General features: G+C 43.8%; 4 protein-coding genes, 1 long non-coding RNA gene and 1 other non-coding gene across 6 annotated transcripts; 3 read left to right on the forward strand and 3 right to left on the reverse strand.

Annotated features, from left to right (window-relative positions):
* Window positions 1-59885: 59885 nt before the first annotated feature.
* LOC127292543 (uncharacterized) lies at window positions 59886-66662 on the reverse strand. The gene is made up of 4 exons (XR_011744332.1): window positions 66540-66662; window positions 62070-62133; window positions 61704-61774; window positions 59886-60074 (listed from the first exon to the last, which is right to left on the reverse strand). It is a non-coding gene; the product is annotated as an uncharacterized lncRNA (long non-coding RNA).
* On the reverse strand, window positions 63787-65885 carry LOC127292540 (uncharacterized). Its single transcript, XR_007845201.2, has 2 exons — window positions 65011-65885; window positions 63787-64869 (listed from the first exon to the last, which is right to left on the reverse strand). It is a non-coding gene; the product is annotated as an uncharacterized protein (transcript).
* A 17682-nt stretch (window positions 66663-84344) lies between the features above and the next one.
* Window positions 84345-85784, forward strand: LOC127292544 (uncharacterized). Its single transcript, XM_051321963.2, has 2 exons — window positions 84345-84476; window positions 84659-85784. Exon 2 carries the CDS (start codon window positions 84700-84702, stop codon window positions 85336-85338), a length of 639 nt encoding a protein of 212 aa, XP_051177923.1. The 5' UTR covers window positions 84345-84476; window positions 84659-84699; the 3' UTR covers window positions 85339-85784.
* Window positions 85785-97349: 11565 nt separating this feature from the next.
* On the forward strand, window positions 97350-102241 carry LOC127292545 (WPP domain-associated protein). Its single transcript, XM_051321965.2, has 6 exons — window positions 97350-97900; window positions 98651-100653; window positions 100897-101023; window positions 101243-101344; window positions 101527-101618; window positions 101868-102241. The coding sequence occupies exons 1-5, from the start codon at window positions 97862-97864 to the stop codon at window positions 101602-101604; spliced, it is 2349 nt and encodes a 782-aa protein (XP_051177925.1). The 5' UTR covers window positions 97350-97861; the 3' UTR covers window positions 101605-101618; window positions 101868-102241.
* A 260-nt stretch (window positions 102242-102501) lies between these two features.
* Window positions 102502-107681, reverse strand: LOC127292546 (uncharacterized). Its single transcript, XM_051321966.2, has 12 exons — window positions 107535-107681; window positions 107160-107255; window positions 106982-107064; window positions 106488-106563; window positions 106303-106370; window positions 105807-105891; window positions 104868-104983; window positions 104673-104756; window positions 103784-103930; window positions 103340-103448; window positions 103142-103261; window positions 102502-102940 (listed from the first exon to the last, which is right to left on the reverse strand). The coding sequence occupies exons 2-12, from the start codon at window positions 107245-107247 to the stop codon at window positions 102867-102869; spliced, it is 1050 nt and encodes a 349-aa protein (XP_051177926.1). The 5' UTR covers window positions 107248-107255; window positions 107535-107681; the 3' UTR covers window positions 102502-102866.
* A 142-nt stretch (window positions 107682-107823) lies between these two features.
* On the forward strand, window positions 107824-112431 carry LOC127292547 (protein ARV 2). Its single transcript, XM_051321967.2, has 11 exons — window positions 107824-107958; window positions 108059-108195; window positions 108278-108325; window positions 108442-108531; window positions 109195-109240; window positions 109322-109404; window positions 109486-109580; window positions 109838-109904; window positions 109984-110059; window positions 111742-111878; window positions 112001-112431. The coding sequence occupies exons 2-10, from the start codon at window positions 108085-108087 to the stop codon at window positions 111837-111839; spliced, it is 714 nt and encodes a 237-aa protein (XP_051177927.1). The 5' UTR covers window positions 107824-107958; window positions 108059-108084; the 3' UTR covers window positions 111840-111878; window positions 112001-112431.
* Window positions 112432-144179: the final 31748 nt, after the last annotated feature.

A 144179-nucleotide genomic window follows, 5' to 3' on the forward strand; every position in this document is an offset into this window, starting at 1 on the left:
GTAAAATTCGTCTTTATGAACTGTTCTGTTTTGACAGATTCTGCCCTTTATTTCGCATTGCTTCTTTTGCTATGAGGGATGGATTTCTTTGTTCCATTAACTTCCAGTAGCTTTGGGCAATGTCCAGAAGTGTTAAGAATGATTGTGTCACCTCTGAACATGTGAATTTTTATTATGCACTAACCCTCTAATGAGTTGTTTTGAGTTTGGTGTGGAGGAAGTTTTCAAGGGTCAAGAGAGGAGGATGATACAATATGATCAAGAAGAGTGAAAGCTCTAAGCTTGGGGATGCCCCGATGGTTCATCCCTGCATATTTCAAGAAGACTCAAGCATCTAAGCTTGGGGATGCCCAAGGCATCCCCTTCTTCATCGACAAATTATCAGGTTCCTTCTCTTGAAACTATATTTTTATTCGGCCACATCTTATGTACTTTACTTGGAGCGTCTGTTTGTTTTTGTTTTTGTTTTTGTTTGAATAAATGATTGTGTGGGAGAGAGACACGCTCCGCTGGTTCATATGAACACATGTGTTCTTAGCTTTTAATGTTCATGGCGAAGGTCGAAACTGCTTCGTTAATTGTTATATGGTTGGAAACGGGAAATGCTACATGTGGTAATTGGTAGAATGTCTTGGATAATGTGATACTTGGCGATTGTTGTGCTCATGTTTAAGCTCTTGCATCATATACTTAGCACCCATTAATGAAGAAATATATAGAGCTTGCTAAAATTTGGTTTGCATAGTTGGTCTCTCTAAGGTCTAGATAATTTCTAGTATTGAGTTTGAATAACAAGGAAGACGGTGTAGAGTCTTATAATGTTTACAATATGTCTTTTATGTGAGTTTTGCTGCACTAGTTTATCCTTGTGTTTGTTTCAAATAGCCTTGCTAGCCTAAACCTTGTATCGAGAGGGAATACTTCTCATGCATCCAAAACCCTTGAGCCAACCACTATGCCATTTGTGTCCACCATACCTACCTACTACATGGTATTTCTCCGCCATTCCAAAGTAAATTGCTTGAGTGCTACCTTTAAAATTTCTATCCTCCTACCTTTACAATATATAGCTCATGGGACAAATAGCTTAAAAACTATTGTGGTATTGAATATGTACTTATGCACTTTATCTCTTATTAAGTTGCTTGTTGTGCGATAACCATGTTCCTGGGGACGCCATCAACTACTCTCTGTTGAATATCATGTGAGTTGCTATGCATGTTCGTCTTGTCTGAAGTAAGGGAGATTTACCACCTAATGGTTAGAGCATGCATATTGTTAGAGAAGAACATTGGGCCGCTAACTAAAGCCATGATCCATGGTGGAAGTTTCAGTTTTGGACATATATCCTCAATCTCATATGAGAAAATTAATTGTTGCTACATGCTTATGCATTAAAGAGGAGTCCATTATCTGTTGTCTATGTTGTCCCGGTATGGATGTCTAAGTTGAGAATAATCAATAGCGAGAAATCCAATGCGAGCTTTCTCCTTAGACCTTTGTACAGCGGCATAGAGGTACCCTTTGTGACACGTGGTTAAAACATGTGCATTGCGATAATCCCGGTAATCCAAGCTAATTAGGACAAGGTGCGGGCACTATTAGTATACTATGCATGAGGCTTGCAACTTGTAAGATATAATTTACATGACACATATGCTTTATTACTACCGTTGAAAAAATTGTTTCTTGTTTTCAAAACCAAAGCTCTAGCACAAATATAGCAATCGATGCTTTCCTCTTTGAAGGACCATTCTTTTACTTTTATTGTTGAGTCAGTTCACCTATTTCTCTCTATCTCAAGAAGCAAACACTTGTGTGAACTTTGCATTGATCCGTACATACTTGCATATTGCACTTGTTATATTACTTTGCATTGACAATTATCCATGAGATATACATGTTACAAGTTGAAAGCAACCGCTGAAACTTAATCTTCCTTTGTGTTGCTTCAATGCCTTTACTTTGAATTATTGCTTTATGAGTTAACTCTTATGCAAGACTTATTGATGCTTGTCTTGAAGTACTATTCATGAAAAGTCTTTGCTTTATGATTCATTTGTTTACTCATGTCATATACATTGTTTTGATCGCTGCATTCATTACATATGCTTACAATAATATGATCAAGGTTATGATGGCATGTCACTCCAGAAATTATCTTTGTTTACCGTTTACCGCTTCGACGAGCGTAAACTAAGCTTGGGGATGCTGATACGTCTCCGACGTATCGATAATTTCTTATGTTCCATGCCACATTATTGATGATATCTACATGTTTTATGCACACTTTATATCGTTTTTATGCGTTTTCCGGAACTAACCTATTGACGAGATGCCGAAGGGCCAGTTCCTGTTTTCTGCTGTTTTTGGTTTCAGAAATCCTAGTAAGGAAATATTCTCGGAATCGGACGAAATCAACGCCCAGCATCCTATTTTTCCACGAAGCTTCCAGAACACCCGGGAAGGACCAGAGGTGGGCCACAGGGGCCCCAGGAGGGTGGCTGGCGCGTGACGTGGGCATTACCCTTCGGGTAACCAGTATTACCCTATTCGGTATTGGCAAACTGGAGGCCCATGAAGACACCTGAAGGCTGGACGGACCACTAGGTCGGTGCACCAGAAGATTCCTTGACGGGCAAGACAAGGAAGCGAACAAACAAGGGAAGATTGGATCTAATCTGTTGTAAATCTAGTCGTATTCGGTTAGATCTCTTGAGACCTGGCCTCCTATATAAAGGCCAGGAGAGGGGCTGCCGGAGGACACGAACAATCTTAGCAATCTTAGCCAGGAAAAGCTTAGAGCTAGGTAACCCTAGCAACAGCAATCTCGCCTAGATCTCAGCCGAACTATTCGGCACCCCATTGTAACCCATTGTTTTCATAATCAAAGAACAGACAGGCATGACGTAAGGGTTTTACCTCATCGAGGGCCCCGAACCTGGGTAAATTGCTCTCCCCGTTTGTCTGTGAACCGATGTCTCGTGTCAGCCTACAGGATTCCGTCAACCCTAAGCCCCTATCGGAGGGCATTGGCGAGGAGTACCCTCGACAATTGGCGCCGTCTGTGGGAAACCTGTCGGCACAAGATCGGACATCGGCTGAACCCGTCATGTCATCAGCAGCTTCATCAGCACCATCATCGTCTCATCTGGGAAGCCCGATTCGTTTCGGCTCCTACGAATTCACCCCGCACAGCGAATCATCTCGCTCCACCTTCTCTGGTCTGCAAGGCAACATGGACATGGCGTTCGGGAGCGTCCACTACAACGTCAACTCAGAGGGAATCCTCCGGCTACTGGAATCTCCCATCTCCAGATCGACAAGCCCAAGTGCGTCATCAACACCCGACCTTTCGGCTGGCCAGGAAAACCCGTCGAGTCCGTCCGCGCCATCGACTCCTCGATCGGCATCCTCCATGTCGGTTGGATCTGATGACCCCGCGCCCTCGGAGATGACCTCGTACTACTGCATAAACTGCGACACCAGGCATGGACTAGGATCAAGCGACACGCCATTCATCTGCAACACCTACTATTCGTCGGGAGAGGACAGCATCGATAGCGTCGTCCGAGGAGACACCCGAAGAGTGGCGCCCCTCCAAGTCTACGTCGCTAATAGGGGAGATGGAGAACGCACCCCCCGTTCCAGCAGGCGGGCTAGTTTCGGAGATAGCGCCAGCAATAACAATAGCGACCACACCATTACAGAAGAAGAGTGGGCAGCAGCCAAGGCAGCCGTGCTCAACAACACACCTCTTTCGGCAGGAACCACGGTTGGTACGCTCAACGCTTACCGCTCCATATTGGAGAAAAATCGGGAGCGCCTGTCTAAAGAGCAAGCCACCCTTGAGAAACGACTATCTGCGGCAGACCGGTCCAGCGAGCGACGAAGGGCCTCGCAGGGGAGTGCCTCCCGAAGTACCCACGGTGGGGGCAAACATCGATCGAGGATGTCTAGGCTTTCAGAAGACGATGCAAGGGAGACAACATCAAACTTGACCAAGTCCTTTATGACCACGGACACCGCGGGCATGCCACGGCCAAAAACCGTCGCAGGAGCAACAGCTAATCTTGCAGCATACCTCATTAACCAGTGTCCTGAAGGATCCATGGCTCAGGCCCACCGTGGTGCGTTGGAGAGTCTTGCGATACTAGGACATAATCTAGTTCCACCGAAAGAGAAGACCCTGCAGACCAGCGGGTCAAAACATCGCGTAAAAGACGCTCGGGACGAAATCACACAGAACAGGATTGACAAAGCAAGGCGACGACGAGCCATGAGAGAAGAACTTGACAGTGATTCTTCGGACGAGACCCAGGAGAATGACGGCGAGCTTAGAGGAGCCGATTGTCTGAGCTACAAAATTCGGGAGGCGATGCCACCCAAGAAGTTCAAACCTACACCCACTGACGCTGCCAAATACGACGGGCAGCAGGAGCCAAGATCTTGGATAGAGGACTATCTGCAAACAGTAATTCTGCAAAAAGGGAATCATATAGCAGCAATGCAATGTCTACAGCTTTACCTAAAGGACTCAGCACGAGCCTGGCTCAGAGGGCTGCCGAAGGGTTCCATCAAGTCATGGGATGACTTAGTAGAAGCTTTTGTCGCTAACTTTCAAGCAACCTACAAAAGGCCCGTCGGGATCGAGGAGTTACGGCACTGCCAACAGAAGCAGAAGGAGTCGATGTGCGCGTACATCGGGAGGTTCACCAAACTCCTAAATGCTGCGGAAGACATATCTATCGACAGGGCAATTGACGCTTTCAGTGATGGCATCCGACGTGAAAGCTACATAGAAGAGCTTGGGCGCAAGAAGCCGAAGACCATAACCAAGCTAATGGAAATCGCCAACAGCTGGGCCGATGGTAAAGACAATGTCCGAAAACCACGGCAGCGCAGCGACGACGAAGAGGATGACCAGCCGAAGAATGATTCGGGTGGTCGAAGGGATCGGAATAAGAGAAGGAAGAACCGCAGTTACGATGACAACAACTTGGTGGCCGCAGGTTACTCTGATCGACAGGATGATCGGTACGACAACAGGCGAGACGATCGGCAGGACGGTAATCGGAACGACTCTGGGAACCGTGGCAACTATAAACCACGACCTCAGAGAACTCCCAAGTTGCCTTACGCTGAACAACATCAAGTAACTACCACCACCACCACCGCCACCCCCGTCACAGCATCAAGTACAGCAGGCCCAACCTCATCAACCCAACGAGGCGTTTCCACCGCCACGTGGGCAAATGAACATGATCCACAGAACAGGTGTTTCAAGGAGAGAAATGAAGAAGCTCACCCGAGAAATCAACCTGGCAGAAAGCGTCATGGCAAACATTCCTGAATATGTCGAATGGTCGTCTCAGGAAATCACGTTCAGTCGAATGGACCACCCGATGACTATACCAAAGCCAGGGCACGCCGCCCTAGTGGTCGAAGCACAGATAGGAGGGTTTAAGATGAGCAAAGTTTTCATGGATGGAGGAAGTGGACTCAACCTGATATTCCTTGACACAATTCAAAGTATGGGGATCACCATGAGAATGCTGGAAGACTCAGATACTCGCTTCCATGGGATACTCCCTACTTCACCAGCGCATTCTCTTGGCAAAGCTTACTTGAACGTTGTTTTCGGTAAACCCGACAACTTCAGGAAAGAGAAGATCGAGTTCGAAGTCGTGAACTGGGAATCACAGTACCACGCCATACTCGGGAGACCAGCTTATGCCAAGTTCATGGCCGTGCCGCACTATGCATACCTAAAGCTGAAGATGCCAGGGAACAATGGAACAAACATCACAGTCTATGGAAGCTTTTCACGCTCGGACAATTGTGATCGTGACTTTCAAAGAATTGCTGCCAAATTTGGGCCACGGCGAGATACTGTCGACCCCCCGCCCAAGTTGACGATACAAGAAATCAAGGAGGAAAAACTCGACAGGGAAACCAAGAAGAAGCCAGCTCCCGAAGGCCCAGCAGCAATAGCATCAGCAGAAAAAGTTTCGCCAGAAGACGCAGGAGGCGACAAGATGTTAACAATCGCTGCTCAAGCATCTGGTGAAATCAACAGCACTGTCGCGACCACCAGCATGACGAAGAAATCGGAAGATCCTTCTGAAGAAGAGAAGAACCCCTTTCTTGATAAAACACTCCCCTACTTTTTAAATTTTTCCCTTTTACTTTACACAGGGCCTCTTGTTTTCGCCCCTCAGTTTCATATTTACCCTATCAATAAGTACTTAAGTTCTGATTCTTGTTAAAGTATTGCAGTAATCTAAAGCATCTATGACCGTGCCGCCGCCAAGTAACGGCATAACTCAACGCGCGGCAGAAGATAGCGCTTAGGGCAAAAACCTTTACGAGCACTGCAAAGAAGAATAAGGACATTAATCCTCCCCTCTGCTTCAGATGCCTCTATGAGTGCCGCACAAAGCAAGAGTTTGGAAAACTTACACACAACCCACGCTCGATATTTCACTTATGGAAATATCAGAGAGCAACGGGCTCATCGGCAGAATCATTACACCCGAAGAATTCGGGAATGACTGTCGAAATTTACAAACAGTTGAAAGCAAAGTTGCGCATACAACAGGTTTAGCAAAACCTGCAACACGAGCTGATCACTCATAATGATTTGCTAACCAACTAGTATACATACATCCAACGGGCAATTAAGCTTCGCCCCTTTGAGTATTTGCCAACGGCATGGTAAAAATACATATTCATGTATCAACCAGACAAAAAGTTGCGGCTCAAAAATCCGAACACTCGGATGAACTAGCCAAAACAATTTACAGAAGTAATTTTACACCTTTACATCACCCTTGCAGAGTTTCCTTTTCCTCAGGTACCTTTGACATCTCCTCCAGCCTGTCGACAATTATATGGGCAGGTGCTAAAACCTTCGGGTACAGTTCTTCGAGATCACCAGTTGCATTGGCGATAGACAACAAGCAAGCCGAAGGATAGCAAGCAAGCACAAGGGCAAGCGTGCACTTAGCCCCTGCAAAGACTTGAGATCTTACCAGTTCCTGAACCTTCTTGGCGCTACCAAATTCAGACATCAAAGTCAATAGGGTAGGAGGAACTGCATTCAGAGGAAACATTGTTTTCCAAACTACCCTCATAGCCCTGTAGCACTTGTCGAAGAACTGGTGGACCTGTTGCACTCGATCTTGAAATTTGACGACAGCCGAGGCCTTCGAGTGTTCCCGCCAGAAGATCTCTTCGGATGAGGAAAGCTGAGTCAAAGCATGCACTCGTTCGTGTATCCGCTTGTTCTCCTCCGCATGGTTCAACGCTATGACTGCCAAAAGAATTAGTAAAGACTCAGGCAAGAAGTTGCTAGCAAACAAGCCAGGGGATCAGGGAACTTACAGTTTAAACTCTCGGTAGCCTTATACAGTTCACCAAGAATGTACCGCTCCACGTCGGCTGCAATCTCGCTCTTCTTATTGATGATGGCAGCTAAGGCATAAGTGCTGCGTAAGTCCTTTTCCATCTGCGTGATCCGGTCTTTCATGCGCTGGATCCGATCGCTTTCAGGAAGAGCACCCGACGAGTCGTCTGTGAACAAGGGCACTGGGAACACCTGCAGAAAATACTGATTATAAAAAGGTAATGGATATGGTACAGCCGAACATGCAAAATAACTCCCATCGGGAGCAGTGCAAGATGGTGATATCATGACAAAAGTGTGCTAATAACAATGCTAGCACGGAGTTTATTACAAAGCATGAGTTTTGCGGACAGAGCAATGTTTCGCATCAGCTCAAGGCACAAGTTTGTTACAAGAATCAAGGGAGCTGAGTTTGAGTCGATGAACTAGGGCCAGTCGATGATTTCCTTGATGAAACTAGTTCAAGGAGCTGACGGGCACAAGTAAGAGCAGACGCCTTAAAGGTGCTCAAATCAACAGGCTGCCCGTCTTGCTCTTTTGGAAGCCCCTTAGTCATTTCCTCGATGTCACCCTTAAAGCCGTAACCCATCATAAGCTGGAAGGCAAGGACAGCACCAAAAGTGCGCGATGTACGCTTGAATACCTCGATGACCTCCTTGGTGTCAACCGCGAAGGTATCGATCAGCTGTCCCAGGGTCTTTTCTTGCTTGATCTTGGGGAAGATCATCGAGTGCATCCGCGCCAGAGCACCCTTCCCCTTCACAAGAAGCTCTTGTGCAAGCTGGTGAGAAGCGAGAATCGTCGACACAGCATTCGCTGGGGAGTTATTTGGAACTCTCTCCAGAGCATCGACAGGAATGTTTGCTGCCTCTGCAGTAGAAAGAAAGAGAAAAATTCAGTCATTGGCGAAAAAGTTTAAATCCATCACCCGACAGGAGTATGTCAGAAATTACCAAGCAAGGCCAAAGAAGATTGACGAAGGACTTCATCCTTTTCGGCTGCTCGAGCCTCAGCCACCAGCCTGGATGCTTCCTCCTCCTTCAGCTTCCCTTTCAATTTGGCCAGCTCCTCCTTCAGAGAATCAATCTCTTGGCGAGCCGCGGCAGCAATCTTGACTGCGCCATCTAGTTTTGAGGAGGAAGATTCGACTTCCTCTTGCAGCCGAACTTTGTCAGCCTCTAGAGAAGTAAACCGGGAGGCGAAAACCTCCAGAGAAGAGATAACGCCACGCAGGTCCTTAAGAGAGAAAGAAAAACAATTAGACAAGGCACGCTCCAAGAAATTTGTATTAAGATCAAGAAGAGGACTTACAGAAAAAGGAGCCGCGGTAGCAACAGTTGGAGAAATATCCTTCCCTTTGGAAAGGGAAGACGCAGTCGATGCTTGAGCCATGGGGGCGGCTTTAGGAGCCGAAGCTTCGGAAGCCACCACGACCGGTGAAACGGCACCAGACTTGGCCTTTTTAGGAGGAGGCTCGATAAAACCCTCATCACTGCAAAAATGGACAGTCAACTGTGATTATAACAGGAGTATGAAAGGTAAAAAAGCCACAGTATAACTTTCAGAAAAGAATTGCTTACATGTCGAAGAGATCATCTTCATCGGCAAAGCCGCCGGTTGATCTCTTCGCAGGAGAAGCTTTGGCCCCTTCCGCAGCTGCAGCAACAAAAGTATCACGATCAGTGTCGACGTTACGCACTGATCCGTTTGTGATACAAGTGTTATCGGCTGAGGAGGGAAGGTCAGCATGGGCAACTTCAAGGTTCGTTGGACCGTTATATTCATCCTCTAGACCTGTTTCATTAATGGTACGAGAATCTACGGAGATTGAGGAGCCTCTCCCCTCAGAAGTGTCATCCGGTGAATCGCGTGAAGCCATAGGGATCTGGCAAAGAAAAATGACAAAGTAAGAACAAAGGTAATCATGTCGGCTGAGCAAGAAGCTATAGAAAAGATGTGGAGGAAGGAAAGTACCTCCGATGATGGATGATCAACGTCAAGGGGAGCATAAGAAGAGATTAGCGGAATCGAATCTTCCTGGTTGAAGGAAGTAAGACGGCGAACTTCATCAAGCAACTCTTTTTCTGATAAATCGGCAGCATTTATCCTGGTCTCATCCTTTGGACCTGAGTACAACCACATCGGGTGAACTGCGCCATGACTGGCTGGATTCGGCACTTCAGGAAAACTGCTGCCACCTCCGTACCAATCATAGTTTGGCCGTCAGCCTCTTTGATTCGAAGGAATTTGGCAAACAATTCTTCGGCTGAGGCCCTTTCGTCGGCTGAGAGGACGTTCTTCCAAGAGTCCTTGGGCTTGGCCTCAGAAACATCGGCATAGCAGGGGAGTCGACACTCGGGTGACGAGGAATCTTTGACGTAAAACCATTTCAGCCTCCATCCTTGCACAGACTCTCTCATTGGGAAATTGAAGTAATTAACTTTCGAGCGGGCAACAAAACCTACCCCTCCGGTGACAAAGTACCCATTACTACTGCTGTATCTCTTCACATAGAAGATCTTCTTCCACAGCCCGAAATGAGGTTCAATACCCAAATATGCCTCGCAAAGGGTGATGAACACGGCAACATGGAGGATTGAGCTGGGGGTAAGTTGCCATAGTTGGATCTCGTATGTCCGCAAGAGATGGAGGAGGAATCCATGAGAGGGGAGTGAAAGGCCTCGATGAAGAAAAGATAAGAACATCACAGAAAATCCCGCAGGAGGATCAGGCCGAGAAATCGCACCTGGAAGGATCACGTCTCCCGTGTCGGAGGATATCAATCCTAAGCTTCGGGACCTCTTTTCGTCACGCTTGGTGACGGTTGAAGCCACCCAGTCTCCAGGTTTGACCATCGAGCTCGACGTCGCTAGCGGCGCCGGAGCTGGGGGAGGGGCGCTCGGAGCGCTCCCCTTCGGAAGAGAAGAGGAGGATTTGGCAGCGGCACCTCCGCTGGTGGAGCTAGCGGCGGTGGCGGTGTTCCTCTTCTTCACCATAGCGAGATCTGAGGAAGATTGAAACTGTGGCGGCGGCGCGACAATGGCGAAAAAAGGGAGAAGAGAGAGAACGAGGAGATGCTGCGGGAACCGTGGAGAAGATTGAGAATCTTTTGCCTTTGGAAATTTTAAGAAGAAGTTAAGAGATAAGTAAGCACGTGGCGCTTGAGGAAGGGAAGGAACTGACGGCCCACTACGCCCACGATTGCGCGAAAATCGAGGAGCCACCTCGGTCGTTACGCGTATAGTGGTCAAGCCCTAAAAACGCTGATTGAACAGGGCTAGGGCTAGCTCGTCATGATGGACCCGTCAAATCAGCCTGCAGCAATTATACGTCAGCAATGACATCATAATTTGGAAGCATTCGAGAGAAACATAAAAAGTCATCGGATGAAGGGTTTGAGTCCACGCGCGGATTGCAAGCATCCGAACCTGGACTCGGGGGCTACTCCCATCGGGAGCGCTGACGCGCACCCGATAAAAAGGAAGATTCGACAGAATAAGCAGTCGAAGGAAAAAGGACTGAGTCTGTTCTCGGTTACAAGCGATTACACCTAGACACTCCCATCGGGAGCACATGATGTACATCCAATAAAAGTTTTTTGCACTCCAGGATCATGCCCGGGGACTTGATTCTGTGTAGAGTAATGTTGTTTTGCCATTGGCAGTTAACCAACAAAAGTTGGGCACGTTACTCATTATCCTTTGCATAAAGAAAATGTATCGGATGACCTATGAAGACTTGCGAAAAACTCGGCAGAGGAAAGCATTCGAGTAGTACAACTTGAGTCTACGCACGGATTGCAAGCATCCGTACATAGACTCGGGGGCTACTCCCATCGGGAGCGCTGACGCGCACCCGATAAAAAGAAGATGAAGCAAAATCAAGGTGAACAAGAATGATGAAGGAGAAGAATATCATGAGAGGACTTGCATTAGTCTCTACCCGAAATATCTTCGGCTAGACACTCGGGGGCTACTGACGTGGGCATTACCCTTCGGGTAACCAGTATTACCCTATTCGGTATTGCCAAACTGGAGGCCCATGAAGACACCTGAAGGCTGGACGGACCACTAGGTCGGTGCACCAGAAGATTCCTTGACGGGCAAGACAAGGAAGCGAACAAACAAGGGAAGATTGGATCTAATCTGTTGTAAATCTAGTCGTATTCATTTAGATCTCTTGAGACCTGGCCTCCTATATAAAGGCCAGGAGAGGGGCTGCCGGAGGACACGAACAATCTTAGCAATCTTAGCCAGGAAAAGCTTGGAGCTAGGTAACCCTAGCAACAGCAATCTCGCCTAGATCTCAGCCGAACTATTCGGCACCCCATTGTAACCCATTGTTTTCATAATCAAAGAACAGACAGGCAGGACATAAGGGTTTTACCTCATCGACGGCCCCGAACCTGGGTAAATTGCTCTCCCCGCTTATCTGTGAACCGATGTCTCGTGTCAGCCTACAGGATTCCGTCAACCCTAAGCCCCTATCGGAGGGCATTGGCGAGGAGTACCCTCGACAGCGCGGCCCAAGCCCTGGCTGCGCCGCCTTACCCCCTCACCGCCTCGTCGCCCCTCCGACTCCGCCTCTTCGCCTATATAAAGGTCCTCGACCTAAAACCTCGATACGAAAAAAAGCCACGGTACGAGAAACCATCCAGAGCCGCCGCCATCGCGAAGCCAAGGTCTGGGGGACAGGAGTCTCTGTTCCGGCACGCCGCCGGGACGGGGAAGTGCCCCCGGAAGGCTTCTCCATCGACACTGATGGCGTGTATTTCACACGTTCGTTGGGCAACCCCAAGAGGAAGGTATGATGCGCACAGCAGCAAGTTTTCCCTCAGAAAGAAACCAAGGTTTATCGAACCAGGAGGAGCCAAGAAGCACGTTGAAGGTTGATGGCGGCGGGATGTAGTGCGGCGCAACACCAGGGATTCCGGCGCCAACGTGGAACCTGCACAACACAACCCAAGTACTTTGCCCCAACGAAACAGTGAGGTTGTCAATCTCACCGGCTTGCTGTAACAAAGAGTTAACCGTATTGTGTGGAAGATGATTGTTTGCAGAAAACAGTAGAACAAGTATTGCAGTAGATTGTATTTCAGTAAAGAGAATTGGACCGGGGTCCACAGTTCACTAGAGGTGTCTCTCCCATAAGACGAACAGCATGTTGGGTGAACAAATTACAGTTGGGCAATTGACAAATAAAGAGAGCATGACCATGCACATACATATCATGATGAGTATAGTGAGATTTAATTGGGCATTACGACAAAGTACATAGACCGTCATCCAACTGCATCTATGCCTAAAAAGTCCACCTTCAGGTTATCATCCGAACCCCTTCCAGTATTAAGTTGCTAACAACAGACAATTGCATTAAGTATGGTGCGTAATGTAACTAGTGACTACATCCTTGAACATAGCACTAATGTTTTATCCCTAGTGGCAACAGCACAACACAACCTTAGAACTTTACATCCTTGTCCCGGTGTCAATGCAGGCATGAACCCACTATCGAGCATAAGTACTCCCTCTTGGAGTTAATAGCAAAAACTTGGCCAGAGTATCTACTAGTAACGGAGAGCATGCAAGATCATAAACAACACATAGATATAACTTTGATAATCAACATAACAAGTATTCTCTATTCATCGGATCCCAACAAACGCAACATATAGAATTACAGATAGATGATCTTGATCATGTTAGGCAGCTCACAAGATCCGACAATGATAGCACAATGGGGAGAAGACAACCATCTAGCTACTGCTATGGACCCATAGTCCAGGGGTAGACTACTCACACATCACACCGGAGGCGACCATGGCGGCGTAGAGTCCTCAGGGAGATGATTCCCCTCTCCGGCAGGGTGCCGGAGGCGATCTCCTGGATCCCCGAGATGGGATCGGCGTTGGCGGCGTCTCGGAAGGTTTTCCGTATCGTGGCTCTCGGTGCGGGGGTTTCGTCACGGAGACTTTTTATAGGCGGAAGGGCAGGTCAAGAGGCGGCACGGGGCCCCACACCACAGGGCCGCGCGGCCAAGGGGGCCGCGCCGCCCTAGGGTGTGGCCCCTCCGTGGCCCCTCTTCGTCTCTCCTTCGGACTTACGGAAGCTTCGTGAGAAAATAGGCCCCTGGGCTTTGATTTCGTCAATTCCGAGAATATTTCCTTACTAGGATTTCTGAAACCAAAAACAGCAGAAAAACAAAGAATCGGCACTTCGGCATCTTGTTAATAGGTTAGTTCCAGAAAATGCACGAATATGACATAAAGTGTGCATAAAACATGTAGATAACATCAATAATGTGGCATGGAACATAAGAAATTATCGATACGTCGGAGACGTATCAGCATCCCCAAGCTTAGTTCTGCTCGTCCCGAGCAGGTAAAACGATAACACAGATAATTTCTGGAGTGACATGCCATCATAATCTTGATCATACTATTTGTAAAGCATATGTAGTGAATGCAGCGATCGAAACAATGTATATGACATGAGTAAACAAGTGAATCATATAGCAAAGACTTTTCATGAATAGCACTTCAAGACAAGCATCAATAAGTCTTGCATAAGAGTTAACTCATAAAGCAATAATTCAAAGTAAAGGCATTGAAGCAACACAAAAGAAGATTAAGTTTCAGCGGTTGCTTTCAACTTATAACATGTATATCTCATGGATATTGTCAACATAGAGTAATATAATAAGTGCAATAAGCAAGTATGTAGGAATCAATGCACAGTTCACACAAGTGTTTGCTTCTTGAGGTGGAGAGAAATAGGTGAACTGACTCAACATTGAAAGTAAAAGAATGGTCCTCCATAGAGGAAAAGCATCGATTGCTATATTTGTGCTAGAGCTTTGATTTTGAAAACATGAAACAATTTTGTCAACGGTAGTAATAAAGCATATGCATCATGTAAATTATATCTTATAAGTTGCAAGCCTCATGCATAGTGTACTAATAGTGCCCGCACCTTGTCCTAATTAGCTTGGACTACCGGATCATCACAATGCATTGTTTTTACCAAGTGTCACAAAGGGGTACCTCTATGCCGCCTGTACAAAGGTCCAAGGAGAAAGCTCGCATTGGATTTCTCGCTATTGATTATTCTTCAACTTAGACATCCATACCGGGACAACATAGACAACAGATAATGGACTCCTCTTTTATGCATAAGCATATACCAACAATTAATAATTTTCTCATTTGAGATTTGAGGATTGTTGTCCAAAACTGAAACTTCCACCATGGAGCATGGCTTTAGTTAGCGGCCCAATGTTCTTCTCTAACATATGCATGCTTAACCATATGGTGGTAGATCTCTCTTACTTCAGACAAGACGAACATGCATAGCAACTCACATGAAATTCAACAATGAATAGTTGATGGCGTCCCCAGTGAACATGGTTATCGCACAACAAGCAACTTAATAAGAGATAAAGTGCATAATTACATATTCAATACCACAATAGTTTTTAAGCTATTTGTCCCATGAGCTATATATTGCAAAGGTGAATGATGGAATTTTAAAGGTAGCACTCAAGCAATTTACTTTGGAATGGCGGAAAATACCATGTAGTAGGTAGGTATGGTGGACACAAATGGCATAGTGGTTGGCTCAAGTATTTGGATGCATGAGAAGTATTCCCTCTCGATACAAGGTTTAGGCTAGCAAGGTTTATTTGAAACAAACACAAGGATGAACCGGTGCAGCAAAACTCACATAAAAGACATATTGAAAACATTATAAGACTCTACACCGTCTTCCTTGTTGTTCAAACTCAAAACTAGAAATTATCTAGACCTTAGAGAAACCAAATATGCAAACCAAATTTTAGCATGCTCTATGTATTTCTTCATTAATGGGTGCAAAGCATTTGATGCAAGAGCTTAATCATGAGCACAACAATTGCCAAGTATCACATTACCCAAGACATTTATAGCAATTACTACATGTATCATTTTCCAATTCCAACCATATAACAATTTAACGAAGGAGAAACTTCGCCATGAATACTATGAGTAGAAACCAAGGACATACTTGTCCATATGCTACAGCGGAGCGTGTCTCTCTCCCATAAAGTGAATGCTAGGATCCATTTTATTCAAACAAAACAAAAAACAAAAACAAACCGACGCTCCAAGAAAAAGCACATAAGATGTGATGGAATAAAAATATAGTTTCAGGGGAGGAACCTGATAATGTTGTCGATGAAGAAGGGGATGCCTTGGGCATCCCCAAGCTTAGACGCTTGAGTCTTCTTGATATATGCAGGGGTGAACCACCGGGTGCATCCCCAAGCTTAGAGCTTTCACTCTCCTTGATCATGTTGCATCATACTCCTCTCTTGATCCTTGAAAACTTCCTCCACACCAAACTCGAAACAACTCATTAGAGGGTTAGTGCACAATATAAATTGACATATTCAGAGGTGACACAATCATTCTTAACACTTCTGGACATTGCATAATGCTACTGGACATTAATGGATCAAAGAAATTCATCCAACATAGCGAAAGAGGCAATGCGAAATAAAAGGCAGAATCTGTCAAAACAGAACAGTTCGTATTGAAGAATTTTAAAATGGCACCAGACTTGCTCAAATGAAAATGCTCAAATTGAATGAAAGTTGCGTACATATCTGAGGATCATGCACGTAAATTGGCTTAATTTTCTGAGCTACCTACAGGAAGGTGGACTCAGATTCGTGACAGCAAAGAAATCTGGAACTGTGCAGTAATCCAAATCTAGTACTTACTTTTCTATCAACGGCTTAACTTGGCACAACAAAACACAAAACTAAGATAAGGAGAGGTTGCTACAGTAGTAAACAACTTCCAAGACACAAAATAAAAACAAAGTACTGTAGGTAAAAACATGGGTTGTCTCCCATAAGCGCTTTTCTTTAACGCCTTTCAGCTAGGCGCAGAAAGTGTGTATCAAGTATTATCAAGAGATGGTGCATTCTCAGCGGGGTGTGGAGTTTTCTCAACTAGGCATAGTATATTGGATACATAAGTTTCAGCATCTCCCTTTTCATTAGTCTTAGGCGTGCTACTCTCATCAAACAAATTTTCGGGAACTAGCCAAGCATAGTTATTTTCTAATGCATCATTCATAGCTAAGAGCTTACATGGTATTGGTGCTTTTATCTCCCCTCCATCATCAATATTATTAGTGTATCTTATTCTATCCATATCCATCCTTTCAAGGAGACTAACAAAATTAGTAGGAGAACCAAGCATATTAAATTTAGCAAACACCTTTCTAGCTTCTCTTGCTAGACCACCAAATTCTCTAAGAAGGGTTTCTAATACAAAATCTTTCTTTTCCCCCTCTTCCATATCACCAAGTGTGAAAAACATGTGTTGGATTATAGGATTAAGATTAACAAATTTAGTTTCCAACAGGCGAACTAAATGCGCAGCAGCAATTTCATAAGTAGGCGCAAGGTCTACCAAGTGTCTATCTTCAAAATTTTCAATAGTACTAACATGATTGAAAAATTCTTCTATATTATTTCTCCCAACTATAGACCCACGTCCTACCGGTATGTTTTTTGTGGTAAAATTAAAAGGAAACATGATGAATAAAGTAAATGCAAGTAAACTAAATTTTTTTGTGTTTTTGATATAGCAAACAAGATAGCAAATAAAGTAAAACTAGCAACTAATTTTTTTGTATTTTGATTTAGTGCAGCAAACAAAGTAGTAAATAAAACTAAGCAAGACAAAAACAAAGTAAAGAGATTGAGAAGTGGAGACTCCCCTTGCAGCGTGTCTTGATCTCCCCGGCAACGGCGCCAGAAAAAGAGCTTGATGGCGTGTATTTCACACGTTCGTTGGGCAACCCCAAGAGGAAGGTATGATGCGCACAGCAGCAAGTTTTCCCTCAGAAAGAAACCAAGGTTTATCGAACCAGGAGGAGCCAAGAAGCACGTTGAAGGTTGATGGCGGCGGGATGTAGTGCGGCGCAACACCAGGGATTCCGGCGCCAACGTGGAACCTGCACAACACAACCCAAGTACTTTGCCCCAACGAAACAGTGAGGTTGTCAATCTCACCGGCTTGCTGTAACAAAGAGTTAACCGTATTGTGTGGAAGATGATTGTTTGCAGAAAACAGTAGAACAAGTATTGCAGTAGATTGTATTTCAGTAAAGAGAATTGGACCGGGGTCCACAGTTCACTAGAGGTGTCTCTCCCATAAGACGAACAGCATGTTGGGTGAACAAATTACAGTTGGGCAATTGACAAATAAAGAGAGCATGACCATGCACATACATATCATGATGAGTATAGTGAGATTTAATTGGGCATTACGACAAAGTACATAGACCGTCATCCAACTGCATCTATGCCTAAAAAGTCCACCTTCAGGTTATCATCCGAACCCCCTCCAGTATTAAGTTGCTAACAACAGACAATTGCATTAAGTATGGTGCGTAATGTAACTAGTGACTACATCCTTGAACATAGCACTAATGTTTTATCCCTAGTGGCAACAGCACAACACAACCTTAGAACTTTCTCCACATTGTCCCGGTGTCAATGCGAGGCATGAACCCACTATCGAGCATAAGTACTCCCTCTTGGAGTTAATAGCAAAAACTTGGCCAGAGTATCTACTAGTAACGGAGAGCATGCAAGATCATAAACAACACATAGATATAACTTTGATAATCAACATAACAAGTATTCTCTATTCATCGGATCCCAACAAACGCAACATATAGAATTACAGATAGATGATCTTGATCATGTTAGGCAGCTCACAAGATCCGACAATGATAGCACAATGGGGAGAAGACAACCATCTAGCTACTGCTATGGACCCATAGTCCAGGGGTAGACTACTCACACATCACACCGGAGGCGACCATGGCGGCGTAGAGTCCTCCGGGAGATGATTCCCCTCTCCGGCAGGGTGCCGGAGGCGATCTCCTGGATCCCCCGAGATGGGATCGGCGTTGGCGGCGTCTCTGGAAGGTTTTCCGTATCGTGGCTCTCGCACCGGGGGTTTCGTCACGGAGACTTTTTATAGGCGGAAGGGCAGGTCAAGAGGCGGCACGGGGGCCCCACACCACAGGGCCGCGCGGCCAAGGGGGGGGCCGCGCCGCCCTAGGGTGTGGCCCCTCCGTGGCCCCTCTTCGTCTCTCCTTCGGACTTCTGGAAGCTTCGTGAGAAAATAGGCCCCTGGGCTTTGATTTCGTCCAATTCCGAGAATATTTCCTTACTAGGATTTCTGAAACCAAAAACAGCAGAAAACAAGAATCGGCACTTCGGCATCTTGTTAATAGGTTAGTTCCAGAAAATGCACGAATATGACATAAAGTGTGCATAAAACATGTAGATAACATCAATAATGTGGCATGGAACATAAGAAATTATCGATACGTCGGAGACGTATCAGACACCACCACCATCTTCATCAACGCTGCTGTCTCCCATGAGGAGGGAGTAGTTCTCCATCGAGGCTCGGGGCTGTACCGGTAGCTATGTGGTTAATCTCTCTCCTATGTACTTCAATACAATGATCTCATGAGCTGCCTTACATGATTGAGATTCATATCAGTTTTGTATCACAATTCATCTATGTGCTACTCTAGTGATGTTATTAAAGTACTCTATTCCTCCTGCATGGTGTAAAGGGGCAGTGTGTGCATCATGTAGTACTTGGCGTAGTTTATGATCGTGATCTCTTGTAGATTGTGAAGTTAACTATTACTATGATGGTATTGATGTGATCTATTTGGTTATGTTGATCTAGCTTGCACTCTAAGGTTATTTAAATATGAACATTGAATATTGTGGAGCTTGTTAACTCCGGCATTGAGGGTTCGTGTAATCCTACGCAATGGTGTTCATCATCCAACAAGAGGGTGTAGAGTCTAGCATCTATTTATTTATTCTGTTATGTGATCAATGTTGAGAGTGTCCACTAGTGAAAGTATGATCCCTAGGCCTTGTTCCCAAATACTGCTATCGCTGCTTGTTTATCGTTTCTATCGCATCCGTATCGTCCGCAATATTACCACCATCAACCACACGCCAGCAAGCACTTTTCTGGCGCCGTTACTACTGCTCATATATATTCATACCACCTGTATTTCACTATCTCTTCGCCGAACTAGTGCACCTATTAGGTGTGTTGGGGACACAAGAGACTTCTTGCTTTGTGGTTGCAGGGTTGCATGAGAGGGATATCTTTGACCTCTTCCTCCCTGAGATCGATAAACCTTGGGTGATCCACTTAAGGGAAACTTGCTGCTGTTCTACAAACCTCTGCTCTTGGAGGCCCAACACTGTCTACAAGAATAGAAGCTCCCGTAGACATCAGGGGGCACCTGGGGCTGCCCGAGGCGCCGCCACCATAGGCCAGCGCGGCCCAGGGATTATATTGCTTTGGTCTCCATAGAATCATCCTAAAGGACGTACACGAATGAATATGTGGTCACCACGCGAGCAGTCGAGCTATTGCCGCCAAAGTTTTTCGAGCAAGATTCTACTGGTTGTCAACAATTGAGGATGCAAAAGAGATAGTACGAACCTGCGACGCGTGCCAAAGATTTGCCGCAAAACCCCACTCCCCGGCGGCAGAGCTGATGCCAATACCATTGTCTTGGCCGTTTGCCCAATGGGGACTCGATATGGTGGGAAAGTTACACAAAGCTTCGCCAGGAGGATACGAGTACATGTTGGTTGCTGTCGATAAATTCACCAAATGGATAGAAGCAAAGCCGATAAATTCACCAGATGGAGAATCAGCAGTCAAATTCGTAAAGGGCATCGTTTTTCGATTTGGAGTACCTCACAGCATCGTCACAGACAATGGTAGTAACTTTACGTCCAAGGAATTCAAGGAATACTGCGCGGAAGTGGGCTTCAAATTGCACTTTGCGTCAGTTGGGCACCCGCAAACCAATGGCCAAGTCGAGAAAGTCAATGGTATCATCACCAACGGTATTAAAAAGCGTATGCTGGGACCACTTGAAAAGGCTCGACGTACTTGGCCAGAAGAATTGCCAAGTGTTTTGTGGAGTATCCGAACAACACCAAATACGGCAACACAAGAAACTCTGTTTTTCCTCGTCCACGGAGCTGAGGCAGTACTGCCAATTGAGATAGAGCATGATTCTCCAAGAGTGACAGAGTATGACGAGGAAACTTCAAGAAAGGCTTTGGAGGACGACGTAGATGCACTCGATGACGCTCGAGATGAAGTACTTTCACTAGTTACCAAGTACCAGCAGGACCTCAAAAACTACCACAGTCGACGGTTAAGGCCAAGATCTTTCCAGGTCGGAGATTTGGTCTTACGGCTAAATCAAAAAAGTACTGAAAAGCTCGAGTCACCATGGCTAGGCCCTTACATCATCACAGAAGTAATCGAAGGAGGTGCATACAGGATCAAGGACAAGAAGACAGGGGTTCCCGAAAAAAACCCCTGGAACGTGGCGCAGCTCAGGCGGTTCTACGCCTAGAGTCGAAATATAGTCCTACTCTGTAAAAATACAATGTACTGAAACGCCCGCGAGTTTTCAGACGTACTCTTTTCCTTTTCAGGGCACCGAGTGGGGCTGGAAAGGTTTTTAATGAGGCGGGCTCACGGTGCTGCAATATAATAAAGATAGTGGAGATATACTTTTGGTTCTTCGACATGCACGGGGGCTAAAAAGCCTTCAAAGTTACAAAATATACACAAAATAGACAAACCAGACTTACAAAAATATTTGGCCTTGGTACAAAAATACCTCGCCAAATAGACAATCAGGAGTTCACAGCAATAAATATAGTATACTCATCAAAATTATATTGCTTTGGTCTGAAAACCTCGCAATAAAAATATAGAACGTCGCCACCAAGACACTCGGGGGCTCACAACCCGTGGATAGCAAAATATATGTATTCTCGCAATAAAGAAAAATCTTCAATAGTACAAGCTCCAGCCAAAGACTCGGGGGCTTCACAATATAGACTACACTTTACAATGTACAAAAGAGTTCGACAAAAATATAGACATAGCTCCTCGCAGTATAAGTACAACTCAGTTAAGGCCTAATATACTATCTATGGATAAACCTTTGGCTGTCTTGTGCTCAGCATAGGCCCCCTTGACGAAGAATTCTGAATCCATCCGAAGAAGTTCATCCATCATCGCCTCAGCCACAGGAGTCACCATCTCATTGATTGAGTCAATGTAATTTTTTCGCCGCGATTTCTTGGCCAAGCAGTCAGCGACAATCGTCGTCAGGTCCAATTTGGGATGGCAAATATGTATCATAATCATGGCGAATCTTGCTCCAGCAATTAATTGAGCTCGCACAAAATTGTGAATACGGGGGGCATCTCTGAATTTCTCCATCAATCCAAGAAGAGTTTCGGGAGCTTCGTCTCGAGCTTCAGTCATTAGCTCGAGCATACTGTTTTCTCGAGTCGCCGCTTTCTCAGCTTCTGAAATAGCAGTGTCCTTAGCAGCTATGGCTTCTTTCGCCTGTTGAAGAGCAATTTTTTCTCTCTCGGATGCTTTTCGAGATTGCTCTATCATCGCCAGAGTTTGTTTCTTCATGGATTGAAGTTGTTGGCGAAGTTCTTGTAAATCTTGCGACAAATGTTTGCTTGAAGAATCTTCGACAAGGGTTTTCTTCGAGAAAGAAGAAGCAGGCGAAGTATCGGCAGAACAAGGATTGGCGGAGTAGTTATCAAATATCAACTGGAAAAGAAAGTCTCAGGATCAATGATAGTGCAAGATAGAATTTCATTGATCTTCAGAAAATTTATATAGATATTACAGGAGAAGTTCTTCAGAAGGGCTATTGCGAATATTGTCGCCAAAGTTACTATGGCGACAACGGCAAAAGAAACAGGAAAAATAAAAAAATAAAAAAGAAGAGGCATTCAACTAGACCTCCGGCTTCGATGAGCTAGGAGTCGAAGATGGCTTGATTCCGAGATAGGCCAGGATTTTCTTCGTGTTGGGCTTTGCCGCCCTGATCAGCGATCGCCATTTTGTGGTCTCCATCTGTTCTGTGTCGCCTACTTTCGTCCAGTCGATAGTTTGCTGGCTGTCAGCGACCAAGGCGACAGTGCTTTCGACAGCAATCTTCATATTTTCTTGGCGCATCTTCAGTCCAAGATCTTCTGGTGGATTGAAGTCCTTGGCAAGCGCAAGGAAAGTCTTGGGTTCCGTTTTCTTTGGGAAGAAGTAAGGGAACAACCGTGACAATCCTGCGTCAGCCTGTTCAATACCTTCACGAGTTTCTGTCCCATGAAACTCAAGAACAGAAAGTGCGTCGAGAAGAGGATCGTTGTCGGGATCTTCAAGCTCAAATTCTTGGTTTGTTTTACCTGTCGAAGAAAATATACATTTATCGACAAGCAAGCAAAGAAAAGCAAGGTTAACAAAGACAGAATAGATCGAGAAACTTACTGACAAAGCGCCGATTCTGCGAGTTCAAGCGCTTGATGATCGCTTTTTCATGAGCAGCCTGTGCGGCCTTGTGCTCGTTCAAAGAAGTTTTGGCATCATGAAGCCTTTTTTGCAGATCTTCAACACCAGCAGCTTCTGCCTTGGCCTTATCAGCCTCCGCTTTAGCTTTGCCAGCATCAAGTTCGGCCTTCTTGCGAGCCGCCTCACTTTGCTCTAATTTCTGAGCAAGCGTTTCGGCAAGTTTGTTGGCCTCTGCAAGTTTTTTTGCCAAAATAGTCAAAAATAGTCAACATATCGATAACACAGGAGCAAGAAGCCATGAACAAAAGCAAGCAGGGAGTCATTACCTTCGGTCTTGTTTGGCAGATTTCGCGATACCCAATGAATTGGGCACCGATGCGAATAAGTTCTTTGATCATGGGCTGTCAAAGAAGGAAAAAGAAAGAAAGCATAGGTATGAGAAAAAACACGACGGCACAAAGGAGCAAATAAAGAAAATATAGACAATGACAAGAAAGAAATTACGGACTTACATCGTCCAAAAGAGGACTCGAGGAGCTACCCAATTGCAGGGTAGGCTCCATGATCGTTTCAACCCTTGTCCTTTTTGGTGAAGGGACAAGAGGGCTTGCAGGAGGAGTAGGAGCGTCGACGTTTTGTTGAGGAGGCGAGGATTCCTCTCCTTCAATTGGCGTCTCAGAAACAACTAGAGTATGCGACGCACTCGTTCGAGCAGCCACATCAAAAGCTGGTACTTCTTCCTCGTCACCACGGCGAGTAAATGTCGGCAGCATAAAAAGCAAGATATACAAAAATCTTCGAGTACAAAAATAAAGGGAAATAAAAGGTGACTTACGAGCTGATGAGGGCCTCAAGGTATGGATCATAAGCTGCCTTCTGATGTGAAGGAGCAGCTTCTTCGGCTTTGGAGGTGCCGGAATCTTTGACATCAGCCCTTTTCCTTTTGTTCCTTGGAGAAACAAAGCAGGAGGAGGAGGCGTGCCGACGTGGTACCCTCCGATTCAGCTTCCTTTTCAGAAGAACCCGCAGATTTTCGAGAACCTCGCGGGTTCACTATCGTGACAGGAGCATCTTGGTTGTCTTCATTGACAACGACACGTTCTTCGACTTCCCCACCTTCAGGAAGGGGAGGAAGCGAGACAAGATCTGGATGGTTCTATATGAAAACAAGGGGAGATGTCAACAAAATAGATATGCAAAGGATGGCAAATAAAAATGAGTAAAGTCGACAAAAGGCTACCTTGGGAAGCGCATTGGTGGCGCTATATGGTTTTACGCGGCAAGAAGAAGGGACAGGATCTTTCTTGCTGAGGGAGGAGATTTTTCGGACAAGCTTTTCTAAGTCCTTGACCTCTAAATCCGCCGACAACCGATCCGCATCCTTGTCGCCAGCATACTTCCAGAGAGGGTATTTGCGGGCCTGAAGGGGCTGCACTCTGATTCTAAGGAAATACGCCGTGATTTGGATACCTGATGCCTCTTTGCCGCGAGTGTTTTGCAACTCGTGGATGCGAGTCATCAGTGCCTCTGTCGATATATTTCTTCCTCGGTAGCCTCTGCATCCCAGGGAGCGGCGGCGATAGATTTTCTCGGCACCGTCGAAAGGAGGAATGTTGTCTTCGAGCGCATCCATGGTTCTCCTCCTGAATGTACATCCACTTCTTGCGCCACCCTTGAACTGAGTCAGGGAATTTGACGTCGAAGTAATCGACTTCGGGGCGAACGGAGATAACAACGCCGCCTATATTATAGGCGATATTGGGAGAGCCATTGCGGCGACAAAAGAAAATGCGCTTCCATAGCGCCCAGTTAGGCTGGACGCCAAGGAAGGCCTCGCAGAGGGTCATGAAAATGGAAATGTGGAGGATAGAATTGGGCGTGAGGTGGTGAAGTTGCAGACCATAAACGAAAAGCAATCCTCGAAGGAAAGGATGAATGGGGGCAGAAAGGCCACGGATGAGATGGTCGATAAAACTTACCCGATACCCCATTGGAGGGGTTGGGTAGATTTCTTCACTAGGGAAGCACAGCGCCTTGGGCTTCTTGCTGATCACCAGTTTTTTCAAGAGGTTGATGTCCTGGGTGGAGATCTTGGATCTCTCCCACTCGCGCTTCCCGGATCTACGGCAGCCATCGACGATTCCGGCGTGATGTGTTTGGTCAACCTACGCGGTGGCATTAACAATGGCGCATAAATGCAACTTGGAGAAGATGAGCTCAGGGAGTTGTGGGGCGCAGGAGGAAGTTTTGCAGAGGAGAGCAGGAGAACGGCGCGAGCGGAAGTGCTCGAGGAAGAAGAAGGGGATCTTATATAGAGGTGCGGCGAAACGGCGGACCGTTGGATGGAAAAAGTGTGCGGCAGATGATAACCACGTGGAATAGGGGTAAAAAAGTATTTTAACCTTGGAGAAGTTACAGTACGTGCGCCAGGAAAAGCGGAGGACGTGTGTCCCCCACTTGCACGACGTGTCAAGATAATGGATAATTTGGGCCCGCAAGGCAGCGGGAGAAGACTTCTCGCGATTTTCGGACTTGCAATCGTGGCTATTGATGACCCACAAGTATAGGGGATCGCAGCAGTCTTCGCGGGTAGTATAACCCAATTTATTGATTCGACACAAGGGGAGACAAAGAACACTTGGAAGCCTTAACAGCGGAGTTGTCAATTCAGCTGCACCTGGAAACAGACTTGCTCGCAAGAGTTTATCGAGTAATAGCAGTTTTATAGTAGTAGCAGTAGTGAAATAACAGCAGCAGAGTAGAGACAGCAATAGTGATTATAGTAAACAGCGGGATTAAAATCATCAGTAGGCACGGGACGGATAACGGGCGTTGCATGGATGAGAGAAACTCATGTAACAATCATAGCAGGGCATTTGCAGATAATAATAAAATGGTGTCCAAGTACAAAGCAATCAATAGGCATGTGTTCCAATTATAGTCGTACGTGCTCGCAATGAGAAACTTGCACAACATCTTTTGTCCTACCAGCCGGTGGCAGCTGGGCCTCAAGGGAATCTATTGGATATTAAGGTACTCCTTTTAATAGAGTACCGGAGCAAAGCATTAACACTCCGTGAACACATGTGATCCTCACATCACTACCATCCCCTCCGGTTGTCCCGATTTCTGTCACTTCGGGGCCATTGGTTCCGGACAGCGACATGTGTATACAACTTGCAGGTAAGACCATAAACAATGAATATCATGATGAAATAATAACATGTTCAGATCTGAGATCATGGCACTCGGGCCCTAGTGACAAGCATTAAGCATAACAAGTTGCAACAATATCATCAAAGTACCAATTACGGACACTAGGCACTATGCCCTAACAATCTTATGCTTATTACATGACCAATCTCATCCAATCCCTACCATCCCCTTCGGCCTACAGCGGGGGAATTACTCACACATGGATGGGGGAAGCATGGCCGGTTGATGGAGAGGCGTCGGTGATGATGATGGCGATGATCTCCTCCAATTCCCCGTCCCGGCGGAGTGCCAGAACGGAGACTTCTGGCTCCCGAGACGGAGTTTCGCGATGTGGCGGCGTTCTGGAGGCTTTCTGGCGACTTCGACTTCTTCCCGTGCGTTTTTAGGTCGAAGGCAATATATAGTCTGAAGGAGGGCGTCGGAGGCCGACCGAGGGGGCCACACCACATGGCCGCACGGGCCCCCCTGGGCCGCGCCGCCCTATGGTGTGGGGCCCTCGGGCCTCCACCTTATTTGTCCTTCTGGCTCTGTCAGTATTCTGGGAAAATAGGGCCTTCTGCATAAATTCCGAGGATTTTCCTGAAAGTTGGATTTCTGCATAAAAACGAGACACCAGAGCAGTTCTGCTGAAAACAGCGTTAGTCCGTGTTAGTTGCATCCAAAATACACAAATTAGAGGCAAAACAATAGCAAAAGTGTTTGGGAAAGTAGATACGTTTTGGACGTATCAACTCCCCCCAAGCTTAGCTTATTGCTTGTCCTCAAGCAATTCAGTTAACAACTGAGCGATAAAAGAACTTTCACGAACACATTTGCTCATATGATGTATATATTCTCATGCTATGGCTAATACTCAAGCAGTTCATAATGAGATGCATACAAATAAGATCATCTAACAGCTATGTCAATCATGGAGAGGTACCAAAAATTAATAATAAGCATCATGAATCATGTATATAAGCAGGATTGCAATGTTCATAAGAGAGTATGATAAAGTGGTATCTCGCTTGCCCGTATTTGATCGGCAAAACATAAATGCCCAGGCACCTCTTGAGTTCATAGAAAGACTAGAAGTAGTGATTGTCAAAGATAAAAGCATCAAAGTTATAACACAATCAATCATATTTTGAGACAAGCATATTATACTAAGAATGACAGTTGTGCTCTCAAGATAGTGCTCAAAGAAAGAATGGAGACACAACATAAAAGTAAAAGATTGACCTTCGCAGAGGGAAGCAGGGATTAACATGCGCTAGAGCTTTTCTTTTAAAACAGGAGTAAAACTATTTTGAGAGGTGTTTGTTGTTGTCAACGAATGGTAATGGGTACATTAACTACCTCGCCAACCGGACTTTCAAGAGCGGCTCCCATGAATTATTTGCATGTTTATGTGGCACTCCTTCCAACCTTTCTTTCACAAACCATGGCTAACCGAATACTCGGTGCTGCCAACAATCAAATACCATGAAGGAGTGCCTTTTTATTTAAGTTTTATTATGATGATGACACTCCCCCCAACCTTTGCTTACACAAGCCATGGCTAACCGAATCCTTCGGGTGCCGTCCAACAATCACATACCATGGAGGAGTGTCTATTTAAGTTAATTAATTCGGGACTGGGAATCCCATTGCCAACTCTTTTTGCAAAATTATTGGATAAGCGGATGTGCCACTAGTCCATATGAGAGTCCGTCAAAAGTAAATGACAAGGTTGAAAGCTAAACACCACATACTTCCTCATGAGCTATAAAACATTAACACAAATTGAGAAACATTTTGAAGGTTTTAAAGGTAGCGCATGAGAATTTACTTGGAATGGTTTGAAATGCCATGCATAGGTATTTATGGTGGACACTTTGGAACAACTTGGTTTTCAGGTGTTTGGAAGCACGAGCAGCGTTCCCGCTCAGTACAAGTGAAGGCTAGCAATAGACTGGGGAGCGACAAATCAAGAGAGCAAGAATCGTCATAATCATGCTTGCGGCAAAATAAATTAACGGAGGCATAAAAGTGATACAAGAACTCTGAAGCAATATAAATCATCGAGGCTTAATTGACTTTTGTTCAGTCATATGCATGCGTGAGCATGTGCCAAGTCGATATAAATGAATTATTCAGAGGAGGATACCACAATGCCATACCAACTTATGAATAAAACAATGCAAGCAAACATCCATGACATGCTACTCATATTAATAAATTGGAGCTAAACATGAGAGATCATGAACTACTAGACTTTCTCAAATGACATATACCTCACATGAACCAACTAAGCATGCTCACATGGATGAGTATATGTACAAAAATGAAAACAAATAGAGCTCATACCAGCCTCTCACCACAATCCAATTGTCGTAGATCGTCATTATTGCCTTTCACTTGTGTAGCTTGGATAATATGAAATGAAAACCACGCTCCAGCCACCGAAGACCATTGAACTCAAGATGAACTTTACAAACCAAAGAAGAACAGCAAATATTTTTGGTGTTTTTGAATTGGAAACAAGAACAAAAGGAAACAAGCGAACAAAGCAAAATCTTTTTGGGTTTTCTTATAGCAAACTAGCAATAGCAAATAAAGCGAAACAAATGCAAGAAACCAAAGCAAACAAATTATGAAGAGAAACAATAGAAATATTTTTGGTCTTTTTGTGTTTTGGGAAAGAAACAAAGCAAAAACAAGAAATAGCAAACTAGAAGACTCACATAAACACAAAGCAGCAGAAATTCGTCAAACTTGACAGCAGTACAGTACTCGATTTTTAATAAATTTTTACAATGCTTAAATCGAAAAGTGTTCAACTAATGAAAGTTAGATAACAACCTGGGTAACACGCACAAAAATTGGCTTCGCAAAATACTGTTCTGGCTATTTTTGAGAATTTTTTCGGTAACAGTCCAGAATCTGTTTTCGGGCAGCACTTCCCCAAATATCATCTTCCTCTCATTAGAAAACCACTCAAACCAACAAAACAAGTATATACAAGTATCCAGCAACCATAGTATGCAAAGAATGAGTGATGCCGGTATACCTCCCCCCAAGCTTAGGCTTTTGGCCTAAGTGGAGTTCAACCCCAACGAGGGTCGCTGTTCCTCGCCGGTGGATAATTCATGGCGTAGTCATAGTAAAGTTCCAGTGCAGAAGAAAAGCGTGGAGGCTCCACATGCCCAACATGTTGCTGCGAGGAACTTGCTGCATCGGATGATGAGTCGAGGTGTTCCTCGGCCTCCTCCGTATTGTCTCTTGCATGATGGCCTCCTCCCTCTATGTGTGCATTCAGTGCACCTTCTGTGACTGACCAATCCTCCCTGGAATCAAGGTTAAATAGAACAGGCGCAGGCAATCTTACTAGTTTCCCAGTTTTCTTAGTTATTCTCCAGACTTTCTTATAAAATGTCATCTTGTAAAGCAGGTTACCCAAATTAGATGAAGCAGAAACAAATTCATGTTTAATCATAGAGACTATGTCAAGTTTTTCTATAGAAAGTGGAATATCAAGATGATGAGGTTCAACATTATGCAAAGCTAGTAAACGGGAGGCGATGAGACCTCCACAAATTCCACCTTTCTCACGGTTAGTAGCAAGTCTATAAGCTATCAATGCCCCCAAATTATAAGTCTTACTACCTTGCAGTGCAGCAGCTAGAAAAGCTAAATCTTGGATAGATAATTTACCTCCACTCTTTCTAGCAAGAACGCATTTAGTAACGAAATAAGCAAAGTAGCGGATAGCTGGGAGTTGAATGCTAGTAATTTTACCACCATCCTCTGAGAAACTCCTTTCATGACAAATCATCTCGAAGAGGCTTAGGAGCTCTCGCGGCGATCCCCGTATCTTCTCGCATGATCCCCATTGCGGTACTATAATTGCTGCACAAAAATCACTGAATGGCGAGTTGACAGCTTTATTATAAATCTTACATTGAACCATGGGGTTAGATCGCGACCAATTAAACTTAAAGTCCTGCACAACAGACATAGTCAATTTTGCGTATTGGCTTGGTTCTCCATCAACAAAATCACTCAACCCTGCACGAGAAATTAGACTCTGAACATCTTCCAATATTCCTGCGCTTCTCATGAAATCTGCGCACGGGTAGTAGGAGGGGTATACTCCCTCTTCACGGTTCACTCTCATGACTTGTTGCACCTCCAATTCTTGTTGGTTTAGTTGATATCTATTCCACTCCATTTTCTGAAATTTTTAACCAACAATATAAAATTTGATTTGATGACATATAATTGAGGGAAACTACTATAGGAACTTGCTAGAGTACTAATCATGCATCAAAACTAGTTTATACAACTTAGAACAAGCATGCAAGCTCACTAAACATGTTACCTACAGCAGCAAAATATTCAAGATATACTCAACCAAACAAAATTCTACTTGGATAATCGGAGGAGTCACATACCGGAGAGCAAATGTGCCAAATTTCAGACAGAAATCTGGGCTGAGCAAAGAGATCGAAAAATCCTGAGCTCTTGAGCAAAAACGCGAGTGAGAGAAAGCTGGTTCAAGTTTTTTCGGGAGAGAGAAGATTCTGGGAGGAAGAGATGCTAAAGTGGGGCAAGGAGGGGCCCACACCACAGGGTGGCGTGCCCCCCTCCTTGGCCGCGCCGGCTGGTGGTGTGGCACCCTGGGGTGCCCCACAGGTCATCCTCTGGTGCTCCCAGGTGCCTCTTCGAAAAATAGTACCAACGGTATAATTTTTGTGAATTTTTGAAAACTTTGAAAAATGCACATTTCTGGGTATTAAGTTTATTATTACTGGCCAGGAAAATTTTGAAATCTCTAATTAACTAAGGAACTTTGCAAATCAAAAGTGCTACAGCAAATAAGACAAGTGGAGGAAGAAAGAGATGTTGTTTACCTCCTCTATGCATATAAAAAGCATTCGTTAACAAGGTTGATCAAGTCTTGCCACCGAATAATTTTTACATAGCATATGAAGAAATAAACCTCAAATCAATCATGTTACCTTGAATTGTATCGATATGGATCCAATCATAAGATTTTGATAACCTTCTTTAGGCTCATATATAGGACAATCGATAGTTCCAACTTTGATAGTTCTCACATTAGAAATAGTATTGACTCCACATACTTTATCAATCTTCTTGGGGAAATAGACAGTATGCTCCTTATCATCAACATTGAAAGTAACCTTTCCTTTATTGCAATCAATAACAGCTCCTGCGGTGTTAAGAAAAGGTCTCCCAAGAATAATAGACATATTATCATCTTCGTGCATTTCCAACACAACAAAATCAGTTAATATCAAGCGAGTTAGTAGTAACTTGAACAGAACATCCTCACATATACCAACAGGAATAGCAGTAGATTTATCAGCCATTTGCAAAGATATATCAGTAGGTATCAACTTATCTAGATAAAGTCTCTTATAAAGAGAAAAAGGCATAACACTAACACCGGCTCCCAAGTCACATAGAGTAGTTTTAACATAATTATTCTTAATAGAACAAGGAATAGTAGGTATACCTGGGTCGCCCAACTTCTTCGGAACTTTGCCATTGAAAGAATAATTAGCAAGCATAGTAGAAATTTCCTCATTGGGGATTTTCCTTTTGTTAGTAACAATATCTTTCATATACTCGGAATAAGGAGGCAATTTAATAGCATCAGTCAAAGGGATTTGCAAAAATAAAGGTTTCATCCAATCGCAAAACTTATTATAGTGTTCTTCTTCCTTTGATTTTAGTTTCTTAGCAGGAAAAGGCATTTGCTTTTGCACCCAAGGTTCTCTTTCATTGCCATGTTTCTTAGCAATAAAATCTTCTTTAGTATACTTTTTATTTTTATCATGCTTTTCAGGTTCATCTTCAACCTCTTCTTTATCAGAAGCATCATTCTTATTATTATCATTATCATTATCATGTTCATTACCACTTTCAGTTTCAGCATCGGAAATAGAAATACTATTAGGATCATTAACAGGTTCAGAGGATTCTACAACATTTTTATGTTTCTTCTTCTTTTTCTTAGAATGAGCACTAGGTTCAATTCGTTGAGAATCTTGTTCAATTCTTTTGGGGTGCCCTTCAGGATATAGAGGATCCTGGGTAGAGACACCACCTCTAGTTGTTACTTCATAAGCATGTTTCTCTTTAGAATTATTATTTAGCAAGTCATTTTGCACTTTAGTGAGTTGATCAATTTGAGTTTGAATCATTTGAAAATGTTTAACAAGCATCTTAACATCATTGGAGGTTCTCTCCACAATATCATGCAAATTGCTAATAGCTTGAGAATTTTCCATTAGATGATTCTCTACTCTCATATTAAAATTTTCTTGCTTAACAATATAATTATCAAACTCATCTAAGCATTGAGCAGGAGGTTTTGAATACGGAATATCTTCCCTAGTAAAGCGTTGAAGGGAGTTTACCTCAATCATGGATGAAGGGGGAATTATCTCACATATATCCTCTATGGGAGGTAGATTCTTCACATCTTCGGATTTAATACCTTTCTCCTTGAGAGACTTCTTAGCTTCCCTCATGTCTTCATCATTCAATTCAATTAAACCCCTCTTCTTCAATATTAGCGTTGGAGTTGGTTCAGGTGTATTCCAATCATCACGATTCCGGCTTATTCTAGCCAATAATTCTGTAGCTTCGTCTGGAGTTCTTTTCCTGAAAACACAACCAGCACAACTATCCAAATATGCTCTAGATTCAATGGTTAGTCCACTATAAAATATATCAAGTAGATCATTCTTCTCTAAATCATGTCCAGGTCGAGCTCTGATAAGTGAACAAAATCTTGCCCATGCCGCGGGCAATTTCTCTTCATCTCCCTGGTCAAACCTATAAATTCTCTGTAAAGCAGCATGTTGAGCACTAGCAGGAAAGTATTTTCGAAAGAAAACATCACGCAAATCAGCTGGACTTTTAATAGAACCAGGAGACAAATTATTATACCAAGTTTTAGCATCATCCTTTAATGAGAAAGGAAATTTTTTAATGACAAAGTAAGTACGCATCTTGTCATCATCAGAAAATAAGCTACTCATAGAAGAAAGTTCATTCATGTGTTCTACAACACTTTCTTTTTCAGTACCACAAAAGGGTGCTTTCTCTACAATAGCTATATGAGATAGATCAAGAGAAAAATCATAATCTTTATCCTTAATGCATATAGGAGATGTGGCAAATTCAGGATCAGGAGACAGCTTATGTCTAACAGTATATTGTGTAAGAAACTTTTTAATGTTTCTTGCATCAGCAGTAGCATTACATCTATTAATAAGATCATCATTAAGCTCTACATAATCTTCATCGGGATCATCACTAGAATAATCAAGTTCAGGTGAACTAACAGGTGTAGTGGCATTTTCATTAGGAGTTTCAGCATTTTCAATTTGTCTAGACCTAGCAATTGTAGCATCTAGAAAGGATCCCAATGAACCACTATCATCAATCACAGCAGAAACATTATCAATATTATGAGAGTTTTCAGATTCAGCAGACGTACCACCAAGCGAAGCTTGTGGCGGTGAAACAAGTTGACTTATCACAGATGGTGAATCAAGAGTAGCGGAGGTACTCAGAGTTGTACCTTTTCTTGTAGTGGATGGTAATATGGCGACTTTAGAATCGTGAGCTTTACCCATGATGGAGAATTTGCAGCGAACAATATCAATCCAAGTGAACTTCCAAATAAAGCTATGCCCCCCGGCAACGGCGCCAGAAAACAGTCTTGATGACCCACAAGTATAGGGGATCGCAGCAGTCTTCGCGGGTAGTATAACCCAATTTATTGATTCGACACAAGGGGAGACAAAGAACACTTGGAAGCCTTAACAGCGGAGTTGTCAATTCAGCTGCACCTGGAAACAGACTTGCTCGCAAGAGTTTATCAGTAGTAACAGTTTTATAGTAGTAGCAGTAGTGAAATAACAACAGCAGCAGAGTAACAGAGACAGCAGTGATTATAGTAAACAAAGAGGATTAAAATACTGTAGGCACGGGGACGGATAACGGGCGTTGCATGGATGAGAGAAACTCATGTAACAATCATAGCAGGGCATTTGCAGATAATAATAAAACGGTGTCCAAGTACAAAGCAATCAATAGACATGTGTTCCAATTATAGTCGTACGTGCTCGCAATAAGAAACTTGCACAACATCTTTTGTCCTACCAGCCGGTGGCAGCCGGGCCTCAAGGGAATCTACTGGATATTAAGGTACTCCTTTTAATAGAGTACCGGAGCAAAGCATTAACACTCCGTGAACACATGTGATCCTCACATCACTACCATCCCCTCCGGTTGTCCCGATTTCTGTCACTTCGGGGCCATTGGTTCCGGACAGCGACATGTGTATACAACTTGCAGGTAAGACCATAAACAATGAATATCATGATGAAATAATAACATGTTCAGATCTGAGATCATGGCACTCGGGCCCTAGTGACAAGCATTAAGCATAACAAGTTGCAACAATATCATCAAAGTACCAATTACGGACACTAGGCACTATGCCCTAACAATCTTATGCTTATTACATGACCAATCTCATCCAATCCCTACCATCCCCTTCGGCCTACAGCGGGGGAATTACTCACACATGGATGGGGGAAGCATGGCTGGTTGATGGAGAGGCGTCGGTGATGATGATGGCGATGATCTCCTCCAATTCCCCGTCCCGGCGGAGTGCCAGAACGGAGACTTCTGGCTCCCGAGACGGAGTTTCGCGATGTGGCGGCGTTCTGGAGGCTTTCTGGCGACTTCGACTTCTTCCCGTGCGTTTTTAGGTCGAAGGCAATATATAGTCCGAAGGAGGGCGTCGGAGACCGACCGAGGGGGCCACACCACATGGCCGCGCGGGCCCCCCTGGGCCGCGCCGCCCTATGGTGTGGGGCCCTCGGGCCTCCACCTTATTTGTCCTTCTGGCTCCGTCAGTATTCTGGGAAAATAGGGCCTTCTGCATAAATTCCGAGGATTTTCCTGAAAGTTGGATTTCTGCACAAAAACGAGACACCAGAGCAGTTCTGCTGAAAACAGCGTTACTCCGTGTTAGTTGCATCCAAAATACACAAATTAGAGGCAAAACAATAGCAAAAGTGTTCGGGAAAGTAGATACATTTTGGACGTATCAGCTATCGTCAGCAATAACGTCACTTTAGCAGGAGAAAAATTCGACTCAGCAGCTTCATAAAAAGGTGACATGGAAAAATATTGGAGAGCCTTTGATCAAATACAAGTTTTTGATCAAATGCTCGGGGGCTACTTTGAAAAAATGAAAAGATCAAGAAAGACAAAATAGAAATGGCGTGAGCCTATGATCAAATACAAATATTTGCTCATAGCCTCGGGGGCTACTCCCATCGGGAGCGCTGTTCGCGCACCCGAGAAAATTGAAAACTTCGGGAGAGAAAGAAAATATAGCAGCATAAGGCGTGGAGCCTACACCCAAGCACAAGTCCTTGGCTATAGCCTGGGGGGCTACTCCCATCGGGAACGCTGTCCGCGTGACCAATGAAATTATAAAAAAAAAAGAAAATAAGAAAGATAGAAGAGCAAAAGAATATATTTCGAGTTATAACTAATTCTACATATACTCCCATCGGGAGATCAATATAAAGTCATCCGTTGACTCAATAAAATGTGCCATTCCAACAGCCGAATAAGCACTCGACAATATATTCTCAGAACGCCAAAGTTGCGAACAATTTCTGAATGCCGCAAAACTTTGCGAAGGTAAGGCCCCAGATCCGTTCTGTGTGGCGTGGCGCCGTCTCTGACGTCGGTTTGCTACTTTTATCCGTATCAATAGATACGAAGAAAAATCCTAACGGACGCGTTAGGTACCCGATAAATATGACTGGGACTCGACAGAATGGTAAGACCTTAAGCGGCACCTGTCGAAGTTTACACCAGTATCCCGAGATCATGTCCAGGGACGTGATCTTGAAGTAGGTTTTTGCGGATTGCCACTAGAGCAGTTAACTAGTACCTGATCCGTCAGATGAACTAGCCCCAACTACCATTATCCCTGTAGAATATAGAAATTCATATAAAGAAATATAGAGAAGTTTTAAGTTGTCGAGTAAGAATAAACAGTGGAGATTTTCCCTGACTCTGCGATTCAAGCAAAATCTCGGGGGCTACTGACATAGGCATGCCCAATGGGCCTGCCGAAGATAGTACCCGGGGTTTACTGAAGGCCCACTACTCGAAGAATAAGAAGATTCGGAAGCCCAAGATATTGTTAAGGAAAGATAGAGTTGTAATAGGAAGCATTATTTGTAATCTTGCGGGATAAGTTGGAAACCTTCCCGGACTCTGTAACTTGTAACAATACGAATCCCTCGGCTCCACCTTCTATATAAGGGGGAGTCGAGGGACGAAGAAAGCATCGAATCATCGTCTCTCAAACCCTAGTTTTCACAATCGTCGAGTACTTTTCGGCTGAAACCTTCGAGATCTACTTGCCCTCTACTTCCAACTAAACCCTAGTCTACAATCCGTAGGCATTGACAAGTTAATCCCTTGTCACTCGGTCCCTAGTGACAAGCATTAAGCATAACAAGTTGCAACAATATCATCAAAGTACCAATTACGGACACTAGGTACTATGCCCTAACAATCTTATGCTATTACATGACCAATCTCATCCAATCCCTACCATCCCCTTCAGCCTACAGCGGGGGAATTACTCACACATGGATGGGGAAAACATGGCTGGTCGATGGAGAGGCATCGGTGGTGATGATGGCGATGATCTCCTCCAATTCCCCGTCCCGGCGGAGTGCCAGAACGGAGTTTCTGGTCCCGAGACGGAGTTTCGCGATGGCGGCGGTGTTCTGGATGGCTTCTGGTGATTTCGTCTAACCCCCCGTGCGTTTTTAGGTCGAAGCCTTTAAGTAGTCGAAAGGGGGGTGATACGTCTCCGACGTATCGATAATTTCTTATGTTCCATGCCACATTATTGATGATATCTACATGTTTTATGCACACTTTATATCGTTTTTATGCGTTTTCCGGAACTAACCTATTGACGAGATGCCGAAGGGCCAGTTCCTGTTTTCTGCAGTTTTTGGTTTCAGAAATCCTAGTAAGGAAATATTCTCGGAATCAGACGAAATCAACGCCCAGCATCCTATTTTTCCACGAAGCTTCCACAACACCCGGGAAGGACCAGAGGTGGGCCACAGGGGCCCCAGGAGGGTGGCTGGCGCGGCCCAAGCCCTGGCCGCGCCGCCTTACCCCCTCACCGCCTCGTCGCCCCTCCGACTCCGCCTCTTCGCCTATATAAAGGTCCTCGACCTAAAACCTCGATACGAAAAAAAGCCACGGTACGAGAAACCATCCAGAGCCGCCGCCATCGCGAAGCCAAGATCTGGGGGACAGGAGTCTCTGTTCCGGCACGCTGCTGGGACGGGGAAGTGCCCCCGGAAGGCTTCTCCATCGACACCACCGCCATCTTCATCAACGCTGCTGTCTCCCATGAGGAGGGAGTAGTTCTCCATCGAGGCTCGGGGCTGTACCGGTAGCTATGTGGTTAATCTCTCTCCTATGTACTTCAATACAATGATCTCATGAGCTGCCTTACATGATTGAGATTCATATGAGTTTTGTATCACAATTCATCTATGTGCTACTCTAGTGATGTTATTAAAGTACTCTATTCCTCCTGCATGGTGTAAAGGGGCAGTGTGTGCATCATGTAGTACTTGGCGTAGTTTATGATCGTGATCTCTTGTAGATTGTGAAGTTAACTATTACTATGATGGTATTGATGTGATCTATTTGGTTATGTTGATCTATCTTGCACTCTAAGGTTATTTAAATATGAACATTGAATATTGTGGAGCTTGTTAACTCCGGCATTGAGGGTTCGTGTAATCCTACGCAATGGTGTTCATCATCCAACAAGAGGGTGTAGAGTCTAGCATCTATTTATTTATTCTGTTATGTGATCGATGTTGAGAGTGTCCACTAGTGAAAGTATGATCCCTAGGCCTTGTTCCCAAATACTGCTATCTCTGCTTGTTTACTGTTCTACTGCATCTGTACTGTCCGAAATATTACCACCATCAACCACACGCCATCAAGCACTTTTCTGGCGCCGTTACTACTGCTCATATACATTCATACCACCTGTATTTCACTATCTCTTCGCCGAACTAGTGCACCTATTAGGTGTGTTGGGGACACAAGAGACTTCTTGCTTTGTGGTTGCAGGGTTGCATGAGAGGGATATCTTTGACCTCTTCCTCCCTGAGATCGATTAACCTTGGGTGATCCACTTAAGGGAAACTTGCTGTTGTTCTACAAACCTCTGCTCTTGGAGGCCCAACACTGTCTACAAGAATAGAAGCTCCCGTAGACATCAAGCACTTTTCTGGCGCCGTTGCCGGGGAGGAAAGGTAAAAGGCACTCATACTCCGGTTCCATGTAACAGTACTTTTCTGGAGCCATTGTGTTTGTGCTCGAAGCTATTTCCTTTAGATCCTGCAATTGCATCTTTTTGTTTCTTGTTTACACTAGTTAGGCATAATGGAAAACAACAAAAATATGAGAGATCTTTATGAACTTTATCTTGAATTAGGACATGATGTGTTTGAAGAGAGAATTAAAAAACCCATGGAACTTTATATGCATGCTAATGGGAATGTTATTAATATGAATGCTTTGAACACTATTGTTGCTAATGCTATGGAAAATTCTAAGCTTGGGGAAGCTGGTTTTGATGAGCATGATCTTTTTAGTCCCCCGGGAATTGAGGAGAAAATTTACTTTGATGATACTTTGCCTCCTATTTATGATGATTATAATGATAGTAGTCTTTTAGTACACTTTGTTATGGAGGATAAATTTGATTATGATTATAATATGCCTTCTATATTTGATGATAGCTACTTTGTTGAATTTGCTCCCACTATTACTAATAAAATTGATTATGCTTATGTGGAGAGTAATAATTTTATGCATGAGACTCATGATAAGATTGCTTTATGTGATAGTTATATTGTTGAGTTTGCTCATGATGCTACTGAAAGTTATTGTGAGAGAGGAAAATATGGTTGTAGAAATCTTCATGTTACTAAAACACCTCTCTATGTGCTGAAATTTTTGAAGCTACACTTGTTTTATCTTCCTATGCTTGTCACTTTGCTCTTCGTGAACTTGTTTATTTACAAGATTCCTTTGCATAGGAAGCATGTTAGGCTTAAATTTGTTTTTAATTTGCTTTTTGATGCTCTCTTTTGCTTCAAATATTATTTCTTGCGAGTGCATCATTAAAACTGCTGAGCCCATCTTAATGGCTATAAAGAAAGAACTTCTTGGGAGATAACCCATGTGTTTATTTTGCTACAGTAACTTTGTTTTATATTTGTGTCTTGGAAGTTGTTTACTACTGTAGCAACCTCTCCTTATCTTAGTTTTGTGCATTGTTGTGCCAAGTAAAGTCGTTGATAGTAAGGTTCATACTAGATTTGGATTACTGCGCAGAAACAGATTTCTTTGCTGTCACGAATCTGGGCAAAATTCTCTGTAGGTAACTCAGAAAATTATGCCAATTTACGTGAGTGATCCTCAGATATGTACGCAACTTTCATTCAATTTGAGCATTTTCATTTGAGCAAGTATGGTGCCTCAGTAAAATTCGTCTTTACGAACTGTTCTGTTTTGACAGATTCTGCCCTTTATTTCGCATTGCTTCTTTTGCTATGAGGGATGGATTTCTTTGTTCCATTAACTTCCAGTAGCTTTGGGCAATGTCCAGAAGTGTTAAGAATGATTGTGTCACCTCTGAACATGTGAATTTTTATTATGCACTAACCCTCTAATGAGTTGTTTTGAGTTTGGTGTGGAGGAAGTTTTCAAGGGTCAAGAGAGGAGGATGATACAATATGATCAAGAAGAGTGAAAGCTCTAAGCTTGGGGATGCCCCGATGGTTCATCCCTGCATATTTCAAGAAGACTCAAGCATCTAAGCTTGGGGATGCCCAAGGCATCCCCTTCTTCATCGACAAATTATCAGGTTCCTTCTCTTGAAACTATATTTTTATTCGGCCACATCTTATGTACTTTACTTGGAGCGTCTGTTTGTTTTTGTTTTTGTTTTTGTTTGAATAAATGATTGTGTGGGAGAGAGACACGCTCCGCTGGTTCATATGAACACATGTGTTCTTAGCTTTTAAAGTTCATGGCGAAGGTCGAAACTGCTTCGTTAATTGTTATATGGTTGGAAACGGGAAATGCTACATGTGGTAATTGGTAGAATGTCTTGGATAATGTGATACTTGGCGATTGTTGTGCTCATGTTTAAGCTCTTGCATCATATACTTAGCACCCATTAATGAAGAAATATATAGAGCTTGCTAAAATTTGGTTTGCATAGTTGGTCTCTCTAAGGTCTAGATAATTTCTAGTATTGAGTTTGAATAACAAGGAAGACGGTGTAGAGTCTTATAATGTTTACAATATGTCTTTTATGTGAGTTTTGCTGCACTAGTTTATCCTTGTGTTTGTTTCAAATAGCCTTGCTAGCCTAAACCTTGTATCGAGAGGGAATACTTCTCATGCATCCAAAACCCTTGAGCCAACCACTATGCCATTTGTGTCCACCATACCTACCTACTACATGGTATTTCTCCGCCATTCCAAAGTAAATTGCTTGAGTGCTACCTTTAAAATTTCTATCCTCTACCTTTACAATATATAGCTCATGGGACAAATAGCTTAAAAACTATTGTGGTATTGAATATGTACTTATGCACTTTATCTCTTATTAAGTTGCTTGTTGTGCGATAACCATGTTCCTGGGGACGCCATCAACTACTCTCTGTTGAATATCATGTGAGTTGCTATGCATGTTCGTCTTGTCTGAAGTAAGGGAGATTTACCACCTAATGGTTAGAGCATGCATATTGTTAGAGAAGAACATTGGGCCGCTAACTAAAGCCATGATCCATGGTGGAAGTTTCAGTTTTGGACATATATCCTCAATCTCATATGAGAAAATTAATTATTGCTACATGCTTATGCATTAAAGAGGAGTCCATTATCTGTTGTCTATGTTGTCCCGGTATGGATGTCTAAGTTGAGAATAATCAATAGCGAGAAATCCAATGCGAGCTTTCTCCTTAGACCTTTGTACAGGCGGCATAGAGGTACCCCTTTGTGACACTTGGTTAAAACATGTGCATTGCGATAATCCCGGTAATCCAAGCTAATTAGGACAAGGTGCGGGCACTATTAGTATACTATGCATGAGGCTTGCAACTTGTAAGATATAATTTACATGACACATATGCTTTATTACTACCGTTGAAAAAATTGTTTCTTGTTTTCAAAACCAAAGCTCTAGCACAAATATAGCAATCGATGCTTTCCTCTTTGAAGGACCATTCTTTTACTTTTATTGTTGAGTCAGTTCACCTATTTCTCTCTATCTCAAGAAGCAAACACTTGTGTGAACTTTGCATTGATCCGTACATACTTGCATATTGCACTTGTTATATTACTTTGCATTGACAATTATCCATGAGATATACATGTTACAAGTTGAAAGCAACCGCTGAAACTTAATCTTCCTTTGTGTTGCTTCAATGCCTTTACTTTGAATTATTGCTTTATGAGTTAACTCTTATGCAAGACTTATTGATGCTTGTCTTGAAGTACTATTCATGAAAAGTCTTTGCTTTATGATTCATTTGTTTACTCATGTCATATACATTGTTTTGATCGCTGCATTCATTACATATGCTTACAATAATATGATCAAGGTTATGATGGCATGTCACTCCAGAAATTATCTTTGTTTACCGTTTACCTGCTCGGGACGAGCAGAAACTAAGCTTGGGGATGCTGATACGTCTCCGACGTATCGATAATTTCTTATGTTCCATGCCACATTATTGATGATATCTACATGTTTTATGCACACTTTATATCGTTTTTATGCGTTTTCCGGAACTAACCTATTGACGAGATTCCGAAGGGCCAGTTCCTGTTTTCTGCTGTTTTTGGTTTCAGAAATCCTAGTAAGGAAATATTCTCGGAATCGGACGAAATCAACGCCCAGCATCCTATTTTTCCACGAAGCTTCCAGAACACCCGGGAAGGACCAGAGGTGGGCCACAGGGGCCCCAGGAGGGTGGCTGGCGCGTGACGTGGGCATTACCCTTCGGGTAACCAGTATTACCCTATTCGGTATTGGCAAACTGGAGGCCCATGAAGACACCTGAAGGCTGGACGGACCACTAGGTCGGTGCACCAGAAGATTCCTTGACGGGCAAGACAAGGAAGCGAACAAACAAGGGAAGATTGGATCTAATCTGTTGTAAATCTAGTCGTATTCGGTTAGATCTCTTGAGACCTGGCCTCCTATATAAAGGCCAGGAGAGGGGCTGCCGGAGGACACGAACAATCTTAGCAATCTTAGCCAGGAAATGCTTAGAGCTAGGTAACCCTAGCAACAGCAATCTCGCCTAGATCTCAGCCGAACTATTTGGCACCCCATTGTAACCCATTGTTTTCATAATCAAAGAACAGACAGGCATGACGTAAGGGTTTTACCTCATCGAGGGCCCCGAACCTGGGTAAATTGCTCTCCCCGCTTGTCTGTGAACCGATGTCTCGTGTCAGCCTACAGGATTCCGTCAACCCTAAGCCCCTATCGGAGGGCATTGGCGAGGAGTACCCTCGACAATTGGCGCCGTCTGTGGGAAACCTGTCGGCACAAGATCGGACATCGGCTGAACCCATCATGTCATCAGCAGCTTCATCAGCACCATCATCGTCTCATCTGGGAAGCCCGATTCGTTTCGGCTCCTACGAATTCACCCCGCACAGCGAATCATCTCGCTCCACCTTCTCTGGTCTGCAAGGCAACATGGACATGGCGTTCGGGAGCGTCCACTACAACGTCAACTCAGAGGGAATCCTCCGGCTACTGGAATCTCCCATCTCCAGATCGACAAGCCCAAGTGCGTCATCAACACCCGACCTTTCGGCTGGCCAGGAAAACCCGTCGAGTCCGTCCGCGCCATCGACTCCTCGATCGGCATCCTCCATGTCGGTTGGATCTGATGACCCCGCGCCCTCGGAGATGACCTCGTACTACTGCATAAACTGCGACACCAGGCATGGACTAGGATCAAGCGACACGCCATTCATCTGCAACGCCTACTATTCGTCGGGAGAGGACAGCATCGATAGCGTCGTCCGAGGAGACACCCGAAGAGTGGCGCCCCTCCAAGTCTACGTCGCTAATAGGGGAGATGGAGAACGCACCCCCCGTTCCAGCAGGCGGGCTAGTTTCGGAGATAGCGCCAGCAATAACAATAGCGACCACACCATTACGGAAGAAGAGTGGGCAGCAGCCAAGGCAGCCGTGCTCAACAACACACCTCTTTCGGCAGGAACCACGGTTGGTACGCTCAACGCTTACCGCTCCATATTGGAGAAAAATCGGGAGCGCCTGTCTAAAGAGCAAGCCACCCTTGAGAAACGACTATCTGCGGCAGACCGGTCCAGCGAGCGACGAAGGGCCTCGCAGGGGAGTGCCTCCCAAAGTACCCACGGTGGGGGCAAACATCGATCGAGGATGTCTAGGCTTTCAGAAGACGATGCAAGGGAGACAACATCAAACTTGACCAAGTCCTTTATGACCACGAACACCGCGGGCATGCCACGGCCAAAAACCGTCGCAGGAGCAACAGCTAATCTTGCAGCATACCTCATTAACCAGCGTCCTGAAGGATCCATGGCTCAGGCCCACCGTGGTGCGTTGGAGAGTCTTGCGATACTAGGACATAATCTAGTTCCACCGAAAGAGAAGACCCTGCAGACCAGCGGGTCAAAACATCGCGTAAAAGACGCTCGGGACGAAATCACACAGAACAGGATTGACAAAGCAAGGCGACGACGAGCCATGAGAGAAGAACTTGACAGTGATTCTTCGGACGAGACCCAGGAGAATGACGGCGAGCTTAGAGGAGCCGATTGTCTGAGCTACAAAATTCGGGAGGCGATGCCACCCAAGAAGTTCAAACCTACACCCACCGACGCTGCCAAATACAACGGGCAGCAGGAGCCAAGATCCTGGATAGAGGACTATCTGCAAACAGTAATTCTGCAAAAAGGGAATCAGATAGCAGCAATGCAATGTCTACAGCTTTACCTAAAGGACTCAGCACGAGCCTGGCTCAGAGGGCTGCCGAAGGGTTCCATCAAGTCATGGGATGACTTAGTAGAAGCTTTTGTCGCTAACTTTCAAGCAACCTACAAAAGGCCCGTCGGGATCGAGGAGTTACGGCACTGCCAACAGAAGCAGAAGGAGTCGATGTGCGCGTACATCGGGAGGTTCACCAAACTCCTAAATGCTGCGGAAGACATATCTGTCGACAGGGCAATTGACGCTTTCAGTGATGGCATCCGACGTGAAAGCTACATAGAAGAGCTTGGGCGCAAGAAGCCGAAGACCATAACCAAGCTAATGGAAATCGCCAACAGCTGGGCCGATGGTAAAGACAATGTCCGAAAACCACGGCAACAAGAAATGACGATTTAAGAGGATGACCAGCCGAAGAATGATTCGGGTGGTCGAAGGGATCGGAATAAGAGAAGGAAGAACCGCAGTTACGATGACAACAACTTGGTGGCCGCAGGTTACTCTGATCGACAGGATGATCGGTACGACAACAGGCGAGACGATCGGCAGGACGGTAATCGGAACGACTCTGGGAACCGTGGCAACTATAAACCACGACCTCAGAGAACTCCCAAGTTGCCTTACGCTGAACAACATCAAGTAACTACCACCACCACCACCGCCACCCCCGTCACAGCATCAAGTACAGCAGGCCCAACCTCATCAACCCAACGAGGCGTTTCCACCGCCACGTGGGCAAATGAACATGATCCACAGAACAGGTGTTTCAAGGAGAGAAATGAAGAAGCTCACCCGAGAAATCAACCTGGCAGAAAGCGTCATGGCAAACATTCCTGAATATGTCGAATGGTCGTCTCAGGAAATCACGTTCAGTCGAATGGACCACCCGATGACTATACCAAAGCCAGGGCACACCGCCCTAGTGGTCGAAGCACAGATAGGAGGGTTTAAGATGAGCAAAGTTTTCATGGATGGAGGAAGTGGACTCAACCTGATATTCCTTGACACAATTCAAAGTATGGGGATCACCATGAGAATGCTGGAAGACTCAGATACTCGCTTCCATGGGATACTCCCTACTTCACCAGGGCATTCTCTTGGCAAAGCTTACTTGAACGTTGTTTTCGGTAAACCCGACAACTTCAGGAAAGAGAAGATCGAGTTCGAAGTCGTGAACTGGGAATCACAGTACCACGCCATACTCGGGAGACCAGCTTACGCCAAGTTCATGGCCGTGCCACACTATGCATACCTAAAGCTGAAGATGCCAGGGAACAATGGAACAAACATCACAGTCTATGGAAGCTTTTCACGCTCGGACAATTGTGATCGTGACTTTCAAAGAATTGCTGCCAAATTTGGGCCACGGCGAGATACTGTCGACCCCCCGCCCAAGTTGACGATACAAGAAATCAAGGAGGAAAAACTCGACAGGGAAACCAAGAAGAAGCCAGCTCCCGAAGGCCCAGCAGCAATAGCATCAGCAGAAAAAGTTTCGCCAGAAGACGCAGGAGGCGACAAGATGTTAACAATCGCTGCTCAAGCATCTGGTGAAATCAACAGCACTGTCGCGACCACCAGCATGACGAAGAAATCGGAAGATCCTTCTGAAGAAGAGAAGAACCCCTTTCTTGATAAAACACTCCCCTAGTTTTTAAATTTTTCCCTTTTACTTTACACAGGGCCTCTTGTTTTCGCCCCTCAGTTTCATATTTACCCTATCAATAAGTACTTAAGTTCTGATTCTTGTTAAAGTATTGCAGTAATCTAAAGCATCTATGACCGTGCTGCCGCCAAGTAACGGCATAACTCAACGCGCGGCAGAAGATAGCGCTTAGGGCAAAAACCTTTACGAGCACTCCAAAGAAGAATAAGGACATTAATCCTCCCCTCTGCTTCAGATGCCTCTACGAGTGCCGCACAAAGCAAGAGTTTGGAAAACTTACACACAACCCACGCTCGATATTTCACTTATGGAAATATCAGAGAGCAACGGGCTCATCGGCAGAATCATTACACCCGAAGAATTCGGGAATGACTGTCGAAATTTACAAACAGTTGAAAGCAAAGTTGCGCATACAACAGGTTTAGCAAAACCTGCAACACGAGCTGATCACTCATAATGATTTGCTAACCAACTAGTATACATACATCCAACGGGCAATTAAGCTTCGCCCCTTTGAGTATTTGCCAACGGCATGGTAAAAATACATATTCATGTATCAACCAGACAAAAAGTTGCGGCTCAAAAATCCGAACACTCGGATGAACTAGCCAAAACAATTTACAGAAGTAATTTTACACCTTTACATCACCCTTGCAGAGTTTCCTTTTCCTCAGGTACCTTTGACATCTCCTCCAGCCTGTCGACAATTATATGGGCAGGTGCTAAAACCTTCGGGTACAGTTCTTCGAGATCACCAGTTGCATTGGCGATAGACAACAAGCAAGCCGAAGGATAGCAAGCAAGCACAAGGGCAAGCGTGCACTTAGCCCCTGCAAAGACTTGAGATCTTACCAGTTCCCGAACCTTCTTGGCGCTACCAAATTCAGACATCAAAGTCAATAGGGTAGGAGGAACTGAATTCAGAGGAAACATTGTTTTCCAAACTACCCTCATAGCCCTGTAGCACTTGTCGAAGAACTGGTGGACCTGTTGCACTCGATCTTGAAATTTGACGACAGCCGAGGCCTTCGAGTGTTCCCGCCAGAAGATCTCTTCGGATGAGGAAAGCTGAGTCAAAGCATGCACTCGTTCGTGTATCCGCTTGTTCTCCTCCGCATGGTTCAACGCTATGACTGCCAAAAGAATTAGTAAAGACTCAGGCAAGAAGTTGCTAGCAAACAAGCCAGGGGATCAGGGAACTTACAGTTTAAACTCTCGGTAGCCTTATACAGTTCACCAAGAATGTACCGCTCCACGTCGGCTGCAATCTCGCTCTTCTTATTGATGATGGCAGCTAAGGCATAAGTGCTGCGTAAGTCCTTTTCCATCTGCGTGATCCGGTCTTTCATGCGCTGGATCCGATCGCTTTCAGGAAGAGCACCCGACGAGTCGTCTGTGAACAAGGGCACTGGGAACACCTGCAGAAAATACTGATTATAAAAAGGTAATGGATATGGTACAGCCGAACATGCAAAATAACTCCCATCGGGAGCAGTGCAAGATGGTGATATCATAACAAAAGTGTGCTAATAACAATGCTAGCACGGAGTTTATTACAAAGCATGAGTTTTGCGGACAGAGCAATGTTTCGCATCAGCTCAAGGCACAAGTTTGTTACAAGAATCAAGGGAGCTGAGTTTGAGTCGATGAACTAGGGCCAGTCGATGATTTCCTTGATGAAACTAGTTCAAGGAGCTGACGGGCACAAGTAAGAGCAGACGCCTTAAAGGTGCTCAAATCAACAGGCTGCCCGTCTTGCTCTTTTGGAAGCCCCTTAGTCATTTCCTCGATGTCACCCTTAAAGCCGTAACCCATCATAAGCTGGAAGGCAAGGACAGCACCAAAAGTGCGCGATGTACGCTTGAATACCTCGATGACCTCCTTGGTGTCAACCGCGAAGGTATCGATCAGCTGTCCTAGGGTCTTTTCTTGCTTGATCTTGGGGAAGATCATCGAGTGCATCCGCTCCAGAGCACCCTTCCCCTTCACAAGAAGCTCTTGTGCAAGCTGGTGAGAAGCGAGAATCGTCGACACAGCATTCGCTGGGGAGTTATTTGGAACTCTCTCCAGAGCATCGACAGGAATATTTGCTGCCTCTGCAGTAAAAATTCAGTCATTGGCGAAAAAGTTTAAATCCATCACCCGACAGGAGTATGTCAGAAATTACCAAGCAAGGCCAAAGAAGATTGACGAAGGACTTCATCCTTTTCGGCTGCTCGAGCCTCAGCCACCAGCCTGGATGCTTCCTCCTCCTTCAGCTTCCCTTTCAATTTGGCCAGCTCCTCCTTCAGAGAATCAATCTCTTGGCGAGCCGCGGCAGCAATCTTGACTGCGCCATCTAGTTTTGAGGAGGAAGATTCGACTTCCTCTTGCAGCCGAACTTTGTCAGCCTCTAGAGAAGTAAACCGGGAGGCGAAAACCTCCAGAGAAGAGATAACGCCACGCAGGTCCTTAAGAGAGAAAGAAAAACAATTAGACAAGGCACGCTCCAAGAAATTTGTATTAAGATCAAGAAGAGGACTTACAGAAAAAGGAGCCGCAGTAGCAACAGTTGGAGAAATATCCTTCCCTTTGGAAAGGGAAGACGCAGTCGATGCTTGAGCCATGGGGGCAGCTTTAGGAGCCGAAGCTTCGGAAGCCACCACGACCGGTGAAACGGCACCAGACTTGGCCTTTTTAGGAGGAGGCTCGATAAAACCCTCATCACTGCAAAAATGGACAGTCAACTGTGATTATAACAGGAGTATGAAAGGTAAAAAAGCCACAGTATAACTTTCAGAAAAGAATTGCTTACATGTCGAAGAGATCATCTTCATCGGCAAAGCCGCCGGTTGATCTCTTCGCAGGAGAAGCTTTGGCCCCTTCCACAGCTGCAGCAACAAAAGTATCACGATCAGTGTCGACATTACGCACTGATCCGTTTGTGATACAAGTGTTATCGGCTGAGGAGGGAAGGTCAGCATGGGCAACTTCAAGGTTCGTTGGACCGTTATATTCATCCTCTAGACCTGTTTCATTAATGGTACGAGAATCTACGGAGATTGAGGAGCCTCTCCCCTCAGAAGTGTCATCCGGTGAATCGCGTGAAGCCATAGGGATCTGGCAAAGAAAAATGACAAAGTAAGAACAAAGGTAATCATGTCGGCTGAGCAAGAAGCTATAGAAAAGATGTGGAGGAAGGAAAGTACCTCTGATGATGGATGATCAACGTCAAGGGGAGCATAAGAAGAGATTAGCGGAATCGAATCTTCCTGGTTGAAGGAAGTAAGACGGCGAACTTCATCAAGCAACTCTTTTTCTGATAAATCGGCAGCATTTATCCTGGTCTCATCCTTTGGACCTGAGTACAACCACATCGGGTGAACTCTGGCCATGACTGGCTGGATTCGGCACTTCAGGAAAACTGCTGCCACCTCCGTACCAATCATAGTTTGGCCGTCAGCCTCTTTGATTCGAAGGAATTTGGCAAACAATTCTTCAGCTGAGGCCCTTTCGTCGGCTGAGAGGACGTTCTTCCAAGAGTCCTTGGGCTTGGCCTCAGAAACGTCGGCATAGCAGGGGAGTCGACACTCGGGTGACGAGGAATCTTTGACGTAAAACCATTTCAGCCTCCATCCTTGCACAGACTCTCTCATTGGGAAATTGAAGTAATTAACTTCCGAGCGGGCAACAAAACCTACCCCTCCGGTGACAAAGTACCCATTACTACTGCTGTATCTCTTCACATAGAAGATCTTCTTCCACAGCCCGAAATGAGGTTCAATACCCAAATATGCCTCGCAAAGGGTGATGAACACGGCAACATGGAGGATTGAGCTGGGGGTAAGTTGCCATAGTTGGATCTCGTATGTCCGCAAGAGATGGAGGAGGAATCCATGAGAGGGGAGTGAAAGGCCTCGATGAAGAAAAGATAAGAACATCACAGAAAATCCCGCAGGAGGATCAGGCCGAGAAATCGCACCTGGAAGGATCACGTCTCCCGTGTCGGAGGATATCAATCCTAAGCTTCGGGACCTCTTTTCGTCACGCTTGGTGACGGTTGAAGCCACCCAGTCTCCAGGTTTGACCATCGAGCTCGACGTCGCTAGCGGCGCCGGAGCTGGGGGAGGGGCGCTCGGAGCGCTCCCCTTCGGAAGAGAAGAGGAGGATTTGGCAGCGGCACCTCCGCTGGTGGAGCTAGCGGCGGCGGCGGTGTTCCTCTTCTTCACCATAGCGAGATCTGAGGAAGATTGAAACTGTGGCGGCGGCGCGACAATGGCGAAAAAAGGGAGAAGAGAGAGAACGAGGAGATGCTGCAGGAACCGTGGAGAAGATTGAGAATCTTTTGCCTTTGGAAATTTTAAGAAGAAGTTAAGAGATAAGTAAGCACGTGGCGCTTGAGGAAGGGAAGGAACTGACGGCCCACTACGCCCACGATTGCGCGAAAATCGAGGAGCCACCTCGGTCGTTACGCGTATAGTGGTCAAGCCCTAAAAACGCTGATTGAACAGGGCTAGGGCTAGCTCGTCATGATGGACCCGTCAAATCAGCCTGCAGCAATTATACGTCAGCAATGACATCATAATTTGGAAGCATTCGAGAGAAACATAAAAAGTCATCGGATGAAGGGTTTGAGTCCACGCGCGGATTGCAAGCATCCGAACCTGGACTCGGGGGCTACTCCCATCGGGACGGTAGCGCACCTCGATAAAAGGAAGATTCGACAGAATAAGCAGTCGAAGGAAAAAGGACTGAGTCTGTTCTCGGTTACAAGCGATTACACCTAGACACTCCCATCGGGAGCACATGATGTACATCCAATAAAAGTTTTTTGCACTCCAGGATCATGCCCGGGGACTTGATTCTGTGTAGAGTAATGTTGTTTTGCCATTGGCAGTTAACCAACAAAAGTTGGGCACGTTACTATTATCCTTTGCATAAAGAAAATGTATCGGATGACCTATGAAGACTTGCGAAAAACTCGGCAGAGGAAAGCATTCGAGTAGTACAACTTGAGTCTACGCACGGATTGCAAGCATCCGTACCTAGACTCGGGGGCTACTCCCATCGGGGCTTGTTGACGCGCACCCGATAAAAAGAAGATGAAGCAAAATCAAGGTGAACAAGAATGATGAAGGAGAAGAATATCATGAGAGGACATGCATTAGTCTCTACCCGAAATATCTTCGGCTAGACACTCGGGGGCTACTGACGTGGGCATTACCCTTCGGGTAACCAGTATTACCCTATTCGGTATTGCCAAACTGGAGGCCCATGAAGACACCTGAAGGCTGGACGGACCACTAGGTCGGTGCACCAGAAGATTCCTTGACGGGCAAGACAAGGAAGCGCACAAACAAGGGAAGATTGGATCTAATCTGTTGTAAATCTAGTCGTATTCGTTTAGATCTCTTGAGACCTGGCCTCCTATATAAAGGCCAGGAGAGGGGCTGCCGGAGGACACGAACAATCTTAGCAATCTTAGCCAGGAAAAGCTTGGAGCTAGGTAACCCTAGCAACAGCAATCTCGCCTAGATCTCAGCCGAACTATTCGGCACCCCATTGTAACCCATTGTTTTCATAATCAAAGAACAGACAGGCAGGACGTAAGGGTTTTACCTCATCGACGGCCCCGAACCTGGGTAAATTGCTCTCCCCGCTTGTCTGTGAACCGATGTCTCGTGTCAGCCTACAGGATTCCGTCAACCCTAAGCCCCTATCGGAGGGCATTGGCGAGGAGTACCCTCGACAGCGCGGCCCAAGCCCTGGCTGCGCCGCCTTACCCCCTCACCGCCTCGTCGCCCCTCCGACTCCGCCTCTTCGCCTATATAAAGGTCCTCGACCTAAAACCTCGATACGAAAAAAAGCCACGGTACGAGAAACCATCCAGAGCCGCCACCATCGCGAAGCCAAGGTCTGGGGGACATGAGTCTCTGTTCCGGCACGCCGCCGGGACGGGGAAGTGCCCCCGGAAGGCTTCTCCATCGACACCACCGCCATCTTCATCAACGCTGCTGTCTCCCATGAGGAGGGAGTAGTTCTCCATCGAGGCTCGGGGCTGTACCGGTAGCTATGTGGTTAATCTCTCTCCTATGTACTTCAATACAATGATCTCATGAGCTGCCTTACATGATTGAGATTCATATCAGTTTTGTATCACAATTCATCTATGTGCTACTCTAGTGATGTTATTAAAGTACTCTATTCCTCCTGCATGGTGTAAAGGGGCAGTGTGTGCATCATGTAGTACTTGGCGTAGTTTATGATCGTGATCTCTTGTAGATTGTGAAGTTAACTATTACTATGATGGTATTGATGTGATCTATTTGGTTATGTTGATCTATCTTGCACTCTAAGGTTATTTAAATATGAACATTGAATATTGTGGAGCTTGTTAACTCCGGCATTGAGGGTTCGTGTAATCCTACGCAATGGTGTTCATCATCCAACAAGAGGGTGTAGAGTCTAGCATCTATTTATTTATTCTGTTATGTGATCAATGTTGAGAGTGTCCACTAGTGAAAGTATGATCCCTAGGCCTTGTTCCCAAATACTGCTATCGCTGCTTGTTTACTGTTCTACTGCATCTGTACTGTCCGCAATATTACCACCATCAACCACACGCCAGCAAGCACTTTTCTGGCGCCGTTACTACTGCTCATATACATTCATACCACCTGTATTTCACTATCTCTTCGCCGAACTAGTGCACCTATTAGGTGTGTTGGGGACACAAGAGACTTCTTGCTTTGTGGTTGCAGGGTTGCATGAGAGGGATATCTTTGACCTCTTCCTCCCTGAGATCGATAAACCTTGGGTGATCCACTTAAGGGAAACTTGCTGCTGTTCTACAAACCTCTGCTCTTGGAGGCCCAACACTGTCTACAAGAATAGAAGCTCCCGTAGACATCAGGGGGCACCTGGGGCTGCCCGAGGCGCCGCCACCATAGGCCAGCGCGGCCCAGGGGCCTGCCGCGCCGCCTGGTGGGGTGGCCGCCTCGTGGCCCCCCTCCTTCTGGTCTTCTGGCTCCGTCCCTCTTCTATGAAAATAGGCCCATTGGAATAAATTCCGGGGATTTTCCTGAAAGTTTAATTTCTGCACAAAAACGAGACACCAGGGCAATTCTGCTGAAAACAGCGTTAGTCCGTGTTAGTTGTATCCAAAATACACAAATTAGAGGGAAAATAATAGCAAAAGTGTTCGGGAAAGTAGATACGTTTTGGACGTATCAATACACAAGGTGATGGAGGAGATCAAGGTACTCCTAAAAGACAGAGAATGGGTCTGCAAGATTCTGATGCTGGCTCTCAATCAGCCCCTCCTAAAGTCTCTGGAACTTATAATGGGTCACACAGGCAAGCTACCCTGCATGCTTCCCCTCTACCAAGGAAGGACACTGGTAAAAGGAAATTGTTTGAAATGGAGCTCCCCTGCAATTCTGAAGAGAACTTGATATCTCCCTCATGCGCCCCTGACATACCCTCTTCTCTCTCTGAAGTTCATAAGGAGGTTGTTGATGCTCTTGCATCTCTTCCATCACAGTCTGCAGAAAGTTCTTCCTCACAGAAGGCTGTTGATTCCTACAAGCAGTTCCTTACTTCTCTAGCAAGATCTGGCAGTGACAAAGCTTTCACAATCCAGAAAGAGTACAAGAGCCTCCTTGACCCCATTGTGGAGAATGTGAATGAAGATAATGGTCCCTCTGATGAGCTAGTTGATTATGATAGCAGTGATAATTCACAGAATTCTGATACTCCATATCTGACACAGGGACATGGGATTCTTCCCCTAGCTGCTCCCTCTCTTAGATCTGAAAGAACTGCTGTTGTTATTCCTATTGATGGCTCTCAACCTGAACCCGACTCACAAGAAGATCCCCTCTCACAGGTTGATAATCCACCCATTGATAATGAATCTCCAGGTGGTGGCAACCCCCTCATTGCTGGTGGAGATCAACAACAACCTGCTCCCATGATGAGTTCCAGAATTGAATCCATGGGCACTCACAATTCAAGGTTTGGTGCTAGGGCTATGGGGAATACTGAAGCTAGCTACATCCCAGGTACAAATTTAAATACTCATAACTCTTTTGCCTTGCTAGATGATGAGGAAATTTTAAATAGGGCTCTTGAAATGGGTGTTAGTCCTGCTTCCTTTTCTCTTGAAAAAATTAGTAATTTGAAAGATTTGGAAATTGCTACACACAACATGGCTGCTATGCAAAATTCTTTTGTGAATACCAATGGTGATGATTCAACTCAAGTTCTCTTGCTGGGACTTGGTGATGATCAGAGTGAGAGTGACAGGGATGTGGAGGAGGATGATTTCACTCCTGTTTTGTCCAGAAAGAAAAAGAAAGCCAGGAAATCTACTTGTAAGGTTGGGAGGAGTCGATCACAGTCAAAATCAAGTGATGTCACTTTGGGAGCACAATCAAAATCATGTGCTGCCCAGGTGAAAGCTAACAATGACCACCCTTTGAGTGGCATTGTAGCTGGAACCAGGAGAAGGAAAAAAAATCCAAAATATCTATGATAGGTGCTTCTTTGAACTGCAGAGGTGTTGGAAAGAAAGGGATGAGTATTTTCTTGACAGATTTGATAAAAGACCAACAGCTGGATTTCATTGGCCTTCAGGAAACTATCAAAAAAGACTTTTCTTCTGTTTTTCTCAGGAGAATCGACCCTGGAGGGGAATTTGATTGGAAGTGGATCAGTTCAGTTGGCAGAAGTGGGGGTATCCTGAGTGGTTTTAGACTATCCAGGTTTTCCATTTGTGATACTTCTGTGGGTAGATTTCACATCAAAGTTACTCTGCTTGATCTAAAGATAAATGCAAAATGGTGCTTGATTATCATCTATGGAGCTGCTCAAGCCTCTGATAAAGAGGAATTTTTGGTGGAGCTTGGTAATATTTGCAGTAATCAAACTCTACCAATTTTGGTAGGAGGAGATTTCAATCTTATGAGGTTTCCCAATGAGAAAAATAAGCCCATGACTCATAATAAATGGTCAGACATTTTTAATTCTATCATTAATACCTGTGCCTTGAGAGAGATCATATGTCTGGTGGTCAGTACACCTGGTCCAATAATCATAGTGATCCCACTTTGGAGAAGTTAGACAGATTTTTGATGAGTAGTTCTTGGGATGACCTTTTTCCCGTTGTAACAGTCCACAAGTTGGTGAGAGATGTGTCTGATCATAATCCGCTAATTCTTGACACTCTTGATATTAAGGTGAAGAATAGAGATTTTAGATTTGAAAAAAGATGGCTTAAAGAGGACAATTTCCTTGATAGAGTTAAGAGATATTGGGATCAACAGGTGTTTGCCAAGGACAGCTTAGACAGGTTAATAAAGAAATTAAAAAAAATGTCAAGAAAGCTTTAAAAGGGTGGGGTGCTAACTTGAGAGGTGCTGATATTAAAAGGAAAAAGATATTTCCACTGAACTGAAAGAGCTTGAGGAGTTGGAAGAGATTGGTCCTTTATCTCCAATCCAAAGGGAAAGGAGGAGTCTGCTTCAGCAGGAAATGTTGAAAGTGTTGGACAATGAAGAATCCTTCTGGAGACAAATATCTAGAGAGAACTGGCTCCTTCATGGTGACAGTAACTCTGCTTTCTTTCACAGAGCAGCTAATGGCTGCAAAAGGAAACAGACCATTTTTTCTTTAGAAAAAGGTGACACAATTGTTTAAGGTGATGCTACTTTGTTAGAGCATGCTACTGCCTTCTATAAAGATTTGTTTGGTCCAATGACTGACTCAGGAATCAGATTAAGAGATGATGTCTGGGCAGAAGAAGAAAAACTTAATACTTTGGACTGTGCTGAGATGGATAAACGTTTTACCTTGGAGGAAATTAAAGATGTTATTGATCACATGGAGAAAAACAAGGCAGCTGGCCCTGATGGCTTTCCCATTGAATTTTATTAACACTGCTGGGAAATTATTAAAATTGATATCCTGCATGTCTTCAATGACTTGTTTGAACATAGAATTGACTTGGACAGAATCAACTATGGGATTATCACCCTAATTCCCAAATCCGCTGATGCTGATATCATTCAAAAATTTAGACCCATTTGTTTGCTGCAAGTCTTTTTCAAGATAGTGACAAAAACTTTGACTGTTAGAACAAATCCTGTGATGAGTAAGCTTCTACTTCCATGCCAGACTGCTTTCATCAAAGGGAGATATATCTCAGATGGTGTAATGTTGCTTCAGGAAATTTTGAGAGAAGATAAATTCAGGAAAAAACAGGGTGTGGTGTTGAAGATTGACTTTGAAAAAGCTTATGATAAAGTAAATTGGGGATTCATGTTTGAATGTTGTAAACAGAAAGGTTTCAACAGTAATTGGCTGACTTGGATCAGAAAATCTGTTGCTGGTGGGACCCTCAGTGTCAAAGTTAATGACAAAGTGGGCCCATATTTTACTAGTCATAAGGGAGTGAGGCAAGGTGATCCTTTTGCCCCCTTCCTTTTTAATATGGCTGCTAACAGTTTGGGTAAAATGGTTCATCTGGCTCAAAGCAATGGACTGCTTACAGGTTTGGTAGATAATTTGATACAAAATGGGATTGCAATCCTTCAATATGTTGAGGATACCATTTTATTACTTCAAGATGATGTTCAGCAAGCTGTCAATTTGAAACTCCTGCTTTACATCTTTGAATCCATGTCTGGATTGAAAATTAACTTTGATAAAAGTGAAACTATGATGATTCTGGAAGATGATAAAAAACAGAATTTCTATGTTGATTTGTTCAATTGTCAGAAAGGCAGCTGGCCCATCAAGTACATGGGGATTCCAGTTTGTGCCAGAAGAGCTTCTGTATCTGATATGAGATTCCTGGGAGAAAAGACTAAGAAGAAAATGAGTGGCCGGATTGGCAATTCTATGTCCATTGGGGGAAGGGTGATTAAGATAGATGCCTGTCTTACTAGCATTGCTGTATATCAGATGTCTTTGAGGCTTTTGCACAAGACAAACATAGAACAAATTGATAAACCTATTAGATCTTTCTTTTGGGCTGGTAGTGCTGACAAAAGAAAATACCATTTTGTTAAATGGAGATGGATTTGTAAACCAAAACAAAAGGGTGGCCTAGGAGTTAAGGATTTGTCCAAATTTAACATCAGTCTGATGTGTAAGTGGTGGTGGAAACTGGAACATGACACTGGTCCTTGGCAGGATTTTATGAGATTGAAATACTTAAGAGGTAAAGGCATTTATTATACAAAATTCAGACCTGGAGATTCTCCACTTTGGTCTGATATGTTGAAAGTTAGAGATATATACCTTTGTGGCAGCAGAATGAAAGTTGGGAATGGGGCTTTGACTAGCTTTTGGGGAGATTCCTGGTGTAGCACAAGTCCTCTCAAGGATATGTTTCCTATTTTGTTTGATATCTGTAATGATCAGAATATCACTGTGGCTGAGGCTGCTGTTATGGGCTAGAGATTCTCATACAGAAGATGGTTGACTCATGATCTTATCATTCAAGAGGCTGGCCTGCTTCAATTGATGAACCAGACAAATTTGACGCAGGACAATGATTCTCCCAGATGGAAATGGGCAAAAAATGGCAGCTTTACTGTGAAATTGGTGTATAAACAGATATGTGGGTGTGGAAGGGATAGATCCTTTAGACATCTTTGGAAAAGAAAAATTCCTCTAAAGATCAAGATATGGCTTTGGCTGATCTGGCATAATGCTATTGCTACTAAAGGTAATCTTCTCAAACCAATTGGTCTGGGAACTCAATTTGCCAATTTTGCAGTGAACAGGAAACCATCAATCATCTCTTCTTTGGTTGTTCAGCGGCCAAATTTGTTTGGAGTGCAGTGGCTACTGATATCAACTCTCCCATCCGCCCTGGGAGTTTTTCACAATTCTTTTGGTGGTTTCCCCAATTTGTTCCTGCCAGTCGTAATACTCAGATAGCTGGCTTGGCAGCTATCTGCTGGGCCATCTGGAAAACTAGAAACAAAGCTTGTTTTGATAATAAGCTAATTAGCTCTCCCTTTGACCTAATCAGTTACGCTGTTGTGTTTATGAACTACTGGTCAGGTCTGCATGGCGAACAAGATGCCTCCGAACTTCGAGCTGGTGCCGATGGTCTCATGCGCCTGGCTGCGGCGGCTGGAGCTGGAAACTCTTCCTCTGGAAATTCTGGGCGTGTTGATCAGCTGTGGTTGGAGAACAAAAAACTTGGAGATACAACAGACGGCACCACTTCTTGATGTCTGTTGATCGATAGATCTATTCTGTTTGAATAGATTTGCTTTTGTTGTTATGATTCCTGAACTCCCCTTGGCTGTAGGCAGGGGTTTATGTCCTTTGGAGAACTTACTATGGCTTTGTAATAGTTACCATGAACGCTAGCATTAGGCGGCGATCCCCTCCCCCTTTTGCTTTTCTCTTTTGTTCGAGAACAACGCTGTATTTTCGTTATCTCCCCTGATAATGGAAATTCGATCCCCCTGGTGGATCGTTTGGAAAAAAAAGAACTTCACCTAAGGTGGTTGCTGTTCGTTAGTCTATTACTATGCGTACATGGTAATCCGCAGTGCTCCGTCATAACCGATGACAGCTCCTCGGAGACGCTGCATCCCCACTATCCCGCAAAATAAGAGTGAGGAAAAACACATTTTATCTTAATATTAGGAGTCATGGATCATCTTACAATGCTATCGGTGTGATCACGCAAAATAAGTATTCACTACCTAGTGGCGGCGCATCAACACACGATTCGTGCGACGGATTCTTGAACCCCACCCCATATATCTTTGCGTTAGCGCACATGCAGCAGACAGTCCCACACTCACTAGCTAGTAGAAAAAGAGGCTTCCATCCACCCCCATTAGTCCCCAAAATATTCGAACCGCGACTAAAGGGGTCTTTAGTCGCGGTTCGGGAGGCGACCCGCGACCAAAGGTCTGGGCCCAGCGGGCTCGATCGACAGCTGGGGGACGGGAGGGGCTTTAGTCGCGGTTGGTCAGGCCAACCGCGACTAAAGGTGCCCGAAGGCCTTTAGGCGCGGTTGGCCAGGCCAACCGCGACTAAAGGCCCACTCCTATAAATACCGTTCAACACACTCACTTAGCCATTTGATGCCACTTCTTTTCACAATCTTCACAAGGGGTGGTGGATTTGCTTTTGGTTCCTCTTATGCACACAAGGTGTTCGATGAAATGCGTAGTACGCATGTCCCTCACAGACCTTTACCGAGTCCCGCTGGCTCAAAGCAAAAGCATATGCTTGCTACCGCTAACATGCTGTAAAAAAACGTGCTTAAAAAATTTCAATCTACCTCCTCTTTTTGCCTGGACACACTGACTAGTAAAAAAGCAGGTAAACTCGTAGCAGTGATGGTAGTTTCCTAACCATGATGACATCAGTATTTCAGCTATTTTCCCAAATTAACTGTTGTACCATTGCCAAATTAACTAGGAACTAGATGGACATCTCGTGCTTTGCTGCACCGTTTTCGTTGCTGGCGTGTTTTTCCTTTGTTGTGTGCAAAATAGGGAACATGGCCCTTCAGAATAGCAGAAGATCCAAATTTCTTTGTCCTTCAGAACAGCGATGGGCAATAAAATAAGCTTTGGAAAAGGGTTGCAATTTGGACATAATCTAGTTTTCAGTTTCAACAAAATTCATAGGACCAAGAATATGGCCCATCGTTTCAGATCATGGTGGTGAAAATATTAATGGCGAGGATTAGAAAAGAGAAGTAAACAAACTTATTCAAAGATGTTAGCTCTTTTTTTTCAAAATATTTAGACGAATAAGCCGATTTTGCTAATTGATGTGCCACTTCATTTGCTTCCCTTGGACAGTGTTGAAAGCAACTTTTGGCATTGTGCTTGCCTTCAAAAAAAACATTCTGCCATAATAGCAGTATAGGGGCTCCAGACTTTGATAACCGCATTGCATGCGTTATCCTAAACCTGAATCATGTAAATAAAGTGCAAACTGGTAAACCATCCATATATAGCATACATGAGACAACAAAGTACACAATTTTATATCAATTTAGCCACATGGGATATAAAGGTCGCATGTTTCAAGTATGAAGACCATAAATATTTTATCAACCATAAGTAGTATCTGTTTATTGTACAAACATGATGTTTTTAATCTAAGATCCCACTTCATCGTTATCAGACTTCTGTAAGTTTATGAGCTCGAATATCTGAAGAAAAATTCAGAAACAAAAATCATTCGGATCAGAACAGTCAACATATCTCACATTTGAGCTAAATATATGCTTTCATAAAAATAGTTAGTAGCCTAGGTATTTACAGAAGTCCAAGCAGAAAAATAAATTGAAATAACCGTTTAGACACTATCAATTCATCATTAGCCATATAGTCTTTGCATGGTATCCACAGTTAACTACCACCTGAACACAAACATCCTCATGCAAAACTTAGAACTTTTTCAATCAGAGAATGATCACTCTCAGCAATTGTGAAATTAAAGAGATGCCCAAATTTTATTAAATTTTCCACTTGGTCCCATTAGTCGAAGCTTTGACACTATCAACACAACAATGTTAGTGAGCACACAAAGATAGTTATGATCTTACATTCATAGGCATGAACATGTATATACTCCCTCCGTTTCTAAGCATAAGATTTTTTCGTAAGTTAAAAAGACTTGCCAAAACATAATATATTTAGAAATGGAGCGACTACCGTATACAGAATAGAAAGTTAGACATGAAAAAAAGAGAACATGTTATTAAATGATTATCACTAAAACAGGTGGTGGTTTCTCATGGTTAACCATAGGGCGGGCAAAACTGATTAATTCTTTCAGTTGGTGAACCGGAATAATGAGATAGGTTAGATGGAAGAGAACGCACGCCTGGCTACAACGAGACAATCCACTATACTTCTACTTGCAACATAAAACTGTGAGTAAACAGAATAGATAAAACTTGCAGCACACCAATAATATTTAGCTGTAGGTACATACTTGAACCACAAAAGATGAAATGTGTGCGGGGACAGGCACATACCACATCCATACCCAAAAGACTTTAGAGAGGAACTAACGAATTTTTTTTATTCAATCAGTCTTCCTAGAGGCTAGCCAATAATATTTAGCTGTAGGTACATAATACTTGAACCACAAAAGATGAAATGTATGCAGGGACAGGCACATACCACGTCCATACCCAAAAGAGGAACCGACGAAAAAACATTATTCGACCAGTCTTCCTAGAAGCTAGGTAACCAACATGCAGAAAACGAAAATTGGGTTTTGTACAGTCCAATTTAGGAATACATACTGTTCTAAACTAAGTTCGTCCAATAAATTTTATTTTGCATGCTCCACGAATTAAACTAATTGAGTATATTTCCATGATCTATTTTAGACGCTCTCTCTTTTATTCTCCTACAGAGAACTCAAACACATATAATTTTGGCTCAAATTTCATATGTTCAAACATCCAACAATATCCAACATCATTTCAGAACGTCTATGAACTTACACATGCATGTTTTTACTATTTCAAATCAACCTGGTGTATGCACGCCCAGGTGCACAAAATCATCTCTCGTGGCTTGTATTCTATGTATGAAAGAAAAACTTACTGAACAATGCTGCAAGAAAACCGGAAGTCATGCAAAAACGTAAATAGCGATTGTCGTACTATGTAATTAAAAAAATGGTTAACGATGTCCATACATGATAGATTAATTCTATAAAAAAGTTTCATTAACACGTCATAAGCACAATTCATATGAGAAAAATGAGTCATACTTTGGATGCAGTTAATTTGCTTGCCACTAAGTTCTTGGAGGTCAGGTACCTGTCTTGACCAGAGCAACATCTTCATTCAATGGTGTACATGCTGTAGATCTTCAGGTAACCTCGTAAGGACTATTTATAAGATACCGTGTTACAATAATGTCAAAGAAATTTACGACTAATTGTTGTGGGAGTAAAAGATCCACATCTGCAAATTAAATTCAGCGAATCATAGCTTCCTTGTTTGCTTATTCTCAACAATTTTATGGTCAAAGCTGCAGAGAGTTTTTGTAAACAAAGTGCAACTACAACTTTTACTAACAAAGAATAAATCCTGGAATATTAGAGTGATTGTGCAAGAAGAAACAAATGAAAACAATAATGATTTGTAACAGAAGAAATCTAGCTTTGGGATAGTATAGCGCACCAGGCTTATGCTGCTATCATCAATCCTCATTTTCATAGATTTCATTTCCAATTCTCTTAGTCACCTCCTCGTAGAAAAAGAACAATTTCAGATACCAGTTGTAGGAAAATAGTTCAAACCAAGATACTTATTGGAATAAAACTAAATCAAATATAAGAAATACATGACTGTCTGTACAAATGTACGGCTTCTATGTAGGAAAATATGTCTAAATTTTTATGTGGAACACCATAGAGAATGCAGACCTCTTACATATCAATAAGATTAAGTTTTTAGGAATTGGCTGCGAGCCACAATCACGAAAATATTATACAGTACATTACCGTGAATATATTTTATGTACAAGTTTTACAGTGATTGGTATTTTTAATAACCGTTCATCAACCCCCATCCAACGGTAGTAAATAGACGGAACCAAACTAACGGAACCAAAAATGTGGGACGGAACCAAAATCATATAGGACCGGAACCTCTAATATATTCTGTGAAAATTATAAAAAACAAACGCCCTTCTAAACGGTCAAAGCATCTGATCAAACTGCATAGATCTTAAAGTCACCGGAGAAGAATAGTAGTCAGACATCATCGTCCCTGGAGGCCTGGAGGAGTTGCGGCCGTTGATGCTGGCCGGAGTGCCGGACAAGACGGGCGGTCCTAACAGCGACGCCCTTTGACGTGCAGCCTTGGCTGTCCCTGTACCGCATCTCGGCGCACCGGAGCGGCAGCACGGCTAGCTCCCGCGCCTCTTCCAGGGCCACTCGCATCCGGTCGCGTACGTCCAGCATGTCCGAGAAGACGTTGCCGCTGTCTTCCAGCGCAGCCTCCACGGCGTGAGCGAGGCGGCGAGCCCCAGCGGCAACGTCCTCCCCGTGAGCATCTGCAGAATCACGACGGCCAGCGGGTACACGTCGGACTTCACCATCGTGGTACTCCGGGTCGATGTAGCATCATGACGCCGTGTGCTTGACCAATCGTGGACGACAACGGGTGCTGGACTGCTGGCCTCCGTGGCTCAGGTTGCGGCCGGGAGGAGCAGCGACGTCAAGAGGCCCACGTCGCCGACCTTGCTGGTGAGTTTCTGATCGAGCAAGATGTTGGCCGGCTTGAGGTCACGATGGGTGATGGGGTCCGGCCTGGCGCTGTGGAGAAATGCGACGGCGGTGGCCACCTCCCAGGCGATGCGGATGGGGTCGTACACTAAAAGCGGCGTGCCATTCTGGCCGTGGTGGAGCATGTCCTAGAGGCTGCCGTTCTCCATGTACTCGTAGATCACACAGCCGTGCTCCGGGCAGGCGCCAAGCAGCAGTAGCAGCACAAAAGTTCGCGGATACTACTGCCACGAGCAGCAGGCGCTATCCAGCGTCGTGCCCGTCGCCGCGCGGAGCTACTTCAGCGACGAGAATCCCCACGCCTGCTCCATCATGTGGCCCGTGCTAACTACCATGTCTGATCGGATCATCGGGTCGATTCATCGATCGACCTCTGCAGCATGTATAGCTGTACACATGTCTCTTGAGCACAGTTCTGTGCAGATGCTCTGTATAAAACTCTCAAGCCCATGTTTAGAAGATGGGATTTTGTACAATCTTAATAGTTTTCTAAACTTTCTGGGTGTTTGCTTGTTCCCTGCTAGAACCAAATCTCGAGAGAAACAGTTTGTTTTCATGTAAACGAAACAGTTTGTTTTCAAAATAAAACAACATTAGATCCAAGAAAATGAAACACACACAAACAATTAAGATCCTCATATAAAATTTAAATTACATCTGGAACTTTTGATGCTGTCATATTTAGCTCTACTTTTTGTATCTTTGGAACTGAGTCACGAAACAAACGGACTCAGAAGCCAGAAGCATCACATACATACAGCTCTTTACAACATAACAACAGTGAGAAAGATACACAAACTGAACTTTGGGAGCAGACTCAGACATAACATTTAGAGCGGACCACAATGTGACCAGTTACCGGGCGACTCCATAAGGACAGCCAAGTCATCGACAATCTCATCATGATGTCCTGGTCGCTGCAGCATCAGCGATCCCAGCGACGGAGGGGACGGGTCCGTAACTCTGCTGGCGATCCCCCGGACGATCAAAATTATTGCTATGCCTACTCCTTCCATTTTCTGAGATTCACTACATCAAAATCCATTCTTATCGAAGGGTGCAGAAGCTATGACGATCAATCATTTTGAAGTAGAAGGTCTGTATATCCTCCTTGCACAACAAACCTTTGGATTCGTATCTTCTATAAGAACATGATGTGGTCACATTCTCATAATTAAAGATAACTAGTGCCCCATCCTCATATATTACAGGCTTCACCTTATAATTTTTGACTGATCACATCGTGGAAATCAACTCCGCAACTTGCCGCCAAAATGTCCGCCGCACTGCACCTCGCCACCAGGGGCAACCTCCGCTTCGCTGCCACTATCGGGATCTCAATGACTTTGTCATGCTTGAAGCCGCACTGTCGGATGAAGAACTGATCGGCGGCATAGAGCTTAGTAGGCTCTTGTTGGCTGATGCTAAAGCTATTGGTTTACCTTTGGCCATCTACACTATCAAACCACCTTCAGATTTCTCAATGCCTCCTTCTGTCCAACGATATGCGACTGACTCTGAAGATGTTGATGTATCAACAGTTGAATGGCAGCGGAGACCAACTGTCCTTATGAACAAAGCAGGAACGCTGCATTTAAGCAAAAATCAGAGACACCATGTGAAGACTGGTCATACATACTGGGGAGTTGATCATGTATCCATGTCAGCAATGAGCTAAGGGCCATATCTTCCTGCATATCAAATGCAAACTAACAATTAGATTTCTTGGAACAGCCAGCATGTGTTAGAGTAACCAAGTAATTCCTCACATTTCCTGCAGTTATGTAATCAATGGACAAGTAAAATTAGTACAAGTTGAAACCATTTCTTACCTCTACAGCCAAAACCGCCAACCTTATTTACATATGTAACAACTAAAATTAGCATAAGCTCTTCACTTTTGCATGGCCATGCGGCTCTATTGACAGTGAGCAGGCAGTACTGAACACACAAAAATCTGGTAGGACTTGGTATTTTCCTTTGACAGGGGTACACCTGCATTAGCCACTAGGAGATAGAAATTCCCAAATACTGAATTTGATTTGAACCTAGTTGCAGACAATATACCATTAATCTTTCTTTTAGGTATCCAGTAACAAGCAACTGATGGATAACACAAACATATTTGCTTTCTATCTGAACATTGTTGCTTAATGAGAACAGATGGCTTTATGTAAATACCGTTGTATGACTTTCAACTCATATTTTGTGGCTCTCCCGACGATCCCCGTGACGGAGGGTCGGGGGGCTGTGACGGAGAGGGTGGCGGCGGCTGGCGGTTGCGACGGAGGGAGGGGCGCCGGTGGCTGGCGGCTGCGACGGAGGGAGGGGGCGACGGCGGCGTCTGGCGGCTGCGACGGAGGGAGGGGACGGCGGCGGCTCGCGTCTACGACGGAGGAGAGGGGCCGGCCGCGATGGCTGGCGGCTAAGATGGAGGAGAGGTCGCACCCGCGGCGGCTGGCGGCTGCGACGGAAGGAGGGGGCAGCGGCGGCGGTTCGCGTCTGCGATGGAGGAGAGGGGTCGGCCGCGGCGGCTGCCGGCTATGATGGAGGAGAGGGGGCGGCCGCGGCGGCTGCCGGCTTCGACGGAGGGAGGGGCGGCGGCAGCGAATGCGACGGAGGAGCGGGGGCGGCCACGGCGGCTGGTGGCGCAGTTCAGGAGAGGGCGGCAGCATGATTGAGGAGAAAGAAGGAGGAGTTGTGGTGGACAGGGTGTTTCTACACCCGGGTGCATATGCACCCTTTATTTAAAACGCATATTAAATATATTTAAAAATGTTAGAAAAATACAAATAAAAATTCTTTGTGTATACCTTGACATGTTACATGCTTACAAAGTTGTTTCAGCAAAAACCGATATGTTTCATGCCTTGTGCAAAAAAGACAAATCTTAGGTGCTAAAATAGTCTATTTTTTGAGGCATTATTTGCCTTTTTTACACAGGGTACAAAAAATGTTGGTTTTAGGTGAAAATTTACGTGCACACATAGAACATGTCCCTCTACATGCTAAATTTTTTTCCTAAATTTTTTACGGTTTGGAAATATGTTTTATACATACCGGGTGCATATGCACCCGAGATCAGATTTGATTACTATTTGATGAGTTGAGTTGACTTTCTAAACGGCTGTTTAGGATTGTTGAAGTATTACAGAAGTTACGCGTCGATTTAAACAACGGCTACGAAAAAATATATTAGACGGAACCCAAATTCGATTAGACGGAACCAAAGTTCCGGACCAATCACCGTAAAAGAGCTCTATTTTATGGGCTCTTACAGATTTAATTTGATGGCACAGACTATGCAATGTGTTAGTGAAGGTCTGAAGCAACAATGATAAAATGAGACAGTGTATCTTACTACAATTTCCCGTCTACTCGTCCAAGTGGTCGTCGGGTGGAGTGTAACAGCGATAGCGGCGACACAACCTACGCCAAGCGTCCTCGGGCTGGGAGATCTTGCAGCAAATCAGCATCGAGTGCCTCTAGAATGACAGACCTAAAATGCCAGATGTATGAAGCAAAAACAAATTCAGGAATTCAACACATATGCCCACCATAAGGTTTGATCTTAGCAGAAGGAAATGCATGACATTAAGCTACAAAACAGAGACAAACTATACACACTGGATCTTTCCAGTTGAAATCATTCTCCAAACTATTACCCTATCTTGCATACACTGGATGGGGAGAACAAAACCAAAATAGTTAAACATCAGGTAGGATCCCTTCCTAAATAAGGTTAACATACCCATTGCAGGTATCCCTCCACATCACACTCAGATTATCCGCCTACCTACTCCTTGCACAAGCACACCACACTAATTCGAGGCATCATCTACTATAAGCTATGGTTATATATAGTGGATGAGGAATTTCTTCCATCTCATCCAGTCAACATCAGCGTCACAGTTCAAGCAATCACCATGAACCAATTGAAGCTCTACGAATTTTGAGTCCAATCCATTACAAATACGGAGAGGAGAGAACAGGGACGGACAGTCTTACAGTGTAGCAGTCGGGATTGAGGTGAGAATGGCCTCGGCAGTGTGGCGGAGGGCGCGAGGGTTGCGCTTGCTGGCGGTGTAAAGGGCACGAAAGTACTCCATAGCCTCACGGAAGTGGCATGGACCGTTGCTCCGCGGCACTGGCGCCATGTCCGCCAGCTCCGGGATGCCGGCACTCATCCATGCCCCGTATTCCTCCCCCGTCGACAACTGCGCCATGGCTGGAGGATTTACCAACAAACATTTTGAGCACTCGGCCCCATCCATGCGTGACAAAGAGGCGCGGAGGTGAAGGGCTGGAGCTCGAGCTCTACCGGTCGCCGTGCATGACAAAGACGACTCGGAAATAGAAGGTGGAAACCCTAGTGTGGCGGGTGCTCTGAGCAAGAAGGAGCAGGGGGGCTTGATGGTGGAGGATCTGGAGGACTCGACAGAACCCGCTCTAATCTCATCAGAACCACCAACGCGAAAAAATCAGAAAAATCACAGAGAAGGAAAGAGGGAAAAAATACCAGCGAGAAAGAGCCGGCGCGAAGAAGACGGGCGGCCACCGCGGCGCCACCCAAACCTGCACGCACCGCCGCAGCTCAGCCACCACTACAGCACCACCCAAACCCGTACGACCCGCCGCAGCTCAGCTGACAAAGAAGAAGAACAGATAACCCACTGAGCGAACCCTGCCGGCGCGATGAAAAGAACACAGAAGGAAGAGAAGAGAAACACCAAAGCCCAGGTCAAAGCGATCTGGAACTGACCTGGCGAAGCTTCTCGTGGCTTACACGTCGCGCACATCCACCTGGAGACAACGAAACGCGACGCCACGCAGGAGCGCGAGGTGGGGCCCACGAAAACGACGTGCGGAGCGACGAAGGGCGCCCCCAACCCTGGGAGCTTAGTGCTCTTTAAGGATAGCTGCCAGATAACTTTCACTCGTCTGCCAGGTTTTAACTAACGTGAAGTCGTCAGGATAAAAACACCTCAGCCCTATTTAATCTGGCAATTAGGTTCATCTAAACTGGGATTAATCTGGCCGTTAGTAATATGGCAACTAGGATCTAACTAATCTGGCAATTACCACTAATTAATTTGAATATTATTACGCGTACACTGGGGTGATGTCAGTCTTCCCTTAAGTTTGCCACGTCAGATTTTTTGCTTAGTTGGAGGAGAGAGAATGAAAAGAGAGAAGGTTGTCTTCCCTTAGCTAAGGAATGATCTCTTATGAAATAAGATAAGACTATTTTTCCCATTGTACGACTTGTCTTCCCTTAGTCACATAATTTCCTACTAAAATAATTAATTATTATTTATTGCAAGGGATGACAATAAGAGATTATGCATTGTACCGATTATATTTATCATCCTCTCTAGATGACATGGACGGCTAAGAGAAGATGTGCCTTCTCTACCATATACATGCCCTTACTAACAAATCAGACAATAACTACTAAATCAAACTTGGCAATTAGTACTACGGTTCTCCACCGATCCATGCATCCACCCGCTCGACCTCCTCTGCCTCCCCAACTTCACGGCAACGATGCACCAGCCGTAAGTCGACGTTAAGGTGGAAGGTTGACAAACCCATTGAGGAAAGAAGCCCGGGGAGAGAAAACCAGAGAAAAACTGGTCGGCATATCTTCCATGCATTCTCGGAGCGTAGCTCCCACGCACTACGCCAGCTGCGCCGGCGTTCCTTCGGCGGGTGCCACTCCCCGGCGGGGGCGGTGGCAGCCTCCTCCTCTCGGGTCTCCCGACACAGTCTTCCTCCACCTTCCGGGCATGGAGCCTCCCACGGTGGTGGCCTCGTCCCTTCGAGTCTCTCAGCAGCGGCACCACGCGGCGGTGGTCGATGGCAGCCTCCCCGCGGCCGAGATCGAGGACGACCTCCTCCACTCGAGTCTCCTGGCACGATCTTCCCCCACCTCCGGGCATGGCCCCTCCTGCGGTGGCGGCCTCCTCCTCTCGAGTCTCCCGGCTCAGCGGCGGCTCCGCGCGCCGGAGCTCCGCGGCGGAGGCCTCACACGCTAATCACATGGTGGCCTGAGGAAAGCGAATAGAGTTTGCGTGTGTGGCCAGGGCAGCTCGTGAGGATGAGATAACAGATAAGGTGCTAGGTGGATTGGATGTTGTTTCTATAGAGGGGGCGACGTCTTTTTACGAATCATGATGCACCGTCGCACGAGCGAGCGAACGGTGCGGTGCTTCTTGGTATCTTTTTCTTGGATAAATATCACATGCATACAAAATGTGACATGGTGTAGCTTATTTTTGCGTCTTAGATCTTCATCTCCAGGGCATGATCTCCATCATTACACCAGCATGGCGCCTAGATCCTTGAATGCATCACATGGTTGTTTTAACCATATATTACAACAAATATTGCTAACTATTAGTGATAAATTAAAGCAATTTCATGGCGTTGAATAACTGACACGCAAGTCATACAATATTAAAAGACAACCATACGACTCCTGCCGATTGCCAAACCCATCGACATGCAAGTCGTGAACTATTACAAACCATGATTATATCATACATCAAATATATCGTATCTTATTTTAGCCATATCATATCACATACCCTGCAAAACAAGTTATATGTGATACGTCTCCGACGTATCGATAATTTCTTATGTTCCATGCCACATTATTGATGATATCTACATGTTTTATGCATACTTTATGTCATATTTATGCATTTTCCGGAACTAACCTATTGACGAGATGCCGAAGTGCCAGTTCCTGTTTTCTGCTGTTTTTGGTTTCACAAATCCTAGTAAGGAAATATTCTCGGAATTGGACGAAATCAACGCCCAGCATCTTAGAATCCCCGGAAGCTTCCAGAACACCCGAGAGCCGCCAGAGAGGGGCCACAGGGGGCCCACACATGGGGCTGGCGCGGCCAGGCTGGGGCCCGCACCCCCTGTTGTGTCGTCGCCTCGTTGACCTTCTGACGCCGCCTCTTCGCCTATAAAAAGGTCCCTGACCTAAATCTTCGGGACGAAAAAACTACGGTACGAGAAACCTTCCAGAGCCGCCGCCATCGCGAAGCCAAGATCTGGGGGACAGGAGTCTCTGTTCCGGCACGCCGCCGGGACGGGGAAGTGCCCCCGGAAGGCTCCTCCATCGACACCGCTGCCATCTCCACCGCCATCTTCATCACCGCTGCTGTCTCCCATGAGGAGGGAGTAGTTCTCCATCGAGGCTAAGGGCTGTACCGGTAGCTATGTGGTTAATCTCTCTCCTATGTACTTCAATACAATAATCTCATGAGCTGCCTTACATGATTGAGATTCATATGATGATGCTTGTAATCTAGATGTCATTATGCTAGTCAAGTGGATTTTACTTATGTGATCTCCGGAGACTCCTTGTCCCACGTGTGTAAAGGTGACAGTGTGTGCACCGTGTGGATCTCTTAGGCTATATTTCACAGAATACTTATTCACTGTTATGAATTTCATAGTGAAGTGATTGTTTATATCTCTTTATGATTGCAATGTGTTTTGTATCACAATTTATCTGTGTGCTACTCTAGTGATGTTATTAAAGTAGTTTATTCCTCCTGCACGGTGTAATGGTGACAGTGTGTGCATCGTGTAGTACTTGGCGTAGGCTATGATTGTGATCTCTTGTAGATTATGAAGTTAACTATTGCTATGATGGTACTGATGTAATCTATGCCTCCTTTCGTAGCGTGAAGGTGACAGTGCGCATGCTATGTTAGTACTTGGTTTGGTTATGTTGATCTGTCATGCACTCTAAGGTTATTTAAATATGAACATCGAATATTGTGGAGCTTGTTAACTCCGGCATTGAGGGTTCGTGTAATCCTACACAGTTAGTGGTGTTCATCATCCAACAAGAGGGTGTAGAGTCTAGCATCTATCTATTTATTCTGTTATGTGATCAATGTTGAGAGTGTCCACTAGTGAAAGTATGATCCCTAGGCCTTGTTCCTAAATACTGCTATCGCTGCTTGTTTACTGTTCTACTGCATCTGTACTGTCCGCAATATCACCACCATCAACTACACGGCAGCAAGCACTTTTCTGGTGCTGTTGCTACTGCTCATATTTATTCATACCACCTGTATTTCACTATCTCTTCGCCGAACTAGTGCACCTATTAGGTGTGTTGGGGACACAAGAGACTTCTTTCTTTGTGGTTGCAGGGTTGCATGAGAGGGATATCTTTGACCTCTTCCTCCCTGAGTTCGATAAACCTTGGGTGATCCACTTAAGGGAAACTTGCTGCTGTTCTACAAACCTCTGCTCTTGGAGGCCCAACACTGTCTACAAGAATAGAAGCTCTCGTAGACATCAAGCACTTTTCTGGCGCCGTTGCCGGGGAGGAAAGGTAAAAGACACTCATACTCCGGTCCCAGGTAACTAAGTACTTTTCTGGCGCCATTGTGTGTGTGCTCGAAGCTATTTCCTTTAGATCCTGCAATTGCATCTTTTTGTTTCTTGTTTACACTAGTAAGGCATAATGGACAACAATGAGCTTCTTATTCTATTTCCTGATTTAAGATATGGATGGTTTGATCCGAAAATTAAAAAACCCATGAACATATTAGTATGAATGCTTTGAACACTATTGTTGCTAATGCTATGGAAAATTCTAAGCTTGGGGAGGTCGGTTTTGATGAAAATGATCTCTTTAGCCCTCCGGGTATTGAGGAGAAAGTTTATGTTGATTATGACATGCCTCCCATATATGATGATTATAATGATAGTGGTCTTTTGGTGCCACCTACTATGGAGAGTAAATTTTATTGTGATTATACTATGCCTCCTACACTTGATGAGAATAATAATGATAGCTACTTTGTTGAATTTGCTCCCACTACAACTAATAAAATTGATTATGCTATTGTGGAGAGTAATAATTTTATGCATGAGACTCATGATAAGAATGCTTTATGTGATAGTTATATTGTTGAGTTTGCTCATGTTGCTACTGAAAGTTATTATGAGAGAGGAAAATATGGTTGTAGAAATTTTCATGTTACTAAAACACCTCTCTATGTGCTGAAATTTTTGAAGCTACACTTGTTTTATCTTCCTATGCTTGTTACTTTGCTCTTCATGAACTTGTTTATTTACAAGATTCCTTTTCATAGGAAGCATGTTAGGTTTAAATTTGTTTTGAATTTGCTTCTTGATGATCTCTTTTGCTTCAAATATTATTTCTTGCGAGTGCATCATTAAAACTACTGAGCCCATCTTAATGGCTATAAAGAAAGAACTTCTTGGGAGATAACCCATGTGTTTATTTTACTACAGTACTTTTGCTTTATATTTGTGTCTTGGAAGTTGTTACTACTGTAGAAACCTCTCCTTATCTTAGTTTTGTTGCATTGTTGTGCCAAGTAAAGTCTTTGATAGTAAGGTTCATACTAGATTTGGATTACTGCGCAGAAACAGATTTCTTGCTGTCACGAATCTGGGCCTAATTCTCTGTAGGTAACTCAGAAAATTATGCCAATTTATGTGAGTGATCCTCAGATATGTACGCAACTTTCATTCAATTTGAGAATTTTCATTTGAGCAAGTCTGGTGCCTCAATAAAATTATTCTTTACGGACTGTTCTATTTTGACAGATTCTGCCTTTTATTTCGCATTGCCTCTTTTGCTATGTTGGATGGATTTCTTTGTTCCATTAACTTCCAGTAGCTTTAAGCAATGTCCAGAAGTGTTAAGAATGATTGTGTCACCTCTGAACATGTGAATTTTGATTATGCACTAACCCTCTAATGAGTTGCTTTGAGTTTGGTGTGGAGGAAGTTTTCAAGGGTCAAGAGAGGAGGATGATACAATATGATCAAGAAGAGTGAAAGCTCTAAGCTTGGGGATGCCCCGGTGGTTCATCCCTGCATATTTCAAGAAATCTCAAGCATCTAATCTTGGGGATGCCCAAGGCATCCCCTTCTTCATCGACAAATTATCAGGTTCCTTCTCTTGAAACTATATTTTTATTCGGTCACATCTTATGTACTTTATTTGGAGCGTCTGTGTGCTTTTGTTTTTGTTCTTGTTTGAATAAATGCTTGTGTGGGAGAGAGACACGCTCCGCTGGTTCATATGAACACATGTGTTCTTAGCTTTACTTTTAATTTTCATGGCGAAGGTTGAAACTGCTTCGTTAAATTGTTATATGGTTGGAATCGGAAAATGATACATTTAGTAATTGGTAAAATGTCTTGAATAATGTGATACTTGGCAATTGTTGTGCTCATGTTTAAGCTCTTGCATCATATACTTAGCACCTATTAATGAAGAAATACATAGAGCTTGCTAAAATTTGGTTTGCATAATTGGTCTCTCTAAGGTCTAGATAATTTCTAGTATTGAGTTTGAACAACAAGGAAGACAGTGTAGAGTCTTATAATGTTTACAATATGTCTTTTATGTGAGTTTTTCTGCACCGGTTCATCCTTGTGTTTGTTTCAAATAGCCTTGCTAGCCTAAGCCTTGTATCGAGAGGGAATACTTCTCATGCATCCAAAATCCTTGAGCCAATCACTATGCCATTTGTGTCCACCATACCTACCTACTACATGGTATTTCTCCGCCATTCCAAAGTAAATTGCTTGAGTGCTACCTTTAAATTTCTATCCTCTACCTTTACAATATATAGCTCATGGGACAAATAGCCTAAAAACTATTGTGGTATTGAATATGTACTTATGCACTTTATCTCTTATTAAGTTGCTTGTTGTGCGATAACCATGTTCCTGGGGACGCCATCAACTACTCTTTGTTGAATATCATGTGAGTTGCTATGCATGTCCGTCTTGTCTGAAGTAAGGGAGATTTACCGCTAGAATGGTTAGAGCATGCATAATGTTAGAGAAGAACATTGGGCCGCTAACTAAAGCCATGATCCATGGTGGAAGTTTCAGTTTTGGACAAACATCCTCAATCTCATATGAGAAAATTAATTGTTGTTGAATGCTTATGCATAAAAGAGGAGTCCATTATCTGTTGTCTATGTTGTCCCGGTATGGATGTCTAAGTTGAGAATAATCAATAGCGAGAAATCCGGTGCGAGCTTTCTCCTTAGACCTTTGTACAGGCGGCATAGAGGTACCCCTTTGTGACACTTGGTTAAAACATATGCATTGCAATGATAATCCAGGTAATCCAAGCTAATTAGGACAAGGTGCCGGCACTATTAGTATACTATGCACGAGGCTTGCAACTTGTAAGATATAATTTACATAACACATATGCCTTATTACTACCGTTGACAAAATTGTTTCTTGTTTTCAAAACCAAAGCTCTAGCACAAATATAGCAATCAATGCTTCCCTCTGCGAAGGGCCATTCTTTTACTTTTATGTTGAGTCAGTTCACCTATTTCTCTCCATCTCAAGAAGCAAACACTTGTGTGAACTGTGCATTGATTCCTACATACTTGCATATTGCACTTATTATATTACTTTGCATTGACAACTATCCATGAGATATACATGTTACAAGTTGAAAGCAACCGCTGAAACTTAATCTTCCGTTGTGTTGCTTCAATACCTTTACTTTGAATTATTGCTTTATGAGTTAACTCTTATGCAAGACTTATTGATGCTTGTCTTGAAGTACTATTCATGAAAAGTCTTTGCTATATGGTTCATTTGTTTACTCATGTTATTTACCATTGTTTTGATCGCTGCATTCATTACATATGCTTACAATAGTATGATCAAGGGTATGATGGCATGTCACTCCAGAAATTATCTTTGTTATCGTTTACCTGCTCGGGACGAGCAGAAACTAAGCTTGGGGATGCTGATACGTCTCCGACGTATCGATAATTTCTTATGTTCCATGCTACATTATTGATGATATCTACATGTTTTATGCATACTTTATGTCATATTTATGCATTTTCCGGAACTAACCTATTGACGAGATGCCGAAGTGCCAGTTCCTGTTTTCTGCTGTTTTTGGTTTCACAAATCCTAGTAAGGAAATATTCTCGGAATTGGACGAAATCAACGCCCAGCATCTTAGAATCCCCGGAAGCTTCCAGAACACCCGAGAGCCGCCAGAGAGGGGCCACAGGGGGCCCACACATGGGGCTGGCACGGCCAGGCTGGTGCCCGTGCCCCCCTGTTGTGTCGTCGCCTCGTTGACCTTCTGACGTCGCCTCTTCGCCTATAAAAAGGTCCCTGACCTAAATCTTCGGGACGGAAAAACTACGGTACGAGAAACCTTCCAGAGCCGCCGCCATCGCGAAGCCAAGATCTGGGGGACAGGAGTCTCTGTTCCGGCACGCCGCCGGGACAGGGAAGTGCCCCCGGAAGGCTCCTCCATCGACACCGCTGCCATCTCCACCGCCATCTTCATCACCGCTGCTGTCTCCCATGAGGAGGGAGTAGTTCTCCATCGAGGCTAAGGGCTGTACCGGTAGCTATGTGGTTAATCTCTCTCCTATGTACTTCAATACAATAATCTCATGAGCTGCCTTACATGATTGAGATTCATATGATGATGCTTGTAATCTAGATGTCATTATGCTAGTCAAGTGGATTTTACTTATGTGATCTCCGGAGACTCCTTGTCCCACGTGTGTAAAGGTGACAGTGTGTGCACCGTGTGGATCTCTTAGGCTATATTTCATAGAATACTTATTCACTGTTATGAATGTCATAGTGAAGTGCTTATTTATATCTCTTTATGATTGCAATGTGTTTTGTATCACAATTTATCTGTGTGCTACTCTAGTGATGTTATTAAAGTAGTTTATTCCTCCTGCACGGTGTAATGGTGACAGTGTGTGCATCGTGTAGTACTTGGCGTAGGCTATGATTGTGATCTCTTGTAGATTATGAAGTTAACTATTGCTATGATGGTATTGATGTGATCTATGCCTCCTTTCGTAGCGTGAAGGTGACAGTGCGCATGCTATGTTAGTACTTGGTTTGGTTATGTTGATCTGTCATGCACTCTAAGGTTATTTAAATATGAACATCGAATATTGTGGAGCTTGTTAACTCCGGCATTGAGGGTTCGTGTAATCCTACACAGTTAGTGGTGTTCATCATCCAACAAGAGGGTGTAGAGTCTAGCATCTATCTATTTATTCTGTTATGTGATCAATGTTGAGAGTGTCCACTAGTGAAAGTATGATCCCTAGGCCTTGTTCCTAAATACTGCTATCGCTGCTTGTTTACTGTTCTACTGCATCTGTACTGTCCGCAATATCACCACCATCAACTACACGCCAGCAAGCACTTTTCTGGTGCTGTTGCTACTGCTCATATTTATTCATACCACCTGTATTTCACTATCTCTTCGCCGAACTAGTGCACCTATTAGGTGTGTTGGGGACACAAGAGACTTCTTGCTTTGTGGTTGCAGGGTTGCATGAGAGGGATATCTTTGACCTCTTCCTCCCTGAGTTCGATAAACCTTGGCTGATCCACTTAAGGGAAACTTGCTGTTGTTCTACAAACCTCTGCTCTTGGAGGCCCAACACTGTCTACAAGAATAGAAGCTCCCGTAGACATCAATATGCATCTACCTTATTGTTTGCAATTTTTACGTAGCTTCTACATGCGGCGTAAAAGAACTTGATCTTACATATGCAAAGTCACAAGATGATAATACACGTTGCTGATTAACCTTTTTAAAGTTCCTCTTTGCAAAGAAGGTTTCAACTATAGGGGAGAGACATACACCCACCAACTGCTTATGCATTACAAGTTGCATGTCGAGCGCGGAACCGATCTCTCGTGCGAAGACAAGTAAGGTTGGTCCGAGCCACTTCATCCCCACTATCCCGCAAAACCAATTAGTACACTTAGGTGAGATTACAACAAGAAAATCAAATGTCCACAGAACACCTTGTCTACTCATGCAAAAACATCTACGCATAGATATGGCTCTGATGCCACCGATAGGATTTGCAGCATAGAAAACAAAAAAAATCTACTTGATGTGAATAAAACCAAGAGGCAAACCAGAATATGCTAGCAACGAGTTAGAGATTATTTCTTCATACCCTTGAAGAACACGAGCGGAAGCGTTTTACAACGTGGTTGATGTAGTCGTTCTCATCGCTGTCCAAATCGATCAACGCCACAACGAGCGGCACCTCCGAGATGTTCACACGTACGGCTTGATGAAGACTCCTTCTTGATCTAACAAGAGAGATGGAGCAGCAGATAAGATCGAATCCAGCAGCACGACGGTGGGTGGTGGATAATTTCGGCATAGCTTCGCTAAGCTTCTGTGAGAGGGGAAAGAGAAAGGGAAGATGCGGAAGGGGCTCAAGAACTCATTAGCCACGTTAATTCTTGTCCCTCTCTTTATATGTGGGAGTTGGGGGCAGCCGTCCACTTCATCTCCAAAGTTGTAAACCCCTCTCGTTTAAAAAAAAAGGTGGTAACCCCTTCATTCAAAAGTGGTAACCCCTTTTTAAGGGCTGCCTATTGATTGGCCACGTGGACCAAGGAGGGCTGGCCACATGGACCAGTGGGCCACCCTTGGTCACATGTGGGGCCTCTAGGATAGGTGGGACCCATCAGAATCTTCTAGAACCTTTCAACACGATACCAGACAAATCCCAAACTATGCCGAAACCCTAAAAAGGCTTTCACATATATGATTCTTTATCTCGGGACCACCGAAGCTCCTCGTGGCATCCTCGATCCCAACTGAGGCTCCGAACAAAACTTCGGTATCACCATCATGAATATCTCATTTCTACCCTAGCGTCATTGAACATCAAGTGTGTGACCCTACGAGTTAGAGAATACGTGGACATGATCAAGACACCTCTCCGATTAATAATCAATAGCGAGTTCTGGATGTCCATAATGACTCCCATACATTCAGCAAAGATCTTTATCGGTATAACGACATTGTCGGGGATTCAAACAATCATGTATTCCATTCCCTTTGTCTCGTGATATTTTACTTGCCCAAGAGTTGATCGTCAGTATCACCATACCTAGTTCAATCTCGTTCATAGCAAGTACTCCTTACTCGTAACTTAATACAACATTATTTGCGACTAGCTCATTAGTCACATGCTTGCAAGCGATATTCAATGTGTTACCAAGCGCAACCCTGAGTATATCTCTATGTCACGTGGATGGACAAATCCCAGTCTTGATACATGATACCCAATAAGCACTTTCTGAGATACACGAAAGGCACCTTTATGATCACTCATTTACGACGTGAAGGTTGATGCCCCAAAGTATTCTTTCACTACTAGGGAGTAACATTATCTCATGATCTAAGGATTGGATATTTAACATTACAAAGATGTAGCAATTTAAACATACTGACATGATCTAATTGCTTTACTTAGATCTATCCATCGCATCATTCTCCTAATGACATGACCCCGCTATTAATCGACAACACATGTCCATGGTTAGGAAACCTTAACCATCGTTAATCAAAGGGCTAACAATATTATTATTGCCTCTAGCGCATATTTCCAACAGCCATCTCACTCAACTGAGTCCAAGTATTGTTTTGGTTTGCCATGTTTACTTGCTAGGGTTTTCCCGTCCACCCCCGGTGGTGCTGTCCCTTTTATAGCCACGACTAGGACGGTAAACAGTCGGGTGCGTGTGGGAATTGACAAGGAGCATGCAGAACCAAGCAACCGCGCGGAAAAACCGGCGAGGCATTTAGCAATGGGACCTGCAAAAATTAATCGTCGCAATGCTCATAATAGTATTAAAAAAAGTACAACGACTTATGAGTCTATCCTAACCCAAACAAATACATAATTGTCCGAGGGCCGGACCACAATTGGTTTCTGAAATGTGTCGAATTGGTAGACATATCCTAAGCTGTCTCCTCAATAAAATCTCGTCTGCTTCAAAGGATTTTTCTAGTATAGTATTCAATTCCAACGGAATTTCTTTCCTTTGATGGATGTTTGGTTTAAAGGAACGAAAGACCACAAGATTTTTTCGTTCCCTTTAACCACTTCGTGTGCGATTACACAGGAAAGTTTCCATCGGGTCGGACCTGAAAAAAGTCTTGGTGGGAACGCGAGCGAGCGCGTGTCGGCCGCTCCACTTCGCGGCAAAATGGCCCCGCTTCATGTACTAAACGCAGAGAGAGAAACGCTGGAGCAGAGAAAACCCTCTTCCCCAATTCCCCTTGTCAGTGGTGGAGCTTGAAAGAAAAACTTGGGCGGGCCAAACCAAAGCTGACACAGGGAATTCCTCCAAAACTATACATTAGTCAATACGTAATGCTACCTTTTGGTTTAGCAGATCATCATACATGATTTGCTCCAAAACAAAATGAAGCATAGGAGAATATTAATATTTGTTCCTAGAAATCAGGGTGGCACTAGTAGATAAAAGATTCATCTTCTCATTTAACCTGCCAGCCTAATCCCAATATCGCAGCAATTTTTAGACAACAATGGAATGAATTATTCATATTACCAATTATCAAACTGTTAAACAATAACTTCAGACACTATAGTCTATAGGAAAATTGGTACTGGAAGAGAACTAAGCAATGATATTTGGGCAAATGCATTACCAGCAGTGTCACTTGTGCGGTTGAGCTATGCATTTCACCGGGCAAAACTTGGAGCAGCTGTGGTATGTGGGATTGCAGCAAGAAAATTGGAGAAGATGGAGGATACCTTGTGGTGGACTGGGTTGCTGGATAGTCTCTGCTAGCTCTCTCTGCTGCATGCCATGGAGGAGACCCTGCTGCCTTTGGCTTAGCCGTTTAGGCTTGGAGCCTGTCCGCATGGGCGTCCTCGCTGGCTTGCTGTTCCTGATGGACCGGACTGTCACCGGTAGCCGGATCAAGCAGTCCAGCTGCTAGCTCTGCCGCTTGGTCGCCAGCTCACGACAGCTGGCTAGCCTCCCGCCAGTGGCGCTATGGATGGGGAATTAGGACGCACCGCTGACGAGCAGAAACACCCAGGTGACGAACTTAACCACTAACAGTTCGCCTCTCACGTGAGCTGGGCTCCTTAGTTGTGGGCTTTACACATGTAGCATACGTATAAATCATAATTTTGCTCCTGGGCTGGGCGGGCCATGGCCCGGGTTTGCCCTAACTATGCTCCGCCACTTCCCCTTGTCATCATGTAATGGTGAAAACCTCGTGCAATCCTCAACATATGTATGCACTCATATATCAGTACAAGAGATCATCATAGAAGATAACAATTACTTATATGCAACCATCGCCAAATTATCTTACAATTGCCAAGAATATGTCACTACTCAAATAAAGACATAAAAATACAATACATCATGGGAAAATGATAGATTGTCTCACACATCATGTTTTCCAAGAGATTAAAAGGGGTAGATGAAGATGGTGCTGATGATGTTGATGAAGATGTAGATGATGACCTCACCGGAGGGGGGAGGAGTGAAAATGCATAGAGCCCCAATGTGTGGTTCTGGTAATTAATGACAGTCCCCATGGACTAATGTTTGCATTGAGTTATATGTGTAGGAGTTGTCCATAGGAAATGCTTGACCCATAAGTTGTCTTCAAGGTTGCAATACGAAGAAATGAGGTGTAAGTTCAAGATTAGCCAACTTGTAAAGCTCACACGCTTGAAACTTGTCATTCATATGTGTCCATGGATATCTGAAGTTGCACCCAAGAAGAAGCTCATCCATAGCGGAGTATGGGGGAGCAATCCGCAAGACCTCATCTTCATCAAGCAAGCATAATCAAGAACGGCGTTTCATCTTGTTGCGGTCAAGATCATCACCATCGAGCTTAAATGGAAGATGCAAGGTTAAGGTTTGCTCTTGATAGAGTTTATTTCTTACTGGTCTCGTGGTTTAGTTGGGAGACCGATTTATAGGATAATGGTCGTGCTATCAAGGGGCTCTCGAGTGAATAACTCGATCGAATCGTTCGGAGTGCGGTCAAACCTTTGCATCCTTGCATCATCTTTCTTGGTTTTTATTTTGATCTTATCCATGTGATGTTTTAGCTTGTGGTTATTTCCATGACAAGGTCTAGTTCATCGAAAACGGATTTTGCATAGATCACTTGTTGCGTTTTTGAGTTTGGTGATTTTCTCGGTTTATCGTATTGAGGTGTTTCACCTCTAAAATGAATAGACAATCATCCCCCACTAGTTTCCATATTTTGTGGGGGTAGCTATTGTCGTCCACTTTCCAGCAAAATTGGTTTCACTTGATTTGGAGTTCCCTAGCTCGAGTTGTTGCTTTTCTAGTTTTACCATTTTGATTTAAAAGAAAATAAAAAGTTGGGCCGGTACCACCGCACTTGGTACCCCGCAGAACCCCCTGGACGCGCGCGCTAATAACCGGTACCCGGACCGGTACCAGTACCGGTAGTACCGGCTGGCCCAAGCCGGTACTACCGTCGGCCCAGCTCGGTACTACCGGCCTCCACCTACTCCCGCGCGCGCAGCCTACTGGCCCAGCCTGGCCGGTAGTACCGGCCTCACCTCCCCCACGCGGCCATGCCTCGCACGCCTCCCTCCGCGCTGCCACGTCGACCACGGTCGGTAGTACCGGCCCGACCACGGCGGTACTACCGGCCCATGGACGAATTTGGCTCCCAACGGGCAGATTTTTGGGGCTTCCTATTTAAGGCATTTCTATCTCTCCCTCCCTCTCTCTCTCTCTCTCTCTCTCTTTGGTTTACTTATTCTTCCTCCTCTCTCCTCCATTGTTTGTGACCTCTTGAAGCTTGAGATCTTTCTCCCCTTCCAATGATTCTTGCATCTATTTGAGAGAAAGATTGAGGAGATCTAGATCCACACTTCAACCAAACCAAATTATCTCTTTATGAGTGAATCTTTGAGATCTAGATCTTGGGGAACTTTGTGTTCTTATTTTGTTTTTTCTCTCTTATTTTCCCAATAGCTTTAGTAGCTTTTTTGGAATTTGAGAGTGAAGAATTTGGGCATTTTTGTGATGTTCTTGCCATTGCATTTGGTGCATCGGTTTGACTTCTCCGCGGTGATACGTGGAGGTGAAAGTTCGTGAGATATTATCTTTGCGAGCTTGTTCCCGGAGCTTGTTTCTCTTGGATATTTGGACCCTAGACGGCTTAGTGGTCTTTGTGGTGTTGTTGGGGTCTCCAATTAAGTTGTGAAGATTGCCTCAAGTTTGTAGCTTTGTGACTTAGTGGTGTTCTTGGGGCCTCCAATTAAGTTGTGGAGATTCCTCAAGTGCAAGGCTTTTGTGGCGGAATATTGGGAGCCTGCAATTAAGTTGTGGAGTTGGCCCCAAGCTTTGTGTGGGTTCGGTGACCACCCTAAGGTTCCATAGTGGATCGAGGTCTTCCCCTTTGGTGGGAAGGGTCGAGGAGAATACGGTGGACCTTCGTGTCGTTTGGAGTGACTTGTCCTCCACACCGCTCCAACGGAGAGTAGCACTCGCAAGAGTGTGAACTTCGGGATACATCGTCATCTCCACGTCACGTCGGTTATTCCTATACCCGAGCTATTTACTTATGCACTTGACTTTGTGATAGCCTTCGTGGTTGAAGTTATATATCTTGCTATCACATAGTTGCTTGTCTTGCTTAGCATAAGTTGTTGGTGCACATAGGTGAACCCTATTTATATAGGTTTTGTGCTTGACAAATTAAACGCTAGTTTTATCCCGCATTTGTTAAGCCATATTCGTAAAAAAATTAAACCGCCTATTCACCCCCTCTAGGCGGCATCCGTGTCCTTTCAAGGAGTCCCCCGGAGGCGATTCCAGCAGCGTTTCCCCCCTCCGATCTCCGCCAGTTGCGGCCTACTGACTCTCTGTTCATGTTTTTTTGATCTCCGCCGCCGTAGCCTCGACGAAGGGGTCATATATATTGGGGTTTTTAGGTCAAAACAACTATGTTGGTGCTGGATTGAGGCGAATCGGACGGTCGACGGTGAAATGATACCAGGTGACGCGCCCTAGGTGAGTGGGCGCGCCACTAGGCCCCATTTGTAGCCCATTGACCTCCTGGTGTGCCACTTTAGCCCATTTTTTCGTCTCGAAATGTCCGAAGCGTGACCCGTGACCTTGCCTATGTTTCGAGCCCCGTAGCCCCTGAAAAGTCAAAAACACTAAAAAGATTTGTTTTATGCTAGATAGAGTTAGAACCAGAGGAGAGGGGATTGTTTAGAAAATCCCCATAAAGCAATATAAAACATGCAAATAACATGATATAAGATGCAAATAGGTGGTAATATGTGGCACTAAAGTGCAAAGTTTATGTATGCATTTTACATGCATCATCAGGCGCGTGCGGAATCGTTAGGGCATGCGTGGAAACTGAGCTACATGCGGGAAGCTAGCGAGTCGTTTAGCAATGGGATGTGCCGACATTAATCGTCGCGGCGTTCGTGACAGTTTAAAAATGAAATTCGTTGGCCCGTGGGTCTACCCCGATCCAAAAGGACAAGTGGGAGGACATGGTCACATATCTGTCCGTGGGCTGGACCGAACAGACCAAAACAAAACAATTGGTTTTCAAAATGTGTCGCGCTGCTAGAAATGCCCTGAATGTTTCTATGTACTTTATGCAGCTGAGTTCTTACTGGTTCATCGGGGGATGATGTGGCTGCCATAGATGATCAAATAGACAATATTTTAGTGAGGATTATATATTGGGAATTGCTAATTCTCAATAGACCGAGAACTAAGCGCGAGTAGACTCCTGCAGTGACTGATTTGCATCGTGATTCACGCTCTTTAGCTGCAAGTTGAGTTACAGCTGAGACTTTCTAACTTGCAGGTAAGGTTGCAACTGAATTTTTTGAGTTGAAAGTAAGGTTGCAACTACGAAAAATGCTTCAAAGCGTCTATACTAATGGTGAGTTGCAACATGGATTATAACTAAGATTCGATGACATTATTCTACTGAGAACTAGTTAGTTAGTTTTCTCAGAACTAGTCACACCCTTATGTATATTTTTTCTTCCTTTGAAGAAAGGGGTACAAAATTGTTTTTATAGAGCTATAGGCCAACTAGGATTTTTGAAGGATTCCAATTCCAGAGGAAATTTTTCGTTTGGTGGATGCGATAATAGCACAGGCAAGTTTCCATCGAGTCGGACATGGAAAAAAATTGGCGGGAACGCGAGCGCGCGCGCGCGCGTCGGCGCTGCACTTCGCGCCAAAAAAGGCAGCGCTTCGTGTAGCTTCTAAATTCTAAATAAACGCAGAGAGAGAAAACGCTTGAGCAGAGCAAACCCTCTTCCCCAATTCCCCCTGTCGAGCTCCTCCGCTCCACGGCCGCGCGGCGGCGACGGCCCCCTCCCACCACGCTCTCTACCTGCTTCGTCTCCACCAGCTAGAGGTATGTCCCGATTCTACGTACAGGCTCTCCGAACTCCGATTACCAGATCTTTTGGTAGCCTTGCCGTTCCTTGCATCTGCGTTCTTTTTTTTTTGGTGGATTTGAGCACTCTTGAAGCCCTTCCTTACAGATTTTTGTCAATGTTTGCTGAATACTCATTTCTTCTTTCTTGCTGCATTCAGTCAAACAGGGTCGGGGAGAGTCTCTGCTTCCAGAAAGATCGATGTCGTCGGCGGCGGTCAAGCCCGAGCTGCCTCTGCTCCCCGTGGCGCCGCTGGACGGAGAGAGCGGCTACCTCCGCTGGAAGGAGTCGGTGCTGCTCCGCCTCCACACCCTCGGCCTGGCGCGCGCGCTGTCCGAGGAGTATGAGCCGGAGCGTCCCACCGTCGAGAAGCAGCGGGCGCGCGAGCGCGACGACGCTCTGTGCCGCGGCCACATCCTCGCGATGCTCTCCGACCGCCTCCTCCCGTTGTACGCTCACCACGCCACCGCCGGTGCCGTCTGGCGCGCCGTGGGTCTCACCTACGATCTGGACGCGGGGATGGATGTGTTCCGGTACGATGAGGGCACGCCCCTCCTGGAGAACCTGGCGCGTCTGCAGGCCACCCTTGCCGCCGCCGGAAAACTCTCACAAATCTTGATGAGGTGCAGCATTGAGTTTGGTGGGTTCCCGTCGGAGATGGCACGGGAGGTTGACAAAGTTCCCAATGTAAGTATGGCCGGCATCTGGAAGATTGCTCGGCGGCAGGTGGTGTCGGACAGGGTGGGAGAGGTTCAACGGCACGCTCGTTATACGACAGACGGGCAAGGGAGCAGCTCCTCGGATGATTCTCGGCCCCTGAAACGGGTGAGACAGGGGTAATCCAACACTCTGCCTCTGGTGCAGCCTGTTCGGGTGCACTTTGCAAGGTTTAGTAGTCGAGTGCCTGGGTGCAAGTTTGCAGAGGTTTAGAACGAGTTTCAGTCAGTTTGCTGTTAGATCCTGCCCTACTTGCTCGTAGGATTTAGTTGCTACTCTTATTAATTAAGTCGTTGTACTCAAATTAAGGTACTTCAGTATGTAACCCATCTCTGAAGTGAATCTTGGAAGATCCTGCCCTACTTGCTCGTAGGATTTAGTTGCTACTCTTATTAATTAAGTCGTTGTACTCAAATTAAGGTACTTCAGTATGTAACCCATCTCTGAAGTGAAATACAACAGAGCGATATGATCAACAAGGATTTAGAGCTGAACTCATGCTCCGGCTTATGTACCCCGTAGTCAACAAAATAAAGTCAGGGTAGATGAATATTTGTCGACTGTTTCAATCAATTTGCGCTTCTTGCCGAGTGAACAATCTACTGAATTCGCATGGAGAGTATAATGCAACACCAAATAATCTTGGAAGATACTGATGTGAGAACTCCGGCTATGCACTTCAAAAGCTAGAAACTATACTCCTTGTAAGAGCAACTCTTTCTTGCTGCTAAATTCATTGATTAGATAGAAGGTTTGTTACAAGCATTGAAAAACCGAAAGAGGGGGTGTGGCGGAAAAGCAAAGGCAGAGGCCCAAGTCACCCCAAAACCAGAGAGAAATGAGAGAAAAGAAAATAACATCTCTCAAACTCAACCCGGGTCAAAGGAGATCTTAGCTCCAACCATGTTCAACAGGGCTGCTTCATCTCTGATTCGAGCAACCAACACATCGACAGGTAACTAACAACTCTAGCAGACCTAAGAAGTGAGCCTAGCTCATTCGGTTAGGGAAGTGGATGTACAACCCAGCCACCCAGGTTCAAGTCCCCACAGACGCAGAATTGGGTTCTTATTATAAAAAAAAACACTGTAGGGGATTCCCTTACCGTATTCCTTTCAAAAAAAAACTCTAGCAGACCTGTTGTACCGCAATACTCGGATGGAGTTAACCGCATTGGGATTTCCCCTTGAGAAATCTGTTATGCGGTACAGTTATGCGGGGTTTGTTCTGTCGCGACAAATTTCTCCCGCAAATCAGGGTTTTGATTTCTATCACAGTTAAGCAGTGTTCATCCCAGATATGTGGAATTAAAGTACAAATAGTTCGCAATAACATCAAGACCACAGTCACGAATAGGTAGCATATCAAAGATGATAGATTTTTGGAGAAACGATGATTCAAACCGAAGAGGAGGGCCATTCCCGTCGCCGTCGCCTCCACCGGCACCACCATTGATCGAGGCAGCAGCCGCTGCTGCCGACGAGGCCTCCCTATTGCCTTATTTGATTCTAAGATCTTAGCCCTTCTTAGCTCCCACCATTCTTTGGTGAGAGCATCCATTGTAGTTGGATCCATCATCATCACCCGGTTCTCCTCTCTTTCCCCCTCAAGCCGGATCCTTCTATCGTCAAATGCGTCCTTTCTCTTCTCATCTTCCCTAATTGCTTCCCACTTCCTAATCTTATGTCGCTGTTTGATCTCTGCCAACTCCTTCCTAATTTGCATATGCTCTTGGCCAATTTTCTGTTTCACGGTCACCATCTCCTCAATGTTTGAGGTTAGCCTCTCTTGCTCCGCCCTTCTTTTGACCTCTAACTTTGCTTAACTTCTTCCGTCGGGACTCGGGAGACCCTTTGTTTCTTCCTCCGGTCGGTGCATGATCACTATCATCATCGAAAGGAATTGGAGCCCCGGTGCGAGGAGGAGGAGCCTCTTGGTCCCTCAACTTCCACTTTTGATTATGCTCTAGAATTTTCCAACAATGATGCAATGTGAAAAAGCGTTTCTCACTTGCTTTCATGTCTTTTACCTTTGTGGAGCAATACGATCCTGCGAAGATACAGCTGAAAGAGATGAGATAGAGACCATCACATTGCAATGGCATAGATTTCAGCTACGGGAGAAAATTACTCACATAATCATCAATTGTTGCACCACTTGGATGATTGTTTTTCACTTGCTCCAAGTAGGCAGCCCAGCGGGAGCAACATTTCTTGAGTGTTGTACCGGCCTTGAAGAGATTTCATTGTCTGGTTTGCTCCTTTGCTTGTCTTCGGCCTCATCCGGTGGACCATGTCCTCAATTCGGTGTCAGTACTTCTTCCCAGACTGCCGGTCCTTGCTGGCCATGGTTGCGCCCCTTGCTGTGCGGTGGCAGAGAGGTACGACAACATGTGGCTAGGAAAAGCCATGTATCATGGCCTAGGAGATGGTGGCTGGGATCACTCCATGGCCTCGATGGGGAACAAGAGAAGAACGAATGTGACAACTCACGCATGTAGAAAATGGATAGAAGTATAAACGTGTAAATATTGAAAACTAAACATATCCATTTGTGATATGTACGAAAATCAGAAAATGATTCAGGCTGCATAGGAAGATCTGAATTTTATAAATTAAGATGTACAACAATGTGTAATTTGTGATTTTTTATGCAATACATCAGTTCTTATAAATTGTTAGGAAAATTTGCAAGAGCATGTTTATACCTACATGCATGGGCGGACGCAGCGGGGGGGGGCGAGGGGCCGTGGCCCACCCAGAATTTCTAAAAAACAATTTGATACCCCTGGAAAAAGCCCAATAAGCCTGGCTCGGTCCAACATCCAAGCATCCAGACAGAGCATCGAGCCATGGATCGAGCCCGCACGGCCACCAGGTCACCCGACCCCGCCGTCCCGGTGCCGTCGCCGCGCTCCTCGCTCGGGCTCGTCCCTCGATGCTCTCTGCTCTGGTCCGCCCGTCCGGCGGATGTTGGCCGCCCGTCGCTGCGCGCCCTGCCCCCGTTCCCGGACTCCTGCGGTATGCGAGCTTGGCCGCTTGAGGGTGGCCGCGGCTCGCCGGTTGATACGTCTCCGACGTATCGATAATTTCTTATGTTCCATGCCACATTATTGATGATATCTACATGTTTTATGCATACTTTATGTCATATTTATGCATTTTCCGGCACTAACCTATTAACGAGATGCCGAAGAGCGATTCTTTGTTTCTGCTGTTTTTGGTTTCGTAAATCCTAGTACGGAAATATTCGCGTAATTGGACGAAATCAACGCCCAGGGGCCTATTTTCACACGAAGCTTCCAGAAGACCGAAGGGAAGACGAAGTGGGGCCACGGGGCGCCGCCACACTAGGGCGGCGCGGCCCAAGGGGGGCCCGCGCGGCCCTAGCGTGTGGGGCCCCCGTGTGGCCCCCTGACCTGCCCTTCCGCCTACATATAGTTTTCGTCCCGAAACCCCCAGTACCTAGAGCCACGATACGGAAAACCTTCCAGAGACGCCGCCGCCGCCAATCCCATCTCGGGGGATTCAGGAGATCGCCTCCGGCACCCTGCCGGAGAGGGGAATCATCTCCCGGAGGACTCTACACCGCCATGGTCGCCTCCGGAGTGATGAGTGAGTAGTTCACCCCTGGACTATGGGTCCATAGCAGTAGCTAGATGGTTGTCTTCTCCTCATTATGCTTCATTGTCGGGTCTTGTGAGCTGCCTAACATTATCAAGATCATCTATCTGTAATGCTATATGTTGTGTTTGTTGGGATCCGATGGATAGAGAATACTATGTTATGTTGATTATCAATCTATTATCTATGTGTTGTTTATGATCTTGCATGCTCTCCGTTACTAGTAGAGGCTTTGGCCAAGTTGATGCTTGTAACTCCAAGAGGGAGTATTTATGCTCGATAGTGGGTTCATGCCTCTATTGAATCTGGGGGAGTGACAGAAACCCCTAAGGTTGTGGATGTGCTGTTGCCACTAGGGATAAAACATTGATGCTATGTCCGAGGATGTAGTTATTGATTACATTACGCACCATACTTAATGCAATTGTCTGTTGTTTTCAACTTAATACTGGAAGGGGTTCGGACGATAACCTGAAGGTGGACTTTTTAGGCATAGATGCATGCTGGATAGCGGTCTATGTACTTTGTCGCAATGCCCAATTAAATCTCACAATACTCATCATATCATGTATGTGCATTGTCATGCCCTCTCTATTTGTCAATTGCCCAACTGTAATTTGTTCACCCAACATGCTATTTATCTTATGGGAGAGACACCACTAGTGAACTGTGGACCCCGGTCCTATTCTTTTACATCGAATACAATCTACTGCAATACTCGTTCTACTGTTTTCTGCAAACAATCATCATCCACACTATACATCTAATCCCTTGTTACAGCAAGCCGGTGAGATTGACAACCTCACTGTTTCGTTGGGGCAAAGTACTTTGGTTGTGTTGTGCAGGTTCCACGTTGGCGCCGGAATCTCTGGTGTTGCGCCGCACTACATCTCGCCGCCATCAACCTTCAACGTGCTTCTTGACTCCTACTGGTTCGATAAACCTTGGTTTCTAACTGAGGGAAACTTACTGCTGTACGCATCACACCTTCCACTTGGGGTTCCCAACGGTCGCGTGTTGTACGCGTGTCAAGCTAAATTTCTGGCGCCGTTGCCGGGGAACTGAAGAAAAGTTACACCACAGAGATCTCTAACTCCCACGGCAACAGCTAAATTTCTGGCGCCATTGCCGGGGAGATCAAGACACGCTGCAAGGGGAGTCTCCACATCCCAATCTCTTTACTTTGTTTTTGTCTTGCTTTATTTTATTTACTACTTTGTTTGCTGCAATAAATCAAAACACAAAAAAATAGTTGCTAGTTTTACTTTATTTGCTATCTTGTTTGCTATATTAAAAACACAAAAAAATTAGTTGCTTGCATTTGCTTTACTTATTTCATCATGTTTCCTTTTAATTTTACTGTAAAAGATATACCGGTGGGACAAGGGTCTATAATTGGAAGAGATAATATAGAAGAATTTTTCACCCATGTTAGTATGCATGAAGATCTTAAAGATATACCTCTTGCAAAAGCTGTCCCTACTTATGAAGATGCCTCTGTTTGTTTGGTACGCATGATGGAAGCTAGATTTATTAGTCTCAACCCCATGATACAACACATGTTTCTTACACTTTCTGATATGGAGAGGGGAGAGAAGAGAGATTTTGTTCTAAAGGTCTTAGTGCGAGAATTTGCGGATATAGCTAAAGAAGCTAGAAAAGTTTTTAGTAAGCATGATAGGCTTGGCATGATCACCGATTTTAAAAGAACACTTGAGAAGATGGATATGGATAGAATTAAGTATACTAATAATGTTAATAATGGTGGGAAGATTAAAGCACCAATACCATGTAAGCTCCTAGCAATGCATGAGGCACTAGAAAATAACTATGCTTGGCTTGTTCCTGAAAATTTGTTTGATGAGAGTAGCAAGCCCAAGACTAATGAAAAGGGAGCTGCTGAAACTTATGTATTCAAAATACTATGCATGGTTGAGAAAACTCCACACCCCGCTGTAGATGCACCATCTTTTGATAACACTTGATATACACTTTCTGCGCCTAGCTGAAAGGCGTTAAAGAAAAGCGCTTATGGGAGACAACCCATGTTTTTACTACATTACTTTTATTTTATATTTGAGTCTTGGAAATTGTTACTACTGTAGCAACCTCTCCTTATCTTAGTTTTGTACATTGTTGTGCCAAGTAAAGTCGTTGATAGTAAGGTTCATACTAGATTTGGATTACTGCGCAGAAACAGATTTCTTTGTTGTCACGAATCTGGGTCTAATTCTCTGTAGGTAACTCACAAAATTATGCCAATTTACGTGAGTGATCCTCAGATATGTACGCAACTTTCATTCAATTTGAGAATTTTCATTTGAGCAAGTCTGGTGCCTCAATAAAATTCGTATTTACGAACTGTTCTGTTTTGACAGATTCTGCCTTTTATTTCGCATTGCCTGTTTTGCTATGCTTGATGGATTTTTCGATTTCATTAACTTTCAGTAGCTTTGTGCAATGTCCAGAAGTGTTAAAAATGATTGTGTCACCTCTGAACATGTAAATTTTGATTGTGCACTAACCCTCTAATGAGTTGTTTTGAGTTTGGTGTGGAGGAAGTTTTCAAGGATCAAGAGAGGGAGATGATATAATATGATCAAGGAGAGTGAAAGCTCTAATCTTGGGGATGCCCCGGTGGTTCACCCCTGCATATTTTAAGAAGACTCAAGCGTCTAAGCTTGGGGATGCCCAATGCATCCCCTTCTTCATCGACAACATTATCAGGTTCCTCTAGTGAAACTATATTTTTATTCCATCACATCTTATGTACTTTGCTTGGAGCGTCGGTTTGTTTTTGTTTTTGTTTTGTTTGAATAAAATGGATCCTAGCATTCATTGTGTGGGTGAGAGACACGCTCCGCTGTTGCATATGGACAAATATGTCCTTAGGCTTTACTCATAATATTCATGGCGAAATGTTCTTCTTCGTTAAATTGTTATATGGTTGGAAACGGAAAATGATACATGTAGTAATTGCTAAAATGTCATGGATAATGTGATACTTGGCAATTGTTGTGCTCATGTTTAAGCTCTTGCATCATATACTTTGCACCTATTAATGAAGAAATACATAGAGCTTGCTAAAATTTGGTTTGCATAATTGGTCTCTCTAAGGTCTAGATAATTTCTAGTAAAGAGTTTGAACAACAAGGAAGACGGTGTAGAGTCTTATAATGTTTACAATATGTCTTTTATGTGAGTTTTGCTGCACCGGTTCATCCTTGTGTTTGTTTCAAATAACCTTGCTAGCCTAAGCCTTGTATCGAGAGGGAATACTTCTCATGCATCCAAAATCCTTGAGCCAACCACTATGCCATTTGTGTCCACCATACCTACCTACTACATGGTATTTCTCCGCCATTCCAAAGTAAATTGCTTGAGTGCTACCTTTAAAATTTCCATTCTTCATCTTTGCAATATATAGCTCATGGGACAAATAGCCTAAAAACTATTGTGGTATTGAATATGTACTTATGCACTTTATCTCTTATTAAGTTGCTTGTTGTGCGATAACCATGTTCCTGGGGACGCCATCAACTACTCTTTGTTGAATATCATGTGAGTTGCTATGCATGTCCGTCTTGTCTGAAGTAAGGGAGATTTACCGCTAGAATGGTTAGAGCATGCATAATGTTAGAGAAGAACATTGGGCCGCTAACTAAAGCCATGATCCATGGTGGAAGTTTCAGTTTTGGACAAATATCCTCAATCTCATATGAGAAAATTAATTGTTGTTAAATGCTTATGCATTAAAGAGGAGTCCATTATCTGTTGTCTATGTTGTCCCGGTATGGATGTCTAAGTTGAGAATAATCAATAGCGAGAAATCCAATGCGAGCTTTCTCCTTAGACCTTTGTACAGGCGGCATAGATGTACCCCTTTGTGACACTTGGTTAAAACATATGCATTGCAATGATAATCCAGGTAATCCGAGCTAATTAGGACAAGGTGCGGCCACTATTAGTATACTATGCATGAGGCTTGCAACTTGTAGGATATAATTTACATAACACATATGCTTTATTACTACCGTTGACAAAATTGTTTCTTGTTTTCAAAACCAAAGCTCTAGCACAAATATAGCAATCGATGCTTTCCTCTTTGAAGGACCTTTCTTCTACTTTTATGTTGAGTCAGTTCACCTATCTCTCTCCACCTCAAGAAGCAAACACTTGTGTGAACTGTGCATTGATTTCTACATACTTGCATATTGCACTTGTTATATTACTTTACATTGACAATATCCATGAGATATACATGTTACAAATTGAAAGCAACCGCTGAAACTTAATCTTCCTTTGTGTTGCTTCGATACCTATACTTTGAATTATTGCTTTATGAGTTAACTCTTATGCAAGACTTATTGATGCTTGTCTTGAAGTACTATTCATGAAAAGTCTTTGCTATATGATTCATTTGTTTACTCATGTCATTTACATTGTTTTGATCGCTGCATTCATTACATATGCTTACAATAGTATGATCAAGGTTATGATGGCATGTCACTCCAGAAATTATCTTTGTTATCGTTTACCTGCTCGGGACGAGCAGAAACTAAGCTTGGGGATGCTGATACGTCTCCGACGTATCGATAATTTCTTATGTTCCATGCCACATTATTGATGATATCTACATGTTTTATGCATATTTTATGTCATATTTATGCATTTTCCGGCACTAACCTATTAACGAGATGCCGAAGAGCCAATTGTTGTTTTCTGCTGTTTTTGGTTTCAGAAATCCTAGTAAGGAAATATTCTCGGAATTGGACGAAATCAACGCCCAGGGGCCTATTTTCACACGAAGCTTCCAGAAGACCGATGGGAAGACGAAGTGGGGCCACGGGGCGCCGCCACACTAGGGCGGCGCGGCCCAAGGGGGGCCCGCGCGGCCCTAGCATGTGGGGCCCCCGTGTGGCCCCCTGACCTGCCCTTCTGCCTACATATAGTTTTCGTCGCGAAACCCCCAGTACCGAGAGCCACGATACGGAAAACCTTCCAGAGATGTCGCCGCCGCCAATCCCATCTCGGGGGATTCAGGAGATCGCCTCCGGCACCCTGCCGGAGAGGGGAATCATCTCCCGGAGGACTCTACACCGCCATGGTCGCCTCCGGAGTGATGAGTGAGTAGTTCACCCCTGGACTATGGGTCCATAGCAGTAGCTAGATGGTTGTCTTCTCCTCATTATGCTTCATTGTCGGGTCTTGTGAGCTGCCTAACATGATCAAGATCATCTATCTGTAATGCTATATGTTGTGTTTGTTGGGATCCGATGGATAGAGAATACTATGTTATGTTGATTATCAATCTATTATCTATGTGTTGTTTATGATCTTGCATGCTCTCCGTTACTAGTAGAGGCTTTGGCCAAGTTGATGCTTGTAACTCCAAGAGGGAGTATTTATGCTCGATAGTGTGTTCATGCCTCTATTGAATCTGGGGGAGTGACAGAAACCCCTAAGGTTGTGGATGTGCTGTTGCCACTAGGGATAAAATATTGATGCTATGTCCGAGGATGTAGTTATTGATTACATTACGCACCATACTTAATGCAATTGTCTGTTGTTTTCAACTTAATACTGGAAGGGGTTCGGACGATAACCTGAAGGTGGACTTTTTAGGCATAGATGCATGCTGGATAGCGGTCTATGTACTTTGTCGTAATGCCCAATTAAATCTCACAATACTCATCATATCATGTATGTGCATTGTCATGCCCTCTCTATTTGTCAATTGCCCAACTGTAATTTGTTCACCCAACATGCTATTTATCTTATGGGAGAGACACCACTAGTGAACTGTGGACCCCGGTCCTATTCTTTTACATCGAATACAATCTACTGCAATACTCGTTCTACTGTTTTCTGCAAACAATCATCATCCACACTATACATCTAATCCTTTGTTACAGCAAGCCGGTGAGATTGACAACCTCACTGTTTCGTTGGGGCAAAGTACTTTGGTTGTGTTGTGCAGGTTCCACGTTGGCGCCGGAATCCCTGGTGTTGCGCCGCACTACATCTCGCCGCCATCAACCTTCAACGTGCTTCTTGACTCCTACTGGTTCGATAAACCTTGGTTTCTAACTGAGGGAAACTTACTGATGTACGCATCACACCTTCCACTTGGGGTTCCCAACGGTCGCGTGCTATACGTGTGTCACCGGTCAAGAAGAAGCGGCCTTGCCGGCTTGGGCTCGGCCGCCGCGGCACTGGCCGCCAGTGTCCACCTTCCATCCTTCCCTAGCTCTTCCCGCCGGCCAGCAGTCCAGGCGTCTAGTAAGTCTGCGTCCGCTCCCGCCTCCCCTACTCTCTGTTTTTATTATCATGTGGTACTGTTAAGTGTTCATTACTTAAAATTTCCCCTATTCAGCTATTCTCTATGCTAATATTGAGGTATGTATTGTCACTTTGGGGTATTGTTTGATGTTCAGCATTAGATCGTTCCCATAAAGCTATATCACGACTGAATAACTAGCAGTGGAGTGATGCAACGGGAGATGATCTTGTGCTGCTCCGCTCCAAAGGTGGGCAAACCTCAGTGAGGTTGACTTGAAGCATAAATTTGATAAATTTAGGCATCACAATTTATGAATCTAAAGTATCTATATTATGTATGTCAATAAAATTTTAAAAAATCAAAAGTTGGCTGTGTGATTTTGTTAAATTTCACTGGCATACATAATATTATAGGTTGAGTTGAGAATTAGGGTTCTGGTGTAAATGATTTTTAGTTTCAAGTCCTTAGTGGGTATTTTACCAATGTACAATGAACTTTGGGTAGATGATCAATTAATTATACCATATCACAGTTGTCATGACTTGTAACTTAAGTTGTTCAAATTTCATGAAATATTTTTACTATTCAAATTCTTCCAACTATATCATTTTCTTGTACTTAAAATGAATGGGTGCCGCAACGCGCCTTTATACTCTAGTTTGTCTTATATATCGTTCATTTGGCAAACGTTCTTCACAATTTGGGTGGCGCAAAATTTTTTTTTTGGAGGTGGGCCCCCCCTCCAATTCTATCCTGCGTCCGCCACTGCCTACATGTGTGGTTGATTTCATATGGGTAGAACATATGTGCGTACATTCATAGAGGTGAATATATATACATCCTTGTGAGTGTCTGTGTCAAAAATAAAAATCGGGTAGAAATATCCCTGACGCTATCAGATGATTCTATAACATGCTGTTCCACTTAATCCACGAGAAACAGCAGCGGCCTTTCCGTCACAAGAGCGAGAGCAAGACACCAGCGTTTCTCTCTGACCTAACTTCTGTCCGCAGACAAGAAAGCTCGCATCATTGACTCGCGTTGCTGGTATTCTATGATTGCCCTGTGTGTGTGACAACTCACCGCTCGCCACAAGGTCAAAATAACGAATGACAACTGTTCAGATCAAGCCCTACGTACGTATCAACATTTTAAAATACTAACAAAATTTTCGTTTTATTCTACGCACATGCTTTGTCTCATGTAGAATCAGTTACATGGGTTGTTATTGCTTCCTGACCTAAACGCCACCAGTGCATTAACGCGTGTCTCCGCATCCATGATCCAACTGGAAACATATGACCCACCATTCGTCACAAGAACATATTGTTGGTTTTGGATAATGACATCCTCAATGTCTATGTAAACGTGTTTGTCACATATAAAAAAGGCATATACATCGTGTACACTTATCTTCCATGATGAGTCATCACGTTGATCACGCATGTAGAAAAAGACCATCGCCTCGTAGACGTTGGTAATTTAATTTGAATGTTGATGGCCAAATTGCAAAGAGTGCTCAATCAATTTTTGTGTGGTGGGTTGCCGTCTTAAAATGTTTGACTAAAATAAATTGTAGAACGATATGCGCCGAGTCTTGTGTTATGGAGTAAGTAGTTTTCAACGTCAGCTTAATTTTAAAAATAAATAAACATGACCCGATTGTTGTGGTCTTCTCTCCGGCTCCTCAAAGCCTCGGTTTATGGTTGCTGAACTAGGTGCGATGAGCTTATTTAAAAAAACTGCTATCGAAGGATAAACACTGAAGCTACAGAAATTGTGTTGCCAACGAAACCGAATAATTAATATATAATTCAAGACGATACGAAATTACTTTGATTGGTAAGTACTTTTGGACACGAATCAAATAACATCATTTATATGTATATCACATAATGCACGTTGTAATATAATAATTATATATATAAATACTGTCTTGTCGAATTGTTAGCTTATCGTACACTCCATCCATTTCAAATTTATTAAATTTCTACCTTCGTCCAAAGTCAAACTATTGCGAGCTTGTCCGAATTTGGAGTAGAAAAAATATATCAACAACTAAAAACATCAAATTAGTTGATTATAAAATAATCGTTACATGTTTAACGCTGTAGATATTAACATATTTTCTGTAATTTCGATCGAAATTACTTTGAACAAACTTAGAACATAAATTATTTCAGACTAATAATCAAGCAAAATCACTCAGACATACTGACCAGCGCTGTACCTGTACGACTGGAAACCCAACTGACGTCCCCCGCCAATCGGCACGCCGGAAACGCAGTGGACTGTTTCCCTCCCGTCACATCACATCTCCGCCGGCGGCGGGTCCCGCCGGCGTCCGCTGCCACCACCTCGCTGGCACCGCCAGCCGCCAGCCGTTGCGTCCCCTACCCGGCCAACTCCGCCACCACCTACCTGGCGACGCGCGCGGCGGCGATCCGTTCGCTAACCACCCCCTTCCCGGTCGCGGCAGCAGCAGTATTATTATACCTTCCTCCTCGCGGCGGTCGCTGTCTGGCTTCACTCCCTTCCTTCTCCGTCGCCATCGCCCCCTCCGCCCCTATCCCCTCCAATAATGTCGTCTCTGTATGTTACACAACCCGGTAGTTTGTTAGCAGGCCAGGGCTGGTGACTACCTGGAGGCTGTTGCGGCCGCGAATCAACCCTCTGTTCACGCGCTGGAAGTCAGAGCAGGACAGCCGCCTCTGAAGACGCGTGCGCGGCGGCGGCGGCCATGGAGGCGATCCAGCCAGCCAGCGATCCGATCACCAAGGTACGCGTCTCCGACTCTTGTGATGCCAGTCATGCCGCAGCTCTGTTTCTGTGTGTATATTCATTCGGCTTTCTCACTGGTACTGCTTCATTGATTCCATTCGATTTGAGCCCGCGGTGCCCGTCCATCGCCTCTTCTGCTGCAGGATTCAGAGACTGTGGTTTGTTAAATGTTAAAGCACTAAATTAGCATGGGAAAAAAGTTCTGGTAATATACTGAGGAGTTAGCTCTGAATTTATCAAACATCTAACCTATCTTCCATTTCGTGCAAACTTTAGTATGATGTAAGGGGATTGTTTTTAGTTTCTCTGAACCGGAATTGAATTTGAACTTGAAATCTTGAAGATATATTGGACGGACTATTTTGATTTTTTCATTTTGGTGCTTCAAATACAGGAGAATTATTTAACACTGTTCTATTGAGTCCATTGGTTTTTTATGATGAAGAAATTATGTCCAACAATTGGCTCTATGTTAGCTCATCAGAATTCACAATACTACCTCGTCCCCTCCGAAAAAAAATTCAATTCATGTCTGTATATTACACATAGGAATCGAACCAAATGACAGGAGTATGTTCACCGGTTTCATTTTGTTTACAGTGAAAATGACCCCATCATTTCATTCATATGCTCAAGATTATAATTCTTCCTGAGCAGACTAATTTAGTTTCAGTTTTCGAGTTTAAAATTACTATCAAAATAATTAACTTGCACTTCCAATGCGAAACTAAAACTAAAACCCATGCAGGTGTTGAGCGACAGAATGAACCCTCTGCTCAACGGATCCACCATCCCAGACGGCTGGTCTGTGACATCCGAAGACTCGCTGACACCGAGGTTGCTGTCCTTCAAGTCCAACTCCAGCACCGAGAGCTACTTTGGAGGGTCTGGAAGAGCGCTGTCACAATCAAACCGACACGTTTCCGCCCCAAATGCGGAGAACAACTACATGGAGTACTTGGATCTGATGAAACTGGAAGTCGATTCGCAGCTTGATAAGCTCAAGGGGGATGTGACAGGTCTGGAGAACTACGCCTTGCCGGACAGTGTCTACATAATCGGCACGCACCTGGGCATGTCTCTTGATGTGATGCTGATTGAGATAGATGAGAGGTTCAACGCACTGAAGCTGCTGCTGGGCGTCGTGTTCCGGCAAGCTAGGGAGATGGTTGACCTAAGTAACCCGTCCGTTTCTGATCTCCAGTGGGAGCATGAGTTGCAGTTGGAAATCATCAGCATTACCATCGGAGAATGCATTACTGGCTTGCAAGAGGAGCTAGAGAGGAAGCTGTATGAGCAAATTTCTGTCACAAACACCATGAGTAAGAACTGGCAGGAAGCAGTAGCTCAGTTTGCCGCGATGCGTGAAGACCTGAGTGCTCTTTCTAAGCTGCTGTTTCCTTCGGTACCAGAATCACATATTTCTCACAGTAAGAGTGAAGGTTCAGGTAGGAGTAGTAGGTGGAAGTACAATATATTCGGGAAGAAAACAAAGGAGGATCATGCTTCATCCCGCACCGAGGGAAGTAAGAGTTTCAGGAAACAGAAGTCCATGGTTATCTCAGAGAAATCTGACTTCCGCCATTTGAATGCTATGACGAAGGAAGAAACAATAAGCTATTTTAAGTCTGAGATAAGCAAGTTGAAGAGAGTGCATGAATCAGCCTTGCTAGAGAAGACAGAAGAGATCTTCAAACTGAAACGGGAGAAGGGGTCTGTTGCTCTTCAAAATGATGTGGAGTTTGAACCTTTAAGAAAGAAAATTCCACAGATCATCGCTAGAATGGACCAAATCATTTCCAAGAATATAAAAGCACCCGGATTTTGCACGACTCATCATGAACTCGATGAAAAGAGCAGATTTTCAAGCAGAATTGATTCTTTATACTACGACAATCAGCATCTTAGAGGTTTGCTTGCAGATAATATGAAGGATGTCAAGGAATTGTCATCTCAGCTGTCTGAAGCCAGTAGAGACATGTCTCTTCAATTATCTTCAGAAGAAGAGCTCTTGAGGCAAATCGAGAAATATAAAGAAGAGTGGGAGGACCTCCGAATTGAAAGCGATGTAAGGGATGGGCTATACTGTACTGTTACAAGAAGTTTACTTGATGATTCTATGAACAACATGCATGATGCTGCACTGAGCTTTGATGCAAAACTGTCTTCACTTGAAGCTGTGATCTCTGAAAATGAGAAGGCTTTGCGTTCGTCAAATGATGAAAATTGGAAGTTAAGGGAGAAGATAACAGAGCTAGAGGAAGAGAAAGAGTGTTTGTTCCAAGAGCATCAGGATGATTCAGAAGTAATCAAACAAGAGAGTGCAGTGAGTTTTGATGCAAAACTGTCTTCACTTGAGGCTGTGATCTCGGAAAAGGAGAATGCTTTGCGTTTGTCGAAAGAAGAAAATCGGAAATTAAATGAGAAGCTAGCAGGGCTAGAGAAAGATTGTTTGTTCCAAGAGCATCAGGAAGATCCAGAAATCATCAAGCAAGAGAGTGCCGAAATGATTCTGCGTGATATTGAGGTGGAGCCTCAAACATCACCAGGAAGATCACATGAGACTCCAAAGCAAGATTTGCAGTATGATGAACTTCTCAAACTGAACGGCTCAAATATGGACTACGATGGTGCTCTCACTAAGAATGGGCAAGAAAAGCAATTGGAGTGCATTTTGGTATCTATCATGAAGTTGTCAAAGGAGTTTGTGCAGATTGAGCAAAAAATTTCAACGGAAAGAACTGAAAACAGGTCAGTACATCTTGCTTTTAAATTAAAAAAATCCAATGTATGTGTTACATATTCAACTATTTTTATTTTCACTCTCAGCAATGCTTCATACATTATGTAAGAACGGTTTAAAGTCATTATGCCATTGTTTGTGAAGATTTCAGATTCGACCATTCCAAAACCTAATCATAACTGCAACTTCTGGCGTAATATATTTTGGGAATACACTCAACTATAACTTGATGTGGTTATCATTTATTTCAGATCAGAGGATTTGAGTGATCATTGCAGCCACATGGTCAAACAAGCCGTAGTACTAACAAAAGTAGGCCTCTGGTACAAACAAATGCTTGAAGAAAGGCGTTCTGAGCTCCAAAAGGCTGAAGCTAAGGTATTCATTTGTTTATTTTGTCTATCATGGAATTACTGTCAAGCACACTGTTTTATTCTTCATCTGCAGTAGCATTTGTGGAGAGTTTTCTATCTAGAAATTAAGTGATAGATGAATACACATATAGCAACCCTAGGTTCATTTTAAACTTAACTTCTATTTTTTTGCAATAACATGTTATATACCATTATGAGCCCATAAAATTCTTGCATGATTCAGGTTGTCATTTTGGGCGACAAGGTTAATTCACATTTGAGTCTTCTCGAGAAAATATATGTAACTCTTGATCACTACTCTCCCACGTTGCAGAAACATCCGGGGGTAAGTACTGCAATCAAACCCCATAAGTGTTTATTATTCTTATATATAGCATATCTTTCTTCTTGGGTGCTTAACCCTTTGACAGCGAGAACAGCTGAATTTTACATGCCTGCATCCATGCATCTTGAGTTCTTCAATAGTGAGACCAACTAAGTTTTTTAACATGGGTGCTGTGTATGCAGTTACTGGATGCTTTCTTGAAGACATGCAAGCTTGTGGCGGGTTTGAGAAGTAGACATGATGAAGATGAAACAACATAGATGAGTGCAGATAGGTGAGATAACCCATACTACCCGAAACTCACTATTACAAATTTTCATAAAACTGAGGAGGTGCAGCCTTCACAGTCAGTACGATTTCTTTTGAAAACCCATTACACAATTGTGTTTTGTTTTCCATTTTTTTCTTTTCAATTGTACATCCTGATTCCAAAATTTGTAGTTTCCATACATAGTTTCACATGTAACATTATTATAGTGATTATAGGATATTGAATAACTGTGGTATGTTACAAACACTGCAGGTTTGGTTTTGCTTGAGTCTGGCTTAGGACCCAGGAGATATAGGTAGATGAAGCTGATGCCCGGGCTCATGTGCTCCACCATGTGACTCTTCAGATGTAGATCAAGAGCATTGTTTCAGACTTGATTTTTCATGTCTATATTTCAAAGCGATCGGTTGTATATTGATGTATGTGCATAGTATGTATATAGGTCCAGATAAGCAGCTTGATGAGTATCAGGGATGGTTACAGACTTACAGGTTGGAAATGTAGGTTGGTTATTGTGCACATGGTGCTCATAATAGTCTAGAATGATTATCAAGTCCATTTTAAATGCTGCAATGATTATGCGGGTCATTAGGTAGAGAATGGCGATATTTCTTTAACCAGCCCAAGCTGCATGCATCCATTCAGTAATTTTGTGTGAGTTAAGAACCTTCTATCGTGTTTTCTGGTGTCAAAATACTACCAACTGTATTTCACAAGCCAGATTAATTATTGCCTACATGATCGTTTATCCATCTTGCTAGATACCCAGCTCATGTGGATGCCGTGTTTCTGTGTGTTATGTCTATTTCCTTTCTGTGTGCAAATTAGGCACTTCGAAATTAAGCTCCAGAAAAGCTGGAAAATGTACTACTATACGAAACACACATTCTGCAACTTGATTTCTGTGCATTTTCTTCCAAGGATGGATGTTTGTTCAGCTATTTAACATTCTGCCGATATGTTTTCTCCATGGTACAATTCAAGGTATCTCAAAGTTTGTTCATCAGCCACATGACATCACTTTCTAGTGCATCCTTGATAACAAAACTGTATACTTGCACTAGTGCCAATCTAACTTGATTTATAAAGATAAAACCATAAATCTAAATTATAGATGCACATATTAGACAAAACATGAAAACCCGCAGGGGGTGACGTGCTATGATCACTTTAGTTGAGTCAACAACATGCTCTATCACTGACTTGACCGGCCACAAGGTAGTCTTCCTTCACTTGGCAAGACATGCACAGTTACCGCATTCCACTTCTGGGTTTTGAGCTAGAGACGGACTCGATAATCCGGTACATCCATCGGTCAAGCATTCCTACACAAGAGGCAGAAAAGTGCGTATCAGTTTGGTGAAGGTGAAACATGATTGAGCACATTAGCCAATATTTCTGTTTGTTCTTTTTAATGTGCAGACCCTGCATGCAACTTGGAATGCCATACACCACTTTTTTTTTATTGAAGCCAATCCTAACAGCAGCATATGACAAAAACACAATCTTGTAGGCTAGAAGTAAACCTGTCATTGCAAATGTACCCCCAAGAACTGCACAAAGGCGAGTTATGAAATGTAGGAAGTTCCGTCTTTCTTCTTTGATTGTGACTGTGATTGGTGAGAGATCATACAGGAAGTAAACAGCTGCCGAAGAAAAACGGATCAGTCCTGAGAAAAATGAAGATGCCATACTCTGAGAGCAGAGCGGGGACATGGGGTTACCTGGCCAGGATCTATCAGTTGGGCGCATGGGAACAAAATACTCTGTCACAGAAAACTGATTTGTTGGCAACACTTTCTTTGAGAGGTATCTGTACTCTGTTGGAACAACCTGTCAATTTGAATAACAGATGGCGACATTATTCTCACACAAAAGCAACTGGTTGCAGGGAAAATGAAGTGGTAAATTTTCCATCTGGGCTCCAGCCTGTAGATGATAGTTCAGTGATCTGTTGTACAAATCAGATCCAGGCAACAACCTTGATATAGGTTGTAGGAAAAGGGTATAATAGGGACAATTCCGTTTGGCATACCAATGACTTTGCATGTAGTGAGGATATTTGTACAGTTTTTTCATTACTATTGCCCCTAAATGTTGCAATTAGCAACTGGCTGTCTGAACATGCTTGATTACAATCAGAAGCTATTAAATGAATGGCTACTAACCTTGATATAGTATTTGAATGTCCCACTTGCTTCATGCAGTATCCTTGAATTATCATCAAGTGGATTGTGAACTCCAGGGTATTCTGGACCAAAGGACAGAGTATGGATAACATGACTAACGTTGACATGGTTTGACCCTTCAAATATCTGCATGCAACAGATGGATAAACATCATCTATAGGAAATGATCAGCTTAAAACTGTACCGACTGTGCAATGAATAGATAAGAAAAAAAAAGCACATGGAGAGCCCTCTGGATTACTCCGAGGTTCAGAAACGGCTGGTTTCAGTGGGTCGGAAATATGTTCTACTAAAGATTTAAAAGATACCTTATGAAGGAAATGTAAGTTAGTTGTCTCTATTTCATACACTACGGACAGGGTGTTTCTGCACCCGGGTGCATCTACACCCTTTATTTGAAATGCATTTTGAACATATTTAGAAATGTCAAAAAAATATTTTAAAAAATTTCTCGTGTATATCTTGACATGTTACATGCTCACAAACTTGTTTTAGCAAAAATCGACATGTTTTGTGTCCTGTGTAAAAAAGATAAATTTTTGATGCTAAAATTGTCTATTTCTCGAGACATTTTTTGTCTTTTTTACACAGGTCACAAAAATTATCAGTTTCATGTGAAACTTCATGTGCACACCTCTACATGCGAATTATTTTTCCGAAATTTTTTAACTTTTTGAAATATGTTTTGTAGATACCGGGTGCATACGCACCCTAGATCAGTTTTGGATTTCACATATACTACAAATTACTTAAGCATAAATTTCTATTCTAGAGATTACTCAACACGTTAAATAAAGTAAGCATACTTCACAACAAAGAATATACGGATTGAAGAACAATAGAGTATCTGCAGTTTTAGATGGATAACCTGATTTGCAACAAAAATGTTTAAACCATGCACTGATATATGAAAGTTACCAGCTACCCTCTGCACGTCCAACGCACCATACACCTGCAGAAGTGAAGGCATAAATTTGTTGACAGCACCACAGAATGGGCTTAATAAACACAACCCCAAATAACAATATGTAAAATGAACAAATACTGGTCGAGAAATACTTACTCGGCATCCTTCACCATTTTCCATTGCAAGTTTGACACTCTTAACCATTTTATCTGCGTCTTCATTGAAAGGGTGCTCAGGCTTCTTTTCCTCAACAGGATGCTCCTTACCATGGTCTGATTTAAAACTTAACGCATGAGCATATTACACGCAGAATAACTAAGCACCAACAAAATCTTACGACAAACATACTTTCCAGAGGAAAAAAAAAAAGAACAGCACCACATTGAGAAGGCAATAAAACCTGGGAAATGCTTATTAATCTAGGAAGGCAATCTTTGAGATTTTATCCAAAACCTAGATGAACATAGAAGTAAGCTGCCAAGCTGCAACTACCAAATACATGACTCAGTTGAGTGCTCACTTTGGCCTATCACCTGAAACTACACAAGATGCCTAGTTTCACTAATGCCAATCTTTCACTTAAGATAGTTTTTTTACAACACTTAAGACAATTTTTAAAGAGAAAGTAAGACTGGTAGCTCATTGTAGCAATCATTTCTCTATTGGCTGTACATCTTTCCAGTACCTGGTCATGTATACAGTATAGTGCAAGTCCATAGCAACTATACTGAGAGATAACATTCCCATGTCTGGGTTTATTCCAGCACACAAACTTAACGGAACATTCTAGGCTTTTAGCTAAAGCAAAACTGGTCCATCAAATGAAACATTTTAGCTAAAGCAAAACTGGTCCATCAACTATACTGAGAGATAACATTCCCATGTTTGGGTTTATTCCAGGCTTTCCAGCACACAAACTTAACAGAACATTCTAGGCTTTTAGCTAAAGCAAAACTGGTCCATCAAATGAAACATTTTAGCTAAAGCATGTTTGTGCATCAAATGAAGTTTCTAACTACACTTAATTTCTTTTGTGCGAAAACTTAGTACTAGTGCTATGTTCAGTTTTCCTTTTAAGGGGGAAACAGAATATACCATGGTCGTGAGTCCCATGCTCCTTTTCGACCAGATCAGACAAGTACTCAGTACCAATAATGTGGCCATACTTATCCAAGCGAAGCTGCAGACAGCAGAAAAAAGGAAGACGCAAGATATTATTAGACATGACAAACATATAGTGAATAGTGATGACCATTTAAAAACTACAGTATAACTTTTCTGAGAAAATACTTTCTGGAACCATGAATAACAATGGCAGCACAAGAGCAAGACATAAACCACAGCTAAAAGTGTTTGTTCTCTGCAACCTACACTAATCTAAGAAAACAACTCGCAAAAGAGCTAGCATATAGGCATGCATCATGGATTGTAGGTATGCACATTTATGTAATGTTTCTCGATCACAAACAAAAGAGAATAATAATTAATTAGTGCAGCTATAATCATATTAGAAGTTTAAAACATACATGGATCTGATATAATATTGAGCTGCATGCACTGAAAGTAACAAACTTTTAACATCAGATGGTACCTTCCAAATATTTGTATGCAAGTCAACCTCATGCTTGCCGGACATGTCAATTGCATCCACGCTCAAGACTGAATGACAACAGGAGACAATGAAACATATCAAAATCATGAACCATACGCAAAATAATGTAAAAATGGAAGCTAGTGTAAAACTGATACTGGATATAAATGGAATCAATAACTGACCTTCACATGGTAAAGAAGGAAATGATACATTTATATGAATTGGCAGAGTTTCTCCTCGTTTCAGATCTACAGACATCTGCAGACATTAAAAAAGGCATGAGACTAGTACATGATCTTGATGTTTACAGTCAAAACAAAGGGGAAAAAACGACCACGTCGAAATAGGTTTTTCATGGATCATATTTTAGTAGTAGACGTTGACAAGAATCAGACTATCAAACGGCGCACAATTTGTCATGGATGTCACTGATTGTTTCGTTTCAATAGACATTCTTTTATCATTATGCAAATTGTTTCAACAGATTAGTTTGCATATTGAAGTGAATACAATCTTAAACATGACTACATGAGAAATTTCTATCGCCTCCAGGCATATTCCCAACACGCTATAATCGTAGAAATTATGGAAGAATGGACATCACAAGTTGGATATTATATTACAACACGCTGCATATGCTAGTCATACAAGAACAGGCAGCGAGAACCAGCCATACCTGATGCATCGTGTAGGTGGTAAGGTAAAACGTGAGCTCATGCGCGAAAAGCGTAACCATTATAATCAGCCCGAGAATCGTCACTGCCAACACATCAACCGCAACGCAAATTAAACACAATTCTCAAACATATATAAAGCATCCAGCAGAGACAATTCACTGCGATCTATCTATGTACCTATAGCCCCCGAGTAAGTCTTCTTCAGCAGGTGGTCTTCCGCGTGCGGGAACGCATTGAAGTTCTTCAGCGACGGTATCCTCCCCATCTTCGCAGCTGGCACAGAACACACAGTCAACTTCGTCAGATGCTATGGCGAGTGGTGGCGCAGAATCAAGCCGAGGTCCCTAGATTTGGCAGGAATTGTCCGCAAACGAGGACGGTTCCTCAGGAACAGCAGACCAGTACAGAATTCTCCGTCACGGCGAGTTCGAGGGAGCGGGCTCGACGGCGCCTCGCGGCGGGAGAACGTGAGCTATGTGGAGCCGGCCGTGACCCCCAGATCGAACGGAAGGAACCGCGGGTGCTACGAGGTGGGTCGGAAGAGTTGCTCACCGAGAACGGGGCCGGGAGGGAGCGGTGGTGGCGGCGGGTGTGGATCTCGCTGCCGGCGATCTAGTCGCCTCAGGACACGGCGGCGAGGCCGGAGGCGGAGACGGAGACGGAGCAGGCGGTGTCGCGGTCGGAGACGCGAGAGAACCGAAACCCAACGACCCGAAACTAGTATCTGCTCCGCGTGCGTGAGGGACGTGGTCGCTCTCTGCCAGGTGGGACCCGTGGGCCGTTCGGCCCAGCCCAGTCCTAGAATAGGCCCACTGGGCCGATGGTGCCTGCAGCTTAGAAACGAATCGGCCCAGGTGCTTGCCGTCGACGACACACGCCGGCAGCACACTGCGCTTCTGCCGCCGCCGGCCACGCCTCCGGCCGCTGCTCGTCGCCGCCTTCGAGCTGCAACGCTGCGCCCCACTGGGCACCGTAGGTGTGTGTTGCGATTCGTTCTTTGCCGCCCTAGATCCGTCTCCGCTCCCGCCTTCCCGATGCTCCAACTCAGTCTTGTTTGATTCTGCTCTGTATTTCAGAAGCTTGCGCGAACAGGTTCAGCGTGATGGCGGACGCCAGTACAGAAGGGGAGGCGCCGCGATGCGTTGGCTGCGGCCGGCGCGTGAAGACGCTCTTCGTGCAGTACTCTCCGGGCAACATCCGTTTGATGAAATGTGTAAGACGCGTCGTATGCGTAACCCTTTCTGCTTGTTCTTGCACGCGCGTATTTAATTCTGGATGCTTCTGTTTATATGTAGGATAACTGCAAGGCTGTAGCTGACCCCTACATCGAGTGCGAGTTCATGGTATGATGGCCAACGATCTATGGGTTTTGGATTTCTGATATCCGTGTGGTTTGACGCCTTTTATATGTCCAACACACTGTGAGGCCTTAACTCCTACTCTTTGTACACCCCTGTAGATTATCTTGATCGATCTGATTCTCCACAAGACCAGGGCGTACCGGCATCTGCTGTTTAACAAGCTGCACATTGGTTCATCTCTTGATAAGGTGGGAGCCATATCATACTATGAAACCTCACTCAAGTGCTACTCTGCATTTTCAAACACCCCAGTGCAATTAATTATGTTCGCTCACCTCGCCGGCCCTGTATATAATATTATCCTTTTACTCTTTCTCTTTAGGTTGCTTTGTCTCGCCAATTTGGAGATTATGCTGTTTTTCCTTTTGGGCCTTTTTGTTTCTTTCCGGCCTTGTAGTTTCTAGTCTTTCCCTATGATTTTTTTGGTTCTGTAAATAACTTTTTAACCTGATTTTTCTATCATAATGGTTTAGGCTGGCCTGGTGCCAGCTGTAGATTCCTCAAACAAAAAAAATAGAACACCCTAGGGCAATTCAACTTGGTCAATGGTCTGTGCCAGTCATGATACTTGAGAATTTGAAGCTTCATCTGTCCCAGATCTGCCTGTTTTTCTTCTTGTTGATGTTTTGCCTGTATCATATGACATTTCAGCCTTCTATTTTTATGCCTTGACATTCCATCCAACAAGAGTGTATATGTGTTGTTGCCCTGATAATATAGTTGTCGATTCGTAATCTCGAACTGTATATTTGGGACTCTTGTTTTCATATTTTCCGCTGTCATTTACTTCTTCTGTGCATATAATGTTTAGCTTGCCTTATGTATCAGATTGTGTTTTTTTTTTCTTGCAGGGAATACTGTACCAGTCCATTCTGGTGTATATTGTTGTTGATGCTTGTATCCATTTGATTTATAATTTCTTAGTTTCAGTTTTGGTTGTTTCAAATATTTAACTTATACGGACCATAACTATATAAGTCAGAATATCGGTTTCAGAAGGCAACACAGCTGATAAGAATTCTTCCAGAAGCATGTTGTCCACAATTTTCATTTGCAGCGAGGTGACTATAAAAGCTGGCTGTGTTCTGATGTTTCTGCTTCTCATTACCTTAACACTGTATTGATGTTCTGCTGTTCTTCAGGTTCTGGGTAACTCATTGTTAGGGAACGTCGTATTTATGGCAATATTACTTCTGGGAGTACGATATATTCTCAAACTATCTTTTGATATTATGAGGTATTGTCGAATACTTGTGTAACCTTTTTTTATTATGTCTGGATATCTGGTGGAATATTTCAGTTCTCATAACAAAATTCCTAGAAATACACCTGTTATTTCATCGTGTGTATAGTGTTCTCAGTTGGATATCATTTATATAATCAGTAATATTCTGTAACAGTATATTTCTGTCTTAGAAGGTGGTGAAAACACATTAGAGTTTCACATTTGATGTTCGTTATAATTGAGCTCACGGTTACATTTTTATTACTCAGGTATAGAGAGGTTCTGTTAGCTGTCATCATTTCAAGCTACTTCAAGTTATTTCTTCTGACAATGATGGTATCGAAAAACTATATAGAAAGTTTTTTCTGTGAATTCTTTCAATTGTTTTCTTTGTAGTTGAATATGCCATTTGCAGGTATGGGAGTTTCCATCATCTGCTATATTCATTGTTGAAATATTTGTTCTCTCATCAAATGTTGTCGCCCTGAGAGGTAAGCACTGTTATTTTATGCTCTTCCTTAAGTTCTTTCTTTTATCTTCATGCTTTCTAGCTTTTACAGTTTTTCCACATTAATGAGATTCACGGTCATTGTTAATCGACGTCTGAATAAGCATAAATATACTAGATATCGTACATAATTATGACATAGCCATGTTTAGCGTCAACTGGTACAGAATCACAGCTTCCCTACTAATCATGCATTATTCGAACATTTATAAAATTGTTGTGTGAAAGAGGCATCTATGTGGCCACAATCTCCTGTAATCGAATCAGACAGATGCCCCAAGCTCCGGCGCAAATGATTGAGTTCTGTCACATTCTCATTGTATCCTACAGAATTGATTGATAGATAGATCTAGGCCTCAGCTTTATCGTGTCCAATGTCTATAATTTCCTGAAGCTCCTCCTTTAATTCAGAGCTTCTGTCAATAATACGTGTTGTACACTCACACGAAACTTACTAAATTTGTTGCTTTGCCCCTAGCTTTCAATACTGAATGCAAACCAATGTTTGTACTACAATTAAATGGTTATTTTCCTTGCAACATCGGAGCTCATATTTACTTTCTTGCCTATTACTTATGCTGAAAGTGGTTTCTCTGATGAAAAGGAACCAAACCTACAGTTTACTCACCAGTGGCGTAAACATGTTAGACATCATAAATAATTATGCCATGGCTGTGTGTAACATCAACTGGTACACAATCACAGTGTCCTTACCGGTCCTGCAGTATTTGTACATTCATAAGATGGTTGTGTGAAATAGTCACACTATCCTGTGATTAGATCAGACAGAGGCCTCAAGCTCTGTGCAAATGATTGAGGTCTGTCACATTCTCATTGTATCCTACAGAATAGGTTAGTAAATCTAGGCCTTAGCTTTATCATGTCCAACGTCTAGAATTTCCTGAAGCCTACATCACTTTCCATGCAGAGCCCTGTCAATCCATACCTGTTATACTCTTGATATATGCTGAACTTAGATATATGCTGAACTTACTATTAGTGTAGGTTCTCCCTTAACTTTTGATACTGAACGCATTGACAACTGGGATTGTACCAAATAGAAAATGGTTAATACTTTCCAGACGTAAATATGCTAGATGTCATATACTGTATATAATTATGCCATAGCTCTGTTTAGCCTCAACCAATAAAGAATCACATGTTCTCTGCTGGTCCTGCAGTATCTGAACATTCATAACCTGATTGTGTGAAATGGGCACAATCTCCTGTGATTTGATCAGACAGAGTCCCAAAGCTCTGCACCAAATGATTGGGTCTGTCACATTCTCATGGCATCCTACAGAATTAATTGATAGATCTAGGCCTCAGCTTTATCATGTCCAACGTATGATTTTCTGAAGTATACATCACTTTCAGTGCAGAACCCTGTCAATGTGTACCTGCTATACACCTGATATACGCTGAAATTATTACTATTGTCAGTTCTCCCTTAGTTTTCGGTAATGAACGCACTGACAACCGACATATTGTACTGAATAGAAAATGGTTAAATTCCTATTGACACTCGAACCGCAAACGTATTTCCTTTTATGGTTTATTTATACTGAAAGGGTTGTCCTATTTCTTTGATGAACAGAAACCAAACACATAATTTATTAATCAACTGGAATGTTGTGAAAACTGAACGTCCTGGTCCTTTTGCAGTCATGACTCAGTTCCCAAAAGCCCATTGCGTTGGAATCTGCTTCGTGGCGCATGCAGCGAAACACTTGACGGAGCGATGGCTCCTCCGGACACCGTGAACATGGATTCATCAGGACTGCCCACCATCTTACTCCAAGGTAGGTGGCCCCAGATCGAACCTGTTTAACTCCATATAGGCATACTGTGCAGCGTTCATGATCCCGCCCGTATCGCAGCACATCTAATCATCTGCGACGAACTGACCGACTGCCCTATGCAGTGTCCTTGCGAGTTGCTCAGCTCTGGACCACGCCGGAACTTGAGTGGTGGAGGGATGTCCTGTTGTCTTTGTACCGAGGCCCTACAGCGTTTGCTGCAGTTGGGCGATCTTTTCCGGTGAGCGTGCTTCGAAACTGAAGGGGTGATATGTGTAGTGTAGATGGCCTGTCCCCTTCGCCTGCTTATTGCGTAAGCAGTAGCTGCTTCCACTGTTCATGGAAGTGCGTCACTGAAAGGGCCTCTCTACCTTCTTCCTACACGCGCAAAACGCAGCAAAATCCAGTGTCTGTCTTGCTCTGTTCAGTTCTGTTTACATCCATTGTTGTTAAAAAGAGCCTTGGGTTGACGAGCTATTTAGCTTGAGCTGAGCTTGAACTTGCCTTGATGTATGCAGTGACTATAACATGCCAATGTATAATTTTTTTTGCTTCTCGTCGAGCTTATTCAAACCTATGGTAATGCTTGCATATGTAGTGTTCATGGCCGTGAGGAGATGCTTTCTGGCACACCGACACGTCTTGATCAATGTGCTTATGGGGAGTACAGACGCTCCAAAACCTTGCAACAGTGCCTGTCCATCGCCTAGGAAAGGTTACATACATTGCTCAGGTAAAGGACACTCTTGCGAACATATCAACGTATAAGTACAGAGCATGCTCGCCATCAATCTATATCTACATCGGTGCCTTGAAGGCAGCTAATCCTACTGCCACTGGTATGGACGGCGTTGCCACATGACAGTACAACGGTTAACAGCAGCAACAGCTATGATCGAGACCGCAATGTGTATCTGTGTGCCTGGGCACCGACATGGCGACACACTGCCCGTTACCTGCCCATTTTCACTTGTGGTTTCTGGTTTCCCTGGCCCGAGCCGCGGAGCAGGGTATGATGTTCGGGAAGGTGGAACCTGAACGTGGTGTGGACGTCTTGGTAGGGTGAACAAATTCGCTAGGTTCCTGGCAATATGTCCCATTCCAGCGAGCTTAGCTTTTCTGGCCTTCACCACCGGCTGATTATGCTTCTGCAGATTGAGGCTGCACGTTGATCTATCTTTCTCTTGCGCTCAGTTTTGCTATCAATTGTTGTTGAGAAGTCAATCCGTGCATCCTTTGTGCACTGAATCGACTGTCTTCTGAGTTTCATCCACCGATCAGTTTATGCCCAGAAAAAACCAAAACATTATTCCACTAATAAGTCGATCGGGAACTGTTCGGTAAAGTATTGTTTGTAACCAAAATCACTCGTCTTAAGATATTCTGAGCACGAACTAAGTCTAACACAAAAGACAACACTCACTTGGCTTGTCCCTCCATCTAGTATTTCTGTTTCCCATCCCTGCCTTTGGCTGGTCGCCACCACTAGACAATTCCGATGAACCTGCACTCTGCCTCTCTGAGTTATACTCGCACTTTATCATGCAATGGACATCATGGTTTGCTCCGTCTAATCTGGTCAAAACTATTCTTTGACCTGCCGATTCATTATCTCTTAATTTGGTGGATGGTGTCCTGGTTCATGAAATACACATGAAGCAAAGCAGATAGGGGACACACACTGATTTATTAAACAAACTCCCGCACTTTTGGATGTTACTCTCAGCGTGTGTAAGTTGCATTATTGAGTCGTAGACGATCGGCAGCCACCTCGATTAACAAGTCTGGCTGGCATTCGTGCACATGTACTTGTTAGTTTGAACTCTACTCACACCAACCACCTCGTAAAGTAATTAGCTACCATTTTTTTAGGTGAGCTAACGAAATAGGAGTAGCAATTTTGGCAGCCTTTAGTTGAATTATCAAATCAGTTTCTGCTCAACATGCAATGAGTAGTCATGAATCACATCATGATGCAAAATGGATAGGAAATCTTAACCCATAACTTTCTCAAAAGGTTTTGCATGGACATTATCCCTCCAAGTAAGTCCCTTTTGTTGTCTAGCTTTATCACCCCCTACTAGTGTGGTCACCGTCGGTCATTTCCCAACAAGCTGAGTTACACAATATAGGGTTGAGATCACTACCTTTTAATTCTCGGGATTGTGATTTTAATTACACTTTTTTAGATGAGGGTGTGACTTTTGATTAAGATATACTATTCAATGAGTTCTTGTCTACTGCCTAAATGGAACTACAGAGTAGTTTCCTTTTTCCTATAAAGTAAGAGGGAAATTTACTAGTCACGATCGCACCTCTTACTCTTAGTCGTCAAGTTACTTGATCAACGACCATTATTGTGCAGTGCACCATGCAACCTTAGCTTTGAAGAGCAGAAATGCTGGACGTACGGACTCGCTCCTACGGAAAGAGCTTACGGAATGACGTGGTGATTTTCAGTTGGTTCAAATCATGTTATCCTCCGTGATTGTAGGGTCTCAATTTAACTGCTGCTCTCCACGTCTGTCCGTAATCTGGATTCCGTATGAAACCATCCGTAGATGTAGCGTTACTGTTTGAAGAGTCCCTCTTCCTTGTGCATGATTGCATCCGGATATACAAAATCTTACCAGAAGAATCTTTCTCCTATCATGTAGATTGTAGAGGCATCATGGAATCTAGCTATCCTTACATGATGCATTTAAATTTCAGTGACTACTTTACGTTTCCCCATGCATATATATAGGTGAAGCTTTTTCTAACCAATATATGTATTAGTGGTATATGCATAAACGTCTAAACCAAGAAGTACATTTAGAATTTATAGGGTGTGCCTTATTTGAGGCGAATTAAAGTATAGCCAAAGTTTTGGACAAGATTTTGCTGGCCCAGGATGTGTCCATATTGGCATATGAAACATAAACTAGTGGGCATTGAGGCATGGCAGGTGTGGCAATTTTTTTGCAAACCATCCAAACAGGGTCAAAATTTTGGCCGTGACCACATAACTGGTAGCCACTATATATTGGTGTAATGCAGAGAATGTGGTCACGAACCAAAATGTAACCTTGTTTGATGTGAAAGCGCACAATTTTTAACTATGTTCCCGGCTTTGTGTCCCATAAAACAAATTGACAGTGCATGGTGGTCCATGACAAAGAAGTGGCGGAAAGGATGGGTTTAGGAAAAGATGGCATGAATGGAATCAACAAAAATACTCATACATGGAGCTGATGGTGATGCTGGGAATCCAAGAAAGGGACGAAGGTGGTCACATTTTAGAGCTTGTTGAGCTTATTCAAAACCTATGGCAATATATACAAGTTGTTGAGTTTTTTTTGGAGTTCGTGTATTTGTAGAGTTGAGTGTAATGTAGAAGGCGACGGTATGGGTAACATAGTCGCTCCAAACCCTTGTACTGGTACTCCCTGTAAGCCTAGGAAAGCTTACCTACGTTGCTACTGTCAGTGGTGTGGACGGTGATGGCACATGACAGCGCAACGGTTTAACAGTAGCTGCTACGATCCAGACGTCGAGGTCGGGATAGCTAGCGACATGCGTATCCGCATGCCAGGGCACCGACGGACGGCCCGCTACCCCGCAACTTCACCTGTGGTTTCTCGTTTCCCCAGTCGGAGCAGGAAGGCAAAGAAGCTGAACATGCGTGCTTCTGATAGGGTGAACAAGTTTGTTCGGGCATCTCTAGCGAGGCGACTCATCATGTTTTGGCTAGTCCGAAACAGTCTGGCGGACAGGCAGCAACTGCTTCGCGGCGTGACACAAACTAACCGATTCGCGTGGACTGACCCATGCATTCACCAAATTTAGGTCACGGATGCGTTGGGCCGAATATCCAGCGCGTCCTTCGTCTGGCCATTCCGGACCTTCCAAATTTGCTGGAAGGGACCGAATGGGTCACGTGATCGGTCCAATTTCTGTCCGCGACGCGATTCAAACAGATATAATCGGACCATTTGGGTTGGTGTTTTGGTTCGTCCTGCTGAAGATGCTCTTACTCTGGGTCGATCGGGACCTGATTGGTATTTGCCTGTCTTGAGATATCTTGTGCACGAGCTAATAGTCTAACACAACGAACAAACACTCCTTGCTTGTCCCTCGATCTAGTTCTTCCGTGCCCCCATCGCTGCCTTTTGGCTGGTCGCCACCACCAAATGCACATTTCCCACGTACGCTTAGGCCAGACGATTCAGACGAACCTGCAGTTTGCCCCTCCGAGCTACTCCACACTTTATCATGCATGGTTGCTCTGCTCCATGTAATCAGGTCAAAACTATTATTTGGTCTCCGGGCTCATTATCTCTTTGGTGGATGGTCTCCTGGTTCATGATACAAGTGAAGCATGATCAAGTAGATAGGGGACAAGAGCTGATTTATTAAACAAACTTTCGGACATAATTCTCGCTAATCTGCGTGTGTGGCTCGCATTATCGAGTATTGATCATTGAGGCCATAACCACCTCAATTAACAAATGTGGCGTACGTGCGCATGCACTTGTTGGTTTCCCCATTTTCATATTATATCCTAATCCGGCCAAAGAAGCCATCTAATGCTCGATTCTTCGACCGTGCGCACTTTTGACGTGAATGCTTGAGAACGATGATCATGTGTCCAACTGTACTTTACTGCACACCTTAACTATCCATTTTCATGTCATCCTAATTAAACTGCCCAAATAAAATTAAAAGACCCTAATTAATCCCACCAACCGTCTCCTAATGAACTAACTAGCTACCATTTCTTAGCTGAGCTAACAAATATGGGCACAAATTTGGCAGGCCTTTAGTTGAATTTTCACATCAGTTATACATACACTCCACAGTTGCATCTACGGAGTAGTCACCACTCACCAATCATATCATGATGCAAAATGGATATATACGAAATATTAACCCATAACTTTCTGAAAAGGTTTCTTGCATGTACATTATCTCCAATGGGTGGGTTCTTGTCTACCGCCTAAATAGTATTACATTCGCCCAAAAATTTAAGACACCCTTCAATTTGACAGGTAATTAACTTAGAACTTTGACTATGAATTGTACTTACAATATGTCAACAAATTATTATATATAAAGATATATGAAATGAAAGAACTTTGGAAGACGTATGCAACGGTGCCATTTATTCATTCTCAATAAATGTAATTTGTTAAATATTAGTGGTGCATAAAAGACCGTGCAAAATAATTTGACCATTACATTTTGGGATGGAGGGACTAGTAAGGAATTTTTTGTAGCTAAAGTAAGATGGAAGTTCACTAACCCATAATTGCGCGCTTCTAGTTCTTAGTCATAAAATTACTTGATCAATTGTTATTATTGCATAGGCCACCATACAACCTTAGCTTCAGAGAGTTTTTCCTTGTGCATGATTGCACTGAAATTTAGAAACTCATACAAGAAAAGTTCCTGTGCTATTATATATATGGGTCAAGCTTTGCTAGCCAATATATTTGTTGGTAGTACATACAAAAAAGGGTAGACCAAAAAATGCATTTAGATCTTAAGGTGTCTTTAATTTGAGGAAAATGACTCTATCCATGTTCAAGGATTTTACCGAGCATGATCTGACCAACATTGGCAAGAAAACTAAACTAGTGGGCAATATTTGAATATCAATGGTATCAATAAATGGAAAAAGGTTGTTACATTTTAGAGATTTTGTTGGGAAAATATGACTGTACATTAGTGGAATCAACAAGATAACTCATACATATAGTTGTTGAGTAATTTGCATGCTAGTAATCCAAGCAAGGGAACAATGTGGTATCATTTTAGGGATTTTGCTGGGAGTGTAACAAACAAATAATTTCCTTATCTAGCACCAAACATAGCATATGTGCAGAACTAGCCCATATCCAGCTAGGCCAGCATGGGCACTGCCTCGAACCTCGATAGGAGGAGCTCTTCAATATAATTATTGTCTGTTACACCAAATAGACCATTGTTGAATGTATTAAAAATACATATATTTTTCAATTTTAGCAGAAGATCAACACATAGGGCAAATAATTAAATCAGATCGGTGACGACATGTTAGGTCATACTGATACATGTTGTGTTGTTTTCTTATTTATAAATTTACATCATAGGGGCTTCCCCTACGGTGGAGGTTTCAAAAAAAAGATAACCCCTCCGTCCCAAAATGTAAGGCATCTAAGAAATGGTCAAAATTTAAACCTTATTAACTCTGACCAAATATTTAGAAAAAAATATTTACATCTACAATATCGAATGGACACATTAAGAAAATATACTTTATGATGAATTTATTGATACTGATTTGGTATTGTAAATGTTCATTTTTTGTTTATAAAGTCAAACTTAAAAAGCATTGACTTTTGACTAATCCTTAGGTGCCTTACATTTTGGGACTGAGTGAGTATATATATGTTTACTAAATTTTCATGTTCTGTATTGCATATAAGGATATAGATAATTAAACTATATGTCTCCAATTATATAGTAGATCCGCACTATTTTACGTTAACTGGTGATAACCAAAAGCAATGCTATTTAAATAAAGAGTGAATTCTAGTTTTTACCCCCTAATTTGTCAATTTCGACACTGATTACCCCATTTAATAAATCTTCATCCTAATTACCCCATTTAGGAAAAGTTTTGCCAAATTTTACCCACTTTAAAATATTAGAGCTTTTTTACATGTGGGCCCGCACCATCAGGTCCATGTGGTGTGACACGTATGCTGCTTTTGGCCTTCTGCCTTTTTCCCACAAACCAGATATAAAGGAAAAGATGAAAGAATTGGGTTTGAACCCTTGGGACACTGTGTATTATCAGAATAAGGAGACCAATGGAAACTCCATGGTTGAGCTAACAAATGATTCATGTGTGACGAACAAGCTAGAGGAGTTTGAACCTTATCTGGCCAAAAACCACATATGTGTCACGCCACATGGACTAGATGACGTGGAACCACCTGTCAAAATGCTCTAATACTTTAAAGGGGTAAATTTTGGCAAATTGTTTTTTCTAAATGGGGTAATTAGGATATTTTTTTGTTAAATGGGATAATTAGTGTCAAAATTGACAAAATAGCGGGTATAAGCCGGAGTTCACTCTTAAATAAAAGTAGTATCCACAAGTTGTCAACTTATTAATGAGCCAATTCGAACATGTAAGACTCATTATACCTAGAAAATAAGAACAAAGAATCACGAGAGTGCCTTAATTTGTTCCCTAGAAGTTTCAATAATATGGTCACCTAGTCATATCCTAGACACCACTATTTAGATATTTGTTAGGTTGTACTCTTTATAGACTTTTAACAGAAAAAAAGTATATACTGCATAAGTTATGCAATTGCTGAAACCTAATACTAGAAGAAACTTTCTTACAAAATACAATTTAAACTTAGCACATGCAAGTTTGTTTGAAGTTATCCATTACAAATGTATAACAAGGAATATTTCAACCAATGTTTTACATGTTATATAAAATACAGTCCTCTAAATAAGCATGGTGAGGTAATTGTACATGGGCGAATTCCATTTAAGACATTGAATACTACACAAAATTTAGCAAAATTTCCATGTTTAACAATGGTAAGTAAAATAGTAGAAAATTTGTACTTGCTAATACTATAATATGCCAAAAACGCCAAAAAGAATAAAAGTTTAGTACTATTTGTAATTATTTTAGTTTTCCCCGTGTGAGAATTGTTCATGGGCTCGCCCTGCATTTGTGTTTCTAAAATGTTTATTGCCTAGGGCCTTTCGGGCCCCTTCATAGATTAGCTTGTTTTACCTTTGCGGCCTAGTGATGGGCCCTCTAGAATATTCATAATAGGCTGACTATTGAAGGGAAATGATTGATAATCATGTTGATGCCTTTATGATGCTACACAAGTAGTGTTGAAGGGTGTTGGTCAGACGGAGGGAGTAGACGCTGCTGGACAAGGAGTTGGGCGAGGTTTGGAGGTTGCACGGGCGAGATATAGCTGGAGTCACTTGAGCATCGTTTCTTATTCGGGCTGCTTCAGGGTTGTACTTAGTGACTCTTGTCTGCACTGTTCATGTATTTCTCTTGTGACGTAATCTTGGGTGGATCAATTTGTGCATGCGTGAACTATCCGTAGTTTGGTTGTATTCAGACTATGTAGTGTGGTGCTGGTATGGCTTTATATATACCTTGTCTGAGGCCTTATGTTTCAAAGTTTCATCCATCACACATTTTTCTTGTGAGTCGGGAGTTGTTTGACATGTTTTCGGCGCGAGGTTACTAGCAATCTAACACAACAGCCAACACCAATGTTCCCTCGATTATTTTCTTTGCCCTAAGCCCAACTGATGAGGACATCCCTACTACACCACTACCTCCGTCATTGATGAATGAAGATGAACCTGCTGTGAAGCTCAAGTCCAATGAAGTTCGGATTAGACCAATTACAAGGGCTCGTGCGAAGCTACTTAAGCAACAGGTATCAAGAGGAGACGAGCATCGCACGAGGAGTAGAGGAGCAGCTGGACATGAAGACGGACGTCAAGATGGACGTGAAGCTGGACATGGAGCTGGACATGAAGATATCTCATGGACGCGCGAGGGAGGAGCGGGAGGCATGCGCGAGAGGAGAAGAAGACGTCCAGGCCGGTCCAGCACCCGGTCCGACCGGCCGCCAGACCGGCCAACCCGGTCACTGGCCCGGTCGACCGGGCGCCAACCGGACGCAGTTTGTCGTACCGGAAGAAAACCGGAAACCTCGCAACTATCCGGTTGCCGCCCGGTTGACCGGACCCCAGACCGGCCGCCCCGGTCCCTGGCCCGGTTGACCGGATTCCAGACCGGACTTGTCCGAGTCTGTCTCGACCAGATCTATTCTGGGTCGGTTTTACTTGTATTTTTCGACCAGAACTCGTCCCGGACGCCTATATAAGTGCCTTGGACGACCCCCTAGCTGTTTTAGACCACGTTTAAGATAAACCCTAGTTCTTAGTTGTTTGCTTATGCAAAACTATTGAATCCCTACACCATATTGCTTGATATTGTGTAGATCCTGAAAAAGTCTTGTGTGATCTGCTGTTACATTGGGAATTATACGGTTGCAACTTACAGCTTCGTGGTCGGCGGCTACGTGCGCAAGTGTGTGGAGTTGCGAATATCTTGCAGGGTTGAGAGCTGTTGCATTGGCGACAGGAACCAATCGAGAGATCTCATTGCGTCATACAAGTTATAATCCGCTACATCGTCGTGTTCCTCCGCTGCTATCATCCCGTGATCATCATCACCACCGTTGCTTACTGAGAAGATCGGGCCACCCCTTATCATCTTGGTATCAGATTTCCAGTTTTCCTCGGTAAGCCATCCACAATCCACCCCATAGTTGAGTTGTGAGTGTTTTCCTATCCAGAAAAAGCCAAAAATATTAGGGTTAGGGTTTGCCATAGCCTTAGATTGCACTAATTTCAGGTTTTAGTTGCTTTTCATAGTTGTTTTTGCGTATCTTTGTCTATCATCTAGTTGTTAGGGTTTGAGTCTCTACTTTCATCTAGTTTTAGTTTTTGTTACTCCGAGTCCACATAGCGTACAGTGTGCTTTTCCCAACCATAGCCACAGCCTATCGATATACGTGACTAGGAACTTCCCCAGAAGAGACTAGTTTTACCGCTCGTCAGGCTGCTCTTAGGGTTTGGTGCTTTGCATATTTTGTTGGCCGTGTTATCAAGGAGTTGAGTCATAAAAAAAACAGAAAATTGAAAAGAAGCAAAAAGAGCTACATAGATGCGTGTGTTATACAAAAAGAAAAATCTCAAAAGAAAAGTGAAGTGCTAATTGAATCAAGTGAAGGCCTAAGTTTACTTTACTGCACCCGTAGTTGAGCAATTTTGTGCCTGTATCGTTGAGCTTTGCTAGCGTCTCTCTAGTGCATTGCAATATTGTTCCCACATATAGTTGCATTGCCCCATTATATCGCCTTGTGTGAGTATCATTGGTTATCCACGGTCAGCGCTAGAGCTTGTTATTGGTGCAAATAGGTAGCCTACCTACAGCCCCACATATATCCTGCTTTGTCGTGTGATTTGTTCTTATACCCTTGATATTCGCTCCGCTACATCCGTGCACTAGTTGTTACTACAAGTGGTAAGCAACACTAATTTACTTTGGAACGGTAAGATTTCCTTTTTCTTATCAGTTGTTGAGTGAGTTGTGAGAGTACCACCATATATTTTTGATTTAAGTGCACTAACCTACTAACCATGTCTGCTAGTGATGAGAAAATTGTTAACTAGGAGAATAAGAACTCTGCGGATTTGATGACATGGAGGGAGTATGAGGCTCTTCGTAATGAGATGCGACGTGAATTCCGCGCTCAGGATGATGAGCTTAAAGGGACGGTCCAAGAGATCTCCCAGAAGCTGGATGCTACAAGTGCGACCGTCACAAGGATGCAAGATCAAACGACGGATATACAACGCAGTCTTACTGACTTGCGCTTACTTGTTGAGAATTTGACCACACGACAACAACAAGACGATGATGAAGATCCTGAGCTTCAAGATGACGCACACAATGCTCGTGGTGCACCTCGTGGTGATCGTGCTCGCGGTTGGGTTCCACTTGGCCGCAATGGTCGTGGACATGATGAGGAAGATGGATTGGGTAAGCCCAAATTCTCTATACCCAAGTTTGAAGGAGGTGCTGATGTTGAAGAATACCTCACTTGGGAACTCAAGATTGAGAAGCTATGGAATCTACATCCGCACTACACTGAAGATAGGAAGATCAAGCTTGCTTCTTCTGAATTTGATGGCTATGCTTTGCGTTGGTGGGATGCTTTTGTTCGTAACCGAGACGAGGATGGTGAGCAACCTATACGTACATGGCGTGCCATGAAGGAGGCGATGACTTCTCGCTTTGTGCCTACAAATTACTTGCGGAATATATATGATAAGCTGACTCTATTGAGACAAGGTGTGAAGACTGTGGATGAATACTACATGGAGATGGAGATGCTTATGCAGCGTGGCCGTGTCCGTGAGTCTCTTGAGATGTCAATGCAGCGTTTTCTGAATGGTTTGAAGTATGATATCAAAGGCATTGTTCGTCACTACAGCTACACCAATATGAATCAATTGTTACATCATGCAAGAGAAGCTGAATCACAGTTGGCTGATGAAGCAAAGATCAAAGGACGAGCTACAGGAGCTGCGCGTTTTACACCCCGCGCGGCTCCATCTACGGCGCCGGCGCCTTCGACACGCTCCGCCCCTTACTCTACTCCGCTTAGTAAGCCGGTCTCCAATGTGTCTAACACAAAGAAGTCCGAATCTGCTGCAAGTACGAGTGGCTCTAATGTGTCTACTGCGCGTAACCGTGATATGGTTTGTCACACATGTGGTGGCAAAGGTCACTTTAAGAGAGATTGTCCTAACCGTAAAGTCATGATTATCAATGAGGACAATGAGTATGAGACTGGAGATGATGTTGATCCTAATGCTCCAGACGATGATGACTATGACACTGATGGTGAAGATGCATATCCGTCTGATGCTCGTACCATTGTAGTGTCGCAGCGTGCTCTTAATGTGTTGCCTAGTGCATCTACTCAGCGCTGCAATTTGTTCCAAACAAAAGCTTTAGTTGGTCCTGACAAGGCTTGCAAGGTCATTATTGATGGCGGGAGTTGCCGCAATTTAGCAAGCAAGGAGTTGTGTACCAAGCTGAAGTTGAAGTATCTACCGCACCCGTATCCATACTATATTCAGTGGTTGAGCGACAATGGTGAGATGAAGGTAAACCACATGGTGCGTGTTGAATTTGCTATTGGACCGTATAAGGATTGCATTGATTTTGATGTGGTTCCTATGACGGTGTGTCACTTACTATTAGGTCGGCCTTGGCTCTATGACCGTTCTGTGCAACACAATGGCCGTGCTAATACATATCACTTGGAGTTCAAGGGCAAGAAAATCAACTTACAGCCTATGACACCACAGCAAATTGTCAATGAGTCTCGTCAGAAAGTTGAAGTGAACTTGGAAGATGCATCTTTAGATAGGCGAGAGAATTGTAATGTTGTGAGTGATATAACGAAAAGTGAGAGAGTGAATTCCTTAGTCTCATTAGCCACCAAAGAAGACATGAGAGAATTTAGTGAGGATCCTACAGCCATGCCTCTTGTGCTCTTGTACAGGGGTACGGTTTTGGTTTCTAACGACATGACCCCTCTTCCTCTTGGTGTTTCTACTATTTTGCAGGAATTTGGCGACGTATTTCCGGATGAGGTACCCGCAGGACTTCCACTATTGCGAGGTATTGAGCATCGAATCGACTTGATTCCCGGAGCTTCGCTACCCAATCGGGCGCCATATAGAACGAACCCCGAAGAAACGAAGGAGATACAGAAGCAAGTACAAACGCTACTTGACAAAGGTTATATCCGCATAAGCCTTAGTCCTTGTGCTGTTCCTGTTATTCTAGTTCCTAAGAAAGATGGTACATGGCGTATGTGCGTAGATTGTAGAGCTATAAACAATATCACTATTCGATATCGTCACCCTATTCCCCGTTTAGAGGATATGCTAGATGAATTGAGTGGTGCTGCTGTGTTCTCTAAAATTGATTTGCGTAGTGGTTATCATCAAATTGGGATGAAAGAAGGGGATGAGTGGAAAACTGCCTTTAAAACAAAATTTGGTTTATATGAGTGGTTAGTCATGCCTTTTGGTCTAACTAATGCACCTAGCACCTTCATGAGACAGATGAACCATGTTTTGCGTGAATTTATTGGCAAGTTTGTGGTTGTGTACTTTGATGACATATTAATCTACAGCCGCAATGAATCTGATCATACTATACATATTCGTCATGTTTTGCAAGTGTTGCGTGATAATAAACTCTATGGTAATCTTGAGAAGTGCACGTTTTGCAAAGATAAGGTCATATTTCTGGATTATGTTGTCTCTAAGCATGGAGTAGAGGTAGATGTGTCTAAAATTGAAGCTATTCAAAATTGGCCTACTCCCATGAATGTGAGTCAAGTAAGAAGTTTTCATGGTCTAGCTGGGTTTTATAGAAGATTTGTGCCCAACTTTAGTACTATTGCTGCACCTTTGAATGACTTGACTAAAAAGGGTGTTATATTTGAGTGGGGCGCAGCCCAAGATCATGCTTTTGATGAACTTAAGAGATTGTTAACTTCTGCACCGTTGCTTGCACTTCCTGATTTAAATAAGCAATTTGAGATTGAATGTGATGCTAGTGGTATTGGAATTGGTGGTGTGTTGATGCAAGAGGGTCGCCCAATTGCATATTTTTCTGAGAAACTGTCTGGTGCTAAGTTGAACTATCCTATCTATGATAAAGAATTGTATGCTTTAATTAGAGTTCTTGAGGTTTGGCAACATTACTTGTGGCCAAAAGAATTTATCATACATTCTGATCATGAAGCTTTGAAATACCTGAAAGCTCAGTCTACTTTGCATAAGCGTCTTGCTAAGTGGGTTGAGTTCATTGAGTCTTTTCCATACATTATTAAGCATAAGAAGGGAAAAGATAATATTGTTGCTGATGCTCTATCTAGGAAGAATATGCTATTAACTCAACTTGATGTTAAAATTCCTGGATTAGAAGTGCTATGTGATTTATATGCTACTGATCATGATTTTGCTGAACCATATCGCTTATGTGCTCTTGGTAAAGCGTGGGAAAAATATCACATACACGATGGGTTCTTGTTTAGAGCTAACAAACTATGTGTTCCAGAATCGTCTGTACGTTTGCTCTTATTGCAGGAATCACATGCTGGAGGTTTGATGGGTCACTTTGGGCGTGAGAAGACGATACTCATGCTAGCTGACCACTTTTATTGGCCAAAGATGAGGCGGGACGTGGACAGGTATGTGAAGAGGTGCATTACTTGCAACAAGTCCAAGTCCAAGCTGAAGCCTCACGGTTTGTATACTCCTTTACCGGCACCTACTACACCTTGGGAGGATATAAGTATGGATTTTGTGTTGGGTTTGCCGCGTACTAAGAGAGGCCATGATTCTATATTTGTGGTAGTGGATAGATTTTCTAAGATGTCACACTTTATTGCCTGCCACAAAAGCGACGATGCGTCGCATATTGCTAACCTGTTTTTCAGGGAGATTGTTCGACTACATGGAGTCCCGAAGACTATTGTTTCTGATCGTGATGTGAAGTTCATGAGCTACTTCTGGAAGACACTTTGGGGAAAGCTGGGGACAAAGCTACTGTTCAGTACTACTTGTCATCCCCAAACTGATGGTCAAACTGAGGTGGTGAATCGAACCTTGTCACAACTGTTGAGATCCATGATCAAGAAGAACCTGAAGGAGTGGGAAGAGTGTTTGCCGCATGTGGAGTTTGCTTACAACAGAGCAGTACACTCTACAACGGAGCTGTGTCCTTTTGAGGTGGTGTATGGTTTCAAACCCATTACTCCACTTGACTTGTTGCCTTTGCCCATACATGAGAGAGTTAATATGGAGGCATCCAAGAGGGCAGATTTTGTGCGAAAGATCCATGTGAAGACTAAAGAGTTGATAGAGAAGAAAGGTAAGAGCAATGCTGCAAGGATGAACAAGAAGCGTAAGGAGATGTTGTTCAAGCCTGGTGATATGGTCTGGGTACATTTTCGCAAGGATAGGTTCCCGAAGCTGCGGAAGTCTAAGTTGAAGCCTCGTGGTGCTGGTCCTTACAAAGTGCTTGCCAAGATCAATGATAATGCATACTCGATAGATCTTCCAGTTGATGAGTTTGGTGTCAGTAATTCTTTCAATGTTGCTGATTTGACACCATATGACGGAGAAGACCTTGGAGCGTCGAGGTCAACGCCTTTTGAAGGGGGGGGGAGATGATGAGGACATCCCTACTACACCACTACCTCCGTCATTGATGAATGAAGATGAACCTGCTGTGAAGCTCAAGTCCAATGAAGTTCGGATTGGACCAATTACAAGGGCTCGTGCGAAGCTACTTAAGCAACAGGTATCAAGAGGAGACGAGCATCGCACGAGGAGTAGAGGAGCAGCTGGACATGAAGACGGACGTCAAGATGGACGTGAAGCTGGACATGGAGCTGGACATGAAGATATCTCATGGATGCGCGAGGGAGGAGCGGGAGGCATGCGCGAGAGGAGAAGAAGACGTCCAGGCCGGTCCAGCACCCGGTCCGACCGGCCGCGGACCGCCAACCCGGTCCACGGTCGGCCGACCGGGCGCCAACCGGACGCAGTTTGTCGTACCGGAAGAAAACCGGAAACCTCGCAACTATCCGGTTGCCGCCCGGTTGACCGGACCCCAGACCGGCCGCCCCGGTCCCTGGCCCGGTTGACCGGATTCCAGACCGGACTTGTCCGAGTCTGTCTCGACCAGATCTATTCTGGGTCGGTTTTACTTGTATTTTTTGACCAGAACTCGTCCCGGACGCCTATATAAGTGCCTTGGACGACCCCCTAGCTGTTTTAGACCACGTTTAAGATAAACCCTAGTTCTTAGTTGTTTGCTTATGCAAAACTATTGAATCCCTACACCATATTGCTTGATATTGTGTAGATCCTGAAAAAGTCTTGTGTGATCTGCTGTTCCATTGGGAATTAGACGGTTGCAACTTACCGCTTCGTGGTCGGCGGCTACGTGCGCAAGTGTGTGGTCCGCTACATCATCGTGTTCCTCCGCTGCTATCATCCCGTGATCATCATCACCACCGTTGCTTACTGAGAAGATCGGGCCACCCCTTATCACCAACCCTTCCTTTGGTTGGTCGCCACCACTTATGCACATCTCGATGACTCGATGGACACTTAGGCCTGACCAAAGAAAATCAGAATACCAAAGGTAGCTAGTGCGCTATTCTTCCATCCCTGCACGCACTTTTGATGTGAACGATGATCATGATTTTATTGGTGAACTCTACTCACACCAACCATCTCCTAATAAACCAGTTAATCACCATTTTTAGGCGAGATAACAAAAGCTAGAGTACCAATTTTGGCAGCCTTTGGTTGAATCATAGCACTGATTATTCATGAATCATATCACGATGCAAAACTGATAGGAAATCCTAACCCAAAACTTTCTCTGAAGGTTCTTGTATATGTGGACAGTATCCACCAAAGTAAGACACTTTTGTTGTCTGGCTTCCTTATCCCCTACTAGTGCTGTCACCTTCAATCATGTCTTAACATGTGGGGTTACACAATTTGGAGTTGAGCTCAAATTTTTTTTCTGGTGAGAATGTGACTTTTGGTAAGATATGGAGCTCAGTTGTCTTGTATTCTGGTGAGAATGTGACTTTTGGTAAGATAGACTGGTTGATGCGTTCCTGTCTACTGCCAAAATGGAAACTAAAGAGTCATTTTCTTTTTGGCTATACAGAAAGAGGTGAATTCACTAACTGTGAACTATGCGCCTCTTGCTCTTTGGCATCAAATTACTTGATTAACGTCCATACTTTTAGAGAAAAAACCTTGATCAACGGCCATTATTGCGTAGAGCAGCATGCAAGCTTAGCTTTGAAGAGCCGTTCTTCTTAGTTCATGATTGCACCGGAATATACAAAATCTCAGCAGAAGAATAGTTTTCATATCATCTGGATTGTATACGTAGGCATCATCATATCTAGCCATCGTTGCATGGGCCATTGAAATTCTAGTGACCACTTTACGTTTCCACATAAATATACATATGTCAACACACGCCCGGAAACTTCATGTGTAAAAATTAGTTGTGTTGTTTTGGCCACAAACCAGACATGCCCGTTAGAAATGGCACTCAATAATATGTTTGTTCATTAGCTCCTAGATTTGTTTGTTAAAAAAAGTTGAAGGCAGAAGAAAAAGTGTTAGGAAAAGATGACATGAGAGGCAGGAACAAAATACCTGGCACACGTAGCTGATGTTGACAACTTGACATGTTAGAATCAAAATCCAGAAGGGAACCAAAAGTGATCAAATGTTGGAGCTTTTACTAGAAACGCAACACACAGAATATCGATCTCAGTAATCAACTAATCATTCTCCGGCGCGAGCGGCTCTGGAGAAACCCCAACCCTAAAAAAACAGCGCCCCTCGATCTCGCCCGTCTGGCCGCTGCCGCCGCCGGCGCCGGCGGTGGCGGCCGCGCCCGGCCGTCGAAGACGGCGGGTGGGGGGTGGGCGCGCTCCGACGGGTTCCCTTCGCGCGGAGGGAGACGTCATCCGGGCGGCGCGGTGGGTGATGTGCGGCGGCGGCGGCGGGGCGTTGAGCTCCGTCGTCGCGCTGGGCTGCGGCGTCATGCTGAGGGCTGGCGCCATGGCCGGCGGTCTTGGGCAGGGGCCTGGGCTGCGCGTGTCCGCCCGGGACGGCGGAAGGCGCTCCTTTCCCCCGCTCCGGCGAGGCTTGGGTGTGTGTACTCCGTTTCCGGCAGGTGGCCGAGCCTCCGGGTGTCCTGCTGCCTCGGCCTCCTGGTGGGTGTCGCGGTCCGGCGATGTCTCGGCCGTGGCCATGGGATGGCGGCGGCGGGCCCAGATCTGGGCCGGCGGGCCTAGGTCTAGGCCGCTTCCTGGTGACCTTGGCGGGGGCCGGGTCATCTGGTCTCTCTCGGGTTTGCTCCGGCTCGTGAGTGCTTGGGATCTTTGGCTGGTGGGGTGGTGAGGCAATGGTACGGCGACGGCTCGCCGCTGCCGGTATTTTGATCCTCTCCAGCCTGGGCCCGACAACCGCCGGGACGGTGTGTCTCGGAGCTGCTTGTCTGGTTTGGTCTCGTGGAGTTGGGCTCTTTGGGACGCCGGCGTGCGCGATCGTGTGTCCGCGAAAGCACCGCAAGGCTTCGCCAATGCCGGCGACGACGACGTTTCCGGACGCCGTTTACCTCCTTGGAGGCGTGGCCATGACACACTCACCCGCCGCCGGTTGCTGTCCCACAGGTTTTATCACCGCACATCGACCGGCGATTTCGCCGAGGTCCTCCGCGGAATCCCTCTCGTCGATGCCCTGCGTCAGGCTATGATCGGCTTCTTCTAAACGGTGTGCCTTCGGATAGCGCGGCCTCTCTCGAGCCTAGGGTGGTTGTCGGAGTTTGTGCCGTGGCACGTGGGACACCGGTACTCCTCATTAGCTGGTGGTTGTCCTGATGGCCGGCGCAAAGACTTAGGTCTTCCTTGGTGTGGGTGTTGAAGCAGCCGCGAAAGCGTTGCACGTCCCTGTGCCGACAACGGCGACGCTCGAGAGCGCCGCTCCCCTTCCTGGAGGCGTTGTCGTAGAGCTTCCCCCCTTTGATCTCTGGTGGCTCGTCTGCTCTCTAGCGCAGTCTGCTAGTCCCATGGTGGCAGTGGTCTTCTGCTAGCTGCCGTGTGTACCTCTTCAGTCGGGAGCAGTTCCGCGGAGTTGCGTCTCGGCGCTTGAAGTTTCGGCCTGAGACGCCGGTGTTTAGCTAAAGTCTTGGGCGCCTGTGTAGTTTGTGGAGTTCCGAGCCTGGCTCTGCTCCGCCTAGTCTTTTGTTGGGTAGGCTTTAGCTTTCACCACCAATGCTTGTATTTCGAACTGGTATCCCCAGTTTTCTTTTTCTTTTGTTGTGTTGTTGTCCTCGTTGTAACCTTGTGTGGCTTTATATATAAAGCTGGGCCGATGGGCCTTCTATTTAAAAAAAAGAAACGCAACACACCAACCATCTCCAACGAAATCCTGAAATAGGTCGAATGCTACGAACCAAATTAGCTAAAAGTCCTCATTAATTAGTCAGCACGACTGATGTTTGGTTACGTTCGGGACCAAGCTTGATACCTAGACTTTGTAGCGAGGACTGTAATTCTGAGGCTTAAGTAATACAATTTCTATTCACAAAAAAAAAAATTAGTCAGCACGAGTATATTTCCATACGACCACAACACTTAATGACGGGAATTACTTGAAAGGTATATATCACCTCGTGTACTTTGGAGTTTGGACCGTCATTTAGCTATTGCATGAGGCTGTACATCGGTAGGGTCCTAGATAGACAGCTCGGTGCTGCGTTATGGTATACAGTGACGTGGATTTGACGCCCTAACCATGGCGATCAACATCAACGTGTGTACGATCCTCCGGCCGTCCCCATAGCTAGCCTAGCGAGCTTTGGCCTCCTGCCACGGGTCGGGCCGTCGGCCCGATCAGCCTTCATACTGGCAATCAACTGCTCCAAGCACGATCGATGACGATCGCAGCCAACTTGTTCTGGCTGCGTTGCCGAATCTGTCCGACAAGAGCACCACCCATATGCGTACCCACATCCAATGCTCACAGAAACCAGCATGAACCACTTCAGTGAAGAGATGGCCCCAGCCATCATGCATGAGACACAAATTAGGCATCAAGTTTCCCAGCAATGTCCGTGGCTACTATTAATTATGTACTTTTAACATAAAACTCATCGCCACATACGAAGAAGAAAAAACAAGTGCCCCACCTCTGCATAGTACATGTGCCCATCATAAATTTTGGAATATTACCTCTGCTGCAAAAATAATTCTACTTTTTTCAAAAATAACTCCCTACAGGAATTCAACGAAATACCTACGGCTAGGAGGTAAGCCGACATACATTTGTCGGGACCGTCGGCGTAGCCTATAGGCACCTACGGCTGGAAAAAAAACCTGTCAGCATAGCATTAGCTAGAAAGTAGTTATACACAGCAAACGTTGCGTAGGCTCTCTCTCGGCTGTAAAATGCAACATAAAAAATGTCATAAATCCAATCAAAGACATATTTAGTTTTCATGATCTTGTCGAAACAAGTCTTTAGTGCAAATGGAATTTTATTTGGATGTTTCATTCGAGACAATCATCGAAAGGTCGGCCTGTTGAGGGAGCACACACGAAGCATGCAAGATGAGTCTGATAGGAGATACCTAACTCCGATTTTTAAAGCAAACTTCGCATGAACTTCTCTTTGCCCCGCTCCTGTGCGAAAGTACCGTCATTAGGGCTTAAGCCATATTCGGTGCGGCCGAGCCGCACCAGCTTAATTACTATACTATCTCAATTTATTAACGTAAGACCTTTCATCTTTTCTATTACTACTGCACTCACGTACTATTTATAAATAATATAGTGTGTAGGTTTACTCATTTTTTTCCATATCTAATTTAATTTAAATATCTAAAATACCTCACATTAGTGAAGAAGTACAGTTTACTAGCATACATGCGCATCCATTTGTTAATTTATTGGTTTCTCCTTTTCATATTATCCTAAATAAACTTCCCAAAGAAAATCAAAAGACCAAAGGTAGGTACTGCGATATTTTTTGACCCGTGCTAATTAACTAGATTATTCTAAACATGGACACTGCTGACTGTTCATTTGAAACTTGACATTTTCATCTAAACTACAAATTTTCGAATTTAAGTATGAAAAATGGCACGTACGTGCATACATGCGTTCTTTATATGCAAAAAAAAATCTTTAGAATTTCTTGAAAGCTGGAAATACAGAATTTAGGCGCAAACCGTTATCGGGTTCAGCGGTGCTTAGTACCAGGCATGTATTTTCGAAACCATGCACCCACTTTTGACGCGAACGATGATCATGGGCTTCGTAAACCCTGCTCACACCAACCGTCTCCTGATAATTGATGAAGTAATTAAAGACCTTTTTTAGGCACGCTAACAAAAACAAGAGTAACAATTTCGTCAACCTTTGGTTGAATCATCACATCAATGTCTGCGTACTCTTGTCTCCATAGTTTTGCATGCAATGAGTAGTCCTGAATAACATCACGATGCAGAATGGATATGAAATCTTAACCCACAACTTCAAAAGGTTCTTCTATATATGGACAGTATCCCCCAAAAAGTAAGGCCCCTTGTGTTGTCTAGCTTTCTTATCCCCTACTAATGCTGTCACCTTCAGTCATCTCTTCACAAGTGTAGTCACAAAATTTGGAGTTCAGCTCAGTACCGTTTTTTCTTGGGACTGTCGTTTTGTAGTAGTACTCTATTTTCTTAGATGAGAATGTGACTGTTGGTTAAGATAGACTAGTTGATGAGTTCATGTCTACTTCCTAAATGGAAACTAAAGAGTCCTATTCTTCTTTGGCTATAAAGTAGTAAGACGGAAATTCAATAGCCGTTAACTGTGCGCCTCTTGCTCTTAGTCATCAATTTACTTGATCGACGACTATTATTGGGTAGAGCACCATGCAACCTTAGCTTTGAAGATTCGTTCTTCCTTGTGCAAGATTGCATCGGAATATACAAAATCTTACCAGAAAAATCGTTGTCCAATCATGTAGATTATAGAGGCATCATGGCATCTAGTCATCCTTGCATGGGCCATTGAAATTTTAGGGACCACTTTACCATTCCACATACATATACATAGGTCAAGCTTTTCTAGCCAATATATATGTAGTAGTAGTACACAGAGAAAAGCCAAAACTAAAGCTTACCGACAACTCGTCGATACTAGGAAAACAAAAACTAATGGGCGATCGGGCTTGGTGAGATCATTTTTTTAGTAAACTCGCCAACTTAAGGTCATTTTTCTCGCTCCGAACAAAAAGATTGGCAAGGGCTGTGGTCATAATCCAAACATGACCTTGTTTGTAGGGACAGACACTCATATGTTTAATAAGGGTGACTTCTTTTGGGCTTCTACCCCAGCTTATAGGTCCCAAACAGCTGAAGCCCAAAAGATGAGGTCAGTTTCTGGAGAGCTTCCTCTCACCGTGAAGCCCACATCATGTATGTAGCGAGACCAGTTTCTGAGCATTTTCCCAAGCTTCTCCCCTAAAACCCGAATCAGTAAGCATCTCTACCCATTTTGTTGCTTCTATTTACGGCAAAACTGCCATTCTAGAGAATAGCGTTTGAGCAATTGAAAAAAGACAAAAAAAATCAACTTACCGCTTGATGGGACCGATACAACCCCGCATTCCTTCGCACCGCTCCAACCCAAACTCCTCATGGCGCTCTTGACCCCGAGCTAGGGTTCTGGCACCGCCGCCACTCCATGATCGTTGACCCCGCGTCGGCACGGCAGCTCCGGCGGGGCTGCAGCACCCCCCCCCCCACCCCAGCAAGGATGGTACCCGCCTCTGCATCCGTCGCCGACGAGATCGAGCTCCGCCACTGCCCCCACATCATCTGTTCTTGCCCCGCATGCCTGAGTTCTCTCCCCGCATCTCCACCAATAGCAAAGACGACGCCCACCTCTCTACTCGCAGACTGGCCCCGTCAACGAGCTCTCTGCTCCACCCCCACCAGCTGACCGTCGACCTCATCCTCCACGATCTGCTTCGTTCTCCACTAGCAACTATCTCATTCCAATGTTTACTTGTATTGTCATTGATACGTTGGTAGTATATTTGTTCCAAATGTTCTCTAATTGTGAATTGATGCTCTTCTAGTGATTTGACTTTTGTGATATATATTGTTCTCTAAGATGACATGCATGGAATCAGCAAGATTACTCATAGACATAGCTGATTTTTACATCTAGGCAAGAAAACCAAGCAAGGATGCAAGGGAACAAAGGGTGGTCTCACATTTTAGAGCTTATGTTGTGAGTGTAACACACCAACCATTTTCTTATCTTCTGCAGAGGATGGCATCTATGCCTCTGAAGTCCTTAATAAGGTGAAACAAAACATACCAAATTAACCTTTTATTATTATTATTCAACGCAAGATAACTTAAGTATGACTCTAACAATTGATTAAGAGAATTCGCTGGATAGGTATACATCATCTCATCTAGCGTGGATTCTCCATTCTTAAAGTTAGTCATAGTTGCACATGTAGGCACCTAGATAGACACCTTGGTGTTGTGTTACGATGCATCGTGGCAACGAGTTGACGGGGTAACATTGCACGAACAACAAAAAAAATGGTTACTTGTGCATGCCTTGGATAATATGGACATCTCCATTGTGAGAAAAGGGCATGATCAAGCATGCATTTTTCTTGCATTGTCAACACAAACACCAAAATTGTGTTCTCTCATAAATTGGTGGTTTTGTTTTGGTCACAAACCAAACATTCCCATGAAGTGGCAAACAATAATTTGTTAATTCATTAGCTCCAAGATTTGTGCAATAACCAAAATGTTGAAGATGACATAAAAGGGTCAAATAACTAGCACATGTATCTAATGTTGACAAGTTGACATGCTAGTACGCCAAGCAGGGAGCAAAAGGTGATCAAGGTTGGGAGCTTTTGTTACGAGTGCAACACAACAACCATCTGCTACTTGTCTCCGTAGAAAGATGGCACATATGCCTCTAAAATTCTCTATTAGGTCGAACATTCCGCACCAAGTGCGGCTAAAAATCTCATTAGTCAGCACAATAATTCAATAGCACTAGTACAACATTTAATCAAGGGAATTGCTTCAAAGGTATACATCACCTCATATAATTTGGAGTTTGGACTCGCCAGTTTTGAGCTGGTGAGGCAGATATGCAGGTAGACTACTAGGTAACCATCTTGGGTTCTCTATAGCTAACATGTGCAACAGTGAGCTATAAAGAAGAACTGATTTACTAATACATGACCAATCATTCGTTCTCACGAAGTGTTTTGGAGCTCGTATCAAAGGTGGCTCTTAGGTTACAAACTGTTTGTCTTCTCTCCCCTCCAATGCAGCAATTACATAGTATTTTAACTTTTATTATGAGTTGATGTCACCCCATTATACTTGCTCTCATGAACACTGGTGGTGTGGATTTTACGCCCTACTAGTGACAATCATGCCGTTTACTTGCTTTGATCGTGTGATAGTTACTACGCTTCAGGCCCAATAAACATGTACGAGGGGTAGTCTAGTTTAGCCGGTCCAGCCCAGACGCAGGTCGATGGTACTCCTAGCTTGTACAGTACTGCTGTGATTCATGGATAATTAATTAGCATCGGATTTCCCCTCCTTCGTACATGCATCGCTACACATCAGACGGGGTACACAACAGAGGAGCAGATGTGTAGATCACATCGATGCCCTACTTTGTTACATCCAAAGGGTAAACACACAATGCAACTATGCAAGCCAAATAAAAACTGAAAAGGTTAACGCGCAAGTTGCAAAAAAGCAACTAACCTCCTACGTAGCTACTCTAGTGATAATCAAGTACACTAGCTAAAAGTGGCTATGCATGCAACGTACGTGTACGCCACGCATGCATGCATGCACGCCAATTAACTATGTGTGATAATACTCCCACTCCGTACAATACCTGAGAAACATTTAAGAAAAACCATGGCTAGAGTTTTTTAAAGAAAACAAATACTAGAAATGTCAAAAAACCATGGATCCAGAGTGCTGTATGAACTGGCTAACGTTGATTCTGGATGGGTAGTACCCATTCTTAGGCCGACGTGGCACAACAGACTGTCAGGGGTGAGGGTGACACATGTAAGCCAGTTCACAATTCTGGACTGTTTTGTATTTTTCCCGTGCCAAAGAAAAGAACTTTCAAATGGGGACCTACGCTCCAAACTGAAGCAGTGGCATGTCTTGCTAGTTTGCAAAATGCTCAAATGTGGGGCATGATGAAAGTCCAAGTGGAGACGGATTCCCAACTACTTGTCCAGGCGATCAAAGGAAGAAATCAAGACATGGCGGTAAATGGGAGCTTATTCAGGGAAATAAATTTCTTTGCTAGCCTAAATTTTAGTATGTTTGAGATTAAATACTGTCCAAGAAGCTGTAATAAAGTAGCAGATGCCCTAGCTAACTATGGTGCAAAATTAGGCCAAAGTAACGCTGTAATTTGGCCTGAAGATACACCAGAGTTTGTAAATGTTCTCCTAGCCAGCGATTTTGCTGTGCTAGATATGTAATGGAAGTTTCTGTTACAGTTTCAAAAAAAAAAAAAAAAAAAAAAAAAAAAATGGGGACCTACGCGTTAGGCTTATCTGCACTAGTGCCTTTGTATGTCAGCGATGGGGAACATGGTGGCTTCGGGCGGCGATGACGGGCGACTCCAGGCACCATTCTTGAAGTTGTAGCCAGCCACATGCTGAGGGGGGGGGGGGGGGGGGCCACACGCTTCTCAGACAATACTATATGGTCGTCAGTGATAGACACAGTGCTGGCGAGTTGGTGCATAGAGATGGATGACGATGAGCTTCTCGTATAACGGGCTACTAACTCTGGTTGATAAGATTGGAGTGTACCATTTGATCGTTTGGTGGTTAGAAGCTATCTAGAGAGGTTAATTGGGCATAGGAGCTCTAGGGAGCTCGCCACGGTCACTGGATTGGCGGTGCGTATTTTGGTTGGATGCAATGAAGGAGAGCTCCATTGGCCGATTCACAAAGCATGGATGATTCAGGGGAGGAGATTAGGGAGTTTGTGTGGATCTGCGTGTCTTCGGATCGGTGGCGAGCTACTGTGAGAGAGAGCGATGTCCGGTGATGGCAGCTCGAGACGCCTGAGGCCAGTGCGGTTCTCGGTGTGTGCCCCCCCCCCCCCCCCCCCCACCACCACCAATCAGGAGCGGACGAGGTTGAGGATAAGAGACCATTGGTGAGATGCTCTGAAGGTTGGGGACGAGCGCGTGGAGCAGGGGATACGACTGACGGTGAGCTATGAAGGTTGCGGAAGGGCCCCGTGAACCAGAGAGAGTGGTCAATGATGACCTCTTTAGATTGGGGAGGGCCCGAAGTAGCAGGGGAGGCGTATGTAAGGCAGCTTTGGAGGTTGGGAGAGTACGTGGATGCATCTACATATATTTTAGTTATAGATATCATTGTATATCTAAAAAAAAGGTTGGGTCACTTATTTTAGAACGGAAGAAGTAATAAGTGTTAGTGGACATATGTAAACTCTGGTGCGCTGGATATAACCATCCTTCTGATTATCCAATCTAAGATCAGCTCTCACTACACAATCTAAGAGTGCGCGTTTTAGTGTGTAGGTTTACTAAATTTTTAGAGTGTAGGTTTACTAATTTTTTTTTTAAATGAAAGCTATTGTCCTCTAATTAGGAATGGAGGAAGCAGCACATAAGGTAACAAGGATAGGTTGATATGCATGTGCATGTACGCACGCGCGGCGCCCAGCATCGCCGGCATAGGATACCGGCGGGACAGCACGACGTGGGAGCATGTTTCCTCACGTTCCGGCACTGCCGATCCATGAACGTGAGGTACCGAAACAAAAGCCTAATTATACCGGCTGTACGGCACGCGCGGCGGCACGATCGGGATCGAGAGCGCCAGGTGCGTGCAGTGCTAGCGCGGCGCCGATCGGTTCGTCCGGATCCCAGGTGCGGCGGCGGCGGCGGCGGCCCCTGTCTCCGCCCACCCCGGCAAACGCCAAGACTCGTACGCGGCACCGCGCCCCGGCCCCCTCGACGAGATCGAGCGCATCTCCGGCCATGAATCAATCACCCTTGTTCACGCACCGTCCGGCCGATATTGCAGCCAAGTTGTTCTGGTTGCTTTACCAAATCTGTCCAACAAGAGATGACCCCAGCCATGACTAGGACTCTAGGAGATCGATGCATCAAACTTCCTACCAAACTGTTCGTGGCTATATTACGCAGTTTTCAACATAAAACCGTTTTTGCAAAACAAAAGTACGTACCTCACACCTCCGTATAGATCGAGATAAGCATGTTATTTTCCTCTTTTTTATTTTCCTACAATTTTCATTAAAATCACTACTGAAAATGCACTACACGACCTCAGAATTAGTAATGCTCGGCAAAAATGCAGCATCTCCAACAATGTTGCCCTGCCACTAACAAAATGTAGCAAACTTCCTCGAAACAAATGGCATACATATAAGAAACGCTTGAACCTTTTTTTCCTCTTTTGCTCAAAAACCCCTATCAATTCAATCTCTAGTTTTGCTGATCTTGTCAAAACAAATCATCGGGGAGAATGGATTTTTATTTGGATGTTTTCATCTGAAGACATGATCGTGAGTTTCCAACATTCAGTTTTTCTATACCATCATCATCTATTTGTTTTAGAAGTAAGCTGATTCCAACAACAAGAAAGTGTAATACAGTGACAAGTCTGAAAAATGCTAAAATCAATACTATGTGTGTGACTGCACGGAAGATACAAATCGGAAATACAAATTATTTAATTTATTACGAAAGACTAATGCATCCAAATTTATGTTTTCTATTCCTTAAAGCTTCTTTTATTCCTGGGATAATAAGCATATGAAGATTTTAATGCAAACCGTTAGGTTTATGTTTCCTGAATAATATAGCCCTCAAAACAAACTAAACAATTACAAAAGAATAAGTATATTCTTACTTCAAACATTGACCATTTTTATTTGATTAATATAATTAATAGTTTTAATGGTGCATAGTATACTATGTAATGGTGGTTGATTATATTAGAATCAAAAGAAATAAATTTTGTTGAAGAAAGCTAAGACATTAAAGATTTTTATTCATAGAAGGATTCACAACTATGAGTTGAAATTTTTAATCAAAGAGGCAGGTCAAAAATATAGGAGAACTCTTGGTTTTTCGCTCTTTTGCATTTGGGTTCATTGGAACCATGAGAATCCAATTTTATTGGAACAATATATATGTTTTCAATAAAATAAATGATGATTCGGAATGCATCTCTGTCTATCAAATGGTGTTGAGTATATTGTTTTTGAGAAAAAAACTCATCAAATATTTAAATATACATTTTAAAGGAAACAATATTTTTTTTATGCTGCCACCCTATCTCTACCATCGCTTTCACTTAGTCATTCCTACCATCTAATACTTGGTAGATTTTTTTCTTACTTCTTCGGTTCCTTTGTTTACACGACATAGGAGGTTCGGCACCCTGTGTTTATATGACTACAACACAATTGAATTAGTGCCAAGTGACTCAATCCAAGTCGTACAACATAAATATTTTGGTTCCCTATGTATTTATTTACTCTAAAAATCTCAAAAAAAAATCTAAAGCTAGATAAGCGCAACATTAAATGTATCAATTTTTTCCAACACTCCTCCTCACGGTATATTTGACTCATCAACATCTAGATATTGCTGTCCTTGGGCCTTCCAATTAAGCTCTTCCACTATGCAATTTCTCATTTTCATGTAGTGGAGAGTGCTCACCCTTTAGCTAGAGTTTGGTCCATATCTCATTGTAGCCTTGTAGCTTACTTTTCTTTATCGTCCTCCACATTTAATTTCCTTTTTGATGTTTCTTTAATTCTAGTGAAGGTATATTAAGTTGACCAATTGTAACTACCATAACTGAGATACAACTATGATCTCCCGGTAGTGAAGATTCAACATCCAAGAGTGTCAAATCGCTGGGAGAGCCGACCTCTCTATTTCTTACTATGAAAAAATTAAATAAATTATCTTAAATTGGTAGTATATAATTAATATTATTAGATTTGTATTGAACTATACTTTTTAATGATGCCATTGATATATTCCAAAAAAAATTATAAATACAAATTATTTTTTGGTCAAAGAAAAATCATGAAAAACGAGGGCTCCGTGTTCATTAATTGAAATGGAGGGAGTATACGTGTGCACACTGAGTAAATACGTTCATGCACCGTTCTTGTATTCCATCTGTTTAAAATTAGTTGCCATGGCTTTGGCCAAATTTGGTCTACATACCCATGTACCTAGACACGTTTTAGCGTGTAGGTTCTCTTGTTTTGGTAAAAAAAAGTTGAGACAACTAATTTTAAATGAAGGGAGTAATTATTACTATTGTTGCACTTTATGTTACTACACCCTATGTTCATTACTTTCTTTGTTAGTGCTGATTCGACGGTACATCATAGCTCAAAGAACCCCTTAGGGGGTGGAAGTGGCTGACAACTGGCGCTTTGGCGCTTGCACCATCTACAAATGGAGCATCTCTAAGGCAATAGGTTTAATATATTAAGGATGATTTTCCCCACCTTTGTTGGGACTCAAAATGCGGAGCAATGGTGATTTTTCCCACAAGGATGACTCTAGTGTTTATATCAAACTCTCAGGAAAAAAGTTTGGTTCTTCCTTCAATCCTTTTTAAGGAACCTGATAAGTAATAGCAACAATTTTGTGTCCCCAACTTCATAGAATATTTTGTCAGGCACATTGAGGTGTAAGTAATACAAAATTTAAAGAAATAAAGCAAGTAAAGCATGAAAAATATTTTCGTATTTTTCACAATAATAAAGTGTTGAGAATAAAAATGCAAGTAAAGTAAATATAAAGGTTCTTATTATAGTTTAAAATGGACAGCGGTTCATGGGTTCACTTGATTTCTCTTTTAAACATGGTGAAATGAATATATCATTTAATAACAAGCAACAAGTGATAGCATGGAGTATTGTGTATTTGATAAGCATTCATATGGGAATCATTTTCTAGCATAGAGATGATGCAACTTATGTCACTAATACTCCCTTTGAAAGAGATCCTCAGTATTATCTTAAGTATTTTGACACGAAGTGTGCTTTAGTCATAATATCTTGAGCAAACAAAGTCAGCTAGATTGTCGGTGCATCAATAATAGCACGTGTAATCTTTTTTTATCTCTAGTGAGTTAACTAATGGATAGGTAAAAAATCTTACTTGCACACGTATTATTGTCACATCCACATTCATAGTACTCCCTCCGGTTCAGTTTATAAGGCACTCACGTAGATTAAGAAAAAGTTTGACCATTAATTTAGTCAAAAAAATATGAATTATATGTCATAAAAATTATACCGTTATAAACTTCTCTTGAATGTGAATCCAACGGTATAACTTTTGTGACATATATCTCATATTTTGTTGACAAAATATGTAGTCAAAGTTTTTCTTAAACAACGTGCACGCCTTATAAACTGAACCGGAGGGAGTACATGGTTACTTCAAATATCACACACATCTCACACATAGGTTCATGGATACAAATTCAATCACAATATAGCATACACAACGTGATAGCATATACATCTATTGATACATAAACGACACGAAAATTCATTGCTTCTCACAACTCATCTTATAACAAAAGATCCACCATCAAAACTTCACATGTGTGCTCATAATAATGATAGGCAGCTCATGTGATACTATTAGTGAAGATCATTTGGGGAGAGTTGATACAAGCTACTTCCACAACTTCATAGTCCAAATGTGGACTACCCTCTCTACATCATGGTGGTGGAGATTGTGATGGGGGTGGAGGAGCAACTGGGAGGGCGGGGACTCTGGCGGTGTTTCTTCTCAAAATCTTTGCAGGACTTCTTTGGTTTGCGTTTTCCTCTGTGGACGGCCAGCCTTTTATTAATTCGTGATGCGTTTTCATGTCAAGAGGGAGGTGTGGGCGTCGAAACCGAGGCAAAAGGGTTGCTGGGACGCGGCAACGCGGGTGGCCAGACTGTGGGCCCTTCCTCCTGGCCTAGACAGCTTCAGCTCCCCTCCTTCTCATATTATTGTATTTCGCGAAAAATTCACGTGCCAAAAGAATGAGGTCCATTTGACGTCCGTAAGATACTGAAACTCAAAATTAGGTAAAATGGGGGTTTTCTGCAGTGCAACGTTAAAGACCAATGAAAGGAGATTGTGTTGCAACTTGCAAGTCCCTATAAATCAGTGTAAGACAACTAGAAAACCTCACATATCATGCCTATATCATAAAATATTCTACCAAATATAACAAAGTTGATGAATGCATTTCCAATGTATCAGTTACCAGCGACGAAGCAGTTCGCCGGTGGAGTACTAGATGGGTGATACGTCCAAAACGTATCTACTTTCCCGAACACTTTTGCTATTGTTTTGCCTCTAATTTGTGTATTTTGGATGCAACTAACACGGACTAACGCTGTTTTCAGCAGAACTGTTCTGGTGTCTCGTTTTTGTGCAGAAATCCAACTTTCAGGAAAATCCTCGGAATTTATGCAGAAGGTCCTATTTTCCCAGAATATTGGCGGAGCCAGAAGGGCAAGCCAGGTGGGGCCCCGAGGGCCCCACACACTAGGCCGGCGCGGCCCAGGAGGGGCCCGCGCGTCCCTAGTGTGTGGCTGCCTCGGTCAGCCCCGACGCGCTCCTTCGGACTACTTATTGCTTTCGACCTAAAAACGCACGGGGAGAAGTCGAAGTCTCCAGAAAGCCTCCCGAACGCCGCCACATCGCGAAACTCCGTCTCGGGAGCCAGAAGTCTCCGTTCTGGCACTCCGCCGGGACGGGGAATTGGAGGAGATCATCGCCATCATCATCACCGACGCCTCTCCATCAACCAGCCATGTTTCCCCCATCCATGTGTGAGTAATTCCCCCGCTGTAGGCCGAAGGGGATGGTAGGGATTGGATGAGATTGGTCATGTAATAGCATAAGATTGTTAGGGCATAGTGTCTAGTGTCCGTAATTGGTACTTTGATGATATTGTTGCAACTTGTTATGCTTAATGCTTGTCACTAGGGCCCGAGTGCCATGATCTCAGATCTGAACATGTTATTGTTTCATCATGATATTCATTGTTTATGATCTTACCTGCAATTTGTATACACATGTCGCTGTCCGGAACCAATGGCCCCGAAGTGACAAGAATCGGGACAACCAGAGGGGATGGTAGTGATGTGAGGATCACATGTGTTCACGGAGTGTTAATGCTTTGCTCCAGTACTCTATTAAAAGGAGTACCTTAATATCCAGTAGATTCCCTTGAGGCCCGGCTGCCACCGGCTGGTAGGACAAAAGATGTTGTGCAAGTTTCTCATTGCGAGCACGTACGACTATATATGGAACACATGCCTATTGATTGCTTTGTACTTGGACACCGTTTTATTATTATCTGCAAATGCCCTGCTATGATTGTTACATGAGTTTCTCTCATCCATGCAACGCCCGCTATCCATCCCCGTGCCTACAGTATTTTAATCCTGCTGTTTACTATAATCACTACTGCTGTCTTTGTTACTCTGTTGTTGTTATTTCACTACTGCTACTGCTATAAAACTGTTATTACTGATAAACTCTTGCGAGCAAGTCTGTTTCCAGGTGCAGCTGAATTGACAACTCCGATGTTAAGGCTTTCAAGTATTCTTTGTCTCCCCTTGTGTCGAATCAATAAATTGGGTTATACTACCCGCGAAGACTGCTACGATCCCCTATACTTGTGGGTCATCAAGACTGTTTTCTGGCGCCGTTGCCGGGGAGCATAGCTTTATTTGGAAGTTCACTTGGATTGATATTGTTCGCTGTAAATTCTCCATCATGGGTAAACCTCGCGATTCTAAAGTCGCCATATTACCATCTACTACAAGAAAAGGTACAACTCTGAGTACCTCTGCTACTCTTGATTCACCATCTGTGATAAGTCAACTTGTTTCACCGCCGCAAGCTTCACTTGCTGGTACGTCTGCTGAATCTG

The sequence above is a fragment of the Lolium perenne genome, chromosome 4 (assembly GCF_019359855.2).
Source record: "Lolium perenne isolate Kyuss_39 chromosome 4, Kyuss_2.0, whole genome shotgun sequence".
Classification (NCBI taxonomy): Eukaryota; Viridiplantae; Streptophyta; class Magnoliopsida; order Poales; family Poaceae; genus Lolium; species Lolium perenne.

Coding starts and splice junctions, on each gene's coding strand:
- LOC127292544 (XM_051321963.2), top strand. CDS start 84,700: ATGTCGTCGGCGGCGGTCAAGCCCGAGCTGCCTCTGCTCCCCGTGGCG.
- LOC127292545 (XM_051321965.2), top strand. CDS start 97,862: ATGGAGGCGATCCAGCCAGCCAGCGATCCGATCACCAAG. Junction 97,901..98,650: donor CCAGCGATCCGATCACCAAG/GTACGCGTCTCC, acceptor AAACCCATGCAG/GTGTTGAGCGACAGAATGAA. Junction 100,654..100,896: donor ACGGAAAGAACTGAAAACAG/GTCAGTACATCT, acceptor CATTTATTTCAG/ATCAGAGGATTTGAGTGATC.
- LOC127292546 (XM_051321966.2), bottom strand. CDS start 107,247: ATGGGGAGGATACCGTCGCTGAAGAACTTCAATGCGTTCCCGCACGCG. Junction 106,564..106,981: donor CCACCTACACGATGCATCAG/GTATGGCTGGTT, acceptor TAATGTCTGCAG/ATGTCTGTAGATCTGAAACG. Junction 106,371..106,487: donor TCCTTCTTTACCATGTGAAG/GTCAGTTATTGA, acceptor GTTGTCATTCAG/TCTTGAGCGTGGATGCAATT.
- LOC127292547 (XM_051321967.2), top strand. CDS start 108,085: ATGGCGGACGCCAGTACAGAAGGGGAGGCGCCGCGATGCGTTGGCTGC. Junction 108,326..108,441: donor ACATCGAGTGCGAGTTCATG/GTATGATGGCCA, acceptor ACACCCCTGTAG/ATTATCTTGATCGATCTGAT. Junction 109,581..109,837: donor CTATCTTTTGATATTATGAG/GTATTGTCGAAT, acceptor TTTATTACTCAG/GTATAGAGAGGTTCTGTTAG.